This window comes from Peromyscus leucopus, chromosome 6, assembly GCF_004664715.2.
Source record: "Peromyscus leucopus breed LL Stock chromosome 6, UCI_PerLeu_2.1, whole genome shotgun sequence".
NCBI lineage: Eukaryota > Metazoa > Chordata > Mammalia > Rodentia > Cricetidae > Peromyscus > Peromyscus leucopus.
Genome location: NC_051068.1, coordinates 67,191,852 through 67,302,200, shown reverse-complemented (window position 1 = coordinate 67,302,200; position 110,349 = coordinate 67,191,852). Strand labels below are relative to the sequence as shown.

The following is a 110,349-nucleotide window of genomic DNA, read 5'->3' as shown; positions in this document are numbered from 1 at the left end:
GCCTAAAGTTAAGAATTCTAAAAATGCCAGAGTAGTAGCTCATGCCTATAATGCAAGCATTTGGAAGACTGGGGGGCAAGAGGATTGCCTCAAGTTCTAAGCCAGCCTGGGCCAGAGTGAGACCCTAACTCAACAAACCAAAACAGCAATAATAAAAAAAATTCTAATAGTAATAATTTCCTACATCTAATCTCCAAGCCCCCAGGTCTCTGGAGGTAACCAGGAAATTATAAATGCAAAGACTATCTTCATTCAACAAACATAACTTTACTGTATACCAGTGCAGGTGCTTTGGATAAACAGGAACCTATTCCTACCTGTGGAGCCTGTATTCTCCTAGGTGGGAACCCCATCACTGTAGTTAAGTATACAGACATTATTTGGTGATGGAGAAACAGGAAAACGATCTGGAGGTGAATATAAGCCAAGACATGTAGGATAAGTTAGAGCTTGAGCTTTGGATTTGATTTTTGAGTCAGGCTCTCACTCTGTAATCCTAGCTGCCCTCAAACTTGTGGCAATCCTCCTGCCTCAGCCTCCCCAGTCCTGGGATTAGAAGGATAAGCCACCATATCTGCTCAGGACCCCTCTAAACACCTGAAACATGCAGGTCAGAACTGCCGCCTGGTTCCTTCTGAGCCCTCCCTCTCCCCCACCCCCCACCCCCAGCACTGCAGAAGGAGTAAGGTCTGACTCATGCGGGCTGAGAGTCTACCTTCCCACTGACCCGGGGGCTCTCCTTCCTCTAGAGTGCATCCTGCCTGGCCAGCTCCTACCCTCCCTAACTCAGACCTGGCCCACTGCCTCCTTTTCCTCTAAGTCCTGCTCGATTTAAGCTGGGCAGTGCCTAGAAGTGGACCCCCGAGTCTGAGGTCTGAACACCAAGGCTTTTGCCAGAGGAGAGGATGCTTGGCAGGCTCCTAGGGCAGTGGTGGACGCAGGAGCAGAGGCCAGGGCTGTGCGCTCTGGTGGGATAGGGAGTGGGGAGCTGGTGGAAGGGAAGGATTAAAGACTGAGACGCCCCAGGAGAGCAGCAGCTGGAAAGGCCTTAGTGGAGACACGTCACAGTCCGGACACACTTCGTAGGGTAGATGATGCTTTGTCTCTTCTCACAAACATCTACTTCAAGCTGGGTGTGGCCTCTCATGTTTACAATTCAGTACCTGGGAGGTGAAACCAAGAGGATTACCTCCAATTTGGGGCTAACCTGGGCTACATAGTAAATTCAAAACCAGCCTGGGCTAAAGAGTGAACAACCCTGTCCCAAACAAAACAAAATAATTGTTTTTGTTTGTTTGTTTCTTGGTTTTACGAGACAGTGTTTCTCTGGGTGGCCCTGGTTACCTGAAACTTACTCTATAGACCAGGCTGGCCTTGAACTCACAGAGATCCACCTGCCTCTGCTTCCTGAGTGCTGAGATTGAAGGCGTACGCACTATCACTGCCTGGCTGACAAAAAAAGAAAAAAAAAATTTAAACTAAAACTCAATATGTAGCTTTGTCCAGCCTGGAACTATGTAGACGAGGCTAGCCTCATAGAAATCTGCCTGCCTTTGCTTCCCAAGTGCCTGGCTCAAGTATTTTTGTTTTGTTTTGTTTTGTTTTGTTTTTCGAGACAGGGTTTCTCTGTGTAGCTTTGCACCTTTCCTGGAACTCACTTTGGAGACCAGGCTGGCCTCAAACTCACAGAGATCCGCCTGGCTCTGCCTCCCGAGTGCTGGGATTAAAGGCGTGCGCCACCACCACCCGGCTTCAAGTATTTTTTTAAAGTATACTTTAAAAAATAAAGTATGCTTTAGGGATGAGAAAATGGCTCAGTGGATAAAGGTGCTTGCTGTCAAGCCTGATAAATTCAGTCCCCGGGACTCACAGGATGGAAGGAGAGAATCAACCCCCGCAGGCTGTCCTCTGACCTCCATACTTGTGTGTCTGTGTGCTCAGGAGCAAAGGTACACCAAAAAAGTAGGCAGGCTTGAGTGTGATGAAACCCTATCTCAGAACTGAATAACAAACACACATACACAGAGCAAAAGCAGGCAAGAGAACGATAAAGATAATATCACATTAATTCGAATAAACAGGCCCAAAGAGGTGAAGTGATTCATCCCCAGGTGAGAAGGACAATGCTCTTTAATAGAACAAGCATTCAGTGAACCCACATTTTCAGATCTCAACTTTAGGGCTGGCCAGGCTGGTAGCCCACGCTCTTTTCCCCTAGCCATTTTGGAGGATGACTCTGGAGCCTACTGTTTGATCCTAGCAGTTGGAGAACAGCATGGACAATATAGTAATACTCTTGTCTAAACCATAAAAAAGAAGAAAAGACAGTCAAAACCAGAGCTCCTCATTAATCTGCCTTCCTCTTCTGATAGAAATGGTTAAGTTGCCCTAGGAGGCAAAGCCATGCAAGTGTGGAGGCATCTCTCTTACCCGCCCCCCACCTTTCCCATCAAAGCTCTAGGCTCACGGTGTCCTTTGCACCTTGGATGAACTTAAGGTCCCGTCCAAATACCTTTTGTTTAACCCATCCAGACTAGAATAGTTTTCCTGACCAACAACGTCCCCATTCTTCTAGAAGGGAAAAGGAAATGTAACAACTTCTTCCAATGCGCTCTCAAAAAGAGCTGCTCAGGTCTTGAACACTCAAACTATTGCTTCAGGAGCTCATGCCAGGGATAGGGTGGGCAGAGCAGCAAGATACCAAGACAGAAAGGGGAGTTACTGCTTGCCCCTGGGCTCCTTGGGGGCCCTCTAGCAGCCATAAGGGGTAAGGAAATAGTTGGGGTTGAAATGGAACAGACCAACAAGCTAGAAGCGACCTTCAAGATTAAAGCTCTGCTATAGATTACATCCCATTTGCAACCTTGGGTAGAGTGGGAGAGACAGAGGTGGGGGCGGGACACACAGAAGGTAAGAAAGGGATCACAAAAAAATGAGTTTGAGGGCTGGGGGGCCGGTCCCACATTTTTCACAGCAGACCAAGCGACACCTGGAGAGAGGAGGCTGGCAAACACCGCTACCTCTCATTTGCATTTCGTTTACATATGAGTTATTTCTCCATTCGTATTCAGAAACCTTCTGGCCCCTTTTCTAGGTGGCTCTCAGACTCCACAGTCTTTTTCCGTCCTGCTGAAGTTTATCCATTAGCATCTGTAGCCATCCTCAGCTCCTTATCCACCCCCGCCTGGCTTTCGGGACCGCTACCCTACACCCCTAGCTGGCTGGGATTTAGGAGCCTAGCGCCCCCTGGTGGCGAGTAGGAAGCAGGCCGCGCGCAGAGGGGTTCTGTTTTGCCTGCTCTGGGACGTGGAGTTTTGGAAAACGTTCCCCGGAGCTTCCTGAAGCTAAATTTACCTCCCCCAGCCCTGGGGGGCGCAGAGATCCCAGGGGCGATTAGCACAGCGCTGCTGCGGGCTCCAGCCGAGAGGCCCAGAATAGGCACGCAGTTATAAATAGTGCTACCCGCAGGTGTGGGGGGGAGTCGGCAGGAGGGAGCACCCCCGGCAGCCACCGCCTCTTCAGGTGGGTTGGGCGGTCGCGGTAGGGGTTCTGGGGGGCGGCGGCAGGGGGGGCTGCGGTCTGAGCGCCCCCAGCGGTTTCCTGGGCGGCGGGTTTTTCGAGGGAAGCGGAGGCAGCCGCGGGAAAGGGGCGGGGGAGCAGAGACTTAGGTGGGTGCCTGGTGCAAGCGGAGGAGCCGCTTTCAGCTCAGCACCCCCCAACCAGAAACGGGCCCCCAGACTCACTTTAGGACCCCTGCCGAGGAGAGCCTCGCCTCCAGCCGCCAACTGCACTCTTCCTCCAGGACTCTAATAAGCCTTGTCCCCTCTCAGGAGCCACACTTCAGTGTACTTGGACCAGCCAGTCTCAGAGTCCCTGTCCCCAGCCTGGGGTGTAAAGTCCTTCTTGCTAGGGCTATTATCCTTCTCTGGACTAACACCTTCCTCTCGGGGTGTTTGCTCACCTACTTTCCTCCTACATTAAAGTCTAGAATCTAGAAAGTTGCCTGAAGATTTAAGTCTGAGAGTGAGGACGGGGGGAGGGGAGGGGCGCTCACCCGGAACCCCCTGTGGACCCCACACTTGCCTTCCAGTTCCCAGTACCAGTTCAGGTGGGCAGCAGATTGGCAAGGGGGGCGCCAGGCTCCCTAGAAGGGGGCGGGGTCCCACCAGCGCTCCTCGGCCATCTCTGTCTCTGGTTTGGCAGTCAGGGGCCGAAGTTAGGGAGTAGGCAGGAATTTCAAGTCGGTGCCCCCCTAACATGAAAGGGAACTATTTGTGCCACAAGAAAAGCATGGAAAAGAGTCACTGAGGAACTAACAGTAGATTTCCAGGACTGCTGGAGGATGGCAAAATCCAGCCGCAAAAGATCCGGGTTGTGTCCAGTCAGATGCAACTCCAGGGGCAGGGGACAGCAGAGCTGTCCGCGTCTGGGTCCTCAGGAGCTAAGTGACAAGACTCTCGTCCTTCTGGAGTCCTGGACCACTGTCCTACCCTCCCCAAAATCCTTTCCCTGGCCCTGTACCCTTCTCCTGAAAACAGCTTGCTCTCCATTTAACTTGGGCATCTCCACTGCCGCCTTGCCCCTGGCCTGGCCCATTCCCTGCTCAGCGAGACCCTGACAGCGAGGAAGGGAAAAAACCAAGCCCAGACACATCTTGCTCAGAATCCTCCCGACTGGAAACAGTCCGGTGGGGCTGCTAAGAAAACCTGGAGCAAAGATCAGACTTGACCCTGGCGGGGGGGGGGGGGGGGGGAGAACAGGACAGAAACGATAGGAAAACCCGGAACGGATCACTTGAGCCAGAGCTAAGCATGCCGACTGCTATCCACTGGTCCCTACTGCCCCCCTAATTCTCCAGTGAGATAATGTCTGGGATGGGGGGCTGTTTGGGTTGGCCTCAGCCCTCCGGGGCGCCTCACACTTTCCGCCCCTGGCCGAGGGGCAGAGCAGCGGCCTCGAGGCTGAGTCACGTCAAAGGGAGAAGGAGAAAGAGGGAGGGAAGGACCGACTCCGCCCCTCCCCCTGCTCGGGGATCCCGGGTCAGCCCGGGTGAGGGCCAGGGCCCCCTGGCGCCGCCCATTGTGGTCCAACAGGTTGAGCTGGTGTCCTGCGGAGCCACCTGCTGGAAAGGGAGGGAGGGAGGGAGGGAGGCCCCCTGCGCAGGGGGCTGGGAAGGGAGGACAAGTCCGACCCGGTTCGGCCTGGCCGGCTGCTGCGAAGCCGAACCTGGCCCGAGAGAGCGGGGTTTGATTCCGTTTGAAACCAGTAGGAGGGGCCCTTTGGGGGTACGTAGCCCCGCCGGCCCCGTGGGAAGCGTCCCTCCGAAGCTACCTTTCTCGGTTGGCTGGGCACTGAAAGACGAACGCAGGTCCTTCCCAAATACACACAAGCAGACATCCTAAGCCAGCCAGGCCTCTGCCGCCACCTGGGTGTCTGGGTGAGACTGCGTCAAGACGTCCCTTCCTTCCACCGTGGGGGTCTCAGTTTCTCCACTAAAGGAGCAGGCCGGAGGAAGGCAAAGAGCCGGAGCCCGAGAGGGCGCGCACCTCCCCCTTCCCCTTCCCCGACTCGGTCCCTCCCCGCTGAAAATGTCAAGGCAGCAACGGGCACTGGCGAGAGCGCAGAGGCTCCTTGCCCCGGGCACTGTTCCCTCCCCGCGGGGCGCCGTCACGCGTGGGGAGGGACACAGAGTGCCGGCAGCCTCGACTCCCCCGCTGCCTCGGAGGGGGATGGGCCCGGGGCCCGCCGCTGAGTGTCTGGTGGCCTTCTCCCCTGCCCTCCTGGGGCTCTGACCTGATTCAAGCCCCTAGCGGGACCCCACTCCTTTTCGATTCTAGGTCTTCATGCCACGCAGCCTACCCGTAACCTCTCCCACCCTTCCCTCCCCAGGTGCCGGCCCCACAGAAGCCCCTCTGGAAGGAGAGGAAGTCCCCGAGGGGGCTGCTCCATTCCCTGGCCACTGCGGACACTGTCTCCGGCCTCCCTCCCCTTCTGGTTTCAGGCCAGCCCCAAGCTCCACCCACTCCCTGGATGAACCCTAGGCGCGTCCCAAATGGGATAGGCGGGTGTTCAGGCCAATGGGCGGGCAGGGCGGTGGCGTGCGGGGGGTGGAGCTGGACAGCAGCAGAGGGCTGGACGGGGGTCAGAGGCGGAGCTCCAGTTAAGGTGGACTGGAGGAGATTAGTGGTAGACAGCAGAGAGGGAGAGGGATCGCGGCAGGTGAAGGGAAGAGAGAAGGAAAGACGGGGAAAGGGGAAGGGTGGGAAAGGCTCTAGGAGCGAAGTAAGAGCTCGGAGGAAGGGGGCGAAAGGAGGGAGGGACCCATATGCTCCCTGCTGGAACTAGCTGTTGGAAGAGGTGGAAGTTTATGTCCTTATTGGGCGGAGGGAGGGGGTGCCTGGGGGGGGCGGATGAAAAACCAGGAAGTGACAGAGGGTGTTGCTAAGGGTGGGGGGGGAGTTTGGGGGTGGCAGGGGCGGGGGGAGGGAGGGGAGGGATGGGGGGAAAGCAAGCGGGAGGACAGGTGAGACATTAGGACAGGTGAGGCGGGCCCTGGGGGGGGCGGGTGGGAGCCAGGTGAATGTACGGCTCTCCGCGGCCAAGGGGGGGCGGGCAGCAGGAGGAGGCAAAGGGTGGCGGAGGAGGAGCCCCCCAGCAACGAGCGGCGAGCCACTGACCGCGGCCTTCTGACCAGGACCGGAGCAGGGCCCCAAGCCCCCGGGCCTGGCGGGGGACGCGCTTCTTCCCACACCCTGTGCCTCTGCAGCTCCACAGAGCGGACCCGACGGCTGAGAGGTAAGTGAACCCCACTTTCTTGTCCCTTGGCTCGGGGTCCACGAGACTCGAGCCTACTGCAGTGTCCTTCGTGCGTCCTGTGAGACCCCTGTTCACACACACACACACACACACACACACACACACACACACACACGCACGCAAACCAGATTTCAACCAGTCGCCTTCCCTGTAGCTTCCCTGGGTCTTGAGGATTGGTTTTAACTTGGAGGAAAGGTAGAGAACTACAGCCTCCCCCCAACTCTGGGCGGAGGGTCTCCAGAAACTTTCTTTGCACTTATAATATCAGACTGAGCTACGGGATGGAGACGGGGTGAGCTGAGCTGAACTTCCCCCCCCCCCAAGTCGCCTTCGTGACTTTAGGGGGAAGACCCCAACCCGACCGAATGGAGGGAATGGAAACGCTGACGGACTCTAACTAGGACAACGCGTGTCCCCCCCCCGCCCCCCCCTGCTCCGCGCCCCCCTGGCGCGGTGGGCTGGACCCAGGCCAGTGGCATGGGGGCTGGGGGGCGGCGGGAGGAACCGCGGCTTGGGGGAAAGTTACCGGCTGGACTATTCGGTTTCTTGCGCTTCCCGAGCCGCGTCGTCTCTCCTGCGGTCGTGCGGCTCAGCGGAACGACCCCTCCTGCCCCTCCCGCTCCGCAATCACATTCCCTTCTCTCGAGCGGCAGCCCCACCGCCACCCTTTCCAAGTCAGCTTTTGCTCTCACAACTCCGGTGCGAGGGTGGGTGCTAGGAACTCGACCTACCACCACCAACCAGTCTTGCTGCCGGCGCCGGCGCACCTGCCCTAGCCGGAGCGGGGGGTCGCGGCGGTGTGGCCGAAACCTGGTGCGCGCCGCTGGCAGAGGGTGGCCATTCAAAGGGGTGGGGGGCGCCGCTTTCCATTCCCAGCGTTCTCTCCCCTCCTCCCACCCCACCCAAGTAAGAGAGCGACGTGTCCTGGCCAGAGCGAGGGGGGGGTGGGAGTGGGGGGGGCAGCGTGGGCAGCGGGTTGTGCCCGGACACGTGCCTGCCCAGGCGCCCCGGCCCTGCTAGTGTTTGGAGAGAGGGCGGGTCCCCTGCCCCCCGCCCCGCACAACCCCCATGTATCAAAGGGCGGCTGAGACGTGGTGAGACCTCGGGGCGCCCTGGGGGGCGGGGGGTAAGGCGGGGAGCCTGGGTCCGGAGCAGGGGAGGGGCAGAGGCGCCGGTGCTAGCTGACCCACAGGAAACGAGCACTGCTGACCTAGTTTGGGACACCGGAAGTGGGTGCTGGGGAGAGGGGGAGACCGGCAAGCTGTCCTGGCTTCCGGGCCAGGTGGAGGGCGTTCTTGAATTGACCCCCGCCCGAATGCCTTGGAGACCCCTAGCTGCTGCTGAGAATGGGAATGAGTCAGCGCGGCTATTGCTCCTTCCCCCAACTTATTCCTAGAGGAGGGGACCGTTTATCAAGGGTTGGGGGAGCCAGATTGGGAAGTGAGGAGTTAAGCCGAGATAGGAACTCTGTGTTCCCCAAGGGAGTGTGTGTGTTTTGGGGGAGCGCTAAGGCCTGGAGGTTATGGGGTTGCGTTTTGCTACCCCACACACGCCAACTGGTTTGGTCACCCCTGTACCCTCCTGGCACTGTTTATAGAGCTGGCATGGAGTGGACATTAGATTGGGAGGAGATACTGGGCCTAAGGAGTATTGTGCTGGGCTGGAGAAGGGCATATTTGTGACTGGGTTTGGATGGTAGTTAGAGTTCCTCCTTAGTGGTAACTGGGGAGAAGGACAGGGGGCTCCCCCTGGAGCAGCTGATGAAACAAGGAGAAATCTCTGCCTGTGCCTCCTGTCCCTGGCCCCCGGGACCCCAGCTCCCCCAGAGTGCCTCTGTTACATGGTTGCCGTCGGCACGCTGCTGCTGCTGCTGCCTGCCGACACCCCCAGACACTGTCCCCTCCCTTGGGGACCACCCCCCCCAGCCTGGGGGGTCAGGAAGGGGTTAATACCACCAGAAAGGGGCTCTAGGGAAGAGAGAGGCAGTGCCCACTAGGCTCAGGTGTCAAGGAGACAGGCCTGCTCTAATGGGGCCCTCGCCGCTCTCCTCAGCCCAGGTGATGTGGCCCCTGTGTCTGAGAGACAGGTGCTGCCCTCTTCCCCTTCCCCATGGTGCCCCCTGGCACCCACCGCCCCCAGCTCCTCCTTGGCCTAGTGCCTGCCCCAGGAGGGTGCGGCGGGCAGCGGGGGCTGGGCTAACAATGCACCATCGGGCCCTTTGTGTGCTTGCACTTGGCACCCTGGGGAAGAGTGGGGGAGGGGACCCAGCAGCCAAGGGGGGGTGGAGCACCTCTGGGGTGGGGACAGTGAAGGCTTGGGGAGAGAAGCAGAGAGTGAAAACAGGTGGGGAGGAAAAGGGAAGTGGGTCAGATAGAGGGCTGGCCCCCCATTCCAAGCCAAGGCTAAGATGAATGGGATCGTGAGTGGCATCATGTTAGCACCTGAAGCCCGGCCCAGGAGTGGACGTTTGGGGTCAGAAGTTACTAGCCCAGGAGACTGCTCAGGTGGAGGAGGCAAGGCCCTCTTTTAGATGGCTGAGAGACCCAGTTCTTTGGGCCGAAGGCCAAGGACCTAAGATGGGGAGTTAAATGGTCTCCAGGCAGGGCAGTGCCCTCTGATAGGAGCCTCTGGGCCTGCTTCAGGGCTTCCTGCCTCCAGCCTGCTTGGCTCTCTGACCTTCCTGAGTTAAGACAGCCCTGCCACCAGGCCTTGGGGCTTGTGCCTGTTTTGGCCTAGGGCTGAAAAGGAGGGTGAGGGAGGAAGGTGGAGACAGGCAGATGGATAGGACCCTGGCATAGGGTGTGCCTGCTTGGCCTCTCCCCCTCCTGCTGAGTAAACTCGTGAGTAAACTTGACGTTTTGCCCGGACAGTTTGAAGTTGCCTCGCTGCCCCCCCTCCAGTCCTGCCAACACAGAAGCGGCCAGGTGCCAGGGCAGGCCGGGGGACGTGGAGGAAGGGGCGTAGGATGACTCTGATCCACCGTCAGGGACTGGAGGGTCCAGGAAGACCCCACTACCACCACCCCTTAGCCAAGTTCAGGTCCTGGCAGTAATCTTGTGGCCTGTCAGCATTTGTGACAGAACTTTGGGAAACCCAGAAAAAAAGTTATCCTCCACGCAGTTCTTTTGCCCATCCCTGATCTCCATCTCTACCGGGGAAGACGCCCAGTTGCCCTCTGGTCCCTGAGAGGCCATCTTTTATGTCCACAGGCCACTAGTCCAGGAGGAAATCTACCTGTAGCACATGCCTCAGTGAGTCCAGAGGAGGCTTCCCTCTTTTGGTGCACGGCCTGAGATAGGTGGGAGGCAGGTGGCACAGGGACCCTATAGCTCTCTCTTTCCTGACCTGCCTGCTGTGGCCTCTGCCCTGCCCTTACCCGGCCGGACTTCACACCTGGACCTAACGCCACAGCTGCCTCCACTGCTCACCATCAGGCCCTTCCTTACCCCAACTCTTCCTCTGCCTCTTTGCTCTCCTAGAACCTTCAGGGGTTCCTAACCAACGAACACCTAGACCACATCCAGAGTCTGGGGGTGCCCGTGGCAGGAGAGGGTTGATGGCAGGCAAATGGAGCCAGTGGCGCGCCCACGAGCATACATTCACTTTGATACCGCTTAACATCACTAATATCTCTCAATGCCTTCCCAGGTCACCAGAATGGCAGGAGACATGTCTTCCCAGTCCCTGCCACGCCTCAGAGTGGGGCTCCCCCAAGACCTTGCTTTCGACTTCGTGTCTCTGGCTTCAGTTTCCTTCCTGTTTCCACCACCCCCCCAGCTCCTCTCCACCCATATGCCCCTTTCAACAGACATCCTCTCCTCCTTCCTTCCTCCTTTCTTCCCCCTTTGCCCGGAGTAAGGGGGTCTTCCCTCCCACCATGGACCTCCTAGCCTATCCGACTCTTCTTAAATAGTGCTGCACCTACCAGAGGTCCATGACCGTTCTTTCCCTAACCTACCAGCTAAGTTCTTGGGAAGAGAACCCAGGGCCTCTTAAGGGAACTACAACTCCCAAGGTACATGCAAAGCAGTTGTGGTGCACACTGGGAGTTGTAGTCCTCCCTGAGCTCTCAATTTGGTTGAGTCTAAAAGTGTTTCTGGGTAAGGGTGAAAAGTCAGTATTGGGACTGGTTGTCACGCAGAGACCCTCTGCATTCTCTTTGCTTTGTTCTTGCCATTACATTCCCATATGACACCATGTATGGACATCCATCTCTCATGCTAAGACATATTACCCATCCTTACCTTAGGATGAGCCCTACCCTCAAAAGATGCCCACACCCTGCCCTGATGCCCCTGGCAGGGGAAATGAGGGGCCCCATGAACTCCTTCCCTGCCCCCTGCCCTCCAGGCTAGTTCCCTCCCTTTATGGGGATCAAAGGGCAAGGAGCAGCCCCACCCTGCTCCCTCACAAGCTATAGGCATTAGACTTGGGCTCTTAGGAATTGCGGGGACTTTGGTGCCCAAGCATTTGCAGGGGGAATGCTGGGAAGTTGGCGCCTGGCGACAGGACAGACACTGGTCCCCACCTTGGGGCGTGGATCCTTTAGTAACTGCTCATAGGTCTATCCATGCTCTGTATCAGCCCTGAGCAATATGCTTCCTCTTAAGGAGGTGGCTTAAGGACAGGGTCTTGGGTCTTATCTATAGGACCTCAGGGGCCTGGGCCCGCCTGCCTGGCACCAAGGCACAGGAGTGACCCTCCCCCACCCCAGGCCCACAGTTGGCATAGGGCACTGCGAGCAGGGGGTAGGAGGGAGAGGCGGGCAGGACTGCCAGCATCCTGGTGGGTAGCTGCCAGCCAGGCCGGGAGCCGGTGAGGAGCAGCAGGCCAGGGGCACTGGGCCAGCAGCTGTTGGGGGTAGCAGGGAGGGGGTATCTTAGGGGACATTTCTGTGATTCCCTCTGAGCCTAGCAGGACCTGGGATGGCCTACTGTCTGGAGGACACTGGGGTACCTTTCACTCCAAGAGTAAGAAATCCCAGGAGCTTCATGACATTCTGTGGCCACTCACCTCGGTCTCAGAGCCTTCCTGAGTTGCCCCTCAGGCCCAGGCGGGTCCCACCCAACCAGCCGGGGGAGCAGTAGCTTGCGCAAGGGGTGGGGCCAGGCGCTTCCCAGCAGATGCCCCCCTCCCGGCTCCTTCCTCTTTCGGTGCCTACGGGGGCTCCCCCAGTATGTCTACCCCTCCTCAGCCAGCTCTGTCCCCCTGGTCACTGGGGTCTGGCATGAGGGCTGCCCCCTGGCCTGGTTGGCAGGGCTGGCGCCCTGGCTAGGAACTGTGGTATGTGAGTGGGTTTGGGGTGAGGCTGTGAGGAGGGCGGGTGCCGCCTTGCCCAGCCCCTGAGGGCCCCAGCCTGGTACAAGGTGAAGAGAATCCGGACAGCTCCCAGCAAGGGGCAGGCAAGGACTTCCTAGGGTCTGCAGGGTCCTCCTTCCGTTCCCTTAATCCCACATACCCTGAGGGGCTGGGACCTGGGCACCTGTCACCCCTGGCACTGACTGTCCAGAGTTCCCTTCCTCCCAATTTGGCCACTGCTGGCGTCTGTCCCCACCCTCCCAGTCTTCCTTCTCCTGGTCCCACCTCCAGCAACCTCTCCTCCTCACCTCTGTCCTCCTGGACTGGCCTCTCCTACCTTCCCTACCCCTCACCTTTTTCCCCCTTTAGGCCTGAGTGAGGCCAGGCGGGGGTGGGGACAGCTGGGGCTCTGGGCACTGCAGGCAGAGACTCCCGGCCCTCTCCCACGCGGCCAGCCCGTCTGTAACCCCTCCCTCCCTCCAAGCTGGGGGGAGGGGGGCAGCACCCAGAGGGTTAAGGCTGGAGGGGGAGGGGCTGGGCCAGGTCGTGGGCGGCCCCTTTGAAGGAGGGAGCTGGAGTGGGGAACAGACACCCTGCCCCCCCCAGTCATCCCTCCCCCACCCCTCCCAACGTGCTGCCCCCAGGGGCCAGGAGTTGTTGCCGGCAAGGCCCCTCGGCGTTCAGGTGAGTCGGCCCTGCTCTGGCTCAGGAGGTCAGGCCCCAGGGGAGGCTCGGAGGCCTAGAATTGGCCAAGGGTCAGAGAAGGACTGAAAAACAGGCTAGGAAGAAGGTGCCCAGATTTCACTGGAGGCTTTAGGGAACAGAGGAGCTGGGGCACTGGCGTGTGGGGAGGCTTCAGAGTCTAAGGGGTCCCAGAGAACCAAGAAAGGCAGAAGAAGGGTCCCACGGAAGCTGTGCTTGCTGGGCCAGGCCAGGAGGTTGGACAGGCTGGCAGGGAGCTGGGCCCCGGGGACCCGGCTGGGGTGTCTTCTGGGGCTTGGGGGGCTCAGGTTTCTGCCCGCGGCTAAGCGGGTGTGGGGTTACCAGCCAGCTTGGTTACCCAGCCAAAGATATGGCTGGGGGGAGGGGGTACGAGGCAGACCCTGGCCCTTTGGGCATTCTCCTTAGCCCTAAGAAGAGCTGGCACTGCCCAGCCAGACTCTGCGGGGAACCGTGATGACCAGGGTCTGTCCAAGTGACTAGTTACCTGCTTCAGGGTGGGCAGTCTAGGGAGGGGGGAAGTCCAGTAGCTTCAGGGCTGGAAACTCTGACGGGCAGAGAGGCACCCACTGTCCCCCCTATAACCCCACATCCGCTCTCACTGCACACCCGGCCTCTCCCACCTCTCTTCTCCAAGTGGCTCCCAAATTTTGGTCGTCGTTCGCTTCCTCCAGAAGGCAGGTATGGGTACCCCAGACTACTCCATGTCTTCTATAATGGTTTGTAGAACAAGCCCTGGTCTTGATTTGGTTCCTTTGCTGTGTCTACCCGACACAGGCCTGGAGGGATGCTGGGAGCGGCGTGGCACATGTTGGGCTCAGGAGAGGCTTCAGTGAGCGAGGTGATGGGAAGAGGGAACGAAGGTTCCCTCTGAGGATGGTTCCCAGGAGCAGTCCTAGGGACAGGCATGGCGGAGAGATGAGGGAGCCCGTAAGAGCCAAGGAAGGGAACCAAGGGTCAACTTGTGCTGGGAAGATAAGCGCCACAGACAGTAAGAAGAGGACGAGTAAATGGAGTCCAAGCAAGACAGGCTAAGGGTAAGGGGCTGCTGATGAGCTAGGGTTCCCAGAGGTGGAGATGTGAGGCTGGGGAAGCCTTGCCCCATCCCTTCCTCCGCCATCTTTGTCTCCGTCCATTCTGGATGGGCTAAAGCGCTGTGTGCTAGAGCTGATGTTATAGACAGAAAAGGAGAGCTGGCGGGTCCCCTCCGTCGGGAGCCCCTGCACTGGCACCGGGACCTGGTGGGAGCTTAACCCCCACAGCACCGGGAAGCAGCCGACTCCCCTTGCCTCCTTCCCCCTTCGTGGCTTGCGGTCTCTCTTCCCCGCCTCGGCCCCCAGGAAGTGTGAGTGCTGGGGGTGGGTGAGGTTTAGGAGGGGGAAGCGTCACATGGGGGATGGGGAAGGCATGTACGAGTTTAGAGGGGCTGGAGAGGAGAGAGCTCCATGAGTGTCCTTGGCATCCCTGGGCCGGGACCTGTCTCTGGGCCCTCTCTGTGGAAGTTCTTCCAATCCCCCAGTGACGTGTGGCTCAGCCACCTCACCTGCCTGAAACTGGGTAGTTAAGGTGTCAGTGGCCCTTTGGTCCCAGAAAGGATGAAAGGAACCGTGGAGTAAGGATTCCTGGGTCCCTGAGGACTTTGGACGGCTGTCCAGTTTTTCCCGACCCCTCTGGTCCAGCCACAGGCCAAAGCCCTGACTTCGTGCAGACCGGACTCCAAAAAAAACAGGAAGAGAACCTGAGGCTTGGAGCTGGGGTTGGGGGTTGGGGGCAGAAAGGAGAAAGAAGGGGGAGGGGTTACAAGCCCAGGCACCAGGAGCACCGGCCAGAGCCTTGGGTCTCCGTCATCCCCAGCAGGAAGAGGTCCTCACCCTCTTGGCCTCCCGAGCTGCTACTCCAGAAAAAGCCAAGCCAGGCTCTTCTCTGGCTCCCTGGCAGAGCTGGGAGAAGGGGCCTTGGAATGGGTGGTAGGGGTGGGTGGGTGATGATGCTCTGTGCGCCTGTGTATCAGCCTACATCTATTTTCTATGCCACTAATCCTGGTTCTGCCGGCTGCCCCCCACACTAAGCCTCAGTCCCCTAATCCCCAAGGTGGGGAGAAGGGGGGCCAGCTTTACTCAGCTGCCCCACTCAGGGCCTCCTATGGCGTCCCTTCAGCTGGCTCAGACTGGCAGGGTTGGCCCTGGAGCCCTTCAGTCCTAGTCTGGAAGGTCAGCACCTGGAAGGTTCTAGTTGCCTCTGTCTCCCTGAGTCGCGCCCGCCGTGTACCCCCCCTGCTTTTGGTTGTTCGGTAGACACACTCCGGCAGGTGCCTCTAGGGACTGATGGGTTGGTGACAGGGACTCCCGACTCTGTCACCCCTTACCACTGCCACTCTCAAGTTTTCCCCGACCAAAGATGGCACAGGCTTGACACAGGGCCGGGTTTCAAGAAAGCTGCCCACTGGCTTGGCCGGTCTAGCAGGCCTAACCATGAGGGGAGCCCGGGGGGGTGGCAAGAAAGAGGGGCGTGATGGGGCGGGCCCCCAGTTCTTTCCCCTACCAGGCAAACAGACCAAACAGACCTTGCCTACTTCCCTGGCACGGCTGCCCCCCCCAACCACCACACACCCATGCCCACGAGGTCTTAGCAAGAGGGGGCATGCCGGGCTGGGTGGGGATGGGCTGCTGACATGGGGCGTCAAGGGGACTGGGCCCTCTGGGATGCAGATGTGGGATGGGTGCCCAAGGTGGGGTGGGCACACTGGCACCAGTGCCCCACCCTGGCAGAGAGAAGGGGAGGCCTCCACCCCACCAGCTCCTCCCCTATGATAGGCTAGGAGTGCCCCCTTGGCCTGGTTGGCACCATCAAAGTTCCAGGTGGCACCTCGGTTGGTATGGGTGCCAGGGCTAGGGGATTTCCCAGAACACCCTCTCCTCCCTGTGTGCCACCTGCCTCTCTAAGGCCTTCCTCGATGCCTTGTGGCCATAGGCATTGGATTTGGGCCTAAGGAGTTAAACACCCACCCTTGCCCAAGCCCTGTGGGAGCCTGTGACCTGACAGCGAGATCAGCCAATCGGTACACCTGCCATACCAAGTTGCCACAGAGATCAGCCCTGGGGTGGGAGAAAGGGGGCAGGTTTACCAACGGGAATGGGTGGGGTGGGGAGGGGAGGAGGGCAAAGGATGGGGTGAGCACGTGTCTCCAGGTGCCCAGCTCCCGGCCAATGGGCAGCAAGGATAGCTCCACCCGTGCCCCTTAGGAGGAACCTGATGCACTTGGGCCCAGGAGGGTGCCCACTGCTGTTGAAGTTGGGCCCCTGGCTGCCCACCTGATTTGTGTTTGTTCTTAAGTCCCGGGGCTGTTTGCCTCCTGAACTGTATGTAAAGTACTGGGAGAGGAGAGAACTCCCAGACTGCCTGGTCCCCCAGGAGGAGGAGTGATCTGGGGGACTGAAGGTGGGAACAGGTGAGCTGGCTAAGGGTTCCCAGGTGTGGCTTCCAAACAGACAAGTGGTTAGCGTTCACTCAGGGCTTCCAGGTGGGCGCTCCAGCTCTGCAGTAAAGGTGGCCAGCAGGTAGGCACTCACTGTGACAGGCCAATTGTTGTGTCCCCAAGTGGAAATGTGTAGCCTCTGACCTTCACCCCCACCCCCCAAAAAACTCTTTCCCATAGATGGCTAGGGCTGATCAGCTGTTGGAGTACGAGAGGACACTGACGAAATGTCAGTGGGACTGGCCCTAAGGATCGGCGGGACTCGCCTTTACTATTACAGACAAGAACTAGGCCTCCTCAGAGAGGAAGTGGCTTGTCCAAGGTCAGGTAGCTCCCTAGTAACCTGGCTCCCTCAGGATACGATCTGGGAGGGGAGAGACAGCCCTGTCTCCCAGTAGTTTTCTCAGCAGAGGCCATATGTGCACTGGAATCTGCCCTGGGGCCAGACTACCGACGGAGCCCTACTGTGTGTTCGGTATCATACCACACCTGGCCTCACTTACCCCTCGCCACAACCCCTGCAGTCAACTGGAATTATCCAGTATTACAGATGAGGAAAGAGGCTCGGAGATAACATCACTTGCTTAAGATCGTGAAGCTAAGAATTCAGACTCAAGCCTGGGTGAGCCGGGCTCGGTCCAAGCCGAGCACTGTTCCAGTCTCTATTAGCTCTAGAGCAGAGCCTCGGCCTTCCAAACCCTGCGACCCTTTAAAAGTTCCTCGTGGTGTCGTGGCCCTCGACCGTAGAAGGATGTTCGTCACTTCCTCGCAACTGTAACTAAGGATGCATAATGCAAATGTCTGTGTTTTCCTGTGGTCTTAGGCGACCCCTGTGAAAGGGTCGTTCATATCCCGAGGGATTGAGACCCACAGGTTGAGAAAGCTGTTCTAGACCAACAAAATGTCAGGGCTGACGAGCCAATCCCAGCTTTTCCTTCCCAGCCCCTGTTTTCTTTTGTTTGTTTTTTTTTTTTTTGTTTTTGTTTTTTTCGAGACAGGGTTTCTCTGCGTAGCTTTGCGCCTTTCTTGGAACTCACTTGGTAGCCCAGGCTGGCCTCGAACTCACAGAGATCCGCCTGGCTCTGCCTCCCGAGTGCTGGGATTAAAGGTGTGCAGACACCACCGCCCAGCTTTGTTTGTTTTTTTTTTTGTTGTTTGTTTTTGTTTTGTTTTGTTTGTTTGTTTGAGACAAGGTCTCTCTCTCTCTCTCTACATAGCCCTAGCTGTCCTGGAACTTAACTATTTAGACCAGGCTGACCTCGAACTCACAGAGACCCAGCTGCCTCTGCATGCCAGTGCTGGGATTTTAAGGTGTCTGCCCCCTCACCCAATGTCCCCAACTCCTTCTTGTGTAACAGGAGAGTATAGGCTAGACCACTGACTGAGCCCTTACTGTGTGTTAGGCACTGGGCCACGCCTGGCTTCATCTGCCCCTCACCACAGTGACGTGTTCAAGGTCACTCAACGAGGCTGCTCTGCAGTCTTTGCCCTCCCCACCCCTGTGGATGGTGGGCTGGGCCCGCGGGGGCGGGGGCGGGGGGGGGGGGGGGGACGACACGACGGGACACAACACGAAGGCTGCCTCTGGAGAGGCAGGGTCCTCTGGAATGGGGAGAAAGGTTGCATAGTTTAAGGGGGAGGGCAGGGGTGGGACTTGGCCTTTCGGCAGTAGGGGTGATGCTTATCTGTGGGGGGCAGGAAGTGTCTGTGCCAGTGACACCCCGGCATCGGGTAGCGGCTCAGCCGCTCCTTGGCCCATGAGGGAGGGAGGATGTGGGGAGCGGGGATCTTGAAGGAAAGATGAACTTAGGGTGGCTTGTGGGGGACGGGAGGAGGAAGAGGATGGCTCTTTGTTGTTTGTGTTTTTGAGACTGGGTTTCTCTGTGGAGCTCTGGCTGTCCTAGAACTCACTCTGTAGACCAGGCTGGCCTACCTCTACCTCCTGGGATTAAAGGTATGCTGGAATTAATGGTGGGCGCCACCACCACCGCCACCTGACAAGGACGGCTCCTTTTGTTTGTAGGGTATACTATACTTGTGACAGAACCCAGACATGCCTGACCTGCCACCTTCCGTCCCCTATCAGTCTGAAGTCTCTCCTTGGGCTCAACCAGAGCTCTGTGCCAGCTCCATCACAGACCATTACTCAGTTTCCAGGTGTCCCTAGCAAGCCAGTGTCGCCAGGGTCCTTCAGTCAGTTTTTCCTGAAGCCGAAACCAGGACTCCAGCCTCTTAGCTCCCGGTCCACTGCTTCTTCTAAGGGGATGGGGAATGGGGAAGGTCAAGGGCAAGTGTGCCCCGACACTAACCGAAAGGCAGGCACTCCAGAAGCAGGCAGAGCAGTCTAAGAACTGGGAAGGTGAAGGTGGGTCCGGGTCCGACGGCGTGACCCCGCACACTGGGCACTTCACCTGGAAAGCAAGCTGCTTCCTCTGTCGGGGACCGTGGTTCCTCTGTGGTTGGCATGGAAGGCGGTCACATTTTGGAAGGGTATGGGGACTGACAAAGCCCTTAGAGGAGTGTCCAGCATGTGGCCCTCCTTCAGTGAGAGAGCCAACACTGGAAGGGGCTCCCCACCCCACCCCCCTTACAGGGATACCTGCTCCTAACCTCTTAACCCTCCACTTGACCCTGCAGGAGAAGATGGGGAGCCCTGAGGATGACCTGATTGGAATCCCATTCCCAGACCACAGCAGTGAGCTTCTGAGCTGCCTCAATGAGCAGCGCCAGCTGGGCCATCTCTGCGACCTCACCATCAGGACGCAGGGTCTCGAGTACCGCACCCACAGGGCCGTGCTGGCGGCCTGCAGCCACTACTTCAAGAAGCTCTTCACGGAGGGTGGGGGGGCGCTGTCATGGGGACAGGGGGCGGGGGGACAGCTGCCGCTGGAGCAGGGGCCGGCGTGTGTGAGCTGGACTTCGTAGGGCCAGAGGCCCTGGGTGCCCTGCTCGAATTTGCCTACACAGCCACACTGACCACCAGCAGCGCCAACATGCCCGCTGTGCTCCAGGCTGCCCGGCTCTTGGAAATCCCCTGTGTCATCGCCGCCTGCATGGAGATCCTACAAGGCAGCGGGCTGGAAGCCCCCAGCCCAGACGAGGATGACTGCGAGCGAGCCCGACAGTACCTGGAGGCTTTCGCCACTGCCACCGCCACAGCCTCGACCTCAGGAGTGCCCAACGGTGAAGACAGCCCTCCACAGGGGCCCCTCCTCCTACCACCACCTCCACCACCGCCCCGACCCGTCGCCCGCCGCAGCCGCAAGCCCCGGAAAGCGTTTCTGCAAACCAAGGGGGCCCGAGCGAACCATCTGGTCCCCGAGGCGCCGACGGTACTCACCCACCCCTTGACCTACGAAGAAGAAGGGGTGGCTGGGAGAGTGGGCAACAGTGGGATCAGTGGGCTTGGGGACAGCTACAGTCCGCCCACGGGAGCTGCCTCCCCTCCTGAGGGGCCCCTGAACTACGAGGTCTGTGAGGGTGAGGAAGAAGAGGAAGAGCTGGTTTATCCCCCGGCGTATGGGCTGGCACAGAACAATGAGCCCTCGCTGTCGCCGGAGGAGCTGGGCTCAGACGAAGATCCCATCGATCCCGACCTGATGGTCTACCTAAGTTCCCTGCACCAGGACGCCCTGGCACCCGGCCTGGATGGCCAAGACAAGCTGGTGCGTAAACGCCGTTCACAGATGCCCCAAGAGTGCCCAGTCTGTCACAAGATAATCCACGGGGCAGGCAAACTGCCACGCCACATGAGGACCCATACCGGTGAGAAGCCCTTTGCCTGTGAGGTCTGCGGCGTCCGCTTCACCAGGTGAGCCTCGCAAGTGGGAACCAGGGTCCCGAAGGGGCAGAGGGCAGGCATGAGATCTGAGTGAGCACAGCACAGATGGCTCCAGCAGGGAGCAGCTCTCTTGTGGGTTCTTGGAATGAACTGGGAGGCCAAAAGAGGCAACCAAGGAGGATGATTGTGAACGGTCTAGTGCCCAAGACGGTCCAGTGCCCAGGAAAAGTGCACTGGAGACGAGAGCGGATGATAGCAGGGCCTACTACATCTAAAGGCCGACCGAGAAGGGTATCCGTCCTGGGGCAGTAATAGGGAAATAGCAATAAGGAATGGGAGTGGGACGAGGCCTGGGAGTGGCAGGATGGGCTGGGGAGCCTCTCCGGGGGTCCTGAGTGTTTACACCCTCCTCCCCCCTCGCCCTAGGAATGACAAGCTGAAGATCCACATGCGGAAGCACACAGGAGAGCGCCCCTATTCGTGCCCACACTGCCCAGCCCGCTTCCTGCATAGCTACGACCTCAAGAACCACATGCACCTGCACACGGGGGACCGGCCCTACGAATGCCACCTGTGCCACAAGGCTTTCGCCAAGGAGGACCACCTGCAGCGCCATCTCAAGGGCCAGAACTGCCTGGAGGTGCGCACCCGGAGGCGCCGCAAGGACGACGCGCCGCCGCACTACCCACCACCCTCCGCCACCACCCCATCCCCTGCGGGCCTCGACCTCTCCAACGGCCACCTGGACACCTTCCGCCTCTCTCTGGCCCGATTCTGGGAGCAGTCGGCCCCTACAGGACCCCCAGTCACTACGCAAGGGCCCCCTGAGGAGGAGGAGGAAGAGGGGACACCCACCACACCACAGGCTGAAGGTGCCATGGAGTCCTCTTAAAAGAGGGATGAATGGCCAGGCTGGAACAGCACAAGGGCCTGGGGTGCCATGCCAAGCAATGGGGAGCACATAGGACAAGAGGGGCCGGGGCCAGGGATCCTGAGCTTTGTTGGCATCAGAGTCAACCCCTCCCCCCACCCCAGAGCCTTCATTCCAATTCCAAGCTGAGGTTTTGGGGCACAAGCTCTCTAGATTGGGGTGATCACCCAAGGAGTTATACATGAGATATATATATATATATGTGTGTGTGTGTGTATATATATGTGTGTATGTGCCACACACACGCACTGCGCATATATGAATACACACACAGTAAAGTGGGGTCCCCATCCCCAGCTGCTACTGGGGAATTGAAGCAATAATCTATCTCTGATTCGTGGGGTCCCACTTCGGCTATGCGGGTTTCTAAGAGGCTGGGGCTTGGGACCAAAGCCTTGCCCTACTCCCAATGCCCCCTGGGTTTTGGCTGTGTGTGAGGGGGTGGTGGACTGCCCCTCCCTTCCGAGACCCCTCCTTCCTGGTTTCTGTTCCCTTTTCCTGGCAGTAAATTATGCAAAGGGGGGTGGTAAAGGAAGGCTTAAGTGGGGAAACAAGGTGGAAGCTTGAAAGACCGGGTTAGGGGGGCTGGGCCTGTAAGGACGGAGCCATCCCAGTCCCCCCCTCCACCCAGTTCCAACGCTGAGTCATGGGGTCCTGGAGAAGGGGGCGGGGCGGCTTGATTGGCTCGCCCGTCCCTGGGGGTAGCAGAAGGGCTCCGCCCAGCTAAGGGAGCTCTCCACCTCTCCCCTCCCGCGTCCCGGGGCAGGGAATGTCTTGTTCCTGGCGCTCCCTCCCTGGGGCCAGAGGGCAGGGCGGGCCGGGCGTCTTACCCTCTTCTCCTCCCCACCTCCCCGCCCAGGTGCAAGCCGGAGCCGCCTCTGCTGCATGCTGCCCCTGACTCACGCCGCCCCCGGGCTGGCGGGCGCTGGGTGTGGGATGGGGGTGAGGGGTTGAGGTGGCCTGGTGGGGAGCGGGCGAGCCAGCGCCATCTGGTGGCCATGCCTTCTTAGGGCGAGCGCCCCCCAGCGACTGCTCTTACTGAGCTGATGTCACACCCAGCCGCCCTGGCCTGTGAACGGGTGCCCCCTTGCCAACACGGTGGCTAGACAACTCACTTGCCCCTGGGAAAAATGAGCTGCAGGGCGGACCTTAGGGGAAAGGAATCCTTCCCTCAGATCTTGCCCGTCACCCTTAGGACGGAGTCCACCCCCATTCTGTACATAGCCTCTTCTGATGGTCTTGTTGAAATCCAATTTCACATTTTAAACTACCAGTTCTCCTGGGGTGGAGAAGAGTCTTCACCCCCTACCCCTTCCTCGCTGGGTGCTGGACCCCCATTGCGGCCTGGGCTATGCCTTGCACTATTCCCCCCCCCCTTTGGCCTGGTGGCCCTTCCCCCTCCTTAAAAGGGGCAGGTTCAGGGGCCCGGTGCTCTCCTCTCCCCATGCGCCTCCATGCCCGTTTGCACAGCTGCCCAGGTACCCCCAACCGTGGGGAGGGGTCACACAGGGAGGGGTGGCGGGACCAGTCCCTGTATCTATTTAAAAAGTGATGATGTAATATATTAGGAGGGAGGTCAGGTGCCCTGGGCCTCATCTTAGCATTTCAGGTGATAGGGGAGCCCAGGGCTGGAGAAACCTGGGGCTTAGTCCCAGAGAGTGGGGGCGGTATAGCCTCCGCACTCTCTACTTGTGGCTTTCCCACTCAGTGCCTTAGTGGGGGAAGCATTTCCCCCCCCCTCTCCCATTCCCTTCATCCACCCCTGCCCCCGCCTCGGGTGTAAGTGACAAGAAAGAAATAATAATAATTTAAGATTCATACTTGTGTCCACTTCTGGTTCCTTTATTTTGGGGGTGAGTGGGAGGGGTCAGGAGGTTCTGAGGCTGGGGAGGGAGCTGCTTTGGGGGCAGTGAATTTCTGAAGTAGTTCCTGGGGCTCCGGGGGGCAAGGGAAGGCCCGCAGACTGATGAGCTGGGAGATGCTGCGGGAGCATCCTTTAGGGCTCCTTCCCTTGGTCCTCATCACTGGGAGGAGAGGAAGGCTCAGTAAGCTCAAAACCACTGGTGGGCAACCTTAACCGTCATCCCCGCTCAACTTAGCTGCTGCCCTGCTGCCCATCTACTTTTGGCGGCGGCAGCGGTGGTGGCGGCGGCGGTGGTGGTCTGTTTCAGGTTTTCTGTTTGTTTCTTTCTTTGGTTTTTCAAGACAGGGTTTCTCTGTGTAGCCCTGGCTGTCCTGGATCTCACTCTGTAGACCAGGCTGGTCTTGAACTCACAGACCTGTGCCTGCCTCCCGAGTGCTGTAACTAAAGGCGTGCGCCACAACACTGGCTGCTTTGCCAGCGCTGTCACAGTTAACGAGGACATATCCACTAGAACACCCTCCCCAACCCAGCCAGGGTGTCAGCAACCTGTCCTCTTCAAAGGCAATCACCTCAGTTACTGAAGATGCCTCTATTTTCTTCTCAAACCGTCCTCTCTCCGACCCATCCAGAAAAAAAAGTCTTCAACCTTCAAATTCATGGCTACCATATTTGCAAGAGAAATCCATGTAATAAGCCTTCAGGAAGGCAAGGCAGGACAATCCCTACACATTTCAGGCCAGTCTGGTCCACAATGCTGAGACCCTGTCACCAAAGACAAAACAAAAACAAAAACAAAAACCCTGACCAGGAACATGGAACAGTGGTCATCAAGGTTTCACTATCCCCTGCCTTAACTCTGCCCGGAAATCCCTCAGCCTCCCTGACCAGCTTCTCTGCACACTCCTCCCCACAGCAGACATTGCAGCCTCCACCACCCACTCTTCGGAAACTGTTTGCCACTTCAGCCGCCTCTCCGCTCTCTCAGCAGGTGTCCTTGCCTCCTACTCCCTAGACGGGGTGAGGCTGGAGCAGGCTGGACTCTCTTCAGAAAACCCTCCATTCTTCAGGCTCGGAATGCCCGCCCTCTAACACTACCTCAGCCACCTGCCTCTCAACACCCTCGTTCCTTGGGCACCCTGGTCCAGAGCTGGGGACTGAACCCAAGACCTTGTGCATGCTAAACAGACGCTCTACCACTACACTATACAGCCCAAGGCCTCGATGTTCTCTTTTCCATGTCCTAAATGTGCGAGGATGCAGAAATGTCCTTTGGAGCTGTGGCCCTTGTGGGTAAAGCCAATTCTTTGTCATTGAGCTTCCCTTCTTAGAGCCAAGCGTGGTGGCACATACCTTTCCTTCTACGAAGACTGAGGTAGAAGGGTTACAAGTTCAAGGCCAGCCTAGACCGTATAGTAAAATCATTCTAAAAATAAATAAAGCTGGATGGCCACACACCTTTAATCCCAGCACTCCTGCAGGCAGAGGCAGGCGGATCTCTGAATTCAAGGCCAGCCTGGTACTTATAACAAATGCCAGCTCAGCCAGGAGCTACACAGTGAGGCCCTGTCTCAGCAATAAATAATTAAACAAGCCCTCTATTTTTAATCACAAAACTTATATTGAAGGGATCCTAAACCATCTCCCTCATGCAGAAGCCACACACTCCATTTCTGAGCTGTCTTTGCCATTTACTTCGTGATCTGGTTTTAGCCATCCCGATGCCATGAAAAACGTTCCCGCAAACCACACCAGTGGTCTCTCCACTATGGACTGACTGTTGGTCCCCAGCCTGTGGCTCACATCTGGCCTGTCCTGGACTAGCTCTTCTTGAGCCTCTCCCCTCAGGGTTGCAGTTGAGATCTTTGGGTTTTGTCTCTGTTTTCCTCTCTCTTGCCAGGGAAGGGGATGATCGAACCCATTTTCTAAAGAGATAACACCTCCAGTCCAGAGCCCTGCTGGACATCTTTGCACCTCTTCCCTGGGCGGCTCTAGCTGGGTGCCCCGACAGACATCTAATCTCAAATGGGCAGTCCTGTTTCCCTTTCTGCCCGAAGCCTACGTGGAGACCCAACAGCTCAGCACCTCGTCTTCAGACCACCGCCTGAAACAGCCTCCTGCCCGGCCCTTCTGCCTCCTTAGCTTATTAGGGTAGTTTTCAGGAATAGATTCTCCCCTGCTCTTCCCCTCTCCATCTCTCCCTTCCCTTTATTTTAAAACTTAATATGTTTTTATGCATTGTGTGTCCACCTGTGTATCTACCACGTGTGTGGGTGCCTATCCAGAGGACACATCTGATCACCTGGAGCTGGAGTTACAGGTGGTTATGAGTCCCCCGTCCTCCAACATGGATGCTGGATATTGAACTCAGGCCCTTTGGAAGAGAATAGCAAGTGTTCCTAACCACAGAGCCATCGCCGGTCATATATATATGAATGTATGAGCACTGCATGTGTGTCTGGTGGCCAGAGTCCGGAAGAAGATGTTGGCGCTCTTGAAACTGGAATTTTAGATAGCTGTGAGCTGCTATGTGGGTGCTGGGAACTGAACCTGAGTCCTCTGAAGGACAGCAAGTGTCCTTTTTTATTATTATTTTTTATTTTTTCCCCCGAGACAAGGTTTCTCTGTGTAGCCCTGACTGTCCTGGAACTCACTCTGTAGACCAGGCTGGCCTTGAACATCTCCCAAGTTCTGGGATTAAAGGCTTGCTCCACCAGTGCCCGGCTTGCACGTGTTCCTAACCTCAAAGCTGTCTGTCTAGCCTTACCCTTCCTTTTGTCTCTCTGGTCCTGCCAAAATGACCTAGTTAGCACGGAACTCACTCTGGCCTCAAGCGTGTTTGTCGTTTGCTTGTTAAGACAGGGTCTCACTATGTAGTCCCGACTGGCCTCAAACTCAATACGCAGATCAAACTGGCCTCACCCCCCCCATCTTTGAAGACCACAGGGTTTGTGAACCACCCAGGTAATCCAAGCCCTAGGGAAGGGAGTTCAAGGCCAACCTTGGCTACATAGAAAAACCCTATTTCAACAAACAAGAAATAAACAAAAAGAACTCAAGCTATGGTGTGTGTGTGTGTGTGTGTGTGTGTGTGTGTGAGAGAGAGAGAGAGAGAGAGAGAGAGAGAGAGAGAGAGAGAGAGAGAAAGAGAGACGCCTGGTGATAAGAGTGAACACCTTTAATGCCAGCATTCCCAGAGAATGGAATTCCAGGCAAACCAGGGCTACATGGTGAGACCCTGTCTCAAAGGGGAAAAAAAAAGCCATACCTTGGGCTAGACCCCTAACACCACAAAGGAGAAGGACGAGGAGGAAAAAGGAAGAGGGGAGTGAGGGAAAGAGAGAAGTAGGCGCGGTGACATTATCTGTCATCCCAGCACTCAAACAGGAAGCACTACGAAACACGAGGCCAAGGCCAGGAGTCATCCTGCACGCCTTTAATCCCAGCAGAGGCAGGTGCAGCTCTGTGAGTTTGAGGCCAGCCTGGTCTACGGAGCTCAAGGACAGTAAGGACTACACCTTGAGACAAACAAAAACAGATAAATGTGAATGCATCCCTTAATCACCTAAGGTCTTCAAATGGCCTGTGAAGCTTTCCTCTGTTTTCCCCACACAAACACTCTCTGAGGTCCACACCCAAACTCGAAGACACACACACACACACACCCTCGGGCTTTATTAACCCTCCTGAATGTTTTACATTCTCCAAACTCACATAGACCACAGCTTCCTCACCTTCCTTAACATGTGCCTAACAAACCACCAGGTCGCCCCCAAACCCCAGCTTACTTTTCTCCTTTTCTGTGAAGTTTTGGTGTGGGTTTTTTTTTCCCCCTCGTGACAGGGTTTCTAGCCCTGGCTGTCCTGAAACTCTGTAGACCAGGCTGGCCTCGAACTCACAGAGATCTGCCTGCTTCTGCCTCCTGAGTGCTGGGACTAAAGGCGTGCGCCAGCCACCATGCCCGACTCTGTGAAGTGTGTTTTAATATCTTCCCATCACAGAAGTGTGACTCCTCTATCAGGAGCTCTACACAGGACTGCTGTCTTGTGACACCACTCCCCCGCCCACACACACACACACACACACACACACACACACACACACACACACACACACACATTGTAAGCATCTGCAGGCTGGGGGGCAGGCACTCAGCAAACCTCAGTCTCCTCTGCCTCCAGTCCCTGCAGAGGGCCAGGCACTCGGCGAGCCTGTGCAGATGGGACAGAACATGCTCCCAGTCCCCAGGGGCCATCTCCACTTGCTTCCCGCTCACCTGGACTCGGAGTGGGACTCGCCTGAGAGGCTCTTGCCCAGTGTTTCCTGGAGCTGTTGTCGAAGTTTCTGCACCTGCTCGGGGGTCCTTCTTCGAGCTGCAGCCAGCCAGAGCCGAGGGCCCTCCTCGTCACTGGAGTCCCTGGAGAAGGCTACCGTCTCAGTGACCCACAGATAGCCTGGGAGAAGAGCATCGTTCCCACGATGCCCCCATGACTGCAGCCTTCCCCACCACTGAAAGACTCACAGCTCCAGATCCAGGTGGCCCTGCTTGGAGAGAGGAGAGGCACACACAGAACAGGTGTTGTCCAGGAGACGGAAGCAGGTAGGGCAGTAGAGACCTAGAGGAGACCAGGAGGGCAAGGAGGCTTGAGCCAACCCATCACCTGTGATCACCTGTGATCCCTAGTTTTTGGCCTTGCCTCTCCACCCCACCCCTGGAGGAAGGACCAGCCTTGTCAAAGATGCACATTAAGTCCCCCTTGCACCCAGAGGAATGGAGGAGATTCTGGGGAAGGGAGCTATGTAAATGAGAAGATGCATCGTAATGGAACGGACACATAAAGGTAGGGAGAATTCCAGAAAGGAAGAGCCACGGTTGACTGTCATGGGCGAACACCGTGAGTCCTTCAGGGAGAGGGGCACTCACCTTTGCAGCCTGGGGTACTGCAGGACACAAAGTTCTCCTCCATGTCCCCTTGGCCCTCAGGCTGCCCACAGCCCAGGCAGTAGTACTGATGCAGCAAAAATTGGCTGAGCAAAGGACGTAGGCAACGACACCTTGAAAGGAAGGTCGGCAGTGTCAAGCTCAGGAACCCCAACCTTGCACAGCCACACCAACCTGCAGATCTGAGGGAGACCTCCGGGTGCCCTGGCCTGCCTTTCGGACTGCAGCAACTGTTTGTTCTCCATTGCCCCCACTCTCCTTCCTCTCCCACTCCAGGAATCTTTAGTGGGGCTGCAGAGACGGCTCAGTGGTTAAAATCACTTGTTGCTCTTGCCGAGGACCCGGCACCTACATGATGACTCAAATCATCCATAACTCCAGGCCCAGAGGATCCAATATTTTCTTCGATCTCCACGGACACCAGGCATGCACTTGGTATACATATATACATGCAGGCAAAAACACTCATACACATAAATACATCTTCTTTAAAAACTTTATCCTTGGCCAGGCGGCAGTGACACACACCTTTAATCCCAGCTCTCAGGAGGCAGAGCCAGGCGGATCTCTATGAGTTCGAGGCCAGCCTGGGCTACAGAGTGAGATCCAGGATAGGCACCAAAACTACACAGAGAAACCCTGTCTCAAAAAACAGAAAACAACAGCCGGGCGGTTGTGGCGCACACCTTTAATCCCAGCACTCGGGAAGCAGAGGCAGGTGGATCTCTGTGAGTTCGAGGCCAGCCTGGTCTCCAAAGCGAGTTCCAGGAAAGGCGCAAAGCTACACAGAGAAACCCTGTCTCGAAAAACAAAAACAAAAACAAAAACAAAAACAAAAACAAAAACAAAAACAAAAACAAAAGAAAAAACAAAAAACAACAACAACAACAAAAAAAAATTGTATCCTTGGAGCTGCAAAGACGGCTCAAGCAGTTAAGAGCACTGGCTGCTCTTTCAGAGGACCCGGGTTCAATTCCTAGGAACCGCATAGCAATTCACAACATCTATGCCTCTAGTCCAAAGGGATCTGATGCTGTCTTCTAGCCTGTGTGGGCATTGCGTGCACATGGTGCACAGATGTGTGTGCAAGTGGAGAACACCCATACACATAAAATAAAAACAAACAAAACATTTTTAAAACATAAAATTCTTAGCCAGACATGGCCGGGTGGCGCATGCCTTTAATCCCAGCCCTCTGGAGGCAGAGGCAGGTGGATCTCTGTGATTTTGAGGCCAGCCTGGTCTATAAAGTGAGTTCCAGGACAGCCAGGCCTGTTATACAGAGAAGCCCTGTCTTGAAAAAAAACAAAATAATAATAGTAATAATAATGATAAATAAAATTCTTGTCCTTAATTCTTCCTCCAGGACATGAAAGGTATGAGCTGGATACCCTCTTCCACCAACTCCTTGTCACTTGGAAAGCACAGAGATGCATTCTGACCCCTGGCTCTTTTTCTGTCAATTGTCCACGCATCCTGATAGGGAAGCACTGGACGCACCTGAAGGCTAGCACCTGGAGGAGGCTCATGTGACCCTGGTCAGCTGCCCGCCGCATCACAGCTCGGTGCACCGCAGCCACCACGTTGGTCCGACGACTCAGAAGCGTGTTGTAGAGGTAGGAGATCCTTTCCTGGTGGAGCGGAACCCGGGGCGGGAGCCAGCGGTCCTGGTCCACCTGCCCCGGCACACCCCCTTGCCCCCAGCTCCACTCCTTGCCTCCCTTTTCCTTCCGACTCCTGTGAGTTCCTCAAGGCTTAGCTCAGATGACCATTTCTCCAGGGGCCCTTCAGGACCTCCCTAAGCAAAGTAAGCCGTTCCTCCTCTGGCTTCCCATCTCTCTTTATCGATCCCCTAGTGAAACCGCTTTTTTTTTTTTTTTTTTTTCAATGATAATGTTTCATTAAAAGCCCTTCTTCTGCCGGGCGGTGGTGGCGCTCGCTTTTAATCCCAGCACTCAGGAGGCAGAGGCAGGCGGATCTCTGTGAGTTCGAGGCCAGCCTGGACTACCAAGTGAGTCCCAGGAAAGGCACAAAGCTACACAGAGAAACCCTGTCTCGAAAAACCAAAAAAAAAAAAAAAAAAAAAAGCCTTTCTTCTGCCGGGCGGTGGTGGCGCTCGCTTTTAATCCCAGCACTTGGGAGGCAGACCCAGGCGGATCTCTGTGAATTCGAGCCCAGCCTGGTCTAGAGAGCGAGATCCAGGACAGGCACCAAAACTACATGGAGAAACCCTGTCTGGGGGGGGGGGGGCGGGGAGCCTTTCTTCCTGGGGCAGGAGAGATGGCTCAGCAGTTAAGAGTGTGTAGAGGACCCCAGTGTCTAGAGGACCCCAGTTCGATTCCCAGCACCCACATCAGGCAGCTCACAACCGGTTGTAACTCTAGTTCTGGGGGATCCAACACCTCTGGCCTCTGTGGGCACCTACAAACACGTGGAGTATACTCACACAGAGAAAAGAATACACATGTGATTAAAAATATAAAAAGTAAAAGAAGTTCATCTACTAGGCCTGTCAGCCTAACTAGACTGTTTCATCCTGCCTCCTTGGAGTCCCTGCATCACAGCTGTCACATAGGACACCTCAGTATGTCATAGGGCCCCACCACTGCGGCTTCAGCAAAGCTTTGGAAGTAAGATGTGCCTCAGGAGGCCCTGGCCAAAAGGACACGTTCCTCCTGACTCCACCTGAGGGCTAGGTCTTGGCCCCGGGCTGCAGTAGAGGGGTAGGGATGGGCGCTGCCAAGGACTTCGGCATCCTCAAAGCCGAGACAGACAGCTTAGCGTCAGGGCCATGGCCGAGAGCTGCTGCCTCTGGAGCCCTCACCTGTTCCCTGAACGGGTAATAGGAGGCACAGATGACGCGCCGCAGCCTGCTGACGTAGCTGCCAAACAGAGTGACGAAGAAGCACAGGCCGTACATGGTACCTGGGAACACAGCACACAGTGAGCACCGCCCGCCGCCACCCAAGGCGCTGTCCACACTCCTGGTCCACGGGCTCCCTCACCCCGGTCTTCACTCTTAGGTGAGATGAGTACCGATAAGGATGTAACCACTGGCGTCCGGTTCTGAGGGGTGCAGGAGGCAGCGCCGGGACAATATACTGATGTTGCCTTGTTGCAGGACGTCAAAAGCGGACACCAGGTCGCGGTAAATACTCCCCGAATATCCGGTCCCCTCCACCGTGATGGATACTAGCACAGGACCTAGCGCAAAGACGCTGGGAGGGACATTCACGCAATGGCCGGGGACCCGCCACCTCCCGTGCAGGCCAAGGGCAGGAGCCACACCCTCACCCAGGACCTTTGGTGCTCAGGTATCTCTCAAGGTACACTGAGGCCTGGCCTCTGTCCTAACACCACGATCCGGCTCTCTGGCACTGCCATAATCTTCATGACCGTCCCAGAAGCATTTAATATTGCCTGAAAGCCGGTCATTTTTTTCCTACAGGGTCTCACTATGTAGCCTAGTCACCCAATCCTCCTGCCTCGGTCTCCCACGTGCTGGGTTACAGGTGAGTGCCACCACTACCCGGTTTATTGTTGTGCTTTATGTTTGCCTTGAGTTTCGATTTTTCTTTTCATTTCCATTTCTTTTTTTCTTTTTCTTTTTTGTTTTGTTTTGTTTTTTTTTCGAGACAGGGTTTCTCTGTGTAGTTTTGGAATCTGGCCTGGATCTTGCTCTGTAGACCAGGCTGGCCTCGAACTCACAGAGATCTACCTGGCTCTGCCTCCCAAGTGCTGGGATGAAAGGCGTGCGCCACCGCCACCGGGCCCTCTTTTCCATTTTTTCATGACTAGTGTCCGCTTGTGTGTATGTGTGTGTGTATGTGTGGTCGGGGAAGCACATGTGTGGAGGTCAGAGGGCAACTTGGTGGGGTCAGTTCTCTCCTTCCACATTTTCAAGCATTTTAAGGATTTAACTCAGGTCAAACCTCCGTGGCAAGTGACAAGGGCTTCCTTTACTCACTGAGCTGGCCTGTCTGTCTGTCTGTCTGTTGGTTTCTCTTCTGTTCTTTGTGTCCTCGTATGCAAATAACAAACTCAGGCTAGTTACGTTCCTTGGCCCGTGACACAGTCTCAGTCATGGGTCAAGGAGGTTCTAAGCAAAGCTTAGTCTCCCTTCTCACAGTGACCCGGAGAGCAGCCATTGCTCCACTGTTCAGATGAGCAGCCTGAAGCTGCAAGAGGTGAAGCAATTTGTCCTGTGTGTGTGGTGCTGGGGGTTGAACCTGGGCCACTGTGCGTGGGGCTCTGCCCCCAGCTCCCAAGCAACTTACTGAAAATCACCTCCTGACAAAGGCCAGGGCTAGGATTTGAACCCAGCCAGTTTGGCTCACAGCTGTGCTTTAGCTAGGCTGTTACGCGGTGTCCTTGACCCAGACAGAAGGCAGTGGTGGAAAGGCAGGAAGCTATGCAGAGAGTCCCCCGGAGACGCCCCAGGGAGGAGGACGATGCAGGGGTGGGTGGGCACAGGAGGGGTGGGCACTCACTGCGGGCTACAATCTCGCCCTGGAGGTGGTACCGGGCCAGGTCAAGTACCCAGAAGACAGCGTAGTCCAGAAAGACCAGGAGGAACACAAGGAGGAGGTGACGGGCGAGGTCAAACGTCCCCAACATATAGAAAATCTTCTCCCATCGGGTCAGGAAGATGGAGCCTGAAGGAGTAGGTGATCAGGAGTGTGTTCCCCAATTCTCTTGCTCATAGATCCCAACTCTTGGGGAGATGCCCGTCTATCAAGTTCAGCTTAATTGCTCACCCAGAGGACAAAAAGAAAAGACTGTGAGGAGCATGGCAAAGGGTAGGAGCACTCTTCGGGGCTGGGGGCTTGATAGGAAGGCCTTGCAAGCTCTCCCTGGAACCAGTGGTCCGGACCCCCTGCCCCGGCTTGACTCCTACCTCCTGGGCAGCCTTCCTTTCCTATTAGCACATCCACCCCTCACGCCTCACCACAGAAAGCCTTCCCAGCCTCGCATCCTTGCTCCAGGGTGCTCTCCTTGTCTCCCTCTCAGCCCGAAGCCCTCTCTCTTCCTCCTGGTCCCTATGCTCCAAAGCAGGGTCAGGGATACGGGCTGGGGAAGGCTTGGCTGCCCCAGGGCTCCTCTTCCCCACCCTCAGCACCCTGACCTGGTTGGATGTAGCGTCTGGCCTCGTGAGAGCTGAGCGGCAGCACTGTGGGCAGCCCGGCCTCGGCGCGGACTGCCTCCATGCGCAAGAAGCGGCTGGTGATGTAGACGTTGTCAAAACTGTCCCAGTTCAGGTAACAGTACCGATACCACAGGGCTCTGAGGAGGAGCGGCGCATGTGAGACTCCTCGGCTCTCTTTGCCAGACCCCCCAGGCACCCCAGGCCATGCTGCCCCCCCCCAACGCCCCCCACCCCCAAGGTTCCATAGATGGACAGCCAGCCCTGCAGCAGCCCATCTATCCCACAGGCCCTCACTGGAGGTAGAGAAGTGTAAAGAGGAGAGGCAGGGTGTAGCCCATCAGAGCCAGGACCTCCCTGACACTGTACAGCTTCATGCTGACGGCCTCGTGCAGGTCCAAAGCCACCTGGGACAGGCTCCGAGAGGCATTGAGGTCCACGGAGAAGTAGTGCGTGGCTGTCATGTTGAATTCAAACTCACGACGCACCTGGTTAAGCAGCTTCAACACAGCTGGGACCGGCCGGGCCGGAGGAGACAGGAGCCAGGATAGTTAGGAGGGTAGAGCTGAATGGAGGAGGGGGCTGATGGGGTGAGGGGGCTGCCCGACCCAGGGACTGTACAACTCACAAACCAGCCAGAGCTCCCGGGGCCCCGATCTAGACTAGGAAACAGTGACATCTTCCTGACACACAGCACTAGACTTGGCCTAGGGCTTATGCTCCCTCACGGGTGAGGGGTGAGGGGTGAGCCGTGACCTGCGCTCTGGCGGGAGGCTCTGTTCCTCCCAGCTTGCTTGTATGACCTATGCTCGGGCAGGAGGCCCTGTTCCTCCCAGATTCTGCTCTGAATGAAGCACCTCCCCAGCTCCCTGAGCCTCAGTTTCTCAGTCAGCTCAGCTGGGACACTAGTCTGGGTGACCCCGCCAAGTCCTTTCCTTCCCGCTCTTGCGTTCTTGCCTATGGGCCAGGAGACTTCAGCGGGCCACAGTAAGAGGAGGAGAACACCGGGAGCCGGGCCTGATGGGGTCACTCACGGGTGCTGATGGTCTTCCGCAGGAAGACTTGGATGTACGTGGGGATGACGCAGAACATCTGGACCACTGAGAGTCGGGGAGCTCAGCGTGAGGACGGGGAGCAGAGGTGCGGCCTGCCTGCCCCCCTCTGGAGCCTTCCTCTCACGAGGCTGTCTAGACTTTCTACCTTTCCCGTTGGTCCCTACATTTGCTGACCGTTTTTTTTTTTTTAGCCTTTCTTCACCGTGTGTTTTCCCGAACACCAGTCTTACTTTCTTGCCCACTGTTTCCTCACAGAACCCAGCATCCTTAGGGGCTCCATATCCAGTGCCCCCAGTGTGATCCCGTACCCAGCTTTCCGACACACCCTGCATTCTCACACCCCACTCCAGCCCCGTGTGCATGCCCTCCCGGCAGGGAAGCCCTGGCTCTCTCACAGCTGGCAAGTCCACAGAGCACCAACTTGAAGGGCATGACCACGAAACACAGGTGATAGACTCGCGGCATGATCTCCATGCAGTTGTCCTTGGCATCGTCGAATAGCCGGGCGCATTTTGTGTACGGGTTGCCCAGCTCCGAGTTGCACACGTCACCGATGTGAAGGAGCCAGTACCACACGTTCCGCAGGGCCCTGGCTGGGGACAGCTGTTCAGTCAGGGCTCTGGGTAGGAGTCCCCTGGCCCTTTTCAATGACTTGGGTAACCCCAGCCCACCTCCTCACAGGAACTGGTCGGTGGTAGACATGCTGGGTAGAGTGAGACCTGAGGAGGCCTGGAGAGGGACTAGGAGAAGGAGACTGGGGGCATTTTGACCTCCCAAACCAGACATGCAACACACCTACCTACATGCTTCACACCATCCATGATGGACCGGAAGAACCTGCGTACCCGGTCAGCCACCACTTTGGCCCTCTGGGCGATAGCTTTAATCTTGGCCAGAGCACCTGAGGGACAAAGGGCAGCCTTGTGGTGGGCCTCTTTCCCCAGGAGCTGATTCTCACCATTTCCTGCAGGGAGGGAGTACCAGGCGGCTCCCAGAGAGGAGGGAGCCTGGGTGCTGGGGTGTGAGAGTAATCAGGTGAAGAAGAGGCTGGGAGCAAGGGGAAGAAGACTGAGCTGGACAGGAAAGCGGCGTCCCGGGCCCAGCCACTCAGGTTCGGACACCGTTCCAACAGAGAGGAGGAATTAGACCTTACAGGATGGGAGCCAGTGGTAGGCTGGGGACCTTACTGACAAGGGGCTGCTTGGCCCGCTCCAGCACTTCCGCAGTCTGGTTCAGGGCCAGCTCTGCCCCACAGGCCACAGCCTCGCTGGCCCGGGTGAAGTTACGCAGGGTATTGGCACAGGGCCCTTGCAGGACAAGCCCAAAGGCAGCCACCAACAGCAGCATCCGACCCTGCCCTAGGGAGACCACAGCTCAGTCACAGCCCCGACCCCAGCCCCGAGGCAGCAGCAGGTACTCCTTCGTGTTAGTTGTTAGAATACTTTCCCACCCCCGACTCCCCACCCTCCACCCCCATCCAGCCCGGCCCAGCCCTGCCCAGCCCAGCCCAGCCCAGCCCTGCTCCCAAGGGGCCAGGCTTACTGGAGAAGGCCTGGGGAAGGAGCAGGAGGACACTGACGCGGACCTGGCGGGAGAAGCCCATGCCCAGGCTAAGGAAGGCAGCCAAAGTGACCGTGACCACCAGGCAGCCATAGGTGCTGTGTCCTTCCACCAGAAGTTCCAGGAGCCCGTAGGCCGTGGCCAAGGACAAACCCAGAACAAAGCCACCCATGCTTCGGACCACAGCCCGTGCCATGCTGGGCCCCTCCTCCCCGGAGGGCCACTCCATAACATCAACTTTGGACATGGCTGCTAGGACCAAATGCCGGGGGGGCCTCCAGAAGAGGGCCCCCGGGTTCTGTAGATCCGGAACCCTTCGTCCGATTCTAAGGTTCCGCCAGGTTTATCCCGCGGTGTGTCTCGGAACCTGTGACCCAGTTCTGCTGGCTCAGGGCTGGTGAGCTGAAGGACGCAGAGCGCAGTCACCGGCTGGGCTGCGAGGGAGGCAAAGGACACGGGCAGCACTTTCCTTCTCTCGCCAAAATCTCACAGCCCGGGAACCTCCGGACAGACAGCCGTCGAGGATGAAAAGGGCTCCTGAGAATGGACGGAGGACACAGCATCAGAACGGAGCAGGAAAGCCACAGAGGAAGCCACCCCACACGAGTGAGACAGCCACCTCTGGACGGCCCCTGCCCAGCACCCCGCAGACTTCTCTGGTCCTCTCTCCATTTCGGGGTCCTCCAGCCTCTGTCCCTCCTGCCCCCCCACAGCCCAGGCTTTTTCCTCCACTCCTATCTTCCTCTTCGGGATCCCCTACCTCTTCTAGTGAACACCGAGTCCCTGCCACCACGTTCCCCAGCATCTGATCCTCTTAAAATCTCAACCCTTAGCCAGGCAAACGCCTTTAATCCCAGCACTCAGGAAGCAGAGGCGGGTGGATCTCTGAGTTCAAGGCCAGCTTGGTCTACAGAGTGAGTTCAGGGACAACCAGGGCTACACAGAGAAACCCTGTCTCGAAAACCCCTCCCCCCCCAAAAAAATCTCAAACCTTGGGGCTGGAGAGATGGTTCGTTCAGTGGTTAAGAGCACTTACTCCTCTCCCAGAGGACCTGAATCCACCAGCCACATCAGGCAGCTTACCACCCCTGTAACTGTAGCCCCCGGGGATCCACCTCCCTCTGAGCACCTGCACACACAGTGCACATAACCTCGGTCAGGCACACGCGTACTCGTGAAGAAGAGTCAAGTCTTTCTAACCTTAGTGAACCTCATCCAGCCAGAGGAGGCTATGAGCTCAGCTGTCCCCTTTTCAGCCATACAGATGCTCCTACGCTGGGCTCTTCCGGTTTCCTGGAGTCGGTTCCTATGGCGCCAGCCAGGGGAGTTTCCTGCCACTGCTTTCCTGCTGGGAGCAGGCACTGGTGGGCTCCTGGCCATAGGCAAGTGTGGGAGCAGAAGGGCAGGGCTGGGGCAGGGCTGAGGCGGGCTGAGGCAGGACTGGGGCAGGGGTGAGGCAGGGCTGGGGCAGGGGTGAGGCAGGGCTGAGGCGGGTGGGGGGGGGCAGGGCTGGTGCAGGGGGGGGGGGGGGGGGGCTGGGGCAGGGCTGAGGCAGGGCTGGGGCAGGGCTGGGGCAGGGCTGGGCAGGGCTGGGGCAGGGCTGGGGCAGGGCTGAGGCAGGGCTGAGGCAGGGCAGAGCAGCGCTGAGGCAGGGTGAGGCAGGGCTGGGCAGGGCTGGGGCAGGGCTGAGGCAGGGCTGGGGCAGGGCTGGGGCAGGGCTGGGGCAGGGGTGAGGAGGGCTGGGCTGTCAGTTAACCTTTGACTTCACCCTGTTCCTTCAGGTCTCTTTCAGCTCCTGGTGAACCCCATGAACATCTATGAGGAGCAGAAGATGGTGGCGTTGTATAGCCTGGCAAGTTAGTAGAGGGTAAAGGCCGGCCATGAGGGGCCTGGCGAGTTAGTCGTGGGTAAAGGCCGACCATGAGGGGCCTGGAGGAAACTGGAGCTTGCTCCTTATGTGCCCCTTCAGCCTCCTCACACCCTTTAGAAAAGAGAGAAGGGAGGCTCAGAGGAGAGAGGATCCCAAAGTGAGAAGGCCACCCCTGCCTTTAGTAAGTCTTGCCAATCTGTGAGTGAGTCTCACTGCCCACACACCATAGGCCACACCTCCACCTTATAACCGGCTCTGTTGACCACTCTGGCACGCTTCCTACTCTTGAGTACGCAGTTCCTTCCTTCCTTCCTTCCTTCCTTCCTTCCTTCCTTCCTTCCTTCCTTCCTTCCCTTCCTTCCCTCCTTTCTCAGCATTCAGAAGTATACGAAGTTGACAAGCACCAGCCTTTTTGGAGATTATAGTTAAAAAAAAAAAAAAAAAAAAAAGCCAGGCACAGCTGGGTGCGGTAGCTCACACCCACAATCCCAGAACCCGTAAGACTGAGGCAGGAGGATTGCCTTAGTTCATCAGCCTGGTCTACCCAGTATGTTCCAGGATAGTCTGGATTGCCAGAGTGATGTCCTGCCTCAAAAACTAGAAACTGACCGACCTGCCAGTGTGAGACAGAAGCGAAGAAACAAAGTGGGCCATGCAGGGGAAGGAAGGGGCCGGGCGCGACCCTAGCCCTGCCGGGGAAGACTTCTGGAGGTGACGGTCCAACGGAGGAGACATGCGCTTTGGGGGGCGCTGGGCCACAGGAAAGGGACGCCGAGAAGGGCTTCATCTTAGAGACAGTTTATCACCCCACAGAAAAAGTCGAGGAAAGAGGAGTTCTAGGACAGCCTGGACGTTGTCTCAAAAAACTAGACAAAAGAAAAAGACACAAACAAGACAAAAAGAGAGAGAGAAAGAAAAAAGAACAAGAAAGAGTAGCTTTAGAGTTGGAGAAATCTCGTAGCTCCAGAGTTGCCAGCCCGGAGGCATGGGTTTATAATCCCAGCACTTGGAAGGCTGAGGCAGGAGGATTGTATATTTGAGGCCAACCTGGACTATATATTAAGACTCTTATCTCAAAGGGCTGGAGGGTTGGTTCAGGAGTTAAGGGCACTTGATGATCTTGCAGAGGACCTGGGTTCAATTCCCAGCACTCACAGGGCAGCTCACAACCACCTGAAACTCAATTTCCGGGGCATCTGACATGTTCTTCGAACCTCCAAAGACACTAGACACACACATGGTATACATACATGCAAGCAAAACTCAATTTTTGTTGTTTGTTTGTTTGTTTTTCTGAGATAAGGTTTCTCTGTATAACCCTGGCTGTCCTGGAACTTGCTCTGTAGACCAGGCTGGCCTCAAATTCAGAGATCCACAGCCTCCCCGGTGGGTGCTAGGATTTTTAAAGGCATGTGCCATCACGGCCTGGCTGCCTAGAGGTTTTTCTGTTACAAAACCCCCCGCCGATAACTCCAGGCATCATATCTCAATGCAATAGTCTCAAAAACTAGAGAAGGAACATCTCTTCCTCCTGCCCCTTGTTCAGGAACCAGGAAAACTTGCCAGCAGGCTTTTCACATTGCTTTGGTCAGTACAGCAACGGATGTCCTCCTCGAACCCTGTCCCCGCCCAGGGCAATGGAATGAATGTCACCAGCTTATTGGACACATCAACTAGAGCCTCTGACCATAAGGCTAAGACCACAGTCAACTGTCTTCCTTCTGACCGCTGGCTTCACACATGTTCCAGAGATGACCTTTCACTCCGACATGGAGGCAGCCCCAGGCGTGATGACTAGTTAGGGCTTATTTACAGGAGTTAAAGGGTCCTGTCTGCTCCACATCTGGACTTCGGGCTCCCGTGCTTTTTAAATGTCACCTCTCCTTGCTGCTCCAGCCCACCCCCACCTCCGTCTGCCCCTTGGCCCTGGGTCCCGGAGTGAGAAGGGCGCTGCTCCCCTTTCCGCTGCCCCGTTTCCAAGCATTCTCTGACAGTCTCATATATGCACAGAGTGAATTTCGGTCAGGGAGCCCCCTTGCCTTCCCCGGCCCCCAGCCCTCTCCTCCTGAAACCTTTCTTCCCCGTGAGCCCCCCTCCTCCTCCTCCCGTGGCCTCCTTTTGTGTGGGACCGACTGTGGCTAGTTAGAATGCCATGGTAGGAAGTTATTAAGGGGAGCTGGGGCAACTTCCCAGGGGCTGTACCACCGTGCCTGGCCCCTCCCCCAGCCCCTCTCCTCCCGCCACACCACCCGCACCCTCCTCCACCCCGACAAGGCCTCAGGTCGCCCCGGCTAGGGTTGAACTCCTCCTGATCCTCTGTCACCCCTTCTCAAGGGCCGGAGTGACAGGTGTGTGCCACCATACCTGGCCTCCATTCTGCTGCTTCTGATGTCGAAAAAGAGAGACGAAGAATCAGAAGGAAAGATACAAAATCTTTATTATTTTGTTTTTTATGACGGTGAGGGGACAAAGTCTTTAGTCATCCATGCTGTTGTAACTCTCCTCCAGTGCCCTCAGTGTGGCAGGCTCATTGACGGGCTCTGGGGGTTCCTCGTGGGGTGAACTTTGCCAGGTTCTTTTGGCCGGACTCACATGGAGCCAACCAGAGACAGGCTCTTCCTTTGAGATGTGCATCCACCCCGACCGGACTCACATGGAGCCAACCAGAGACAGCTCTTCCTTTGAGATGTGCATCCACCCCGACCCCCGGCAGACTGTCCCGTGGATGGAGATCTCCAGGCCTGCTGCCTTGAGGAATTGCTATGGAATGTGTAGTTACCCTCCCCCGCTGCCTAGAGAGAAGAAGCTCCACCGAGATCTGGGATCTGCAGAGAGCAGGACCTGGAGCAGCCTGGCCAGTCACTACAGTTCCTCAGGAGCCCAGCCCGGGAGGGTCGAGGCAGGGTCCCTTCCTGTGATAGTCCCTAGCGGGTCTGAGCTGCCTACACTAACTGCTGCCTTTCACTTCCAGAACACTAACATTTCCAGTTTGTCGTTTTTGATTGACTGATTGCTCTTGCAGCTCTGCCTGTCCATAACTCACAGAGATCCGCCTGACCCCCAAGTTCTGGTGTTCAAGGCCTGCACCACCATACCCAGCTCTCTCTCTCTCCCTCCCTCCCTCCCTCCCTCTCCCTCTCTCTCTCTCTTTCTCTTTATTTATTTATTTATTTTTGGACAGGGTCTCATATACCCCAGACTGGCCGCAAACTTGATATGTAGCTGAAAATGGCCTTGAACCTTTGATTCTTCGGCCTCCCCCTCCGAGTGTCAGGATTAAGGGCATAGACCGCTCAGGAGCATGTCAGGCAAGCACACTCCCACTGGCTATATCCCCAGTCCTTTTACTCCCTGGAAGTCTCATGGAGTTGGTCAGACTGTGAACATGCTCTACAGACCGTGGAGGCCTTAAACGGCTATCCTCCTGCCTCAGCCTCTTGAGTGGCTGGGGTCATAGGCCTGTGACACCAGACCCAGGTCTCTCTTCTTAGAATTCTTTACCTACCTAGTGTTGGTGAGTCTAAGACCCCAACCCTGCTCTCTCTTATAAACTGGTTGGGTACAGGAGTGAACGACTGCTTCTGCCCTTTGTGTGACGCTAAAGGAGCCACTGGGACGTAAATCTGTCAGCTATTGTCTCGGCTGCAGCCTTCGGCCAGAAGGCCAAGACCTCAGAATAGTCTCTTTCACCGCCCTGCAATGCATAGGTTGGTTTAGGCCAACCCAGACTCAACCCCCAGGGGCCAGGGCAGAACCAGGCTATTGTCCTTGAACAAAATCCAAGTTGTGTTAACAAGTGGGAAGGCAGGGGAAAAGAAAGTGCTGGGTGGCATCCAGGGTCTGCCCCAAACCTGTATGTCTAGGTGGAGCCGTGGGGGAGGAGAGCGGCCGGCAGGGGCAGAGGGCAGCCGCCGCCGCTCCTTGAAGACCTGGGGAGAAATGGGCAGCAGCAGGGCCCCCGTGGACTGATGGGCAACCAGACGCAGTGGCGTGGGCTCACCACGGAGGTGGGAGGGCCAATCCCTAGGGTCTCTAAAGCATGTCGAAGGGTTTGGAATCTATCCACCGGTGCAGTCGAAAGACAGAGCTGCAGAAGGAAGGCCACGGACTGTTTACGCTTCGATAAGATCATCTTGGCCACTGAAGTGGAAGGCAGTGAGAGAGGAGGTATGAAGGCAGGTTGGAAAGTTTCAGTCCACGGGGTTGGAAGGATGGCTCAGCAGTTACGAGCGCTGGCCGTTCTCCCAGAGGACCTGGGTTCTATTCCCGGCACCCACGGTGAGCAGCTCACAACTGTTCGTAACTCTTAATTCCAGGGATCCGACACCCTCTTCTGGCTTCCGTGGGTTAGGCATGCACGTGGTGCACATACAGGCAAAGAAAACACTCCTACACATAAAATAAATAAAGGAAATTTCAGGCCAGGAGCTAGCGGTGGAGCTGGATGGTAGAACACTTACTTCGCGTGTGCAGGGGTGTACCCAAGCATTGCAACAGTAGTCTGTAGCCCCAGTGATGATGGGGTCTGGGGGAGGACAGTGGAGACAGTGGAAGTCTAAATGCTTGGGGTTTGCTTTGGCCATCATTGGGCAAAGCCTCCATCTACGCGGGGATCTTCTTGTTCCCTGACTAGCTCATGCTGTTCCTTTGTCCTGGGCGGCCATCTGTGTCTCCTAACAACAGTTACTCATCTCCCAGGCCCAGCTGACACATCATCTCCTTTGTCCAGCCTTCCCGGCCCCACCCCTCCCTGCAGAAATACCCACACCCTCCTTGGCTCCGCAGCTCTCCCCGTGAGCCCCTCCCTGGTGCACTGAGCACGTCTGTCTGTCCCGTGGTCGTCATTTGTTTACTTGTCTGTCTTTCTGGATTATGAGCTTCACGGCGCTCACGGGCTCCTTGCAGAGACCACATGTGCAACAACAGTGACGGCTGTAACCTACCAACCACACATGACTAAGAGCTCCAAGAGCTCCCACAGGGGAAGGGTGGGGGTGTGGGTTCTGGGGGTGTCAGAGCATGGGGACTGTCCAGGTGGGCTCTGGCTCTTCCTCTGGCCACCTTGGGCACCAGTGTCCGTCTCCTCAACGTCTCCTTTGCCTGCTCTGCTCTCTCATTGCCTCATGTAAATGTGCATCCTGACTGCATGTGGGAAGCGTGGGCTCCTGACACCCACATGCACACTCATAGGCACACACAAGTATGACCATGACTTTCCTATCCCTAACCATCTCCCCGGGACTCTCCAGAGACAGGTATATACCTGCACTCTATAAACAGCTGGTAGATGAGGAAGGGAGGGAGGGAGGGAGGAAAGAGGAAGGAAGGAAGGAAGGAAGGAAGGAAGGAAGGAAGGAAGGAAGGAAGGAAGGAGGCCTGAGAAGTGTATCAGAGCAGGTATAAATGAATGGAGATGAGGGCAGGGTGGATCCAGGAGTGGCCTGGAGCAGCCTAACATCTGGTAAATGTTGGGCTGCTTCCTTACTTCATCTCCCCACCTTCTGGATTTCCCAATAGGCTTTGGGGCCATAGGCTGGGGGACCTCCCCCCACACTCGCTGTGCCAGTGTTCTCTTGGTACCCAAGATGCTGGGCAAAGAAGGCAGACTCTTTGTCCTGGGATACGCTTTGGCTGCCATCTACAAAGGTGAGGAGTGGCTCTCCCAGAGTGCCAGCTGGTGATACCAAAGCAGTGACCCTGGGTAGGTCATCCAGTGGGGACCATGTTGTCGAAAGAAAGTGTGGGGTGGTGGTGGTGATTGTGGTGGTGGTGGTGGTGGTGATTGTGGTGGTTGTGGTGGTGGTGGTGGTGGTAGTGGTTGTTGTTGTGGTGGTAGTTATGTTGGTGGTAGTCGTGGTGGTGATTGTGGTGGTGGTGTGGTGGTGGTGGTGGTGGTGGTGGTGGTGGTGGTGGTGTTAGTGGTGGTGTTGGTAGTGTTGGTGGGGTGGTGGTGGGGTGTCACGTCTTACTGTTCCAACTTGCTGCATTTCCCTGAGAGTGCCTGCCCACCTCTGGGCCTCCTTAATTTATGGGGCCGAAAAGACAAGGCTTGAACGAGATCTCACAGACTCGCTCAGGCCCGTCATTCCGCGCAGTCCCGGAAGGTGGCCCACAGGCTCGCAGGTGGTCTGCATGCAGAGAAGGCGCCAGGGTGGCTCTGAAGGCACTGGCTCTGCAGAGGGGTGACCTGCCGGGTGTCTCCTGCAGGGCCAGCAGCCAACCTGCAGTACAATATCAACGAAGTGATAGCATCCCTGGGCTGCACCGTGGAGCTGCAAATCAACAACACCCGAGCGGCCTGGCGCGTCTCCACGGCCCCTTTGCGGGCGGTGTTCAAGGACCTGCTGGTCAGGACCCTGTGGAGTCCCTGTCCCCGGGACTGAGTTGGGTTGGTCTGGGAACATGACCTTTGATCCATGGACTCCTAGTAGGGATACTCCTAGAGTGTTTTGTAGCGCTGTATCCACCCATTGCCCTTCCTGATCTTGAGTGCTAAAAGCCAGGAGAACACCTTATCATTGGGACCTACACACCTCCCCATTTCCAGATACCTGCCTGGGCAGGACTCCAGCTAGGCAGCTGAATTAGAATGTAGCGAAATTGGGGACATTGGTCTTTGAAGACCAGAGGATCAGAGAATGGGAAATTGGGGGCAAGCGGCTAGGGGGTCGGGAATGTTGGAGAGGAGAGGGGACCGGGAGAGGGGAGGTCACAGGGGTATGGGAGATTGGGACTGCAGGTCTAAAGTATGGAACCACTGAGCAAGCCGGAGGGAGGAAGGACCCAAGGAGAGGCTGCGGGTCTGGGAATAAGGCAGAGCAACTAGGGGGAGACAAGGCTGCCTAGCCTGTGAGCTGGGGTGGACTAGAGGGAGGCTTTGTCTCAGACTGTGGGCCTAGGGGAGAGCCCAAAGTGCGGCGTGGCTAGAAGACACACCGGAAGCAAGAGTCTGCAGACCCCTGCTTCCTCCTGTCTCTCCAACCCCAGGACAGCAAAGAGGCATTGAAAGCGGAGACTTGGAACATCTCGACCTCCTTTGAGGACCTGGATGCCCAGGTGAGGAGTGATATGGGCTACTCTCCTGAGGATGCCAAGGACACTCCAGGCACAGAGGCCCAAGGAGTCCCCCGAGGCCGACTCCACCTGTCCACACAGATGGTGTACGAGCTGAAGACCAAACTGCGCTGCTCTCGTGAGGAGTGTTCCTTAGCAGGGCAGGGTGGGGCAGACTTTGGGGCCAAGCTCCAGGCCGGGGCATGGGGGGGGACCCCAGACACCTCTGTCTCTTTGCTACAGATCTGGTAAATAGGGCCATAACCAGCTGCCATCTTTGGTTTGAGAAAAAGTATCAACAATGCATGCAGCGCATCTGGGTCCCACTTCTGAACCACCTGCTCTGCCTACCCATGAAGTTCAAGTTCTTCTGTAGCGTCGCCAGGGGTTAGTGCAGCATGGGGAGGGGTCCCCAGGTTAAAGGCGATGAACCCTTGGGGACCACGATAGGAGGGTAACGCAGGTATAGTCTCTGTGGGCAGCGGAGATGAGTTTCAGCTAAGCCGTGAATTCTGTCTCTCTATTGGAAAGACTGATAATAATAGTTCTCATCCCCATAAGGGTTTTGAAATGTAACGGGCTGATGCATGCCAAGTCCTAACAGAAGTGGTACCGGAGGGACTGCTCTAGAAACACTGGATGCCGTTATTAGTATTTGGTATGGTTAAGGACGGATGCAAAAATGGGAGTGAAGGGCCGGGCAGTTTATCCCAGCACTCGGGAGGCAGAGGCAGGCAGATCTCTGTGAGTTCGAGGCCAGCCTGGTCTCCAGAGCGAGGTCCAAGAGTGAAGGAAGCATCAGAGGCCTTGTTGCCGGGTGGGAGAATCCTGGGTTAGTAGAGCCTGGGCTCCAGCCCCAAGAGGCCCTGACTTGGCTCCACTGTCCATCAGTGATAGAGATTTGGTGTCACAAGCGCATCCCAGTGGAAGGCAACTTTGGGCAAGCCTATGACTCGCTCAACCAGTCTATTCACGGTCTATATGGAGAATTTTCAGCCAATATTGACATTAAGGTAAGAGGCAGAGGCGTGGGGGAGGGCGAAGAGCAGCCAGGGAGCAGGAGGGGAGGAAGAAGGTCTCAAGGAACAAGTCAGAAAGAAGGTGAGGTGAGAAGCCCCGGCAAGAGGTGTCTAGTGTGGGGGAGGGGAAGGGGGTGACCAGTGCTGGAGGCGCCATGCCGGCCTGTGGAATGTATGTAACTGGCTTGGCGACGGAATGGACAGTCAGGCATGAGATGGTGTCAGCTAATGTGGGTGCAGGGAAGCCAGACCGTCAGAGACCTGTGAACAGGGGGCGTGACAACTCTTGGAGGTCCTGGGAGGATCTGGGGGGGCGCTTGAGTAGGGTGCCATTGGACATGCGTGCCCACGGGGCTGCAGGGTGTGGCCAGACTGCAGGCCGCATGCACACGTTTCCTTTCCAGGAGGAGAAGCAGGCTGCAGTGGTGGGTGTCAACATGAGCTGGGAGCGCGTGAGCGTCGAGGTGCGGGACTATGTCCGCCAGCAGGAGACCCATCTGCGCTGGGCAGCGGGACTGTTTCATGTGCTCCTGACCTGCACCTTCCTGCTGGTCTTCCACGCGTGAGCCACAAGCCCTACCTGATGCCCCTTCCTCCACCCCGGATGGGAACCCCGGTATAAGAGATGCAGAGCTGAACCCCTAATTCGGAATCTGACTCTTTTTTTTTTTTTTTCGAGACAGGGTTTCTCTGTGTAGTTTTGCGCCTTTCCTGGATCTCGCTCTGTAGACCAGGCTGGTCTCGAACTCACAGAGATCCGCCTGGCTCTGCCTCCCGAGTGCTGGGATTAAAGGCGTGTGCCTCCACGGCCTGGCCTGGAATCTGATTTTTTTTTTTTAAGGATTTATTTATTATGTATACAGTGTTCTGCCTGCACACCAGAAGAGGGCACCAGATCTCATTACAGACAGTTGTGAGCCACCATGTGGTTGCTGGGAATTGAACTCAGAACCTCTGGAAGAGCAGCCTCTGAGCCTCTTAACCTTTTGACCTCTGAGCCATCTCTCCAGCCCTGGAATCTGATTCTTATTTGCCTGTGTTTACAGTCAGTGGGCACAAAGTGGACATGCTGTGAGGAGTGCTATTACCCATGTGTCTACCGTCTTCATTGTCTGTCCCCTTCCAGCATCCGTCCGAACACTGCCCCCCCCCCCGTCCCTCCGACCCCCCCACACACACACACATTCAGCTTTGACTGTGGACTTTTCCCCTTGCCCTTCATGTTCTCCTTGGCTCCGACTTTGTGCCATTTTTATCGTCCAGTTTTGCTTTCATTCTCTCCTGCCTGCTGCTGCTGCGTCGGCAGCTTCTCTTCCTTCCATGTAGAACAAAGTCCTCAGCCCTACCCAGGCCAGCGTCTACCTGGGGCGTCCTGGCCCTCACTTCACCCAGGTTCCCCCACTGACGCCTGGACCGTCTTCTCCTTTTCTCCACCCTCAAGTGCCTGGGCTGGGCAGGAGGTGGGCGGGGGCGGTCGGAAGGACCCCTGTGCTGTCTGTCCCTGTTCTTCGGGCTAGAGTGGCCCCAAGTGAATGATTCTGTGCATCCCCAGGGCCCCGTGGAAGGACAGAGAGAGGTGAAGGAGCCACATTGCTACCCTGCAGACATTCCTGGTCTAGCTGAGGTGGTGCCCCGCAGACATTCCTGGTCTAGCTGAGGTGGTACCCTGCAGACGTTCCTGGTCTAGTTCAGGTGCTACCCTGCAGACATTCCTGGTCTGGCTGAGGTGGTACCCTGCAGACATTCCTGGTCTGGCTGAGGTGGTACCCCGCAGACATTCCTGGTCTAGTTCAGGTGCTACCCTGCAGACATTCCTGGTCTGGCTGAGGTGGTGCCCCGCAGACATTCCTGGTCTGGCTGAGGTGGTACCCTGCAGACATTCCTGGTCTAGCTGAGGTGGTGCCCTGCAGACATTCCTGGTCTGGCTGAGGTGGTGCCCCGCAGACATTCCTGGTCTAGCTGAGGTGGTGGGAACGACACCCACCAGACACAGAGGGCTCCAGGGCAATACTAGGGACTGACTATGGGGACAGGTGTGGGAGCTAAGGAGATACCACAGGGTGGCCATATCTGGGCTCCAGAGGCTGCAGGGGGGATCTGTGGTCAAGGGAGAGTAGGGTAGTGTCTTGAGCAAGGACCTCGGCATCTGCCGTTTATGGGGCAGAGGCTGGGGTGCAGGGCTGAGCTGAGGACAGCTTGACTAGGAGAGTCTGGAAATCTCTACAGGAAGGCCCTGAATGGGGGTGGGGGTGGAGAGGTGGCCACAAGATGGATGAGGCTAGAGGATGGGGGTGGGGGTGGCAGAGGCCAGGCTGGGTCAGAGGTTAGGGAGCCTGGAGAGTGAGGCCGGGCCGGAAGATGGTCCCAAATGGAAGGAAGGGAAAAGATACAGCAGTCTCAAAGCCAAGCTTGGGAGGGAGGGGAGGAGGCAGAGAGTCTAAAGTCTCTGCCAGGCTTTCAACCCTGGGTGAGATCACTCAGGAACAGGACAGAGCTGGGGGGAAGGGTTGTCCCCCACCTAGGAAACCCAATGTTGCAGTGGTAGGTCTCTCCACAAGGGGGCGCCCCAGTCTATCTTTGCATTTCTTTGAAGCACCGCAGTGGCATTCTTTAGAAGTGGGATTTATATTTCATATTTTACAGTTTAATATATTTCTGCAACTTAACATGTTTTCACAATCAGAAGTTTTCCTTAGGAAACAAGCATTATATGGGACTTTGGGAGTTACACAGAGATCACCTACGTACACACATATGTCTGCACAAACATACAGCTCTAGGGAAGTCAGGAAGGGCAGGGATATGCTGGGAAGACAGGAGATGTCTGGATAGGAGTTTTGTTTGAGGTGTGCAGCAGGCAAAGCTGGGCGGTGGTGGCGCACGCCTTTAACAGCAGCACTCGGGAGGCAGAGGCAGGTAGAGCTCTGTGAATGTGAGGCCAGCCAAGGCTACATTGTGAGACCTTGTCTCAAAAATAATAAATCAATAAAGATGGATACAGGAGCCATACTCCTGGGTGATTCTTGCAATCGGGAGGTTTTTCTGCCTCTGTGCATCTACTTCCTTCATCCTGCAAGATAAAACATCTGCCCCTAACTCCCAGACTGCTCATGCTCTCCTCTGTTGGGTCTTGACCATCATAAAGGTGGACATCTGCTGCGGCGCAACCAGAGGGCAGGGTGGAGCCTGCCTCCTTCACACCAGGTCACCTGGCCCGGCTTTAGACACAGGGATGCTCAGTGAACGCCAGTTGATCTGATGAGTGACTAGGTCTAAAAGAAGCCCATTGTTGGGTGTAGATGGGAGACACCCCTGTCTGTCCCTCCGTAGGTCCTTCTCTTACCTGGATAGCTATAACTGGGACATCCGCTTTGACAACATCTACATCAGCACCTACTTCTATCAAATCGATGAGCGCAGGAAGAAGCTGGTGAGGGAACTCAACCCTGCCAGAGGATGCCTTACTGGGCCCTGAGTGGACTTCATACCCCAGGAGAGCAAAGACCTTTAGCGTTTTTTACCTATGGAGATTTTTTTTTTAATTAGGGCAAACAGAGTCTGTTGCCACTGAGAAAAGCAGAAAAGAGATTCCTTATCTTCCCTTTCAAGCCCTCTATCCAGGCCTCAGAAATGCGAAATGTGGTGAGACTGGATCAGGGATGGGTGGGGCCTTGTCTGGGCATGGGTGGGGCCTTGTCTGGGGATGGGTGGGGCCTTGTCTGGGGATGTGTGGGGCCTTGTCTGAGGATGGGTGGGGCCTTGTCTGGGCATGGGTGGGGCCTTGTCTGGGGATGGGTGGGGCCTTATCTGGGCATGGGTGGAGCCTTGTCTGGGCATGGGTGGGGCCTTTTCTGGGCATGGGTGGAGCCTTGTCTGGGGATGGGTGGGGCCTTGTCTGGGGATGGGCGGAGCCTTGTCTGGGGATGGGTGGAGCCTTGTCTGGGCATGGGTGGAGCCTTGTCTGGGGATGGGTGGAGCCTTGTCTGGGGATGGGTGGAGCCTTGTCTGGGCATAGGTGGAGCCTTGTCTGGGCATGGGTGGGGCCTTGTCTGGGCATGGGTGGGGCCTTGTCTGGGGATGGGTGGGGCCTTGTCTGGGGATGGGTGGGGCCTTGTCTGGGGATGGGTGGGGCCTTGTCTGGGCATGGGTGGGGCCTTGTCTGGGGATGGGTGTGGCCTTGTCTGGGGATGGGTGGAGCCTTGCAGGTAGGACTCTGAGGCTGGAGGGCAAAGCGCAGGGAACACTCCAAGCTCCAAGCCAGAGCAGGGGGCACCCAACCCTACTTCCCTGGGCTCCCCGCAGGCAAGGGAGCTCCTAGAGACACTGCCCATCCTGCTGCTGCTGCTGGTGCTGTGCGGGCTCGACTGGGCACTCTATTCCGTCTTTGACACCATCCGCCGACATTCCTTCCTGCAGTATTCCTTCCGCAGTGAGCCCCGGGCCCAGCCCGAGTGACGGCCCCTCCTGCAAAACCTCCCTCTACCTCTTCCTTCCTTGTCCAACCTCAGCCCCTTGATTACGGCTCTTCCCCGAAACCCTCTCTCCCTCCACTCGGACCAGGTAGTCACAAACTGGAGGTGAAGGTCGAGGGAGACTCCATGCTGGCCAGGCTGCTTCGGAAAACCATCGGAGCCCTGAACACCACCTCGGACACAGCCGTGGAATCCAACAACATGCGTGAGTGATGCAGAAGGCTGGGATCTGTGGCCTCTAGGGCAGGGTGCAACCAGAAGACCATGGGGTAGGGCCGAAGAAGATTTGGGAAAGGGAGAGAAGAGGTCTGGTATGCTCGAACTGGAACAGGCGGAAGAGCTCAGCTCAGAGGAAGCTGGTTGCCAGCCTTCGGAGGGGGTGGGGGACAGATAGTAAGTAGCTATGGTATTGACAGAGAAGCTAGGCAAGATGGAGGAGAAGGGGGGGGCAGTTAAACTGGAAACCCACGTGTACCTCCTACTGGGGTGGGGAGACCAACTCAGTGCTGAGCTGGCCCTGACCAGATTGCTGACAGCCTGCCTCCCATCCCCCCCTCCCCCCCAGCCTGCCTGCCCCAACCCATAGGCCTGGATGCCAGGGGCTACTGGAGGGCATCACTGCCAACCATCCTGCTTGTGTGTCTCTGCCTGGTCCAAGCTTTTGGCTACAGGCTCCGGAGAGTCATTGCAGCCTTCTACTTCCCCAAGGTGAACTCACGAACGACAGCTCCACCCCTAACCACACACACACACACACACACACACCACACACACACACACCCCTCCCAGGCCTGGGTCCCTCCCCGGCTATCACTATCATGACTTTCTTGCTCCCCACCCAACCCCTCAGCGAGAGAAGAAGCGGGTTCTGTTCCTCTACAATGAGTTACTGAGGAAGAGGGCAGCTTTCACTAAATTGAGGAGGGCCGCCATTGTTCGACGGGCACGTCGGCAGAGGGCCCCGGTAAGCACCGTCCGAGCAAGCCTGCCAGCTCTAGGCTGGGACTGAAGACTCTCAGAGAAGGGGTATCTCTTTCAGCACCCTCAGTGTCCCAGGCCTGTTGGAGCTGAGTGGGTCTGGCAGCATGCAGGTTCCAGCTTCTGGAAGTCAAGGCTGTGTCTTTGTCTGAACCTCAGTCCTCAGCACAGCCGGAGACAAGCAGTGGCCTTTTAGGAAGTGGCAGAAAGGGGAAGGAAGTCAGTCGGATGGTCTGTTTGTAGGAAAGGAAGCAGGAGGATCAGAAAGAGGCCGCTGACAAGCCCAAGGTGGTTCCGAAAAAGGAAAATCTTTGCGAGAGGAGGCAGGTGGTGGGGGCGGGGGCGGGCAGGAGGCCTGCATAAAGGAACGTGTGATCTCCGGAAGACACAGAGTGGAAACCAGGTTTGAATCCACACTTCCATAAGCGGTAGGAGCCTGTGGTCCGCACTCCTGTCGAAGGATGGGACATGTAGCCAGGTCTGTGAGGCCACTCTTCAGAGTGTAAGAAGGCTAAGTGGGTGGCAAAGAAGCCTGGTTTAAATCAGCTCTGTCCCTGCCATTCCACGACTGCTGTGTGACCTCACGTGCCCTGCTCAGGGGCTGGGCAAGCTTTCTCGTTCCTGTGAGACGGCGTTAACCGCTTCATTTGTTCAGTTGTGACGATGACTGATTTACTTCCTTGATGCTGGTATGAGAATAACATTCCATATGCGTGTTAGGTGCCACCGTAAGGCACTGCATGCCTGGAGCAAACAATGTCTTCACCCCAAGGACAGGTAGTAATAGTAACAGTAAACACAGCTGGGTGATGGTGGCCCACACCTTTAATCCCAGCACTCAGGAGGCACAGGCAGGTGGATCTCTGTGAGTTCAAGGCCAGCCTGGGCTACAGAGCGAGTTCCAGGACAGCTAGGGCTACACAGAGAAACCCTGTTTAAAAATGAAACAATAACAACAAAATAACAGTAAACGATCATGCACAGCACATAGGCATGCATGCCCACCCAGGGAGGGGCACTGGGAATGGATGGCATAGAAGGCATGAGCTCTGCTGCCAAGCTAGTTATTTACTTCCTAACGGTCTCTCTTTGTGGGTACCAGCATTATAAGCAGAACAATGGGGCTGGTAAGACGGCTAAGTGATAAAGGTACCTGCCACCAAGCCTGATGCCCGGAGCTCAGTCCCACCCACATGCTAGAAGCAAAGGACTCCCACAAGGTGTCCTCTGACTGCCGCACTTGCCCCTTGGCACACATAAGCATGGCATCCAGGATGGGATCCCTTGACCTTCGTCCTGAAGTAAACTGAACCCGAACGGCTAGATGAGGTAGGAGGGATATGTATTCTAAGCTCAAGGAACAGGAGGTGAAAAAAAAAAATCAGAGACCCAAGGGAATGCCAAGACCAAAGGCTAAACTAAGGAAAAGCAACACACACACACACACACACACACACACACACACACACACACACACACACACACGGCAGGACCTGGGAGGCAGAGCAAGACTACAAAGAAACAGGTCTTGGATCGCTCTGAAGGCCAAGCCCAGATCTGTCAGGCAGTGGGGCCCTAGGATTTCTTAAGCAATGGCCAGTGAAGGACTCCTGGCATCGTATGAAGAGGGTGTTTGGAAAGCGGATACCAAGCCTAATGATTGCAGACTTTATGATTTAGTTCCTGCCAGGTTTGACTGAGATCTGACTCATGAGAGACACACCATCTAAGTTTTTTTTTTTAAGATTAAAAACACTTTCATTTATTTATTGCAAACGGGTGTTTTGCCCACACACATGTCTGTAACACCTACCTCATGAGTGGCTGGTGCCCAGGGAGGCCAGGAAACCATCAGATCCCCCGGGAGTTACAGATGATTGTTAGCTGGGACTCAAACCCGGGCCCTCTGGGAGAGCCATCTCTCCAACCCTCCTATAAGGTGTAAGTAATCATAGTCTCTCTACCCTACTCCTAAGTCTCACTGTAAAAATCAAATTAAACCGGGCAGTGGTGGCGCATGCCTTTAATCCCAGCACTGGGAGGCAGAGCCAGGCGGATCTCTGCCAGTTCGAGGCCAGCCTGGTCTACAGAGTGAGATCCAGGAAAGGCGCAAAACTACACAGAAAAACCCTGCCTCCAAAAACCAAAAAAACAAAACAACAAACAAAAAAGAATCAAATTAAGCTGCTGTACAGGTGCACATGATCGCTGCTGCGGGTTACCCTCCGGGAGAGTTTCTGCATTCCATCATGAATGGAATGGAATGGAAAAGGAGGCTCTTTAAGATTCACTTCCAAAGCACCCTCGCCCTCCAGGGCTCTTCTGGTTCTCCCCAGCTTCCTCCAACAAGCCACTGTCAGCCAGGCCTTGGGACCTGAGACAGACAGTAAGAGCTGCCCAGGGCTCCGGACAGCCCTTCCCGCTCAGCCCACCTGGCGTTAACCAACCCACCTCGCCTCCCAACAGCGCCCCCACCTGGTGGACACTCTGTACCGCCGGTGCCCTCTCCTGCGCCGCTTGACGCGTCGGCGCTGCGTCGTGTGCCAGGCACCGGAGACGCCCGAGTCCTACGTGTGCCCCACTCCGGACTGTCAGGCCGTGTACTGCCAGTCGTGCTGGGACGACATGCGACGGCGGTGCCCGGCGTGCACGCCCGTCGAGGAGCTCTCTTCCTCCGCCTACAGCGACAGCAACGACGACGCCGTCTACGGCGAGTGAAGAAGGGATGCGGCTCGCCGCCTTGCTCAATAAAGTGTGATGCACGCTCCTGCGGCTTGGCGCTTCGCGGGGCTCGGGGACCGGGCAAGCCGGAAGCGCCGGCCCGCACAACCCTCACGAAGCCGGCGGGCCGCAGAGCCGAGGCCGGACCGCGGCGGAGAGGCGGGGAGGCGCGAGCCCCGCCGCATCCACGCCGATGATCCCGGTAGCCGCGGCCGGAAAGAGGCTGCGCTGGGCGGCAGGGGCGGGGCCTCGGGGGGCCGCGGACGGGGCGAGGCGGGGCCTAGTGGCTGCGCTGTGCCGAGCTGGTGTCCGACCCGGCGGCGGCGGCGGCGGCTCCTCCACGCGTGGCCCCGCACCTGCTGCCCCCGTCCGGCCCGGAGCTCCGCGGCTATGCGGCTGGCGCTGCTCTGGGCCCTGGGACTCCTGGGCGCGGGCAGCCCTCGGCCCTCCCCGCCGCTCCCAAACATAGGTGAGTGCCCAGGAGGGAGTGGGGTCGAGGGGGTGACCGGGACGAGATACACGGAAACCCAGAGAGGCCTTGGGGTGCTGGGGTCTGCCAGCGCCTAACCAGGGCGCAGCTTGCCTGGTTTGCTGACCAAGGCCTAGGGCTGGTGATTTGGCGAGGGAATGGAGGAGGGAGGAGGATGCTGGCGTCCCCTATCCAGAAGTCCGGCGTGATCCCCGCAGACACCTTCAGGCTCCGCACTGAGGGGTCCTGCCCAGCGCCCCTCAGAATCGCGGAAAGAGTCACTTCTCAGGACTGACGTCTTTCGTCTCTCCAGGGCCTAGCTGACAGTTCCACTCTGTGTGGTGCCCGGAATAGGCACGGCTCGTGGGCTTTAGTGAAAAGGATAATTGCCAGCCGTTCGTTCCACATCTGGGCGGCCCACACCGCTCACCCCGGTGGGGTGGCCACGAGAAGTCTGGCGGAGCGGGAGGGGCCCCGAGGAGCCAGGGGAGGGAGAGCACTTGCCAGGAAAGAGTCTGGGACACCAACTCCTCCTTGGAACTTTCACTTCCCGCTGCTGTCTTGGGCTGGGGGCCGAGAGGGTAGGCGGGGGTGGAGTGTCCGGAGGGGAGAGGGCCATTGTTGGGGGGTGCTGGCGGAGGAAGCGGAGGCTGTTGGGAACGGGTGCGCCTGACTGGGCATCAAGGCTGTTTAGGGAGGTCGGAGTGTTTGCACTGCTCACCCAGGGATGGGCGTTCCCAGCATCTCTTCTGGGAGGGAAAGGAAGGGCAAGTGGGCACCAGGCCACAAGGCTGCTCCCAGTCCTAAGAAAGCGCATTCCTGATTGGGTGGGGGGGTGTGATTCAGAAGGGATGCTTACAGGGACGGTCCCTGCGAGGACCTGGGATTGGCCAGAGGGAGACCAGGAGGACTGCAAGCAGGATAGAACTTTCTTTAGGGACTTGTGGATGAAATCGGCAAGTTGGGGATTTTCAGTATCCTCCTTGAAATCCCAGCATGCAGTGCTGGAGCCCTTAAGTCACTGAGAGGCGGTGATGTGCGGGGAGTTGGTGGGTCTGAGGACACCAGCCACTCCAGCCTTGCCAAGGATTCCCTCAGCAATCTCTTAGGATGTTCTGGGACCCTGCAGGAGGACGCACTGGAGAGCAGCAGCAGCAGGAAGCCAAACCAGAGAGGGCTCTGAGTGGATCCTTGGAGAGGCAGGTCGTTCAGGACAGCCCCCCAGTTAGCCTGGCAGAATTGCTCCAGGTGAGTCCCCATCCTGCTGATAAAACATTTTCTCACACTTCACATTATTCATCATCTCGAGGCCAAAGTCTGGCTAACCAGCCAGTGAACAGACTTTGTAGCAGGTCCCTCGGCACCTGGCTACACTTAGCCGGCTTCCCCTCTACACATACATCTGCCTGCCTCAGTCCCAGTCGGCCCATCCATGTACACTGGGAGAGTGTTACTACATCTCCTCCTTTCATCTCATGCTGTTCGTTTTCTCAGTAGGGAGAGGGACAGACAGACACACACACACACACTCTGCAGCTGAGTCAGAGGAAGGGCTGGGGCCTGTGCTGGGTCCTTCATGATGCTTCCTCTCTGGGCAGGAAGCCGAGAAGGGGGTGGCTCCGATACCTTCCCTGACCTCCCCCCACAAGCCCCTAGAACAATGCCCAGTCCAGGCAGGGCTTCCTGGTCCCTCCCTTGGGATCCCCCAACCAGTGACCTAATCATTGGTACTCTCCTGAGAGCCTGAGGTTGTCTAGTTACAGAGGTACGAGTGGTGGGCAGGGCTGGTCGAGGTGAGACATGCCTCTGGTGTTCACAGACTGGTCTCCCTGAAGCCCTGAGGGTCAGAGTGGAGCTGGACGGTGAAAGTCATGTCCTGGAGCTTCTACAGAATAGGTAAGGTGGAAGATACGAGTCATCGCGGGAAGGATTTACATACATTTATTATGCACCAGGTACTAAGTGCCTGCCCTCATGGACTCCTTCACAACAGTCCTGTAAGGTAGATACTATTATGCAGTTATCCTTATTGAACACGGGAAGACGTTAAAGCCCAGAGAAATTAAATTAATTTGCCTGAGTGCATACAGTCATGCATATCTCAAATATCATACTGGAACACTGAAAGGCTGGAGGAGACAGCAGCCCAACCTTTGGGCTCTGTGGCCTCAGAGGAACTGAGGAGTTTGGTGGCATTGCCTGGTCCCTAACCTGTCCTTGCCACCCCACTAGCTTGTCACCGCAACCCCCTAGGAAGTGGCTCAGACACGGCCTTGCTTTTGTCACAGAGATCTAGTCCCCGGCCGCCCAACTCTGGTGTGGTACCAGCCTGATGGCACCCGGGTGATCAGTGAGGGGCACAGTCTGGTGAGTCAGGCTCTCTTCTGCCGTTTCTGGCCTGGGCAGAGAGGAGGAGGAGGAGGATGGGAGGTGGCAGTCCTGGAGGAAGTGGGAGGACACTTGGCCGGCAAGCTGGACTCCGGGGTTCTCTGGTCTTCCCTGCGAGCGGGTGCTAGCTGATGGGGCCTCCCTGCTTTAGGAGAGCTGCTGCTACCGAGGAGGTGTGCGGGGCCGCCCCGGCTCACGGGTCTCCCTCTGTGCCTGCTCCGGGATCAGGTACTGTGGGTGGGTCTGACATCCGGGAAGAGGCTACCCAAGCAGGAACCCGAAATGCTCTGACTCCGCCTTCTTCCTTAGGGGGTTGGTGGTCCTGTCCCCAGAGAGAAGCTATGCACTGGAGCAGGGGCCTGGAGACCTGCAGGGTCCTCTCCTTGTTTCTCGGACCCAGGACCTCCTCCTGCCAGGCCACACCTGTGCCCCAAGCTGGCATGCACCTGTGCCCACTCAAGCTGGACCAGACCTCCTCCTGGGGCAGCAGCACATTCACAGGGTGAGGAGGCATGGAAGCAGCCCTGGGCTGACTCGGAGCCCAGTTCACGGTGACAGTAGCGCCGTCCTCCTCTGCTCGTCCCAGCGACCCCGGAAGGCAGAGGCTGCCAGGAGCTCTCTCTCTTCAGATGAAGAGACAGCGTGGTTAGGGGACTCACCTGAGGCCATACACTAGTAAACAGTATATGTAAGATTCAGGGTTCATCCCAAATACCTCCTCTATCTTCTAGGCCCATTGCAGAGAGCATTCACTTGAGTAGAAACTTCCACCTAGAAAGCAATACAAACACACTTTCTTCATTTACCAAGGTGGAGATTACAATAGAGTGTGAAAACCAAGGTCAGTCGGCATGTCGAGTGCTGAGAACCTGCACCCGGAATCGTGTATTGGATGGCGTCGGCTGTCATTCAGTTGGTTTTTTGTTTCTCCTTTTGAGACACGGTCTCACTGTGTAGCCCTGGCTGGCTGGGTGGGAACTCGCTTTATAGACCAGGCTGGCCTTGAACTCACAGAGATCCACTGCCTCTGTCTCCCAAGTGCTGGGATTAAAGGCGTGCGCCACTATGCCTGGCATTAGTATTTTTAAACCTTGAGAGGAGCCAGGTTTGGGGGTACACAAATCCTAGCAGTTGTTTGGGAAGCGGAGGCAGGAGGATTCTGACTTCACTGCCAGCCTGAGCTGTACTGTCTCAAAACACCAAAAGCTGGGTTTTTGTTTTTAACTAGAAGCAGCAGCGTTTGGAGTGGGAAAAGTAGGGGCCTCTGACCAGCTTCATCTATTTTTGGTCCAGGATGGGCAGGTCTCTGGCCTCTCGGGCTTCCCATGCGGTCTCCATCCTCTGACTACTCAGAGTGGGCCTGGACACAGCTCGCTCAGCCTGAGGCCATGGCCCTCGGGGGGGGATCTGCCTGACACCCCCTCCCCCCCATCTTCTCCACAGCTTAAGCGGGATGTGGTAACAGAGACCAAAACGGTTGAGCTGGTGATAGTGGCTGACAACTCCGAGGTGAGTGTGCTGAGTCCCCAGCCCTCTGCCGCTCACCCTGCCCCCACTTTCCCGCCGTATTGTATTTCAAGGGAACCCCTCTTGGCCCCCAGGTCAGAAAGTACCCTGACTTCCAACAGCTGCTGAACCGAACACTGGAAGTGGCCCTCCTGCTAGACACGGTGAGTCTGGGCTGGCCAGGAGTCCCGCAGCTCCCCCCACATCCCCCGCTGCAGGCCCAGCCCCTTTACTGAGTCCCAGCCCTTTCAGTTCTTCCAGCCCTTGAAGGTCCGGGTAGCCCTTGTGGGTCTAGAGGCATGGACCCAGCATGACCTGATAGAGATGAGTTCCAACCCAGCTGTCCTGCTAGACAACTTCCTCCGCTGGCGCCGGACGGACCTGCTGCCTCGGCTGCCCCACGACAGTGCCCAGCTGGTGACGTAAGGATCCCCAAGCTCAGCTCCTGGGACCCTGTGCTTGCTCGTCGGCGCCCAGCTCATATCCCTTCAAGTCCTCCGGAGCCCCGACAACGGCTTTGGACCCTGACCTCTCACCTCTGTCCCGCAGTGGTACTTCTTTCTCTGGGCCCATGGTGGGCATGGCCATTCAGAACTCCATCTGTTCCCCCGACTTCTCAGGAGGTGTGAATATGGTAAGTTACCTGAGGGTCTCCTCACTTCCAGGTACACATCTCCTGTGTATGGAGCCTTTACTCACTGAAAGCTCCCTTCAGACTTCACCAGCCTCAAAACTGTGCCCAAAAAGGGTAGAGTCGCCGGGCAGTGGTGGCGCACACCTTTAATCCCAGCACTCGGAGGCAGAGGCAGGCAGATCTCTGTGAGTTCGAGGCCAGCCTGGTCTACAGAGATCCAGGACAGGCACCGAAACTACATGGAGAAACCCTGTCTCGAAAAAACAAAAACAAAAAAAGAGGGTAGAGTCCACGAAGTGGCCTTGACTTGTCAGGGGACGCGTTTGTGGCCAGTTTATCATAGTATACAGAGCTGTCATTTATGACACCTTGGCATTTCTGAGGCCCACAGGCAGAGGGGCTATACAGTGTGTTGGAGGTTGGGGGGGGGTGTAGTACAGAGTTGAGCTAGAACTCAGTATGTCCTGTCACGCAGGCTTGCACTTGCCTACTTTAGAAGCATTTAAGGAGGAAGACAGTATCCAGGAGAGTGGATGAGGAGGGAATGGGGAGTCAGGTGGCCATTGTATTGAGTCCAGGCTGGGGCTGGAGCTAGAGCTGGGGTTATCTCCCTCCCCAATGACAGGACCATTCCACAAGCATCTTAGGAGTTGCCTCCTCAATCGCCCATGAGTTGGGCCACAGCCTGGGTCTAGACCATGATTCACCTGGGAGCAGTTGTCCCTGTCCGGGTCCAGCCCCAGCCAAGAGCTGCATCATGGAAGCCTCCACAGAGTGAGTAACTGGGAGGATGAGGAGGGTGGGGGGCAGGGTGAGTTAGGATGCAGGAGGGTAAGGCAAGCTAGGAGAGCTTCCAGCCCAGCCCTCCTTGCCCCTCTGCCCAGTTTCCTACCAGGTTTGAACTTCAGCAACTGCAGCCGACAGGCCCTGGAAAAAGCCCTCCTCGATGGGATGGGCAGCTGCCTCTTGGAACGGCTGCCCAGCCTGGCCCCCATGTCCTCTTTGTGTGGAAATACGTTTGTGGACCCTGGCGAGCAGTGTGACTGTGGTTTCCCAGATGTGAGCCCCTGACCCGAAGCCTGGCCCTCTCCCAGCTGCACCTTCATCCTGACTCTTCAGCCCTTCCTACGTCTCCCGTCTCCCGAGTAGCTTTCTGAGGGGGCCTTCCTGTCTTCTCTGTGTGGCGTTGACACCTGGGTTCGCTCTCCGGGAGGTGGGAAGGCTTGAGCGCTGCTCTGAGACTCAGCTTCCCCTGACCCCTTGCCTGCAGGAATGCACCGATCCTTGCTGTGACTCCTTCACCTGCCAGCTGCGGCCAGGAGCACAGTGTGCCTCCGATGGACCCTGCTGTCAGAACTGCAAGGTGGGCACAGACCGGAGACCAGCCGCCCCGGAGCTCACCGGCCAGGTGACAGGGTCCACGAGTCATTCTGACCTCTGTGACCCTGAGCTCCTGGCTGAATCTGCCCAGGACCCACTTTGACGCTGACCACCCTCCACAGTTGCACCCAGCCGGCTGGCAGTGCCGCCCTCGCAGAGACGATTGTGATTTGCCCGAGTTCTGCCCAGGAGATAGTTCCCAGTGCCCCGCTGACCTCAGGCTGGGGGACGGTGAACCCTGTGCTGACGGACAGGCTGTGTGTATGCACGGGCGCTGTGCCTCCTACGCCCAGCAGTGCCAGTCGCTCTGGGGACCTGGGGCCCAGCCTGCTGCACCGCTTTGCCTCCAGACAGCCAACACTCGGGGTAATGCCTTCGGGAGCTGTGGGCGCAGCCCCAACGGCAGCTACGTGCCCTGCGCCCCTAGGTAAGTGGGGAACACTGGCTCCGCCTGAGTTTGTGGGAACCTGGGTGCAGCCTCTGCCGACCCTGCTTGCCTTTCTCTCTGCCCCTAGAGATGCCGTCTGTGGACAGCTCCAGTGCCAGTGGCGGGGGAGCCAGCCTCTGCTGGGCTCAGTTCAAGACCTGCTCTCGGAGGTCCTGCAAGCCAATGGGAGGCGGCTGAACTGCAGCTGGGCACACCTGGACCTGGGCAACGATGTGGCTCAGCCTCTCCTGGCTCTGCCTGGCACTGCCTGTGGCCCTGGCCTGGTGAGTAGCCTGGGTGGTTGAGACCAGGTGAGAAGGAACACCTGAAATACAGCAACCTGTGCCCAGGCTTCCCCCCACACCAGCTGTCAAGGGCAGAGGCTTCACAGGAGGCCAGACTATTTCTTCAGCGGTCTAGTTCAGTTTCATAGCTGTAAAGGGTAGCCTCACAGCTTTGCAGGTCCCTGTCCCGGTAAGGCCCTGTGAGAACGCGACCTTGGCTCTTCTCTCTATGGAACAGGTGTGCATCGACCATCGATGCCAGCCCGTGGATCTCCTGGGAGCACACGAGTGTCGGAGCAAATGCCATGGCCATGGGGTGAGCTGGGTGGAGGAGATGGGAGGGGAAGGGAGCCTGCTGAAGGGGAAGGGGACGTTGGAGGCAGACGTACCCTGGCTTCAGTCTTTCCCACTTCCTGGGAGCGTGTTATCAACGGTACCCATGTCCTGGAGGGCATGAAATGGGTATGAAAGCTGCTAACTGGTGACCACCATATTAAAGGGGTTAGTTTGCTCTCATTTCCCCTGGCATGGATAAAGACTTCCTCCCTCCAGGAGGGAGGTTATGTCTACCCATAATCCACAGCATTCCCGCCAGTTTGAGAAGTCTGAGCTCTTGAAAAGCTAGATGAAGGCCAGCGGTGTGGGCCCACGCCTTTAGTCGCAGCCCTCGGGAGGCAGAGGCAGATGGATCTCTGAGTTTGAAGCCAGCCTGGTCCAGGACAGCCAGGGCTACCCAGTGAAATCTGGTCTTGGGGAAAAAAAAAAAAAAAGGAAAGCCAGCTACAGGGAAATGGTCCCATCTCACAGATGCCCTCATCGCTTGCTCTGTGCCTCCAGGTCTGTGACAGCAGCAGACACTGCCACTGTGAGGAGGGCTGGGCACCCCCTGACTGCGTGACTCAGCTCAGAGGTGAGCCAGGAGCGGGCCCGGGGCGCCGGGGAGGGTGAACGGCTCCACCCATCACCTTTCTCTTTGGTCCTCTCCCCGAGTTCTTAGGCATACCCACCCTCACTCAGTGTGGCCTCTTTCCATAGCAACCAGCTCCCTGACCACGGGCCTGCTGCTCAGCCTCCTGGTGGTGGTGGCCCTAGTCCTCCTCGGTGCCAGCTACTGGCACCGAGCCCGCCTGCATCAGCGGCTCTGCCAGCTCAAGGGATCCAGCTGCCAGTATAGGTATGGCCACCCCTTCCCTGCCGCTGTCCCCTTCAATTCAGGACACTTCTGAAGACCCTGCTTCTTTCTTGTCTGTTTCGGTTTTCGGAGACAGCGTTTCTCTCCTTTTTTTTTTTTTTTTTTGAGACAGGGTTTCTCTGTGTAGCTTTGCACCTTTCCTGGAACTCACTTGGTAGCCCAGGCTGGCCTCGAACTCACAGAGATCCGCCTGGCTCTGCCTCCCGAGTGCTGGGATTAAAGGCGTGCACCACCACTGCCTGGCTTTCAAGCCCCTGCTTTTAAAGGCCCCAGCCACGCAGTCCTTAGCCCCGATTTCTAAATCCCAAACTCTCAGACTCTGGATTTCCTGACCACATTCCTACACACTGTCTACCATCTCTACATGTATCCCTTAACTTCACCCCAGGTACTAAGGCCACTTCACTCAGGACCCCAAAGTAGGGGAGAGGTAGCCTTCTCCCAGGCTGTTCAGCCACACCCCTGCCCTAAACCACACAAAGCTACCTTCCAAGGGCCAAAGGGTTAATTCCCCCCAGATCAGCAGGTGGTCCCATTCTCTCTTCGGCTTTCTTCATACTCAGGGCAGCCCAACCAAACCCTCCTGAACGGCCAGGACCTCCACAGCGGGCCCAGCAGACGCCAGGCGCTAAGGTAAGCCCTGGATGGCAGAGCAAAGGGAGTCCGCATTATTTGCGCCTACCTCGGGCCTAGAGGTAGCCTAAAGATTCAAGACTCAAAAAATGACTCGGAGTGCTCAGTCAGTCCGGGGAGTCAGGACAGCAAGAGCGGCAGGGCCAGTCACCCCGGGAGGCTCTGCTGAGCTCTCTCAGCTGGCCAAACCCGTAGCTTTGAGAGGTGGTTCTGTGCATACCCGCCAGCAACCCGTGCCATGGGATAACGGGGTGGTGGGCAAAGGGGCCTTCGTGTGCTAAGATCTGCCAAGGCCCAGGACATCACGTGTGGAAGGCCGCAGAATGCCCAGGGCCCTCTACCTTTAACGGCAGGAGGGTGTGTGTAGGGTCAGCCTGCATGCCCTCTTATTACATGTCGCTCCTCTGCATGTAGCTGAGAACCTTCCCCCTGCCTCTGGGACTCTGCGGCCCTGGTCTGAACACTAACCCCTTTCTGCCCACATCTGTCTGTTTCCTCTTGCCCACTCTGCCTGCTCCTCCTGCCCTCTCAGCAAGCTAATGCCGTCATCTTGCCGGTGCCCCCCTCCAGGCCGCTGCCCCCTAACCCTGTGCCCAAGAAACTCCAGGTAAATCTGGGCTGGGCCTTGCCCTGGCTCAGGACAGGTGGGAGGCTAGATGCCCAGTCCCAGTTCTCATCCCTGCTTCCCCCCAGTGGTGTTCTTCATTAGGAGACCAGGGTGCCCCCTCCGCCTTCAAAGTCCCAGAAGCAGCAGAGTGAGCCTCCCGCCGTGGTCTCTACTACCACCTGGTGGTCAATAGTGGGACTGCAGCCATCCAGGGACTCCATGATTGATCCGCACCTTCCTTCCCCGAGGCTCCTGTCTATTGGCAAGCACCCAAAGCCCCCTGCGCATGCTCCCGTTTTCCCCCGACCCCCCGGCTGACTTTGCACGCTGACCCCCGGGGAGCCTCTGCATGCTCACTCGCCTTGACCGCTCTCAGAACCACCGCTCCTCTCTTTGTTCAGGCTGAGCTGGCTGAGCGATCCAATCCCCCCACTCGCCCTCTGCCCGCTGACCCTGTGGTGGTGCGGCACCCAAAGGTAACAGTGAGGGGAAAGCAGGACATTGCCTCTCCGACCCAGAGCCATGGTGGCAGCACAGGATGCCCCCCGCCCTGTGCCTCGGGGCAGGTAACCCCGCGGCACCTCTGGTAGTGACAGGTTTGTGTGGAGACGAAGGTGACCGCTAGCGCCGCTCCGTCGAGGGTGGGAATCATGACATCCTTCCAAACTGGTCTTCTCTCTCAGTCTCAGGGGCCCGCCAAACCCCCACCCCCAAGAAAGCCACTGCCTGCCAACCCACAGGGCCGGCACCCATCAGGTGACCTGCCGGGTCCAGGGGATGGGAGCATGCAGCTGGTGGTGCCCTCCAGGTAGGTGAGGAGGGGGTTGCTGGGGATGCCTGTCCGCCAGTGAGGCAGCCAGGGCAAGAGCTTTGACTTTTTTTTTCCCCCCTTGGCTTTCTCAACTCCAGGCCAGCTCCACCACCCCCAGCAGTACCCTCGCTCTACCTCTGACCTCTCTTGAGACTCGGCTGACTCCCGCCCAGATTTAAGACGTAAAGAAGAGAAATCTCGGCCGCTGCCGCCCCTCCCCCCCGGACAAATGACTAGAGGCGCAGGAGCCTAGACAATGCAGAGTCCAGCCCTAAGGAACCACCCACCATCGGGCGCTGTTAAGGAACACCTGGGGACCCACCAAAATAGCTGCACCTGGCTGCTGGGGAGGGGCTGGGGCTGGAGTAGGTGGCGGAGGGGCATGCACACAGTCTGTCTTTGCTCTTTGGTAATAAATGTGAGATCTTGGAATGTGGCTCCTGGAAGCTGGGTAGTAGTTCCTGTTGTTTCTAGGTCTGGCCACTAGGAGGCGCTGCTGAGTCAGGCCGGGGCCTGTCCGGGAGTATGACATCCTAGAAAGGGTCAACTAGAATTTGTCACTAGGGATGCTTATAGCCTGTTTCTGCCCAGCCTTGGATGGCCTCTAGTTTCCAAGTGCTCCGTGCCAATGCTGTTCAGCCCCGCGCCACAGCTATAGACACATGACCTAAGTCGTCAGACCTGCATCCCCACCCTCTGGCCAGTGGCTGGGAAAATGGATCTAACTGGTGTTCTCAGAGCCCTGAGCCTGGGCGGAGCAGGGCAGCAACGGCTTGGATTCCAAGGCTTCACACCTGCCTCCTCCACCTCCCTGCCCCCACCCGAAGGCGCTAGAACAAAGGTGCTTTGTGCCTTGTACAGATTGCTACTACCTCATCACTTGGTCCTCAGGACTGAGGCCTCCCGGGAGAGAGAAGGTGGGGGGGGATAAGAGGCAGGCTCTTCCCCAAAGTGGTCACCCACTATGACACCTCAGGCTCTGGAGGACTAGGGGTGTCCCCAGAGGCACTTCATGCCTTCCCCTTGCACCATCCTCTGGATGCGCCAAGAAAAGAGCAATGCATGGGAGTGATTCTTCTGTTTCAGCCTCCAAAAATATCTGGGGTTTCGGGTGCTGGCCAGTGTGTGTGTGTGTGTGTGTGTGTGTGTGTACACACGCGCGCAGCACGGGTGCCTGTGTGAACTATCCTGAGTGTAGTTCAAGCTGACTGGGACTCTGGATTCTTCTGGGACATTCTCCAGTACTGAGACTATGTTTGTAATTGCATATGCAGTCCAGCTCCGGCCTCCCAGACTTTCAATAAGGCTTTCTACCTTGAACTAATGCAGACACAAAAGACAAGATCTGAACAAAACAAAACCCAACCCTCTTAGGTGGTAGTGCATGGGTGCGTGTCTGTAATCCCAGCACCAGGGAGAACGGGGCAGGAGGATTATTGCCAGTTTGAAGCCAGCCTGGGTTACATGTAAGTTCCAGGCTAGCCAGGCTTTAGGGTTAAGACCCTGTTTCAAAGGACTCAGCCTTGGTAAAGTGCTTACTTGAGTTCGGATCCCCAGCACGCATGTAAAAAGCCACAGGTGTAGTGGTTTGCTTCTGTAACCCAACCGCGGGTGGGAAGGGGTGGGGTGGGGCGAGGAAACTGGAGGATCCCCCCAGCCCCAAGCTTACAGGACTGCAAGCCTAGCCAATCAGCGAGCTCCGGATTCAGTGAACGACCCTGTCTCAAAAAAATAAGGTGGAGAGGGATAGAAGCAAGACCTCCGGCCCACGACAACCCGCACGAACACGCACACACGCATACAAAACCAAAGCCCAAATCCTCAAAACAAAAACTCCTTCGTGGACCAGGTCCGCTCCGCCACGCTCTCCCAGCACAGCGAGGTACAAAGGGACGCTTTGGCTAACCTGCAGCGCACAGGAATGCGCAAAGGGTTAACAGGAGTTGGCCCAGGGTGGAGAGGCGGGGACGAGTTTCCATTGGTGGAAAGTTATCCAGGGGTGTGGTCTCGGAGTCTCCGCACCCCACCTCCTTTCCGTCTCCCCCCCACCCCCCCCCCCCTCCACTTTTGTACCTTTCTCGCCGGGACGGAGAAGCGGGGCCGGGACCAGCCGGGCCAGACCAGACTGGAGCCCAGGGGCGATGCGGCTGCTGCCCCTGCTGCGGACTGTCCTCTGGGCCGCGCTGCTCGGCTCGCGCCTGCGGGGGTGCTCCAGCCTCCGCCACCCCGTCTACTGGAACTCCACGAACCCCAGGTAGCCCGGCCGAGCGAGGCCAGCGCCAAGCTGGGCCCGCGCGCTCCCCCAGCCGTGCGCGCGCCCGCCGCTCGCCTTTTGCGAGGCGCTGCCTGAGCCCTGCCCAGCCGCGCGCCGGGGCTCCTTTGTTTGAGCCGGCGGGGGAGGGGCGAGGCGTGCCTGGGGTCCCCCCGCCCGAACGTGTTGGGGGGGGGCGGGCGGAGGACCCTGGTCCTGAGGGTAGTCGGATTGAGTCTGAAAGCAGGGAGCTGGGGGGCCCCGGGCCCGTATTCCGGGCCCCGCCCCCCTCTTCTGGTGAGCCCCAACCTCCGGCCGGCAGGAGCTGGGGCGGGCCGCTGAGAACCCGGGAGGGGGGTCTTCACCCTAGAGAAAGAACGTGAGTTCCTCTCTGGTTCCCAGGCCCCCTCGGCCCCTGATGTCGTTTGATGATCTCTGCTTCCATCTTGATTTTATTTCTATCCAATCCTGGCCTTGCCCTTCCAGCTGATTCACCTGTGGGCCAGTCATTTGACCTTGCTAACCTCAGTTATGTCATCTACAAAATGGGCTAATAATACCCAGTACCCTGGGAAGCAAGCGGACTGACTGAGGTCAGGCTTGTGAAAAGAAGTACAGCTGTACAGATTGAATAAATGCCTGTTTCTTCCTCTCTGCTGAGCTGGCTGCCTTTGAACCTCGGTATTTTTTGCTGTTTGCATCCTGCCTCCCATTTCTCCCTGCCTCCCTGCCTTCCCCATCTGTTTTCCTCTCTGATTTTCTACTTCTGACAATCTGTGGCTCTGTTCATTTATTCACTATCGTTTGATAAGCACACACTGTGTGTCAAGACTAGTGCTGATCTGCTGGGCATTACCAATGAGAGAGGCCAACACACTGCCCTGTGGGAGGCCACAGACCCCCGGGAGGGCAGGCCCAAGATCGCCATTCCAATACCAGGGCTGGGTGATAAGAGCTATTGTTGTCCTGAACTCTGGCTTCTTCTATCTCCTCCTAACTCTGGCTTCTACTATCCTGACCAGGGCCTCAGCCCCCAGCTCTTGAGTTTCTGGTTCATTCACCAAATCCACAAGTATTTATTGGGCTCTGGCTGTGTGGGGCTGCCTTTCCACACCCAGTGTAATGAAACATATGAAGACGCTCTCTTCCCTCAGCTTGCCTTCTAGTGGTCTGAGCTAAGCCCGAGCATGAGCATCCTTCTCATCAAGACTTCCTACAGCAGGTGGTCCTCGGCTACCCACTGAAGGACGTTTAGAGGCCTTTTCTAAATCATGCTTTACTGTGTGCGTGGTGTTGGAGGCAGGATTCATTCAGTATTTGGTGCTGTGGGGGTGGCCTGTCCCAGCCCTTCTCTCCTGTACTGACTCCCCCAGGCTGCTTCTGAGAGGTGAGGAAGAGGAACTGGACTATGTGGAGGTGGGGTGGGGGCTTTTTTATACCAAGCATTGTCTGGTCAAAAAAAAAAAGGAAGTTGGACGGTGTGGGGTGGCACATGCCTGTAATCCCGGTCTTCCCAAGGCTGAGGCGGCCCGTGGGGGCTCACAACCTCGGCAACACCAGCTCCAGACCAGACATCACCTCTGGCCTCTGCCGGCACGTGCACTCACGTCACACACCCATGTACATACGCGTGCATGATTAAAAAATGATATAGTAATAAAAAAAAAAGACTGAGATGAGCTGGGGAGAGCATGAGTTCAAGGCCAGCGTGGACTGCATAAGAAGAAAAAAGGATCCCACTCACTCATTCTCTTTGACTCTGCCTGTTTCTCCCTGCGTGTGGTACTGAGGCTCCTGAGGGCTCAGACTTCCTCTCCGACTGTTCTGTGGGCATGTATCTGTTCCCCTGCCTTGGCCTCAGCCTCCTGGCGGCGGCATCCATCCTCTTAGCGTTTATCAGGCACAGATGGTGGGCCAGGCCCCATGGGGGGCGATGGGCTGCGGGGAAGGTCTCCTCAAAGCCTGGGTAGGCTGATGGCCGCCTCACCCATAAGGAAGCCTTATGGGCTGGGCAGTACAGCCCCTTAACCTCTCTAAAAGGGACTTGATCGGCACATTTATTACCTAGACACTGTCTCTCAGGGAGGTGTGCAGTCTAGGAATTGGCACAGGCCTGTAATCTCAGCTACTTAGAAGGCTAGGGAAGGAGCATCATGGGTTCAAGGCCTGCTTGAACTAGAGTGAGTTCAAGGCCAGCCTGGGCAACTTAGCAAGCCCCTGTTCCAAAAGGAAAAGTTAAAAGGCTAGCCATAGCTCAGTAGTAGGGCTCTGAGCATGCGGGCCTTAGATTGTATCCCAGCTACCAAAAAGAGGGGGAGAAGATTTTGAAAAGGGGTGGGTCGTTCTTGGAAACGTGTGCCTTCCTGAGCTATTCCATCTCTAGTGGGTGAGGGAGGCCGGCTCAGACCCCACAGCTGTCCCAACTGTGCTAGGCCGTAACCCGTCAGCCCACACCCCCTTGTCCCCACAGGCTGCTTCGAGGGGATGCCGTGGTGGAGCTGGGCCTCAACGATTACCTAGACATCTTCTGCCCACACTATGAAAGCCCGGGCCCCCGGAGGGCCCCGAAACCTTTGCGTTGTACATGGTGGACTGGTCAGGCTACCAGGCCTGCAAGGCACAGGGGGCAAACGCCTTTCAGCGATGGAAGTGCTCTCTGCCTTTTGCTCCCTTTGGCCCTGTTCGCTTCTCCGAAAAGATTCAGCGCTTCACACCCTTCTCCCTGGGCTTCGAGTTCTTGCCTGGAGAGACTTACTACTACATCTGTGAGTGAGCAGGGCATACTGCATGCCTGGGGGGTGGGGGGCGAGGAAGGGGGGAACAGGAACGGGCTCTTTGCCTTTGCCTCGTGTTAAAGGAAGGAGGAAGGAGAAGCTGTGGGGAAGGGCGGCTGTGGCTCCCGAGGCTCAGGGGTTTGGTTTGAGTCTGGGACAGGGGAAGGAACCGTCTCAGCCGAATCTGTGCCGAGAAGAGTACAGAAAGCCGGCAGGAGGACTAGGGAGAGGAGGCCGGGCGGCGTGGATGAGCCGCTGCTCGGTGTGACTCCCAAAGGAGATCGAGGAGGCCTGAAATCGTCTGACTCCAAGGGATGGGTTTCTCTGTGCTGACTTCTTCCTCCCAATTGCCCATCAGCGGTGCCAACCCCGGAGAGTTCCGGCCGGTGCCTGCGCCTCCAGGTGTCCGTCTGCTGCAAGGGGAGCAGTAAGTGGGCCAGGGTCTCCCCAGCAGCCCTCCCAGCCGGTCGGTCGGGAGCCCTGGGGAGGAGAGGAGGAGTCGGGGAAACAGGAGCATCAGACCTAAGGGGTCCAGGCTAAGCGTCAAGCTGCAGCCTCGTCTCCCATGAGTCCCCCCTGTGGGGGATCCCACCACACCTTTTAAAAAAAGCTGGGCACAGAGAATGGGGTCCCCAAGGGGCAAGGCCCTTCAGAGCCTTAATTAGAGACTATTGATTGGGAAAACTTGAAGGTTGGGGTTTGGGAAGGATGAAGGTGATCGTGGGAAGGCGGTGGCTGCCTTGGGAGACCCCAGAGAATAGAAACCGAATGGGAAGGGCGGGGAGGAGGCTGCTGAGGAAGCAGGCAGACCCCACACTTCCGCCTCTAATCCCTCACAGAGTCGGAGTCGGCCCATCCTGTCGGGAGCCCCGGCGAAAGTGGCACCTCTGGGTGGCGAGGAGAGCATGCGTCCAGCCCCCTGTCTCTCCTGCTGCTGCTGCTGCTCCCGATACTTCGTCTCCTGCGAGTTCTGTGAGCCAAGCACACCTTCCCTGTCACCCCAAGGAACCAGAGCCCTCCCCAAGATCCTCTGTTGAAGGGGTTCCTGCTGCCGCAGCGGTGATGCCTGCCGAGCCTGGCAGACACGATGAAGCTTTGATGTGCAAAGGCAGAGGATCTGAGGTGACCCTTGTAGGTGACCGCCCCTCACCACAGGCTGAGGAGGAACTGCGAGGGAGCTGCAGACAGTGCAGGGCACCCTGGAGCCTAAGCTGCTCTGATGGCTTCGTGTCTCCTCCCACCCGGAAGACTGGGGTTGGGTGGGATCAAATCCTTGAGCCACTGGGGGCCAAAGCCAAAGACCTGGGAACAGGTGGGTTCCTGGCCAGGAGCAAAGGAGAAGCCATCTGTGCCCTCTAGGCCTCTTCCCAGGGGCAATTGTTGCCCTCCCAGGGGGCCAGTTCACTTGTCTTCTGTGAAGACGGACTTGCCATGAGGTTGAATTTCATGCTGGTTTGTATTTTTATAAGTGTTTGGACCAAACCTTCAATAAATCACCCATTCTCATGGGGCATGGTGGCTCACACCTGTAATCCAGCACTGGGGGGGTGGGGGGTGCAGTGAGCAGGAAGTCAGCCTGGGTACGAGAGACCCTGTCCCAAAAAAATGGATGCCAGTGAGAAGGCTCAGCAGATTAAAGCCTTGACCACCTGTGTTCAGTCCCTGGACCCCACATGGTGGAAAAGAGAGAACAGACTCCTGAAAGTTGTCCTTTGGGTACGCCACATGGCATGTCAATGAACATGCCACAGTGAACATGAGAATACGCACACACACACACAAATAATAAACTTTCGTTAAAAACCACCCATCTTTGTGTTCCTCTTCCCTCCTGGCTTCTTCCCTGACACCTGAACTCCCTGGGGCCTCCGCTCTGACCTCCATGCCAGCTGTGCCCAGGCCGTCCATGCCAGACATCAGTGGGCACCCTTCTGGGCAGTTTGGGATAGGTGCCAGCAGCAGCTGTGGAGCTTGGCACCCTCTCGCACCTCCCCAGCCATCTTCCTGTGCTAGGTGGCAGATGCTGCTGACGTCCCGCCCTGGCAGGGCCTCCTCCTCGGGCGGGCGGGCGCTGGGGTAAAACCCAGAGGAAACAGAGAAGCACCTGGGTTTCAGAATGCCGGCGTCGTCGCAGCTAGCCTGGCGGCCCTCCCCCTCCCCAAGGGCACTCTGGGCGGTGCCTGGCCTAGAACCGGGAAGGTGGGGTCGGATCAAAGCCCTTCTTCCCCAGCGGCCTCTTTGTTCTGAGCTTTTATAAGGAGGAGGCGGAGCTCAGGAGAGAGGGCTCCTTCGCCCTTGGTTCGATACCGTCGCTTCCTCTCTCAGAGAAGACCGGCACCCCCTAACCCCGCAAGGCCCCCCTTTCTGAACTGTGCCCTAGGTGGATGCAGGAGGGGGAGCACCCCTTCCCCTGTAGCTGCGCTCTGCCCTCCCTGGTGCCCCGCAGGCTCCTCTGGCGGGGTGCCCGCCGGCCTGGCACGCAGCCCGCGATCGATAGGTGGATGTTGTGCTGATTAGCCCGCCCCGGCTGCGGCAGCGAGAGGCAGCGTGTGAACATTATGGGGCGGGGGCTTGAGGGGGGAGCACCAAGGTGCTGGGGACGGCGAGGCCTTCCCCGGCTCCTCCTCGCACGCACGCCTGGGACCGATCGGTTCCTCTCTGGAAGGGGACGGGGACCTGTCTTGTCACACGACTGTGGGCGCTCACAGTTCGTGGTGATCCTGTGGCTCTGGCTAAGGCCCAGGGTTAAGGAGCGTGGCTGCAGGCAGAGCAGATTTTGAGTTAATCATCTCTTTATTCGAGGCCAGTTTCAGAAAGTGCCGCGTTATTGGTGTATGGGTTAGGGTCCTGACCCTAAGCTTTGATCTTTAGCAATTAAAAGGATGTTTATGTGTGGAAGAAAAGGCGAGCTAAGAACGGTGGGAGGAGCTGTGGGCTGAGGGAGGCTTTCGGTCCAGCGTTGGAGTTCCAACGCTGCCATCTTCCTGGAGGGCGTCTATGTGTTGCCATGGAAACCAAAGATACAGTTACCTCGGTCCTTCGTCAGAGAAATCATAAGCAGGGCAAGTCCGGGGCAACTGTGTAGCGGCCTCTGCCCCGGATTCAGAAATGCGGGGTTCTTACCCAGCTCCTCCGAGGTTTCCTACACCTCTTTGTGGACCCAGCAGGAGCTCTGGCTGGCAGTGCAAAAGGGACCTTGTGCAAAAGGGACCAGGACCTAGTTGGCTCTTCTCGAGTTCAGACACATGGTCTCAGTCTCAGACCGCACGTTATACAGACTCGGGCATTTGCAGACAGCCCAGGCCTTCGCAGGGACAAGGGCGGATGCTGGGGTGGGCACAGGAGCTGGACTTCGTGGGGCTGCAAACTAGCGCCCTCAGGCCGTAGGCCTCCAGGCCAAGCCATCCCCCCACTTTTCTGTTCCCTTCCTCACAGCGTGGGCCCTGCACGGATGCGGGTGGTCGGCCCAGGTACTCTCTGGGAGAAAGCTCTGATGGAGTCTTGCTCTTAGGGCCAAACAGAGGCCGAAGGCTTTGGGCGGCCCTCCGGAGCCTGGCCCTACCCACGAGAAGTCTCTGCGGCGTGTTCAGGGGCACAGTTCCAAGAGGTTAAGCAGACCTGCAAGTTTGGGGCGTCACCGGTCTCCCCTAAATTCCGCGGCGCTAGACGGCTGAGGGTGGGGCCCTCAATTTACTAAACCAACCCTAGTCTCAGCGGGACAGATGCGAAAACTTCATCTCTGTCCCCCAGGCTTGAGAGAATCTCTTGCCTGGATTTCTGCTCCACACTTATCACTTTGCAAATTGCCTTTCAAATCCCTAATTTGACTTTTCCTCTCTCTCTCTTTCTCTCTCTCTCTCTTCTCTCTCTCTTTCTCTCTCTCTTTCTCTCTCTCTTCTCTCCTCTCTCTCTTCTTGATTTTCCATATTCATTCATTCATTCATTCATTCAGCGCTCTGTGAGCTTGGCTGCCATTCTTTTAGTTAGCCACACTGGCTAGGGTCGTCGGGGGATCCCCGCAGTGACGCAGTTGAAAAGTGAGCACTCTGGCTTCCGGATAGCCAATAGAATCCCTGAACCTGGGGCATGAGGTCATCAGTGGCAATCTGCATTGGTTCAGGCCTGGAAACGAAAGTCCCCATAGCAACCGACGGTGCGTCCAAGCATAACCTTGAGAGTGGTCCTTGCTCCAGCGGCTGCGACCCATCGCCCATAGCTGCTGCGTTAAGACGGTGCTGGGAAATGCCATGAGGAAGCTGGAGAGGAGTTCAACATCCCGGGTTCTGTAGCCTTCACCCAGCCAAGCGCTTGTCTCCCTTAAAATTCCTTTTTTCACTCAAAGCACAGGTCAGTGTCACTGCAGCCAGAGAGTTTAGGTAGGGGTTATTCGCCACCGCCATGGTGCCTTGGGTGCGGAGCTGCTGCTGCCATGGGGGATGTCAGTTTTGAGATCCTGGTGTTCATCTGCATATCGTCTGCATCTCATTTGCATTCTGTTCATTTAAGGTCAAATTGGGCAGACATTTCCACCTCCCTGTCTCTGTCACTTGTCTGTATCTGCAATCTATCCCTTGGTGGCTCTGTATTCCTCCACTGTCCAATTCCATGCTCCACACCCCTCCTCCCACTCTCCAGAGGCTCCTGGGGGTGGGAAGTGGCAAAGACTAGCTAAAGGAGAAAGAATAAGGAGTGTGCCTCTCCTCTAGATGTTGGTGACAGATGGGGAGTGCCGGTCGGCACTGCCTGGAGACTAAATTGGCAAAGCTGGTAGTGGGGGGAGGTGCCCCGGCTGGGTTGAAGGTCTCCAGGGCCAAATCACCCACATGCCTGGTGAGAGGCTGGAACTAGAGATGCCTGGTTCCAGCAAGGAGCAGGCTTGCCCACCTGTCTGGTGCCAGGGAAGCTTCCTTCCCTCAATTAAACACTAATGAGGTGTCATTTAACCCTTGCCTTGCCTCCTGGCTGCCACGCATGTGGAGCTGACGTTCATGGTCTCCCAGCGATAAAGGGAGAAAAGGACAGGCTGTAAGGAAAGACAGACAGGGAGATAAGGGCGCCTGGACACAGGCAGGAGCCACGCTCAGGGTATCTCTCCCTGGAGTCCAGGGCTCTCTAGGACTCACGTGGACTCTCAAGGGATTCTAGGAACGGTGACACCGTTCAATGCATTTTTTCTCTCATGAATTTACAATCACTGATTAAACACCTCTGCTAACTAAATGTCAAGCTCATTTGGGTGCTGAGTACACATACTTGCATGAGACAAGAACCTTTCTCTTAAGAATCTTAGAGAACATGCCTGAGTTCGAGGTCAGCCTGGTGCCTATAGAGTGAGAAACCTATAGAAAGAAACCTTGTCTCAAAAAAAGAAAGAAAGAATTCCTCAGAGACAACCCGTCCATTAACTAAGTATGCTGCCAAGTGCAAGCATTAATACAGAGAGCCCCATACAAACGGTTGGGAACGCAGGGGAGAATGGGCTCTGAGAGAAGGCTTTGGTTGTGGAGAGCAAAATTGGTGGCAGGGAGATGCGCACAATTAGTGATGTTCATGTGTTTTGACATAGTAAAGGTCCATGTGGAGATGTACTTTAAGGACTGTTGGTAGAGCTTCACGGTATACTTCGTGTGTGAGTGTGTGTGTGTGCGTGTGTGTGTGTGTGTGTGTGTGTGTGTGTGTGTGTGTGCATGAGAGAGAGAGAGAGAGAGATCTGGATCTCTTGATCTCTTCTCCTGAACTCATATTGTGGTTTGATTACAGATCAATGCTGCAAAGCTCCTGTGCAGATTGGCCTCAACCTGCACAGCCCAGGGGAGAGAAGAGGAGAACCGATGTTGGCTCCTTGGGAAAAGGTGGGCAGACATTATCTTTGCATCAGGGAGCCAGAGACTAGCTTCTAAAACAGCCGCTGTCTGGCCAAGGGAGACCGAGGGCTGGGTTCCAGGCTGTAGGTACTCGTAGGCAGGGCAGGCCACTCGGTCGGTGGGACTTCCCAGTGACACGGTGTCACAGCCACCACTCTCCACGAGGAGCCCAGGTCCCCTCCCCCACCGGTTCTGGTGTGTAAAAGAGCAGGCCAGCTCAGACCTGTCTGCTGGCTCTCTCCCTGGGGAGCGGATCCTTTCCAGGGGACAGGAGAGAGCTGGGGAATGCTAGGGCTTGCTAAGAGGCTGCCAGCTACTCCACCCTGACTCTCGACGAGGCTCTCTGCAGCTCGGGTCTCCCCACCCACTCTGGTCTTTGCCCAGGCATAGACTTCATTGCCAGGGATGCCCTTGATTGTTGGGCAGAGGATGGGGGCCCAAACTCTGACAGTGGAAATGGGGTCTGGGTAGTGGTACCCAGCTCAAAGACCTCTCTACACCAGGTCTTTGTGTTGCCTCACAGCCACCTTCTAGAAATCAAAGCTTTGGTGAGCACCAGACCTAGGAAGAGTTTGAGATTAAGAAGCAGCTGTGGGGTCTGAGAAGGTCAAGAGCGCCTTCTCCCACAGTTTGAAGGCAGGAGATTTCTTATTTATTTATTTATTTAACCACTTGGTACTCCCTGGCTACCCTTGAACTCACAGAGATCTACCTGCCTCTGCCTCCTCCTAAATGCTGGGATTAAAGGTATGTGCTAATACTTCTTTAAAAAATGTGACTCTCCCTTCCTTCAGCCTATTTAATCTTTTCCCACTCTCCAAGGCCTAGTTCACCTTTCTCTCTGTGATGGTTATCAGGCAAGCTCTGAAAATCAGGGGAAGCAAGTGGGAAGGGTTTCTGGGCTGGTCTAGGTGGGCAGAGCAAGGAGGTAACCTCTTAATAAGGATTCTGATGAAGCCTCCATTAATCAAACATCTCTTGGGCCCTAAAGACTGTGCTAAGTGCTTCCCAGAGAGTGTAGATGGATCTTGATCTTTGCAAGGAGCAACTTCTCAAGCAGGGAGGGTATTATTAGTCCCGCTGGAGAGAAAAGCAGTCCAGGGAAGCTAAGTGACAGGCAAGCCACTGAGTAGTAGGCTCACACTGACACTGTACCTGCCTCCTCTTTCCCAGGGTTTCCTCCAGTACCACCAGAGGTACATACACTTCTAATGTCACACCCCAGAGATGCCACCTACTAGAGGCTCCCTTGGCTTCCCAGGCCCAGTAGAGGATCAGGGCATGTGTAGAAATTGAGATTATTATACTTTGACCCCATCAACCAAGCATTGCACCCTAATTTTTTGTATCCTAGACAAAATTGGGGGTACTATGTTTCCTGCCGTCATTCCTATTTTTTTTTATCCCATGTGTCAGTCATATGTCACCTTCATGTCACCTCAGGTGGTCCAGCACACCAGAGGGCCATGTGGACACACACTCAGAAGTCAGAAGGCCAATGCACACACCTGGCCCCACCCCATAGCACCCAGGTGTCTATGGTACTTACGCAGCGGAACACTCATGACCCTGTGGAAGGTGCAGAGCCTGTGAATATTTCATGTCAGGAGCTGGCGGCGGCTGCCTCTGCTCACACCATGCCCGAGCTTCGCTCTCACAGGCTCCTTGTTTATTTGTTTAATGAATTATTTATCCAGCCCCCTCCCCTCCCAGCCTTCCCCTCCCCCAGGCCCTAGCCTCCATGATTTATTGAACTAACCTCAGCTCTGTGGCTGCTACCCTATGTCCTGGGAGTTGCCTTGGGCTACATACCCTGAGTGCTCCCCGTGCCTCAGACCTGCTCAGCTTCCTGATGCCCTGGACCCTAGGGATGGGGAGAATGGAGCACCTTGTCAGGATTCTCAGGGAGTCTGGGCTCAGTGCTCCTGGGGAGATCATGGCAGCCGGCCCCAAGGCCAGTGGGACTAGAAGGCAAAGCCTTCTCCACATGAGAAAAGGCCTGAGGTCCAGAGAGAGGACCAGGCCCATGGAGAAAACTCCAGTTCCGCCAACAGCAGCTTAGAGTCAGGCCTGATGTTTCAGAGCTTCACACTTAAGTCTGTGACCTACTGTGGGAGATGAAACCAAGGGTTTTATTAGTCTCAGGCAGCTTTATCATTATTATTATTACTTTCAGACAAGGTCTCATTTAGCCCAGGTTGGCCTCCGACGCATTTTGTAGGGGACGATGATCTTCAACTTTTGCTTTTCCTTACCTCTACCTCCTAAGTGCTGTGGTTAGAGACTCCAGTACACCGGACTTAGTTAAAAATAATGCTGGGCATGTTGGTACACGCCTTTAATCCCAGCACTCAGAAGGCAGAAGTTGGTGGAGCTCTGTGAGTTCAAGGCCAGCCTTGTCTTCATAGGGCGTTCTAGGACAGCCAGGGCTACATAGTGAGACTCCTGTCTCAAACAAACAAACAAAACCCTTTTTTTTTTGGTGTTTTTTTTTTTTTTTAAATAAAATTCTCAGTAAATTTTATTGAATTAAACTGTGACCCACTCTCCCCAGGATGAATTCAATGAAACCAGCTAAGGAAGGAGTTTGTTAATAATCTTTTCCTCCCTCCTACTTTTTTTATTTTAATTTTTTATTTATTTTTTTTTTAATTTTATTTTTTGACAAATGCTGTTTATTGAAGGAGGGAGGAGGTCTTAAATACAGGCTTACAGCACAATGGGAGAACCCCAGAGGGCAGAAGTTCGCTACAGAACATTCTACATTCTTGCATCTAAACTGTTAACGCCCATTATGCAGGATACACAGAACAAAACCTTTTTTATTTCATAATTTTATGTGTATAGGTGTTTTGCCTACATGTATGTCTATGTACCATATTTATACCTGGTGCCTGAAGAAGCCAGAAGAGGGGGTAGGATCCCATGGAACTGGAATTAGAGGTAGCTGCAAGCTGCCATATGGGTGCTGGGAATCGAACCCAGGTCTTTTGCAAGGGTAAAAAGTATATTCTTAACTACTGAGCCATCTCCTCAGCCCCAAGCACACTCTTATTTTTTATTTTATTTTATTTTATTTAAGATTTATTTATTTATATGTATACATGCCAGAAGAGGGCACCAAACCTTATTATACATGGTTGTGAGCCACCATGTGGTTGCTGGGAATTGAACTCGGGACCTCTGGAAGAACAGCCAGTGCTCTTAACTGCTGAGCCCTCTCTTCAGCTCCCAAGCACACTTTAAAAGAATGAGACAGAGGGGCCGGCAGTGGTGGCGCACGCCTTTAATCCCAGCACTCAGGAGACAGAGCTAGGTGGATCTCTGTGAGTTCGAAACCAGCCTGGTCTACAGAGCGAGTTCCAGGACAGGCACCAAAACTACACAGAGAGGGGCTGGAGAGATGGCTCAGAGGTTAAGAGCACTGACTGCTCTTCCAGGGGTCCTGAGTTCAATTCCCAGCAACCACATGGTGACTCACAACCATCTGTAGTGAGATCTGGTGCCCTCTTCTGGCCTGCAGCCATATATGCAGGCAGAACACTGAATACATAATAAGTAGATCTTATGCATCTGGCACGCTTTAATACAAGCAGCGATCTTGATTCAATACTACAAGTGAGTAGAAAGCGCAAAGCTACACAGAGAAACTGTCAGAAAAAAAAAAAAAAAAAAAAAAAAAAAAAACCCAACTACCCAGAGAAACCTTGTTTTGAAAAACCAAAAAAAAAGGGGGGGCGGGGCCTGGGGATTTAGCTCAGTGGTAGAGCGCTTGCCCTAGGTTTGGTCCTCAGCTCTGAAAAAAAAAGAATGAGACAGAGGGACACTGAGGACACATCCTCTGCAGCAGGGTAAGGATTGCTTTGCGTACCTTCCTGTGTCTGCTCCGTGCTGTATTCAGTGATGTATGCACAGGCCTACTGAATGGCAGTGCCAGACAGATAACCCGCTCCTCCTGCAAGCCAGTCAAGAATGATGGGAGCCACAGATGTAAACAAAGGCCCCACTGACAGAGGACTTCTTCTGACCCAGATGCCACAGGTCCTAGGCACGGACAGCAGCTCAGATCTCATATACATAGGCTTAGTCCTTCAAGAATCCCAGTCCCAGCCAGGCTTAGTGGCACTGCCTTTAATCCCAGCACTGGAGGAAGAGGCAGGCGTTTGAGGCCAGCCTGGTCTATCCAGTGAGTTCCAGGGCAGCCAGGGATATATATATAGAGAGAGACTCTGTCTCAATTAAATGAATGAATGAATGAATGAATGAATGAATGAATAAATAAATAAATAAATAAATAAATGGGCTCTCAGTTCCCCTAAGGCTCTTGAACGTATTATAGTTGGAGGTTCATACACACTGCATATTCTGTACAAAGGGCCAGAAGAGGCTGCCATTAGCTCACATTCCCTGCTAAGATGGAGACACGTAAACCCTCTGCTTTTGCACGAAGACACCACTTGCCAAGGGCTGCTCTCTAGAGACAGAATCTGCATAGAGGGGTGCTTTTGTGAACCACATGAAGGCCCAAATCAGCCAGCAGCCCCATAAACAGAAGCCTGGGTACCCGAGGACCAGATCCCACGGACACAGGCCCCATACAGTGTCTGAAAGTCAGATTTTGGCCAGAGAGAGAAAGATGATCTTAAACCCGGGCTTAAACAGAGAGAGTCCCCGGTTCAAAGGCAAAGGCTCCCCTTTTTCTTGTTTATTTTTAATCATGTGGGTGTGGGTATCTGCACATGTGAGTGCAGAAGGTGGAGATCCACTGGAACTGGAGTTGCAGGACTTTGTGAACAATCTGATGTGGGTGCTGGGAATCAAACGTGGGTCCTCTGGAAGAGTAAGAGATGCTCCTAACCTCTGAGCCACCTCTCGTACTATGATACTCAATGATTATTGGAGGAGAAGGAGGAGGAGTACATTCTAAAGAGGAGCATCTGGGCTCTAGAGTATGGGACCCAAGTCACCCAAATCTTTAAATAAAAGCCAGGTTTTAGTGTTCATTTATTTTGACCATAATGGGGATTGAACCTAGGGTCTCATACACATGCTCTACCAAGAAGTACATTCCCAGCTTGGAACCCAGAATCTAGAAACAGGAGTCAAGTTTTCAAAAATGGAATTCAAAGTCCTGGACCAATCCATCCTGTGCATATGGAATGGACAGGCTCTCTGACTACTCTGCCCTACAGAGAGAAGCTTACGTCTGTGAATCAGAGGCATGCCCTGGAGGGGCAGGGGCTGGAACCTGTGGTCCCTGGAGTATGCAGGTTAGCATTATTGGGGTGAAGAAAACCCCTTTGGGAATGAAGAGAGAACTGTTTGCCAAGTCCCTCCCTCCCATCCCAAGGGACCTCATTTATTTTCTGGCTCCCAAGAAGAGAGAAGATATCTCCCTGGAGTGGAGAGGTGCACCCACTCTTGCCTAGCAGCAGGGAGGCATAGAGCCTACTGTGGGTGCAGTGCCCCTCCCCCAACCTCACACCCAAGGCAGGCTTGTGGTCAAGGCCTTGTACTACCAAAGGTCAACAGACGGAGGGTGCAGACATCTGCCCTGCCTTTGGAAGCACAACAAAACAGCATCGCACCTGCCTCCCTGGGCATAGCTGCCAGGGTCCTGAGAACCCAGTCAGGCCTGGTTCTGCTTTGCCTTTTGGAATGGGCTTCTAGAAGAGAGAGGAGATAGGTCGGATTCTGGACCCTTTGTGAGAGGAATAGGCCAGTTTGCTAGGGAGAAGTGTGTGTGTGTGTGTGTGTGTGTGTGTGTGTGTGTGTGTATCTATAGGACTGTTTTCTACCGGCCTCTTACCTGGTTATGGTAGCACCTGGTGTGTATCAATCTGTGTGGCAAGTGTCTATGTTCCCATGTTCCCTGTCCCTGGGTTTGCACGCCTTTTCTTTTCTGCGTCACTGTGTGTATGTCATGTTTGTGCTCGGATGTCCCCACTAAGACAATGGCTGTGGTGAGTGCGGGAACTCAAGCCGCTCTCTGTCCTTAGAGAAAGCATCTATGGGAGCAGGAATGAGCGTGCCTGAGGACGTCACCGTGCCGAGGGGATTGGAGACAGTCAGTGGCCCTTTGTGGGCCTGCCAACATCACTCCATTCCTGCTTGGCTCCAAACGCCTCCTACCTTGACCCATCACCAACACCAACACCTTTGCCCTGGAATTACCAGAGTAGGCCGTGTTTTAAGAACAAGGTCTCTCTATGTAGCCCTATACAGACCTATGTAGCTGGCCTCGAACTCACAGAGATCTGATTTGCTCTGCCTCCAGAGTGCCAGCATTAAAGGAGTGAGCTACTGTGCTCAGCCCCCCAGAAGATGACATTCTCTGCCTTGGCTCCAAGACAAACAAGCCCTCGTGCTCAGCTGAGGGCCTTCAGGCAGCCAGCTGTTAGCTCCTGGGTACCACCGGAGGGCTTCCCCATCACGTGTCCATTTGACTCCTTGTGCACATGGGAAGGGCTTAGGGGAAACAGAGGTCCAACTTCGTTCAGATGTGGGTCTAGTCCTGCTTATTCAGAGGTAGCCCTTCGCTCCCCCACACTCCCACAGTCCACGGAGAAAGGTGTGGACCGACACAAGCTGCGCATCCCGGTCTTGGGCTCCCAGATCCTTCTGGGAGCTCCGGCCTGGGGGGAGCAAAAGACGCAAAGCCGCTGCAGCAAATCACCTAGGAGAGAGGAGAGGCGCGTTTGTTCCTAGAGGGGCAACACCGTTCCCGTCGCCCACGCGCGGCGCGCTCTGGGCTCAAGTGGGGCGGAGCCCGGCGTGAGCGCGCCAGGGGCGGGGCCTCGGGGGCGCGCCCGGGAGGGCGGAGGGAAGGATTGTGGGCGTGGCTAAGGTTGGGGGCTGGCAGCGGCGGCAGCAGGGAGCTGGGAAGCCGAGAAGCCGGGAGCGCGGGGCTCAGTCGGGGGGCGGCGGCGGCGGCGGCTCCGGGGATGGCGGCGGCTCCGCTGCTGCTGCTGCTGCTGCTCGTGCCCGTGCCGCTGCTGCCGCTGCTGGCCCAGGGGCCTGGGGGCGCGCTGGGAAACCGGCATGCGGTGTATTGGAACAGCTCCAACCAGCAGTGAGTCGGGGACCCGGAGAGCCCGTGCGTCCCGCGTCAGTGATGGGGGAGCTGGTGGGCCCTAGAAGTCCTAGGGGGAACCTGGCGGCAGTCCTGGGAGACAGGCTGGGTGCCGAGAGGCGAGGGGAGAGGGGACGCACTATGTGGGCGTCTGTGAAACTAGGGGGTGTCTGAGAGAAGCTGTTGGGGCATAGTGAGGAGCGCTCTGGCCGTGCGGAGGAGGCTGTTGGGGGGCCCCAACCCCATCTTGGTTTCTTTGCACACTAGCCTTTGGATTAGTGTTCCCTGTCCCGTAGTCCCCCCCACACACCATCCACACTCGTTTTGGCTAGGCTGAAGTCTGGGGGTACCGGTGTGCTGGGGATAGGCCGCTGCATTTGGGAGCCCAAGGATGACCTGTTTTCAGCCTAGAAACGTTGATGGGGTTTTGCCTGCTAAGACTCTTGCTCTTTAAAGTGGGGTTCGGCCTTAAGGCAGGGAGTCCGATTCGCCACCTCCCCAGAACGAAGGGGAATGGGTTGCTCTGGTTGTGTGGCTAAAACCCTACTGGGGTGAGCCGGGGCAGGTCGCGGAGTTGGGGGGCCCTGGGAACGCAGGGTACTGGTGAGAGAGAAGAAGGCAGAGATGTCGGCGTGTCACACACACACGCACACACCACACACACACACCACACGCACACACACACACACACACACACACACCACACGCACACACACACACACACACACACACACGCTGAGGCTAGGGACGGCGGATGGCACCGAGTGTGAACGGGCGTGCGCGGCTGTCAGTGTGCGTGTGTCTGTGTGTGATTTGTGTGTCTGCGTCGGCGGCCGTCTAGGGGTGGGAGCGGGCGGCGGGTCGGGGAGGGGGCTGCGGTCGGTGTCCGCGCGGCCAGGCTTGTCTGGGCTGGGGTGGCTCTTGGCGCCGCCGCGGTCTGGGCGGGTGTCAGGGCGGCCGTGTGGTTTCCTCCGGTGTGTGGCGCGGCGGCCCGGTGCCGGCTGCGGGACCGGGCCGTCATTCTGCACAGTCCTGGCTGCCCTTGTCTTCTTCTCCCGGCCGGCCGAGCTGTCGCGTAGATCACTCTGGCCACCTCGGTGGTGTTGGTAGGGGGCGGGGGGATCCCTGGGGACACGGGGATCACTGTCACACCTGCCCGGGCGGTGGCGGCAGCTTTGCCTCTGACTCCCCGCCCTGGAGGCCGACTAGGGAACAAATGGTGAGACCCCAGGGGAGGGGACCTGAAGGGCCTCGACCACGACCCCCAACCTTCCGGGGGAGGGGCTCCTGCTGGCTGCTCCGCTCTTTGTTGTTTAGGGCTCTGCGCCTCCCCCCTCTTCCTCCTCGCGCCCAGAGTGTCAGACTGGGGGTGGGGGATGAGCTAATGACGCCCCCCTTTTGCTTCCCATGGAAACCTCGGGGGTGGGGTTGCAGCCCCTCCCCCCCGGAGCGGGACTCCAACCTCCCCGGGGGGCGCTGAGTGCTCGCTGACTACCCTGCTATATCTAGCTCATTCTCCCCCCCCCCCACCCCGACTCTGAGATTCACACGTCCGACCCCCGCCCCGCTACAGTCTGGCCCGGGGCGGCGGTGAGCTCGCAGGTGAGAGACCCCGGGTTCCCCGCCACCCTTGGGGGAACCCCCTGGTCGTGGATGCCCGAGCCGAGTGGGTGTGGGAACAGCCTGGAGGGGAGCGTGGCTCGGGCTCCCCTCCCCCGCAGACACCTGGGCGCAGGTGAAAGCTCGGGAACGGGCTGGGGGAGCCGGCTTCCCAGAGCCTCCCGTCGCCCTCTCGGCTCCCGGACCCCCGGCGGGGACCGACGGAGCTAGGAGGCGGCGCAGCCTGGGCCGGGAGGCCGCCGCCGCCCCCGCCCCGCTTCCCCGGGCCTTTGTTGCCAGCCGCTGCGCCCGGGCTCCCCGGCTCTCTCACTGCGGCATCCGCGGCCCCATAAATCGTGAGAGCGACGTGCTCCAGAGCCGGGAGTGGAGAGGGCCGGGGAGCTGGGGGCGGGGCCGGGCCGAGCCACAGGCTCCCAGGCCGGGCCCCCCCCCTTTTCCTGCCGTCACGTGACCCCGGCTCCTGGCTCCCCACCTCCCGTCACGTGCAGAGAGGGTCTCTGCCCCCTCGGGGTCACGTGGGGGAGGGTCCGCGACCCCGCCCCTCGGGGTCACGTGGGAGGGTGCTGGCGGGACACGTGCAGTCACCTCTTTTTGACAGACCTGCAGCAGCCTCGGTGGACAGACCTGGGGCGGGTGGCCGGCCCCTTGAGTTCGTCCCTGGGAACAAGGCGAGACCTTTTCCTAACCTGGCCCAGAAACTAGGACGCGGTGGGAGCGACCGTATTGGAGGGGAGAGGGGATGCGAGTGTGAAGTCGGGGGGTCTCCTGAGCCGGGGACTGGACGGGGCGGAGTTGAGGGCCCAACATGTATATCATCCCCCCCCTGGCCAGAGCTTCGCTCTTGGAACTAGACGAAGGTGTTGGTCCTCTCCTCGAGAGCATCTTTTTTTTCTCGTCATCTCCCTACCTATCCGGGAAGCGTTGCCGCTGCCGATCGCTTTCATTCACACCTTCATTCAACAAATATTTATTGAGACCTCTACTACGTCCGCGGTGGTCTGTGTTCGTCCATGTGTGTGCCGACGTCTCTTCTTTTCCACGCTGTCTTCTTCTCTGCTGTGGGCCTCTGTGGATCGGATGCGGAGTCTCTGCCGTGTTTTTTTCTTCTTTCCCCCAAGTCTCGCTTGGTTCTCCTTCCTTCCCTCCCTCTCCCTGTTTCTGGCTTCCCCTGCCTCGCTGCGGCTCCCTCCCTTTCCCCTCTCGGGCGAATCCGGCCGTGTGTTCGCCTCCCCTCTGGATATGGCAGAGTCTTGCCATCTCTTGTGTGGCTCGCTTTCGGCGGGTCCTCGCTCTTCTCCGCCGCTGCAGATCAATAAACCTTCGCCGCCGCCGCCGCTACTGTCGCTACTGTCGCAGGGTCGAGGGGCGGGGGTGACCCCGGCGGCGCGCTGCTTCGCCAGCCACCAGACCCGAGCTGGCGGGGCGCGGGGGTGTCGGTGTGCACGCGCCGCCCGGGGAGCGATCCCTCCGCCGCTGCCCACCCCCCGCCCCAGCCCCGGCGCGCGGACTCCACGCCGCGCACACGTGGTTGGGCCTCGCCTGCTGGAGCGGGCGGCGCGCAGCCTCGGGGGCGCGCACCAGAGGGAAAGAACCTAGTCTCTGCATTTTTTTTTCCTTCCCTCCACTCCCTTAACTCTGCATCTTGGCTTCTAAGGCCGAGGATAGGGGTTTAACAAGTTCAGGGTCTCTCGGGAGCCTTTCCCTTCTCCCAGGTCTTGTTAGACACCCTGTTTACCTGCCCTTAATTGCCCCAGGGGGAGACGTTTGCTCCTTCCCCGCTCCCCCACCTCCCGTCCTGTCCCCCCGCGGACACTGAAGGCTGAGTTCCTCGGGCCTGGGAAGAAGCCAGGGCGCTGTAGAAGTGAGAAGAGTCGGGAGATGCACCCACGGGTGTTGCAGGTCGGGAGGGACGAAGTAACAGGCTTAAGGGGGTAATCCCTGTAGAAGAGCGGCGAAGACCTCTCTCTGCAAGAGAAGTGGGAAGCAACGAGGGAATAGAATGGAGGGAAGGATGGAGAACCCCCTGAAGGAGCGGGGCACAACCCAGTCCCCAGATGCTGGCCCACCCTCCGCGGGGCGCGGGAGGGGGGTAACCCCGGAGGCGTGGTTAGCTTCGAAAGCTCCGCTGCGGCCTCTGTGCACCTCCCTTTCACTGCTGGGTTAAGTAGGATGACAGATTCAATTAAAGAGGTTGTGCCTAACAGACAGGTCGGGTCTCCTAGGAGTCATGGTTTGGGATTCCTGGCACCCAGCCTTCTGCTCTCTACCCCACCAGATACCAATGGACACAGCTAACTCGCCATCAGGTTTTGACTCACATAGCCAGATTGAGGGGGCATTTCTGAGGCTTCTCTGCCACCAATCACAGGGATAGGTAAGAGGTGGCTTCTTGTCGTCACGCAGCAACCACTTTCTATGCTCAGTCCACCCTCTTGAGGAAACTGAGGTACCACCTGTAGGAACATCTCTGGAGTTGGCCTGCTCCCTGCTGTAATGGGGTGTGTGGCTTCCAGGGGGGCAGCCACGGGGAGGGGCTGGCATCAAAATCAGGCTGCATACATGCGTGAGGCCGAGGGAACAGGGCTCCAGGGTAGCTCTGGGGCTGGTCTAGGCCTGGCACTCTGTGCTGGCTGGCAGCCCCTTCCCCAGGACCTTAGGAAAGACACAGGAGGCTATGGGATTGGGATGGACATACAACGCATGGGTGGTGGCTGGGAGCAGCCAGGCCTCGCCTAACCCGTTTTCCTGCTCTCAGCGCCCGCCCGTCGAGACTCCTGCCCACCTGAGTGCCAGGGACAGGGAGGGGCCCGAATGACCCATCACTCCCATGGGAACCAAGTGGGACTGGTGGCATTCCTGATGACTCAAGAGGACCGTGCCTGTTCTTACTGGAGAGAGAGAGCCCAAACACCAGCTGTTGTTACCCATCTGCCTCCTTGCCCGTCCTGGGGAGGGGGCAACACAATCCAGTGAGGTTGGGGGATGTCAGGGAGGACCCTCGAGGCCTTGTCCCGGGAAGAAGCCTCCGAGTGCATCTCCCTGATGTATCTGATTGTTGATTGTGGAACTGGGTAGTGCCTGCCTGGTGACACAGACAGCCAGTTCCTTCCCTCGGGGAGTTCCCAGGGACTAGGGACTCAGTGGTTTGTCATCCCACCAGGTATAAGCCATGTTTCTTGTGCCCACTGACCTCCCACATCACTGCCAACATGTACGCACGCTTGCCCTGAGGACGTTAAGGGAAACGTCTACCCACTCCGCCACACTCCTGCACTGAGGTGTCTCTGTGGTCCCCCACACCATTCTGTGCTATCACCCAGGATGTTCAGACCAGCCCTCAGATGGGGGCTAACAGGCAGGTGGGGGTTCCTGGGGACCCAGTATCTGCTTCTCTGTCCCAGAGGCTCCTCTGGAGAGTGACAGACACAGTCACCTTGTCTAGGCCTGTGCTCTTATTAGTAGTCTAGCATTATCATGGTGTGTGTGTGTGTGTGTGTGTGTGTGTGTGTGTGTGTGAGCGCAGTGCAGTGGCATCTACGTGGAGGAAGGAAGTATGTAACGAGGCAGTAATCTTGGGGTGATCACAGGGAGGGCCTTGATGCTGAACTCTTCAGCTCCGGGATCTGTGTCAGGTTATTGGGGACTTCATAGTCCATGGCCTCGGGGTGGAGGCAAATGGGACTCAGAACCATGTGGGGAATTCAGCGGGGAGCCCTGAGATCGTTGGGGCCAGCTAATGCCGGCATAGGCCCAGCACCCATGCAATCTAGCTTTTCCGAGTATCTGCCGCCCAGGAGTGGGCGGTGGACATTTTTGTGTTTGTGCCATGGAACTTGTGCATGTATGTGCATGAAGCCGCCATACACGCGTGTACGAGGGCAAGTCCTGTCGGACTGGCCTGGGGGGTGGACCTGCAGCAGCAAGAAGGCATTCTGGGAGAATGGATGGGAGAGAGCGCTGGTGCTCCAAGGAAGGGGGCTCTCTACTTCCACCCTGCGCTTCCATTCCTCGGGGCTGGTGAATTGTGGGGAATGGACTGAGGAAATCCGGGCCTGGGTCTGGGAGTCGTTGGGGCCTGCGCTGTTTCTGTGGCAACCGGAGCCAGGTTCCTTCTTTCCTCCGCCCCTCTCCCTCTCCTCCTTAGGAGGTAGGCCAGGCTTCCCTGTGCCTTTGCTGCCCTCTGGTGGCCACCAGGAGAAGGACAGGCCAAAAAGGCGAGGACACAGTAAAGGGGACAGAGAGGGGCCGAGGGAAAAAAAAAATGTAGGAGAAGCCAAGACTCTGGGGGAGTGAATTCTTATTATTTTGATGATCAAAATACACCACCTGTATGAACTAAAATGTCCTAATGAAGGTCTGCGAAGTGGTGACAGGGAAAAAAAACCTTAGAGCGTTGGGGTTTCTTCTCTGACCCGCTTCCTTTGTCCCCAGCCTGCGGCGAGAGGGCTACACGGTGCAGGTGAACGTGAACGACTATCTGGATATCTACTGTCCGCACTACAACAGCTCCGGGCCCGGCGGCGGGGCGGAGCAGTACGTGCTGTACATGGTGAACCTGAGCGGCTACCGCACTTGCAACGCGAGCCAAGGCTCCAAGCGCTGGGAATGCAACCGGCAGCACGCCTCGCACAGCCCCATCAAGTTCTCCGAGAAGTTCCAGCGCTACAGCGCCTTCTCGCTGGGATATGAATTCCACGCCGGCCAAGAATACTACTATATCTGTGAGTGCCGGCTCCTCGGTCTCTGGGGTGACAGGGTAGGGTCCCGGGGATCATCGGCCGGCCGGTGTGGTTGGTGGACACCAAGGATAAGGCTCTCGGAGGGGTTGTGAGGCTTGGGAGGGTGGGGGGGACGCGGGTTGGTGACAGCTCCAGATTTGGGCCTCAGAGCATTTCTGTGACCCGGGGGGAGGGCGTTCTGGGTTGGGCTGGCTATAAGAGCCATGGTGACCAGTGTCCAAAGGATGGAGCAGTTACTCCAGGACAGAGCCGGATGCGGGTGATTTGGAGGGGGGGGGGATGAGAGTCGAGGCGTCAGGTCTGCAGGGCACCCAGTGAGTGAACGCAACTCAGGCCCAGTCTCCTCCCCAGCCACGCCCACTCACAACCTGCACTGGAAGTGTCTGAGGATGAAGGTGTTCGTCTGCTGCGCCTCCAGTGAGTAGCGTCGTCGGCTTGCAGCCACGTCTGCATCCTAGCCTCCCCGCTTTGGGGCTCCCTTGGCTTCCCGGGGATGGGGGCAGAGGGCACAGGCGACCGGGATTAGCTTCCCCAGCTGTAGCAGGGGGAGGGGGTCCTGGCCCTGACTTTCCCCTCCTCTCTCCCCACCCGCACCCCACCCCGCAGCATCGCACTCCGGGGAGAAGCCGGTCCCCACTCTCCCCCAGTTCACCATGGGCCCCAATGTGAAGATCAACGTGTTGGGTGAGTCTGCGCAGCGCCCTCTGGTGGCCACTGCTGGAACCGCAGCCCCCTTCCCGGTGCCTGCTTTTTTTTTTCCCCGCTGCATGCCTTCTCTTGGGACCAGAGCCCTTCTTCCTGCCCCTCCCGCCCCTAGGGGTGGTCACCTCCCTGGCTCCACTGCTGCTGCTGCCGCCGCCGCCGCGTGCCCCCGGCCCCAGCGCACAGCCCAGCCCTGACCAGTCTGTCTATTCATCTTTCCACAGAAGACTTTGAGGGCGAGAGTCCCCAGGTGCCCAAGCTTGAGAAGAGCATCAGCGGGACCAGCCCCAAGCGGGAACACCTGCCTCTGGCCGTGGGCATCGCCTTCTTCCTTATGACACTCTTGGCCTCCTAGCCCTGCCCCTTCCTATGGCAGAGAGAGGTGGGGGCGGGGCTGAAAAGGAGGAGCAGGGAGTCGGCTGTCGGGCCTACATCCTTCTCCCCATGGTTGGGAGTGGGGTCTGCACTGTACATCTATCTATCTGTGCCTGCCTCTTTGCCCACTCTCTCCAGGACAGGCACTGTAGCGGATCAGTCACAGGGACAGCCGCGGGTCCCAGGCGGCCTGTGGCTTCGGTAATGTTTGGTACCAAACCTGGGGGCTTTAAAAGGCAGTGCTCTGGACTCCCTGCCCCCTGGTACCTTTCCCCGACCCTCGGTGCCCCTCCCTCTTTGTCCTCCAAGAGGCACATATGCCCCAGAGAGAACAAACGAAGCCTGGGAGGTGCCCCCTGTCACTCTCTCTGGGGGGGGGGCAGAACACGGGGAGGGGACTAGATGGGTGAGGGGCGGAGCCTCAGGCTCCCTCTTCCCCTGTTTACAGCAATAAGCATGTCCTCCTCCTCCCACTCCCACACAGAGGACTGTGGTTTGGATTGAATCCAAGTTTACAAATAGACACCCCTGGGGGGAGCAGGCAGTGGACAGGGGTGGGCATTGGGGTGCCAGACAGGCATGTACAGACACTATATCTCTATATATAATGTACAGACAGACAGAGTCCCTTCCCTTCCTTAACCTTGACCTTTCTTGACTCCTCCTTCCAGATTCAGACCCCTCCCCACCAGGTTAGGCCCCCTCGGGACCCCCCTGGCCCCTCTTTTGTCTTCTGTGAAGACAGGACCTATGCAACGCACAGACACTTTTGGAGACCGTAACAACAATGCCCCGTCCCTTCCCGCTCTGAGCTGGGAACCAACTCCTAGGACCTTGCCCTGCCCGCCCTGTGGTCCCCACCCATCCCGGGCCTTTTTCAAGTGCTTTGCTGTGACTTTCATACTCTGCTCTTAGTCTAAAAAAAATAAACTGGAGATAAAAATAACTGAGTGTGTGTGGTTTCAAGGGGCCATGTCACCCTGTTTCACGGGCTGAACCCTATAGGGCTCAGGTCCTGGGTGAGGAGGGCATTCTAGGCCAGAGTCCATGGGGTGCCTGGCTCTAGAGTCCAGCTCTGTGTGGAGAGAGCTTCGAGTTGAGCCTGGGTGACTCTGGGCAGATTCCTCAACCTTTCTAGGCTCAGCTTTCCCACAGAGAATATGACTTGAGGACCCGTTTCCCAGGGCTCATGGATGGGAGATCAGACTCAGGCTGGAGTTCTCTATGCTATAGGCAGGCTTTTGGCTGGGTCCAAGGATTTCAGGGGACTTGTGAACCTAGATAGGAGAACAATTACACCTTTCTTTTCACTCACCTGTGACAAATTTAGCACTTCCCTTATGTACTGGATGGGCGTCAGGCCACGATAGCGTTAACAGCACCTGTGACTTTGTAGCCAACAGAAATCCCAGATGTTTTCAGACTGCTTTATATCTCAGAATATTATTTATGCGCCACTACTTTGAAATGATCCTAGTTGTTAGACTTTCCTTGTTTTTAACATGTTAATAAAGAAACATATATATTACATACCAAAAATGTAAACGTCTGTTAACTGTGTTTCAATATAACTGGGTTCCTTCCTGACCCTTTGAGATTTTATTCGTTTAAAAATAAGTTCCCGGGTGGGGCCTGGGCTCCACCTGACCACAGCACCCTGTGTCAGGAGAGCAGAAAGGTCAGAGGTTATGGGCAGGACAATCGAAGGGGCTTCTCAGGGGCCAGGGAGGGGGCTTTCTCATCGCCCAGGGGACTTTACCGCACCCTGGTCCTCTAGCTGGTACTAGGGCAGGCTAGATCCTAGGCAAGCATCCCTCCTGTGCGCCCCTGCAGATGTTAGTTGCATTATGTCGGCCCTCGCCAGGTGTGGTGGCATGTACCTGTAATGCCAGCCCTCGGTGGGGAGGAGTCAGGGAGACGCTGCAGATCGAGGGCAGACTAGGCTGTGGATCGAGGCTCTGTCTGAAAGTGTGCAAACTCTTGGTACGTTTTCGCTATCACCTAACGGAGATGCTTGGAGTAGAAGGCAGACAGGGAAAGAACCTGGGGCAGACATTACTGTACCAAAGGACGGGAAAGGCTGGCCTGGCCCTTCCGTTTTCCATGTTGTCAGTCGATACTCAGGGAACACCTGCCAAGTGCCGGGTACTGGAGGAACAAGGAGGACACTGTACTCAGATACGCTGATTTCCCAGGTGTGGGGGTGCACACCTGGAATCCTGGCTTGGGAGGCTGAGGTAAGAAGACAGAGAGTTCAAGGATAGTGTGGGCTACATATGCTGTCTCAAAAAACAAGAGCCAGTCCAATGGCTCTGTGGTAAATCACTTGTGAAGGCCACATGACCTAAGTTTGAGCCCCCAGAAGCCACATGAAGGCAGGATGGGAGGGGCTGGAGAGTTGGCTCAGTGGTTAAGAGCATTTGTTCTTGCAAAGGACCTGGGTTTGGTTCCCAGCATCCACATGGAGGCTCATCCCTTTCTCAGGCACCAGGCATGCATGTAGTGCCCAGACAGACATGTGCAGGCAAAGCACTCTTATGAATAAAATAAATCTTAAAAAAAAAAAAAAAAGGCCAGGCAGTGGTGGCACACATCTTTAATCCCAGCATTTGGGAGGCAGAGGCAGGCAGATCTCTGAGTTCGAGGCCAGCTTGGGCTACAAAGCAAGTTCCTGGACAGCCAGGATTGTTACACAGAGAAACCCTGTCTTAAAAAACAAAACAAAAAAAGACGTTGGGCCCAACACAGCTTACTTGCTGGGCAATGGTGGCGCACGCCTTTAAATCCAGCCCTCAGGAGGCAGAGGCAGGCAGATCTCTGAGAGTTCAAGGCCAACCTGGTCTACAGAGCGAGTTCCAGGACAGCTAGGGCTGTTACACAGAGAAACCCTGTCTCAAAAAACCAAAACCAAAACCAACCAGCCAAACAAAAAAGATTGGGCTGTAGAGCATTTTCTTAATTAGTGATTGACAGGAGAGATCCCAGTCTCTTAGAGGTGGCACCTTCCCTGGGCTGGTGGCCTGTAAGAAAGCAGGCTGAGAAGCCATGGGAAGCAAGGCAGTCAGCAGCCCTCCTCCACGGCCTCTGCATCAGCTCCTGCCTCCAGGTCCCTGCCCTGCTTGAGGTCCTGCCCTGGCTTCCTTCAGTGGTGGACTACCGTGCAGAAGAGCAAAGCCTAATAAACCCTTTCCTCCCCAGGTTGTTTTTGATCATGGTGTTTCATTACACAAATGATAACCCTACCCAAGACAGCTCCTAATTAATTTCATGTGTGTTGGTGTGTGCTGGCTCCTTGTGTGTCAGCTCGGAAGCTGTAGTCATCTGAGAGGAGGGAACCTTAATTGAGGAAATGCCTTCATGAGGTTGGGCTGTAGGGCATTTTCTTAATTAGTGATTGATGTGGGGGTGGGCAGCCCATGGTGGGCCCTCCGTGGCCTCTGCATCAGCTCCTGCCTCCAAGTTCCTGTCCTGTTTGAGCTCCTGCCCTGACTTCTTCGGTGACGGACTATGGCGTGATGTGGAAGCCAAATAAACCCTCTCCTCCCCAACATGCTTTTGGTTATTCTCAGTAATTGGTATATGATCAAAAATCAGTAATACAGAGAGAGAGAGAGAGAGAGAGAGGGAGAGGTGTGCATGTGCAGTATTCCGCGGTGAAATGTCCGGGGCTGTGGAAATAGCTTGGAAAATCATATCTTTGCCTGGGTCAGAGGAAGCCTGCACGTACCCAATGCTGGCTCTACTGTGCAGGATTGGAGGCCGTGCCAGAGTGGAGATCCTTCACAAGGCAATAGGACTCAGCTACAGATCCCTGAAATTTCTAGGCCGAGCAAGGCTGGTGACCGGGACGGGGACGTTGTGGCTTCAAAAATGTAGAGCAGGTGTCTTAGTCACCGTTCCATTGCTGGGAAGAGTCGCCATGACCAAGACAACTCTTATAAAAGAAAACTCTTAATTGGTGGCTGGCCTACAGTTCCAGAGGTTAGTCCATTATCATCATGGCGGGGAGCCTGGGAACAAGCAGGTGTGGTGCTGAAGAAGAACCTGAGTGCTACATCCTGACGCACAGGCAGAAAAAGGGAGAGAGAAGGGCCTGGTGTGGGATTTCGAAACCTCAAAGCCCACCCCCAGTGACACACCTCCTCGAACAATTTCTTTTTAAGGTTTTGAGACAAAGTCTCATTATGTAGCCCTGGCTGGGCTCGAACTCCCAGAGCTCCATGTGCCTTTGCCTCCTGAGTGCTGGGATTAAAGACCTGCACCACCTCATCCAGCCTGTTTGCTCCTCTTGGTTAGCTTTCAACTCCCTCGTGCTGTCCAGGAGCCCCTGCCTTGGAAACACCGCCCACGCCCACGATGAGCTGGGTCTTCCTGTCAATGAATGAAGACCACCCCACACAGACACCCCCAGGCCAACCTGAGGGAGCTAACACTTCGTTAAACGCTCTTCCCGGGTGGGTCTGGGCTGTGTCCAGTTGACAGTTATAACCAGCACAGAGCATCAGTCCACAGGACTGAGGACAGGGCTCAGCACTTAGAGGAACACAGGCCAGGGCCTTCCAGGTGTCCCCACTCCGGGATACAGCATTGCCACATCCCATTCCTGGGGGGCCGGGGAAGAACAGCCACAGCAAACACGCAGCTGGCCATGGACTGTGAGGCTTGTTTTGAAGTCGCCATGTCATGTCCTCTCCTTCTGAGTGAGATACACGGCAGGCAGCCATGCTCAGGGCAGGAGGGAACCAGGGCTGTTTGCACACAGGCCTAGGGTCTGAGCCGCCTGCGGCTGGGCGCCCACTCAGAGCCTGAAGTGCTGCATAATATCCACCAGGTGGCGCAACGTTTAGACTGAGGGTTCAGTCATGCTCTGTGTGGTGGAGCTTGGGAAATGTGTTGTTGTATTGAAGGGCTTTTCTTCTTTCTCCTCCTCCTCCTTCTCTTTCTGCTTGTTTTTGTTTTTGTTTTGTCTGTCTGTTTGTTTTGAGACAAGGTCTCTCAATGTAGTCCTGGAACTCACTCTGTAGACCAGACTGGCCTCGAACTCACGGACATCCACCTGCCTCTGCCTCCCAGTGCTGGGATTAAAGGTGTGCTCCACCACCACCAGGTGGATCAAAGATAAAAAGCGAGATTATGGAATCCACTTTTAAAAAGGAACTACTTGTTTTAAATAAGATAATTAAATTTTTTTGTCTGAATTTGGCAAATGTTACTGGACTGGACATTGTTATATATTAATGGAGTTTTTTGTCTGAATCTGTCAAATGTTAATGGACTAGACATCGTTAATGTAATCTTGACTGTGTATATTGTATATACTTATTGGATATAATTTTTCTTGTATTAGTTATAAGCATTTTTTAATTTTAGACAAAAAAGGGGAAATGTGGTGGTATTGTGTTCCCCAAAATATTGTACACCCTAACAAACTTATCTGGGGTCAGAGAACAGGACAGCCACAATATTAAACATAGAGGATAGGCAGTGGTAGCACATACCTTTAATCCCAAGAAATGAGCCTTTAATCCCAGGGAGTGATGGCAAAAACAGAAAGATATATAAGGCGTGGAGACCAGAAACTAGAAGCATTTGGCATTTGGCTGGTTAAGCATTTGGCTGGTTAAGGTTTCAGGCTTTCGAGCAGCAATTCAGCTGAGAGCCATTGTGGATGAAGACTCAGAAGCTTCCAGTCTGAGGAAACAGGATCAGCTGAGGAACTGGTGAGGCGAGGTAGCTGTGGCTTGTTCTGCTTCTCTGATCTTCCAGCATTTACCCCAATATCTGGCTCCAGGTTTGATCTTATTAATAAGACCATTTAAGATTCCTGCTACAGCCAGGCTCTTACCCAAGTTTTTAAATTAATTAATTAATTAATTTGCATTTTAATTTTATATGTATATGAGTGTTCTGCTGTGCGTGCGTGCGTGCGTGCGTGCGTGTGTGTGACTGTGTGTGTGTGTGTGCGTGTGTGACTGTGTGTGACTCTGTATGTGTGTGTGTCTGGTGCCTGTGGAGGTCCAAAGAGGGCGCCAGGTTACCTGGAACTGGACTCAGACAGTTGTGAGCCCCTGTGTGGGTGCTCAGGACCAAATCCAGGTCCTCTGAAGAGCAGCAAGTGCTCTCAGCCAGTGAGACACGTGTCTCTCCAGCCCCAACCTCTTTATCTCTTTATGAAACAGGGTCTTGCACTGTACTCTAGGCTAGAAGTGATCTCTCTGCCTTAATCTCCTGTGTGCTGGCATTACAGACACGTGCCGCCATGCCTGGGGCCTTTCTTTCTTTTCTTTTTTTTTTTTTTTTTTTTTTTTTTTTTTTTTTTTTTTTTTCTTTCTTTTTTTTTTTTTTTCCCCGAGACAGGGTTTCTCTGTGTAGCTTTGCGCCTTTCCTGGATCTCACTCTGTAGCCCAGGCTGGCCTCGAACTCACAGAGATCCGCCTGCCTCTGCCTCCCGAGTGCTGGGATTAAAGGCGTTCACCACCCCTGCCTGGCAAATATGGGTTAATTTAAGTTATAAGAGCTAGTTGGGCTGGGTGGTGGTGGTGCACACCTCTTTTTTTTTGTTTTGCTCAGGGAAATAGACTCAGAAAATTAATTTATTGCAAAGTAAGTGTCTTAGTGTTCTATCACTGTGAAGAGACACCAGGACCAACACAATTTTGTTGTTGTTGTTGTTATTGCTTTTCGAAAAAAGGTTTCTCTGTGTAGCTTTGCACCTTTCCTGGAACTCACTCTGTAGACCAGTCTGGATGGTGGTGCACACCTTTAAACCCAGCACTCGGGAGGCCGAGGCAGGTGGATCTCTGTGAGTTCAAGGCCAGCCTGGGCTACAGAGTGAGATCCAGGAAAGGATGCAAAGCTACACAGAGAAACCCTGTCTTGAAAAAACCAAAAACATTTTAAAAATTTAAAAAAATTACCCCAGATTTCTTTTAAGTAGAATTTTTTTTTAAAGATTTATTTTATTTATTATGTCTACAGTGTTCTGCCTGCATGTGTCCTGCAGGCCAGAAGAGGGCGCCAGATCTCACTACAGATGGTTGTGAGCCACCATGTGGGTGCTGGGAATTGAACTCAGGACCTCTGGAAGAGCAGCCGGTGCTCTTAACCACTGAGCCATCTCTCCAGCCCATACCCCATATTTTCAATCTGTTCTTCACGAGGCTCGTCACCTCATCTCCGTGCTGTCTGTCCTGCTTCCTCCTCGTCCAGCTGGCCACCCGCCTTTCTTCCCAGAGTTCTCTCCGCCCGGAAGTCCCACTCTGCTGCCTGGCTATTGGCTGTTGAGCTCTTCATTACACCTACCACAGCAACACACCTTCACACACCGCACGAATATCCCGCAACACCCCAAAAGCTCCGGTTCTAGATGCTCTGGGCAGACGATAGACCTGGGCCAGCTCACACCTGTCCATCCCAGGGCTGCTCCGCCCGAGTTTCATTCGTCTTCGCTCTCACACTGTTTTAGCTGGTGCAACTGGCAAACTGGGGAAATCTCGGTTGAATGTGGCGGTGACACCAGCTGGGACCAAGAGACAAGGACTGGGCGAGACGTATGGAGGACATGGGTGGAGACGCAGGAGGCACATCTGGTGAGGGATACGGACGGGCATGGGGAACGCGGCCCGGAGATACAGGGACACCAAGCAGGGAACGGCAGCCCTGGGACAAAAGACTGGGAAAGCGCGATGCTGTCCCCAGGGAGAGTCCGGGGGTGCTGGAGCCAGGTCAGCCAGAGACTCTTCAGGCCTTGAGCAGCAGGGGAAGCCCAGGCCCAGCCCAGAGCTGTGGGTCTGCAAGCTGATCCTGGAGTCCAGCTTCCTCCAGTCGCCTGTGGATGGGCCAGCGGGGGCAGATATGCACACACACACACACACACACACACTCCGAGTCAACGCCAATCTCTTGACCTTCATCACAGCATCTGGCCCCAGGTAATTATAGAGCTGTGTCAAGCCTGGCTATAGAAGAGTGGCTGGGCCAGCTCAGGAACCGGAGAGAACTAGGCTCCTCTGGCTGGCCCTGAGAGGCTGCGGTTGTCCAGGGAACACTCGACTTTGCCCGCACTCTAACTCGCAGACTTTGGGTTCACACTCATAGTCTCACAACTTTGCACCCCCACACACAGTCAAACTTGCTGTTCGGTGGGGACGATGGAGTGACCACCTCGGAGGGGCCTTGGGAAGGAAAACATGGGCTTGTTTACACAGCTGGGGTGCAAGGGACCTCACACCGTGCCGGAGGGACTAGCTCAGATCCCCACAGACTCGGTCCCATAGACCACGGGCACGTGGCACACACAGGTGTGCACGCTCAACCCACTTGTAGTCCGCCAAACACACGGGAGCACAGACTCACGTCACCCGTTCCTACCACTCCAGCTCACACACAAAGAAAGGGGTTGAGAGGCAACCCGAGGCACATTTCTATCCAGGGTCACACAGGGTGACACAGAAAACGACGGCCGTCCAACACAGATCACCTGACAGCGCCAACAAAACAAACGGTGTTTGGTGCCAAGAAGGGCCGTGGCCAAACAAATTGGGCAAAGCCGGGAGCCTGGGAAAGTACAGACCAGGAAGAAGGGGACTGGGGCCATGGTCACACCCCTGGGATCCTGCAGTGCACACCGACGGCCACACGCAAGACACACAAACAACTCTAAGGACGGACACATTTTACAACCCCCTAGAGACACGAGCCTTGCCCAGCATTACTCCTGATGCCCACACACCTCCCCCCGGGGACTCGAACACGCCACCCCCACACCACCTTGCAGATGGAGGAGACAATGGAGGATTATTTGGGAAGAGTTTAGCCTGAGGTCAGAGAGCCCTTTCTGCCCACACCACAGACAGGCTCATCCAGACACACACAGAGACAGACAGATGCATACACACCCAGACCTTGAGCCTCGGGGAAGGGCCTGTGGAGACTAACAGTGGCTGTCTCACCCACGTGGGGCCATGCCCATGTCTGCCTACCTGGGCTCCAGAAGGGCCCAAGAGGAAACAGCCCACACAGATCCCTGGCCAAGAAAGATGATCCCGGCACCCCTCTGTACGCCGAGGCCTGTTGCTTAGGTAGTGAGAATGGCGGGTGACCTCCTCCCCGCGAAAGTGATCCCTAGGAAGGCCACCGCGATGGGTCCTGAGAACATTCCTTACTCCTCGAGTGCCAAGTACACAGAGAGGCAGGAACTCAACTTTGAGCACGCTCAGCTGAGCCTCATGGTGCAAGCCAGTGAGCACTCAGGTGCTGGCAGCTGAAGGAGCCTCAGCTACATGGAGACGCCATCCCGGGGTACATGAGGTCCCCTCTCAAAAGGAACGAAACAAACCTCTGGGCATGGAACCCAGCGCAGGGTGACCATGTGGGTTGTTGGAGGTGGCTTTGAGGGGGATGGTTGACAGCTGGGGGAGGTGGGGAGGGGGAGGGGGGGACTCATTCTTCTGCAGGGAGACTGAACAGACAAAAACGAGCTGGACCGAGAGGGCAGAGGATACATACTGTTTCTCAGCACCAACAGCCAGAAAAACATTCGCACTCAGAGCGGAGCACGCCCTTTTCACAGATTGCCTCTACCAACAGCCCTCCTTTACCGAGAGGCGACTTCTCCTTGCTCCCAGAACCACCACGCTGGTCCCCGGTCCCGTTGGGACCCATAGTTCGTGAACCCCCTTCTCTGGGGCCACTGGCAGCGCGGCCAGCATCTAGCAGTCTCTGAGCTTTCCAGGCCTGGGGAGAGCGGAGGAGCCAAGGAGAGTGTCTCCCTGTCCTCGCCCTCCCCTTCCCCCAGCCCCAGCATTTTTTTTTTTTTTTTTTTTTTTTTTTTTTTGGTTTTTTCGAGACAGGGTTTCTCTGTGTAGCTTTGCGCCTTTCCTGGAGCTCACTTGGTAGCCCAGGCTGGCCTCGAACTCACAAAGATCCGCCTGCCTCTGCCTCCCAAGTGCTGGGATTAAAGGCATGCGCCACCACGCCCGGCTATTCCCAGCATTTTATAAACGCTGTCTTAAGCTTAGGCCAGAGTCTAAAATACACCAGACCGTGGCAGGAGAGGGGTTCCTTTGGTGGGGACGCCACCGCGGCTTAGGAACCCCGCCCCACGGCCCTGCGGAGTGGGCAGCCTCGTGGGCTGGTGGACTCCCTGTGGTCATAACTCCGTTTCGTTTCCTGTACTGGCTCATTTCAGCTTTAGTTAACACGTTCCTTTTGGATAAAGAGTGCATCCGCAGACCACATCCAGTCTTCCGCTGTTTCAGACCACTTTGCTCCCGTAAAGGCCTCTTCCAACCTCCGCTCCCCTACCGTCCTCACGTCACAAGGGGCTTTATTTGTACACATCCTGTGAATCCCACAATACATACAACGTGTGTGTGTGTGTGTGTGTGTGTGTGTGTGTGTATGTGTGTGTGCTGTGTGTGTGTGTGTGTGTGTGGATGTGTGTGTGTGTGCGTGCTGTGTGTGGATGTGGGTGTGTGTGCTGTGTGGGGGTGTGTGTGTGCTGTGTGTGTGTGTGGATGTGTGTGTGTGCTGTGTGTGGATGTGTGTGTGTGTGTGTGTGTGTGTGTGCTGTGTGTGTATGTGTGTGCTGTGTGTGTGTGTGGATGTGTGTGTGTGTGCTGTGTGTGTGTGTGGATGTGTGTGTGTGTGTGTGTGTGTGTGGATGTGTGTGTGTGCTGTGTGTGGATGTGTGTGTGTGTGTGTGTGTGTGTATGTGTGTGCTGTGTGTGTGTGTGGATGTGTGTGTGTGTGTGCTGTGTGTGTGTGTGGATGTGTGTGTGTGCTGTGTGTGTGTGTGTGGATGTGTGTGTGTGCTGTGTGTGTGTGTGTGTGCTCTGTGTGGATGTGTGTGTGTGCTGTGTGTGTGTGCTCTGTGTGGATGTGGGTGTTTTGACGCTTGTATGTCTGCACACCACCTGAGTGCATGTGCAGAAGGAGTCCAGAAGAGGGAGCTGGATTCCCCCGGAACTAGAATTACAACCTGGGTCCTCTGCAAATCAGCCCATGTTCTTAACCCCTGAGCCACTTCTCCTGGCCCCATTTGAATTCTATTATTATTATTATTATTATTATTATTATTATTATTATTATTATTACCATTTTGCCTGTATGTGTGTCTGTATAAGGGTGTTGGATCCTGGAGTGAGAGACAGACAGATGTAGGAGTGGGAATTGAACTGGGGTCCTCTGGAAGAGCAGTCAGTGCTCTTAACCACTGAGCCATCTCTCCAGCCCACCTTTCTTATTTTCTTCTTTTCTTTTTTTTTTTTTTTTTAATTCTCTAAAAAAAAAAAAAAAAACAAATAAAATGACCAGGTGGTGGTGGCACACTCCTTTAATCCCAGCACTCGGGAGGCAGAGTCAGGCAGATCTCTGTGAGTTCAAGGCCAGCCTGTTCTAAAGAACTAGTTCTAGGACAGCCAGGGCAACACAGAGAAACCCTGTCTCAGGAAATAAGCAAAACTCACAGTTGGTGTTATGGTGCACATCTTTAATCCCAGCACGTGTTCAATCTCAGTACTCAGGTGGCAGAGGCAGGTAGGTCTCCATGAGTTCAAAGCCAGTTTGGTCTACAAAGCCAGTTCCAAGCCAGCCAGGATTATGAAGTGAGATATTGTCTCAAAAGAAAACAAAAACAAAACAAGCAAAACAAACAAAACCAAAAAACAAAACAACAAACAAAAAAATCAAAATCAAATAAAACACTTCCAGGTTGACCAATTGCTGTCACTCTGCACCTCGTGTGGACGGAGGTTTCTGTGATCTGTCATTTGTCTTCTGCTTGGAGGATTCTTAAAAACATTTCTAACAATGCAAGCCTGCCCATGGCAGATTATTTCAGCCTTTAAACACGTGAAAATGCCTCTCTTCATCACCGTATTTGAAAGATCCTGACACAGTCCCAGCCTGATTGTCTCTTATGCTGTTAAAAAAAAGGACTCCGCTGTCTTCACATAGGGGAGATTTCTGGAGAGAAGTGAGCACCTGTTTCCTCCTCACACGGTGGCTTGCTCCTAAGACTTTGCTCTTTGTGGGTGCTCTGGCAGGAGAAGGAAGGTGGGACTGAAAAACAGCAGAACTGTTAAGTGCTGTAGCTGTGGACGGGCGTAGCCCGTGGCCAGGGTGCTCAGGTTCTGCCAGTGCGACCTTTGTAAGCATTTATGAACAGCCTTAGGACAGCGCGCAAGTCTACACAGGCAGAGGGAAGCAGTACAGAATTTCAGCAGTCACTTTCCTCAGAACGACCCCACAACAGCCTTAGGACATCTCGCTGTACTTGTAGCGAGTGAAAACCGATCATAAGCATCGCATGGTGGCCAGCAGGAAGCCTGACACACACACAAGCCTATCCCCTCAACACACGATGTCCTGGAGGCTGGGCATGCTGACACACAGCCATTAAGTCATAAAGGCAGAAATTCAGCCTCAGCCTGAGCTAGGTGAGACTGTCTCCAAAGTTAAACAAAACAAGAACCAAATCAGGGCCAACAGGGCTCCGAGGGTGAAGGCACTCTCTCTTCGTCAAGCCTGACCCTGGAGTTTGAGCTCTGGAAGCCTCTGGTGGAAGGGAATATCGACTCTCACAGACTGTCCTCGACCTTCAAGCACACGAATATGCACACAAATATTTAAAAAAAAATCAAACAGCCAGGGGCTGGAGAGATGGCTCAGCTGTTAATAGTAATGGTTGCCCTTCCAGAGGACCTGGGTTCAATTCCCAGCGCCCACATGGCAGCTACAAGTGTCTGTAACTCCAGTTCCGAAGGGATCTAGCATCCTCATTCAGACATACATGCAAGCAAAACACCAATGCACATAAAAATAAATAAATCTAAAAAAAAAAAAAATTGAACAACCACGCCTCCTTATCCTGGCTATGCAGCCATAAAAGTCACCAGATTTATTTTATTTTTATTTTATGTGTTTGGGTATATTGCCTGCATGTGTATCTGTGCATCATGTATGTGCCTGATGCCTTCAGAGTCCATATGAGGACATGGGACCCCCTGAAACTGGAGTTACAGACAGCTGTGAGCTAACAGGTGCCGGAACCAAACCCAGATCCTCTCTGCAAGAGTAGCCAGGGCTCTTAAGCACTGAACATCTTTTTATCTGTAGACCAGGCTGGCCTTGAACTCAGAGATCTGCCTGCCTCTGCCTCCCAAGTGCTGGGCTTAAGGTGTGTGCCACCACTGCCAGGCTTGTTTGCTTGTTTTGAGACAGTCTCTCTGGTTGGCTTTGAACTCACTGTGTAGACCAAACTGGCCTCCAACTCACAGAGGTTCCCCTGCCTCTACCTCTCAAATGCTGGGACTAAAGGTGTTCGCTACCATGCCTAGCCTGTTGATTAGCTTTTAAATGTTCTTTTTGTTTTGTCTTTTGAAATCATCAGACCTTCACTGAATATGTGCTGTGAAGAAATTAGCAATAGATGTAAAGAGCTTTAACAATGTTCCTTAAATAGCACCGCTAAGGTACAAACTGCAAATCCACAGTTATGCCACTAAAGGCAACACACTAGAATAAGGAGAGTGCTATGAACTTCATTTAAAAATTAATTTCCGTTTTACAACTAGTTTTCACTTAAAAACATGGTGATATATCTTCATGCAGTCTTTTCCTGCATGTGTGTGTTTATGCACCGTGTACATGTCTGGTGCCTACAGAGGTCAGAAAAGGGGGTTGTGTGCCCTGTAACCAGAGTTACCGATGGCTGTGAAGCACCATGTGGGTGCTGGGGTCCTCTGGTTAGGAACAAGCGCTCCTAACCGCTGAGCCGTCTCTTCAGCCTCGTGGAGACTCTTGTCCAGTGCAGGGCTTGAGTCCAGGGCCCTACATACCCACATGCACTGGGCCAGCCTGCTTCACTTCTTTATTGAGACAGTATCACGTAGCTCAAGGTGGGTCTTAAATTCCTGATGGGGGGTGAGGGGGTGGGGCTGGAGAGATGGCTCAGAGGTTAAGAGCACTGGTTGCTCTTCCTGAGGTCCCGAGTTCAATTCCCAGCACCCACATGGTGGCTCACAACCATCTGTAATGAGATCTGGTGCCCTCCTCTGGCCTGCAGGCAGAACACTGTATAGAGAGTAATAATAAAAGTTCTGTATATATAATAAAAAATAAAACAAATCTTTTTTAAAAAAAATTCCTGATCGGTCTGCCTCTCACGTGCCAGGATCATAGGCGTGCACTCCTGTACCCCACTTGACTGTGTGTGTGTGCGCGTGTGCGTGTGCGTGTGTAGAGAGATTATTTAATGATAGAATCACATTATTTCCCCTTCTCTTTCTTCCCCCTAAGCCTTCCCATGTTTGCCCCCAGCTTTACTTTAGAAAAAATAAACTTGGAGCTAGAGAGATGACTCAGCAGCTAAGAGCATTGACTGCTCTTCCAGAGGACCCGGGTTCGATTCCCAGCACCCACATGGCAGCTCACAATTGTCTGTAACTCCAGGGGATCTGACACCCTCACATATTTGGTAATTATTGGTTGGATACCAGATGTTAGGCATTTAATGTTGTTTGATGTTAGAATTTCATAAATATTCCTTTCAATGTTTTTTAGCCTTCCTCAGAAACTTAACTGAGTTACTTAGAACAGACAAACCACTTTGACTTCTGTATGGGTACAGGGTCTCCTGCTAGCCTTGAACCCATGATCATCCTGATTTCACTTTCCCAGACTTGTGCCACCACATCCAGCTTGGATGAACCCTTCAAAGGTTCACTTCTAAGTGACACTTGGCAAGACCAGAGCAGCCTTTGTTCTGGGGCTGATCTAAAGAGGCTGTATCATTCTGAAGGGCTGGTTGCTGCAGCAGGTGATCCAGTCAGGAGGCAGAAACCACACAGTACTTTGAACAGGGAGAGTTTAATGTGAAGACTTATTAACCATAATAAGGGATTAGAGCAGGGAGGGATTGGCTAGCAAGAAGTCAACAGAACTCTAAAAGAATATAAGAATTCTTTAATAAGAGCACACCTGTAGTTCCAGGAACTCTGGAGGCTGAGGCAGGAGGATTGCTTAATCCCAGGAGATCGGGGCCTACCTAGGCAGCATAGTAAATCTCCATCGTCTAAAATGATGATGATGATGATGTTTGAAAGGAGAAGATGGGGAATGGAAGGTATAAGAACAGCACTCTTCTAGGGCTGAGACCACCTCTAAGGAATGGCCCCCTCAGTGGCAGCAGGAGTTGCTACTGCTGCAGGAACCAGAGTTGATGCAGCAGCATCAGGAGGAAAGCTCCTTCCTCAGACCTGTCTTTCCATGTTTACTGAGCTGGCTGTGAAGGATCAGTGTAGAGTTAAGAGGCAATGCATCCAGAAGCAGCCAAGAGTGGCCATTGCCAGACGGCCTTTCCACTCTGGCTCATGGGAAGATGAGGTATTGGTGGCCCTGGGGTGAGCTCTGACACACTTCGCTTTTCTTCTCCACGGTTCTTACACAGCAGAGCGGCTTTCTCACAGGCTTCGTTAATCACACAGCCAAAGAGTTGAGGGCCACTCTGTGGGTCTCCAAAGTCCCTTCCCTGTGCAACTCTCCTCTCCAGAACTCTGTGCTGCACACTGGACTCCAGTCCTTCCCTCCCTTCACTCCGAGAGACCAGCTTCCTACACCCAGCCTGGAAATTCCACCCACAAAACCGGGCAACCTCGGGGCTCAGCTCACTCACTTTTGCCCTCTCCTGTATCTGATTATCAGTGCTTCACAGGGTCTGTTACTTGCTTTCTAATGTTTTGGGTTTTTGGAGACAGGGTTTCTCTGTGTCTCCTGGCTGTCCTGGAACTCACTCTGTAGCCCAGGCTGGCCTCGAACTCACAGAGATCTGCCTGTCTCTGCCTCCGAGTGCTGTGATTAAAGGCGTGCGCCACCACTGCCAGGCTATGTTTTTTAGTTATTTAAGGCAGTAGAGAAGAAAATGAACTCTGTACTCCTCAGGCCAGAATCCAAAGGTCGGTCTATGGGGCTGGAATATGGATAGGGAAGAGTGAGAGAATATGAGGCCTTGAGGCATAACCCTAGTGTCAAAAACTAAACAAAACAGCAACAAATATGGGGCTGCATATGCCTTAGTGGTTAAGAATACTTACTACTCTTGCAGAAGACCTGGGCTCAATTCCCAGCATCCACATGGTAGCTCACAACCATCTGTAACTCCAGACCTAGGGGACCTGATGCCTTCTCACAATTTTTGCGAGCTCCTACATGCACATGGTGTACATATATACACTCAGGCTCACACACATGCCCGTAGAATTGATACTTTCTTTAAAGAAAACTCTACTCTGGGTATAGTGGAGCATGCCTTTAATCCTGGCATTCAGGAGGCAGAGGCAAGTGGATCTCTGTTAAAGGCCGTCTTGGTCTACATTACAGTTCCAGGCCAGCTGGGGCTACTAGTGAGACTCTTTTTCAAAAACAGACAAACAGACAAACAAAAATCAAAACCAACATGCTCAAAACCATCCTGTGATTTGGGAAGTCTTTCCTCCCAACAACAGGACTATGACTTTATTTGCTTTTTAAGAAGGTCTTGCAGGAGCCCAGCATGGCAGCCTATGCCTGCAGTCCCAGCACAAGGAGGCTCAAGCAAGAGGATCTTATGTTCAAGGTTAGCCTCAGCTATGTAGTAAGTTGGAAGAAATTCTAGGCTACATAATGAGACCTTATCTCAAAAACTAAAGGCTAGGGATATAGTTCATAGTGTGTGTGTGTGTGTGTGTGTGTGTGTGTGTGTGTGTATGTGTGTGTGTATGTGGTGTGTGTGTGTATGTATGTATGTGTGTATGTATGTGTGTGTATGTGTGTGTATGTATGTGTGTGTATGTGGTGTATGTGTGTGTATGTATGTGTGTGTATGTATGTGTGTATGTATGTGTGTGTATGTATGTGTGTATGTGTGTGTGTATGTATGTGTGTGTGTGTATGTATGTGTGTATGTATGTGTGTGCGTGTGCGTGTATGTGTTGAATCTATATCTCTATATAAAACCCAGGGGCTGGAGAGATGGCTTAGCCATTAGGAGCACAGGCTATATGCCAGGAGGTGGTGGCGCATGGCCTGTAATCTCAGCAGAGGTAGGGGGATCTCTGTGAGTTTGGGGCCAGCCTGGTCTACAGAGTGAGTTCCAGAACAGCCAGAGCTACATAGCAAAACCCTGTCTAGAAAAAGAAAAAGAAAAACAGAAAAAGGAAGGAGACTTTGTGGGGCTTCTTTCAGTTCCTTGCTGTGGTTATAACACACAGCCCCCCTTGGAGAACCTAGGCTGTGGCTGAGGGATAAAAATGGTTGCCTAGCACGCGCTGGGCTCTGGATTCCATCTCCAGTACCACAAAAGCCAAAACCAAAAACCCACTTCTGATATATCAAATTTTATGATACCCCCTCTTTAAAACAGGAAGGCCTTATATTGCAATGTACACATCATCCCTTTTAATTGTCTACAGTTAATTTTATTAGGCCACAGTGACAGTTTTACAAAGTTAAATGGGGCTAAGAGCTTTGAAGAAAACCACAGCCCTTGTGTTGAGGGCACGGCCCAGAGGGAGAGCACAGCCTAGAATGTGCAGGGCCCTGGGTTCGGTCCTCAGGACTGCTAAACAAAACAAAACTGAACCAACACAGCTCCTGTGACATCTTCCCACGGCTCCCAAGCCCTGCAGAGGTGACCACGGGTACCACCCGTGGATTGCCTTCCACACACCTTCACATTGCCAAAGCCACACTCTCGAGTGACGCTCTTGGTTTGTGTTGTGTTAGGTTTTATGCCTAACCCCGCAGAAGGTGAGGGTTTGATTTTCTATGTCTTACCCAGACCTGGTACAGGGACACACACACCCTCCCGAGAGAATTAAATGAAAATTTTTGGTTAAATCAACATTTAGCATTTCGTTGGTTATGAAACTGTAACCACTATTACAATCAGGCCATGTGTTATTCTATGATTCATTCTATTTCTTTTCCAGCATTTTCTTTTGCTTGGAGCTAGTAATTAACCGGAAGGACCAGCCGCCCAAGAGAGACATGGCCAGAGACTATGAACAGTTCACAGAAAGGAAATGCAAATGGCTTTTAAATTTTTAAAAAGATGCTCAACCTCACACAGAAGATAAGTGAAAATTAAAACTACGTCGAGACAGCATTTCTCATTTATCAGCTTGGCAAAAACCCAAAAGTTTACAACACAGTCTGTTGATGTGGCTTTGGGGAACAGGCGCTCTCCTGCATTGCCATGGGGAAGCGAAGCAGTAAAGTCACAGGAAGAGAGACTGGGAGGCCGCGAGCACAATCGCCCAGCATCTCCCCGCTCCCACTCCAGAGAGCTGTGCCTGTGCACATGGGCAGTGACGTGTGTGCTTACTTATTCACGGGGGCACTCACCCACAATAGGAAAACACACCCCAAGTGTCTGTCCTTCTCTGGAAGGCTGCTTAAGTAAACCACTGTGTGTCTGCACAGGGAAGCACAGCACCACAGAGGAAGTTCTCCAGAGAAAGACCTCGAGGACAGACTTTGAAAACAGTACACCAGAGAACCGTGTATGAAATATGTAAGAAAGACAAGGTGGTTGTCCCGGATTGTCAACAGTGTGGACACAGTCAGCTCTGCTAAATTTTGTCTTCAGCTCAAGGAGAAAATGGTGCAGATGATACATTTGGGTATAATTTCTTTTAGTCACACACACACACACACACACACACACACACACACACACACACATAACCTCACCAGAAGTATATATAAGAAACTAATTTAAAAAATGGCTGCTTGTTTTTGGGGGAGGTGAAATATGCACAGTTACTTTACTTTTAAAAATAGTTTTGGAAGCGGGGGTGGGGGGTGGGGGTGGGGCGCACGTCTTTAATCTCAGCACTTGGGAGGCAGAGGCAGGTGGATCTTTGTGAGTTTGAGGCCAGCCTGATCTACAGAGCGAGTTCCAGGACAGTCAGGACTATTAACACAGAGAAACTCTGTCTCGACAAACCAAAAAAAAAAAAAAAGTTAAAACATAGTTTTGGGTCTTTTGTTCTGTTCTGTTTGTATTTACTTTTTTTTTATTTGGTTTTATTTTTGTGCATAGGTGTTTAGTCTGTATATTTGTCGGTGAACCACAAGCCTGCGTGACGTTTGTGAAGGCCAGAAGAGGGCATTAGATCCTAGAGAACTGGAGTTACTAACAATTGTGAGCCGCTGTGTGGGTACTGACCCTCCTCTCCACCACCAGCAGCCCTTTTTTATTGAGACAGGACCTCACTGTGTAACACTGGCTGGCCTTGAACTCATTATGTAGGCCAGGCTGGCCTCAAACTCACAGAGATCAGCCTGCCTCTGCCTCCTGAGTGATGGGACTAAAGGTGTGCGCCACACAGAGCCTAGTTTTGATTTTTGAGCCACGTGAATATATTCCCTATTTAGAAGCCAAACCTTGTGGCTCAAGACAGTTGTCCCAATTATTCAGGCGGCTGAGGCAGGAGAATATCACGTTGCTGGGATAGAATGAATTCAAGGACAATCTAGGCAACTTGCTGAGACCCTGTTGCAACATAAAAGGAAGGGAAAAAAACAAAAGCAAAAAGCAAGCTGGAGTTGTCCCAGAGTGGTAGAGCACTTGCCTGTCACGGAAGGGGTCCTAGACCCGACCCCCTCAGTCCCCGGACTCTCGTGTACATACTCAAATAGGGACAGAGAGCATGGCTGAGTGGTAGAGCATTTCCCAGCATGGGCAAGGCATTCAGTTCAGTCCCCTGCCCCAGGAATTAAAATACAAAAAAATTTAGATTTGTAATTTGCTTGGATTATTTACTTTATGCGTTTAAAATTTACTACTAGGCTGGTGGGGTGGCTCAGTGGATAAAGCGGCTTGCTGCCAAGGCTTGGCAACCTGAGTTCAATCCCTGGGACCCACAAGTTGTCCTCTGACCTCCACACACTTGCTGTAGCTCCTGTGCCACCCCTCGGATAAAATGCAACAGAAATTAAACAAGCAAATATAAATTAAGTAAAAAGCGCATTAGTTCGGCCTCACATTCTGCAGCACGGTCAAGTTCATCACCAGCCTGGCAGTGCCTTCTGTGCTGGCGACCCTTTTCTGGAACCACTCATGTCCTCACTGAGGTTTAGACTGGTTGTTTTCTGTTCTGCCACAGAGGTGTGGCCTGGAGTGTCCCTTCAGCAGCGCTCTGGGGCTCCTGTCCCCTTTCCCCTGTCTCCTGCTTTTCCTGTTTACCATCTTGTGGGGCACACCTCATGGAAGGAGAGAGAAAGCTTCCAACCACACAGGCACTGGCCCTCCACACAATGCTTCTCGTTCTAACTGCCTTTTTTTTCTGTTTGATGTGCATGTATGTGGTCTGTGTGCATGCATGTATGCATGCCTGCATGAGTGTTTGTGCATGTATGCATGTGACCGTGGAAGCCCAAGGCTGATGTCCTTCCTCCATCCCTCTCCACCTTATTCATTTAGGCGAGGTCTCTCCACTGAGCAGAGCTAGTCTTGCCAGCCAGCTGCTGCAGGGATCCTGCCTCTGCTTTCTGAAAACATGCGTTACAGGTGGACTGCCGTGCCCGTCTATTAGTTAAGCAGGTTGATCTGAACCTGAGTCTTCATGCTTTATCCACTGAGCCATCTCCCAAGTCCTGTTTTTATGGTGTGTGTGTGTGTGTGTGTGACATGAGCATGTATTCATATGTGTATGTATGTGTGCACATGGAGGCCATAGGTCAACATCACATGTCTGCTGTGTCCAGGACGACTTGGCTCCTGGAACTCGGACCAGGGGGCTAGGGGATGAAGAAAGGACAGACACACAGACACATATTAGGCAAGGCTGGCTGGCTAGTGAGCCCCAGAGAGTCTCCTATTTCAGCTTCCTCAGTGCTTGGATTACATGTGTGCTCCGCCATGCCTGGCTTTTATGCTGTG

At 55.5% G+C, this 110,349-nt stretch overlaps 6 protein-coding genes across 23 annotated transcripts; 5 read left to right on the top strand and 1 right to left on the bottom strand.

Annotated features, from left to right (window-relative positions):
* The first annotated feature begins 13,540 nt into the window (after positions 1 to 13,540).
* Zbtb7b (zinc finger and BTB domain containing 7B) lies at positions 13,541 to 22,839 on the top strand. Its single transcript, XM_028890747.2, is given in 4 exon segments — positions 13,541 to 13,871; positions 18,947 to 19,148; positions 19,151 to 20,120; positions 20,517 to 22,839. Coding segments are annotated over 4 exon segments (1,665 nt in total). The 5' UTR covers positions 13,541 to 13,844; the 3' UTR covers positions 20,983 to 22,839.
* An 8-nt stretch (positions 22,840 to 22,847) lies between these two features.
* Positions 22,848 to 40,527, bottom strand: Dcst2 (DC-STAMP domain containing 2). 6 transcript variants are annotated; one of them, XM_037206790.1, is made up of 18 exons: positions 39,817 to 40,527; positions 37,339 to 37,431; positions 36,783 to 36,927; positions 35,565 to 36,119; positions 35,210 to 35,380; positions 34,822 to 34,923; positions 34,418 to 34,615; positions 34,002 to 34,067; positions 33,265 to 33,478; positions 32,950 to 33,107; positions 32,315 to 32,479; positions 30,861 to 31,028; positions 30,649 to 30,749; positions 29,325 to 29,455; positions 27,807 to 27,937; positions 27,405 to 27,498; positions 27,159 to 27,299; positions 22,848 to 23,045 (listed from the first exon to the last, which is right to left on the bottom strand). In XM_037206790.1, exons 4-18 carry the CDS (start codon positions 35,827 to 35,829, stop codon positions 23,018 to 23,020), a joined length of 2,133 nt encoding a protein of 710 aa, XP_037062685.1. In that variant the 5' UTR covers positions 35,830 to 36,119; positions 36,783 to 36,927; positions 37,339 to 37,431; positions 39,817 to 40,527; the 3' UTR covers positions 22,848 to 23,017. The 6 variants fall into 6 exon arrangements, with proteins under 6 accessions (XP_037062685.1, XP_037062684.1, XP_037062686.1 ...); XM_037206789.1 differs by having other exon boundaries at positions 37,339 to 37,397; XM_037206791.1 differs by having other exon boundaries at positions 36,783 to 36,919; positions 37,339 to 37,397.
* On the top strand, positions 32,428 to 53,951 carry Dcst1 (DC-STAMP domain containing 1). 3 transcript variants are annotated; one of them, XM_028890839.2, is made up of 21 exons: positions 32,428 to 33,082; positions 34,024 to 34,107; positions 34,278 to 34,469; positions 34,704 to 34,870; positions 34,993 to 35,133; positions 36,075 to 36,188; positions 36,839 to 36,964; positions 37,364 to 37,438; positions 42,970 to 43,098; positions 43,660 to 43,799; positions 44,440 to 44,644; positions 44,749 to 44,892; positions 45,397 to 45,518; positions 45,929 to 46,086; positions 48,855 to 48,954; positions 49,071 to 49,166; positions 49,827 to 49,953; positions 50,085 to 50,201; positions 50,562 to 50,704; positions 50,847 to 50,960; positions 53,441 to 53,741. In XM_028890839.2, exons 6-21 carry the CDS (start codon positions 36,107 to 36,109, stop codon positions 53,690 to 53,692), a joined length of 2,130 nt encoding a protein of 709 aa, XP_028746672.1. In that variant the 5' UTR covers positions 32,428 to 33,082; positions 34,024 to 34,107; positions 34,278 to 34,469; positions 34,704 to 34,870; positions 34,993 to 35,133; positions 36,075 to 36,106; the 3' UTR covers positions 53,693 to 53,741. The 3 variants fall into 3 exon arrangements, with proteins under 3 accessions (XP_028746672.1, XP_037062689.1, XP_037062690.1); XM_037206794.1 differs by lacking the exons at positions 50,562 to 50,704; positions 50,847 to 50,960 and having other exon boundaries at positions 53,441 to 53,951; XM_037206795.1 differs by lacking the exons at positions 32,428 to 33,082; positions 34,024 to 34,107; positions 34,278 to 34,469; ... (3 more) ...; positions 36,839 to 36,964; positions 37,364 to 37,438 and adding an exon at positions 41,814 to 42,707.
* Positions 53,952 to 53,987: 36 nt separating this feature from the next.
* Adam15 (ADAM metallopeptidase domain 15) lies at positions 53,988 to 64,462 on the top strand. 8 transcript variants are annotated; one of them, XM_037206785.1, is made up of 23 exons: positions 53,989 to 54,164; positions 55,294 to 55,412; positions 55,984 to 56,060; positions 56,453 to 56,531; positions 56,704 to 56,780; positions 56,862 to 57,054; positions 57,996 to 58,061; positions 58,154 to 58,222; positions 58,311 to 58,480; positions 58,608 to 58,692; positions 59,318 to 59,466; positions 59,577 to 59,751; positions 59,963 to 60,055; positions 60,195 to 60,499; positions 60,588 to 60,783; positions 61,022 to 61,099; positions 61,621 to 61,693; positions 61,819 to 61,957; positions 62,539 to 62,608; positions 63,141 to 63,215; positions 63,617 to 63,691; positions 63,956 to 64,023; positions 64,125 to 64,462. In XM_037206785.1, exons 1-23 carry the CDS (start codon positions 54,086 to 54,088, stop codon positions 64,165 to 64,167), a joined length of 2,553 nt encoding a protein of 850 aa, XP_037062680.1. In that variant the 5' UTR covers positions 53,989 to 54,085; the 3' UTR covers positions 64,168 to 64,462. The 8 variants fall into 8 exon arrangements, with proteins under 8 accessions (XP_028746652.1, XP_037062680.1, XP_037062683.1 ...); XM_028890815.2 differs by having other exon boundaries at positions 53,990 to 54,164; positions 63,899 to 64,023; XM_037206786.1 differs by lacking the exon at positions 63,141 to 63,215 and having other exon boundaries at positions 53,990 to 54,164.
* Positions 64,463 to 66,147: 1,685 nt separating this feature from the next.
* Efna4 (ephrin A4) lies at positions 66,148 to 70,857 on the top strand. The gene is given in 5 exon segments (XM_028890820.2): positions 66,148 to 66,280; positions 68,748 to 68,818; positions 68,821 to 69,042; positions 69,410 to 69,478; positions 69,891 to 70,857. Coding segments are annotated over 5 exon segments (612 nt in total). The 5' UTR covers positions 66,148 to 66,167; the 3' UTR covers positions 70,028 to 70,857.
* A 3,954-nt stretch (positions 70,858 to 74,811) lies between these two features.
* Efna3 (ephrin A3) lies at positions 74,812 to 90,951 on the top strand. Of its 4 annotated transcripts, none has more exons than XM_037206784.1 (5): positions 74,812 to 74,903; positions 88,039 to 88,328; positions 88,698 to 88,763; positions 88,953 to 89,030; positions 89,273 to 90,951. In XM_037206784.1, the coding sequence occupies exons 2-5, from the start codon at positions 88,154 to 88,156 to the stop codon at positions 89,401 to 89,403; spliced, it is 450 nt and encodes a 149-aa protein (XP_037062679.1). In that variant the 5' UTR covers positions 74,812 to 74,903; positions 88,039 to 88,153; the 3' UTR covers positions 89,404 to 90,951. The 4 variants fall into 4 exon arrangements, with proteins under 4 accessions (XP_037062679.1, XP_028746686.1, XP_028746687.1 ...); XM_028890853.2 differs by lacking the exon at positions 74,812 to 74,903 and adding an exon at positions 81,760 to 81,987; XM_037206783.1 differs by lacking the exon at positions 74,812 to 74,903 and adding an exon at positions 85,253 to 85,981.
* Positions 90,952 to 110,349: the final 19,398 nt, after the last annotated feature.

Bases quoted from the DNA above. Each gene is read 5' to 3' on its own strand.
- Adam15 (XM_028890815.2), top strand. From the start codon at position 54,086: ATGCGGCTGGCGCTGCTCTGGGCCCTGGGACTCCTGGGCGCGGGCAGC. The intron at 57,055-57,995 runs GTGAGGAGGCAT...TCTTCTCCACAG, and splicing joins GGCAGCAGCACATTCACAGG to CTTAAGCGGGATGTGGTAAC. The intron at 60,056-60,194 runs GTGGGCACAGAC...CACCCTCCACAG, and splicing joins CCTGCTGTCAGAACTGCAAG to TTGCACCCAGCCGGCTGGCA.
- Dcst1 (XM_028890839.2), top strand. From the start codon at position 36,107: ATGAAAAGGGCTCCTGAGAATGGACGGAGGACACAGCATCAGAACGGA. The intron at 43,099-43,659 runs GTGAGGAGTGGC...TGTCTCCTGCAG, and splicing joins TTTGGCTGCCATCTACAAAG to GGCCAGCAGCCAACCTGCAG. The intron at 46,087-48,854 runs GTGAGCCACAAG...GTCCCTCCGTAG, and splicing joins TTCCTGCTGGTCTTCCACGC to GTCCTTCTCTTACCTGGATA.
- Efna3 (XM_028890853.2), top strand. From the start codon at position 81,860: ATGGCGGCGGCTCCGCTGCTGCTGCTGCTGCTGCTCGTGCCCGTGCCG. The intron at 88,329-88,697 runs GTGAGTGCCGGC...TCTCCTCCCCAG, and splicing joins CCAAGAATACTACTATATCT to CCACGCCCACTCACAACCTG. The intron at 88,764-88,952 runs GTGAGTAGCGTC...CCCACCCCGCAG, and splicing joins GTTCGTCTGCTGCGCCTCCA to CATCGCACTCCGGGGAGAAG.
- Dcst2 (XM_037206790.1), bottom strand. From the start codon at position 35,829: ATGTCCAAAGTTGATGTTATGGAGTGGCCCTCCGGGGAGGAGGGGCCC. The intron at 34,068-34,417 runs GTGAGAGAGCCA...CCCGACTCTCAG, and splicing joins GCTCTGTGGACTTGCCAGCT to TGGTCCAGATGTTCTGCGTC. The intron at 30,750-30,860 runs GTACTCATCTCA...CTGTGTTCCCAG, and splicing joins CAGTGGTTACATCCTTATCG to GTACCATGTACGGCCTGTGC.